This window comes from Ciconia boyciana, chromosome 2 (assembly GCF_034638445.1).
Source record: "Ciconia boyciana chromosome 2, ASM3463844v1, whole genome shotgun sequence".
Classification (NCBI taxonomy): domain Eukaryota; kingdom Metazoa; phylum Chordata; class Aves; order Ciconiiformes; family Ciconiidae; genus Ciconia; species Ciconia boyciana.
The window spans coordinates 19,968,692-20,079,910 of NC_132935.1; the positions used below are offsets into that span (position 1 = coordinate 19,968,692).

The 111,219-nt window shown below is 39.2% G+C and overlaps 2 protein-coding genes across 5 annotated transcripts; one reads left to right on the forward strand and one right to left on the reverse strand.

Moving 5' to 3' along the window:
- Positions 1 to 4,320: 4,320 nt before the first annotated feature.
- ENY2 (ENY2 transcription and export complex 2 subunit) lies at positions 4,321 to 10,801 on the reverse strand. 4 transcript variants are annotated; one of them, XM_072852028.1, is made up of 5 exons: positions 10,616 to 10,801; positions 9,549 to 9,642; positions 7,591 to 7,661; positions 5,549 to 5,623; positions 4,321 to 4,581 (listed from the first exon to the last, which is right to left on the reverse strand). In XM_072852028.1, exons 2-5 carry the CDS (start codon positions 9,614 to 9,616, stop codon positions 4,505 to 4,507), a joined length of 291 nt encoding a protein of 96 aa, XP_072708129.1. In that variant the 5' UTR covers positions 9,617 to 9,642; positions 10,616 to 10,801; the 3' UTR covers positions 4,321 to 4,504. The 4 variants fall into 4 exon arrangements, with proteins under 4 accessions (XP_072708129.1, XP_072708128.1, XP_072708127.1 ...); XM_072852027.1 differs by lacking the exon at positions 10,616 to 10,801 and adding an exon at positions 10,066 to 10,210; XM_072852026.1 differs by lacking the exon at positions 10,616 to 10,801 and adding an exon at positions 9,965 to 10,116.
- On the forward strand, positions 10,272 to 63,049 carry NUDCD1 (NudC domain containing 1). The gene is made up of 10 exons (XM_072852025.1): positions 10,272 to 10,491; positions 19,727 to 19,881; positions 29,817 to 30,002; positions 33,120 to 33,303; positions 36,829 to 37,014; positions 39,703 to 39,910; positions 47,498 to 47,642; positions 49,904 to 50,029; positions 55,957 to 56,116; positions 59,972 to 63,049. The coding sequence occupies exons 1-10, from the start codon at positions 10,374 to 10,376 to the stop codon at positions 60,262 to 60,264; spliced, it is 1,761 nt and encodes a 586-aa protein (XP_072708126.1). The 5' UTR covers positions 10,272 to 10,373; the 3' UTR covers positions 60,265 to 63,049.
- The last annotated feature ends 48,170 nt before the right edge of the window (positions 63,050 to 111,219 follow it).

Here is a 111,219-nt window from a genome sequence, read left to right on the forward strand (position 1 = left end):
AGCAGCAACTTGATACTTTAGCTCAGGATCAATGATTGAAACAATGGATAACCTCTTTCCTAGTAACTCCAACAAACAAATCGGCAGGGATTTCTTAGAGGGATATTTTTTATGATCTACTACTAAATCATTTCACTAATTATAAGGTAAGTGTAAAGAACATTTTTAAGAATAATACTGTTCAGATGGAAAGCACCATGGTAAATGTGAAATACACTAAAGTGAGATTAGGCCTTTTCTCATTCCAAGCAGAATGCTGATTAACCTATTCATTACACTAAAGTGGTGAAGTATAAATTATTTATGAGGAAAGGAATTTATTTTTCCTCATTTTGGGCTGCAGTCATTACAAATTTTGCTCTGCAGCCACAGCTGTTTCTTTTAGAAACTGAATAGCTGAGAAAAACAGGCCAAGTAGAACACAATTCTGATTTCAATTGCAAATATTTAGAAATTTAAAGAAAGCCAGCAGGTAAGAGCATTGGATATTTTTCATTGCTCCAGTGAAAACTCAATCACTAAGTAAGTTAAAGCCAAACTATCAAGGTGCCACAATCACTACAATTAAACGTATTCCATTATGTGAAAGAAAAGATGAGGACGTGGGCTAAGTAGTGCAGAGCTGTCACCCCAAAGGACCCTCCGGAGAGAAGAACTGAGAAGCAGCAATAATTTTTTAATAGCACTGATGGACTCTCATTGGACTTAAATAGACTTCAGATATACTTGTTCTCCAAGTAATAAAGGTCTGTACTGAAACATTATGGCAGTAAACAAGAATTAAGAAGAATGGGAAAAAACGAATAGAAAAAAAAAAAAACTGAAAAACCTGCAGTGGCAAAATGATAAGGTTCTATCTAAGATGAGAGTGTAAGTTTGACATCTCACCAGAATTTCTTGATGATATTACTGCTTTATAACATTTTTTGACTGGACTATGTCAATGTGGAGAAGTGTTCATGGGGAAATAATTATCAAACAAATTAGAATCTAACCAGTTTCAGTTCATTGTGTATTTCAGACCCCTCAGGGTCTGACTAAGGGAGAGGCTAAGCTAACTTTTTTCTATTGGTCTTTCACTGACAGCAGTAGGACTATTCAATTTGCTGTCACGTAGAATTTGGATTAGTGCACATCCAGAGCTATACCAATTTACTCTAGCTGTTATCTGACCCATTATTTCAATGTCAATTTACAAACTGGTTTTATTTTTTACAGGCTTGTCCACAGAAAGGCCAAGCTGAATCAGCTGCTAGACTGTATATATAGGGCTGCCATCTAAAAAAAGTATATGCCCACAGCTGAGGTAATTCACATCAATGCTAAATTGTCACTTCTTGGCTATCTAGTTCTGGATGCTGTCTGCCTTTGTAAGGAACGGATGCATTTCATGGCATTGAAAATGCTGAAATTTTGAAGAAAAAGTAGTTAATGCATCTATCTGTCTGTATATGCTATAGGTATGGAACCTTTAACAGCACAGATCATCTTATTTTTCAGTGTGTGAAAAAACCCTCAACAGGACAATAATGTCCTGACTGAATCCTGAATATTACTGATAGTTTTCAGTACTCAACCAAATAAGTAGAAACTGAGATTGTGCAGGAACAGTTTGCAAAACAAAGCCACCCTCTGCATCTGAGAATAAAACCTGCAGTTAAAAATATGAGGCCACTAAGGGGACCTATTTATTTCTCAAGAAACCATTTCCCATTGCTGATACCATGCCAAATCTAAATTCATTCTTAGAGGATCCATCAAGACACCTCTGACGAGTCCACGCCAGTGTAATTTGGATCTGCACATGCTGTCAAACATGCTTTTTGCCTAGCTAGTGAATGGAGGCTGCACTGGTGTGATCAACAGGAGTCACTGCGGGAACATGCGGTGTTGGGCTGTTTACATCAGAGAGCAGCCTGCGTTACCCTGAGACGGGAGCCGCTGGTGTGTGTCAGGAAGGCAGTCACCCTCTCCTCTTCCTTCTGGGTCTCCAAATGCTCTTGTATTTTAAGCCAGTCTGGGCAGAACTTTACAACTTATTTTTGGAAGCATGTGAAAGAGCTATTTGTGAAGCCTTTAACTTCAGATTGGTCAGCATAACTTTCTGAAAATTCATACAGCACTCAGTTCTTTATTCTGTGCCAAGCATAAGCTGCCTACAGAGGAGAACTACACCACGCTTACAGCAACTGCACTTCAGCTGTCATGTTCTAGATGGAATCTCAAATGTTTACCAATCAGACAACAAGCCTTCCACAGTTCGGTATATGAATACCTTGAAGTCTGGCCCTCTCCCACCACAGTGAAGGAATCAAGTGGAAGCTCTGGAGTAAGTTATTCTGTGCCCATGACACACTGCAGCCATTCATCAAGCAAAGACTTTTAAAGTCGCATCCAAAATATCAAAGAACATCAGCAAAGACCTCTGAGAACAAAAGAGTAGGAATACGGAGGATATTTTACAGCCTTGCCATATATTAAACATACAGTCAGCTAGGGTATATTCTGCTAGATTGTGTGAAGCAACATTCTGTACTCCGTCAGTTACTAGCATTGGGTAAATCAAGTCTAGAATGAAGAGCTCAGAATAAATATACATATATGCAATTCAAACAGAACGTACTCATTGCAAATGAAGTTGCAATGAAACATTGAATTAACATACTCAATGCAGATAAACTTTTTAAAAAACAGATGGACTTTTAAGTGGAAGGAAGAATTGTCTTCTTTCTGACGTCCACCATTATTTAACAGTGTAGAGACAATGACATACAGCAAGTATGCTCCAACTGGCATGAAGGTAGATTTAAAGCAGTGCAGCACGGGCCCTCGGAAGGAATATCTGTACACTGCAGCGGATCCCTGATCCTGGCTCCTGCGATGTTCCAGTCTCAGCAGGAACTCGGTCTTGTGTAGACAAAAGGTGTTCGTGACCGGTTACATCTTGTCCCATTGAGCGTCCGTATTGCCCAGTTTACGTTGACTTTTGCCTAGTGCCAGACTTCACCTTCACCTATTGCTAGACTCTTGTCTCACGTCTGTTCCCCAAGTGGCAGCCTGAGCAGAGAAGTTAGTAAAGCACTCGCAGCCTGGCACTGGGAGTCCTGCCGCTGCCGTTTCACCCCAGCCCTGCGCAGGTGACTAGCTCAGCCGAGCCCCAGCCCCAGCTGCCTGGCTGCCCGGTGAGCACGCAGCGTGGGAAGTCGGCACCTCGCTCTGCAGCAGAGCCCATCACTTTTCCCTTCTAAAGCCGAGGGACCGGCAGGCAGGAGCGGGGCTGGAGGCCGGAGCGGGAGCAGCCACCGCCCTCCCCACGCGTGAGACGCGGGTGCCCCCGGGCGGCTCCGCGGGTAAGAGCTCACGCCGAGGGCTGGGGGACGAGACACGAATCCACTGGCGCAGGCACGACCTTCTGAGCAGCTAGTGAAGTATACTTGGCTCCACGCCAAGCGACAGTTTTTAGAGTATTCTTCTCATTTGGAGGATTAAGATTTACATTGAGTGAATTCATTTTTCACAGTGGCCGAGTCACAACAGTATCTCATTGCTCATTCAGTTCCTGCTCATGCTGCTCCTCCACTGCAGTCTATTAGACACTTACCTCACATTGAAGCTGGCAAAAATTAAACATTCTCACTTCAAAGCCCCTTTCCTGATCCTCTCTATTCATCAACTTTATTTTCGCAGCTATTTATAGACCTGTCTGATGTTGCAGTTCCAGATATGAGAATTTAAAATGTATCATCTTAAGAGACTTATGTTGGCAAATTATTGTGTCACACTTGACTATCAAAAGGCCCCAAAGATCCACATACTGAAAAATTACCAGTAACATGGGCAAAGCTAGAAAAGAGTAGTTGTTGTGGATCAGAATAGCGGCTCTTTTTAATTAAAGTAAATGTGAAGAGAGAATTATTGATGAAAGATACGACTGCCTTTTTTTGTTCGAAGAATTCATCCTTCTATGAATTACTGAGTGAATATTTGCAACACAAAGTCAGAGACTTCAAACCACTCACTCTCTAGCAAAGTACCACCAAGAGGAATGCCACCAACAGTGTCATGTAGTCTTAACTTCTTCATACTGTCCAGCTACTTAGGGAAGATTAGAAAGGATATGCTCACTACCATGTCATATCCCATTTTCCACACTTTTTTCCCCTTCTGCATTTCTAGTTAATGTACTTGTTAATCACACTTCTTTCTTTTAAAATCTGAGCAACTTTATGCAACTGTGTAAAATCATGGATTATTAAAAACTGGAACAGGTGACACCATATTACAGTGCACTGAAAGAGAAAAGAGCCTTAGAACCACAAGTCCACAAAATTTTTTATTAAAATAACACCAAGTTTAAGAAATCAATGCAGTGCAAAGAAACTTCAACTCATCATACAAAAAAAATAATGATTTTCCATCCTTAAGTATGGAAACCGCATTCCAATCCTGACATGATTGACATAATACAGAAACAGAAACAGTGTATCCCAGATGAACGTCAAAGTTAAAGACTGGCATGCTGGGCAAGGAAGGTTCTTATTCTTTGCAAGAGTTCTTTCTTTACGCTGTCTGGTACCAAGGCTGAAACACAAACAAGAAAGCAAGAAGTAAAAAAGACAAAATGGAAAATATGCTAACACCAACCTTTTACAAGGTTGCAAAACTACTATTCTACTACTTCTATTCTTTGTTTGTTCTTGCAATTCTGTTAATAACTAAACTATCTGAAGCTACTTGATTTCCATATAGCATATCCATGTTTCTCCCATTTAAAATAGGCTAAAATTGAAGTCTATTGGGAACACTGTTGTTATTGGTAGTTTTTTGCCTAGCCATAATCAAGAAAATTGGAAAGTTTGAGGGAAAGGATTATTCAACAGTAAACAGGATATAATAATCAAAACCTAGTTTGATTATTCTACTTTTTTTCTTCACAAATTTAAGATCAAAAAAAAAAAAAAAATCTCAGCCATGACCTCAGAGTTAGGGTCTTCAGCACATTATTTTGAAGGCCTATTTTTATTTAAGACTTAATTAAGTTTCTCCCACTAACACCAAAGCCTATTAGAGAGTCCAAGAAGAACTATATAAAGAGAACTGCAGTATTTCCTTAAAATATTCCATTTTTCTGTATCTGTATGCTATGACCTTTCTCTTTACCACTTCCCATTACACTAGTACTGTTAGTTCAGATTTTCCATCTTAAAAATAACTGGAATTCTAAAACATCTCTGCCTCATACCCCAAGTTTTCCTGGGACCATTAAGTCAATTATAAAGATGAATACAGATTCATGACTAAATAATGTAACCCGCAAAAGTGGTCTACACACACAGCTCATTACAGATTTTGAACGGCTGTTACACAATACAAATTCACGTTTTATTTGTAGTTAATATCAAGCTATTAACATTTCTCCTTGAAGCTATTAACATTTTTCCTTGAATCCAACACAGGCAAGTTCATAGTGCTGCTTTCAAAATATTAATGACGTACAAATAGATATGTTTATTGATGTACTACCATATCCATGTTTGCATTTCCTTACCTCTGCCTTTGGGAGTGATTTCTGCCACCAAATCATCAACAGTAACATGCTCTAATCCTTTTTCTTTAATGACATCTGGGGAAGACCAAGACAGATATTTTAAGTCTTTTAACCCATTCATTAGAAGAGAAAACCTTTGCCAATGATTAAGAGACAAAACCTGCATGCATAACTCATCAGAGAAGATGAAGTAGCTTGTGACCCAAATGTAGGTTATTAAACTCAGTACCTACACTGCATTGTACAGTGGATTTAGCCTCTCATTCATACCATAGGTTTAAGGATGGGAACTTGTCACTACTGATGCATCTTGATCAGCTCATATTTTAAAATCAAATGTTACGAAGTTTAAGCTTATCTGAGCATTACCAGATGTGCATATTACTGGAGTGTTGCAGCAGTTCACAAGCGGGTCCGCTTATCTCTTCAAACGCATTATTTCCATAATAGTGAGAAAGAGATGCAATTGGAAAAAGACTTTGGAACATACAACAAGAGACAGCACAGAGGCAGTAAATACTTACTACTCTTCCTAACTGGTTTAAACAACATCTCTCTATATATTTCAGCGAAGTAAAAAAGCTTTTCTATCTGAAAGAAAGGTATACATCTACAGCAAAATAAAAGTTATTAAGATATACTGTATGATTAATACATACCAGTATTTAAACAAATTGTCTACTTATAGTGCCTTGAATACTACTGAAAAATGCTGAAGTCAATGCTGAGAAGAAACCTTAACTCAGTAGCATAAACCTAAAATATTTTGTCTAAACATGAATGTTTTTAACTATATGCCAGCACATAGGATTGATTGTCCCCAGGACACTGAATATGTTTTCTGAACTGACATCACATGGACTATCTATAAACTGTTTTTCTTGGCTGAATTCCCTGTAGAAAATAATTCTGGATTGCTCAATTATTGGCCCTAATCCACAATGGCAAGAGGCTTTAGAACAAGCTATTGAAAAAAAACCCCACACCCTAACAAAACAACAACAAAAAAACCAACAGAAAAAACCCCAAACCCTCAAAATCCTTCTCTGTCCTTTCTAGTGGAGGTTATTAGGCCCTTAACAGGGACAACTGAACTTGTATTTGCATTCTCAGCAGCTGCAATTACAGTTCAAAATACTAATGTAAACAAAAAAATTTTACATAACTTTACTATAGCAGTTTATAAAGTGTATAGTGAAGAAGGCAGATAAACATCCCTTTCGCTATCTGTACTATTGAAATGGGTAATCTCTGGCAGTGGCATCAGGCAGACAACTGCAAGCATTAATCATTTCAGCCTTCTCTGCAAATCCACCTATGAAAACAATTTAACACACTCAGCCCTGCAAAAAGAAAAACTTCGTAATGGAATGTTGAGTTGCTGGGCACAACAGACCAAATCAGAATTAAAGTGAAAGCTCAAGGGATTTGTTGTTTGCTTTAAGGAAATTTCATCATGCGATAATATTCCTGGATGCTTAAATACTATTTATAACAGTTTCATACAATTTACAAGTCAGTAAATTGTAGTAATACTAAACTCAAAACTAAAGATTTGGGTATTTAGAGGCTCATCTGCTTGTTTTCTCTCATCTGAGTAGATGATCTTATTTTCAAGAATTGTATTCAGAAAGAGTACAAATGCACTTCTTCCTCTCCCATATGCAAACAAAGTCCTCTGAAGTTTCTAAGTTGCGTACCACTGCATTTGCTCCATTTTCCTTTATCTTGGTTTTTATTCTCCAGTGGCAAGGAAGTGATCTCTCTCAAAACAAAAAGCTGTATCACCATGAATATTTAGGGAACCATTTCCAATACTTTCCTCAGAAGCTTAATAAGTTTCAGATCAGAGAAGAAGTTTCAAGATTTTTTGTTTTTGCCAAGATGTTTTCTTGCATGCAAAACCAACTGCCAGGGATACTTTCCTCCTGCCCAAGTCTCATTTAACTTGACTGTTAGGCAGTAAAGCTTTCATCTGGGACTTTTATTTGGCCAGAACCTCAATTAATTACAACGAATATTAGTTACTTGACCACCATTACCTTTGCAGTGTGCCTTCAACTGATCCTTCCAGCCGCATTCAATTAATTTGGCTCTCAGCAACTCTTTAAGGCTGTTAAGACAATATACGAACTTGTTAGGAACAGCAAACATTCCTGACAGCTTAAATATGCTTCAGTGTGAAAGTTAAGCTTACAATTACTACTCATAGCAGAACTCCCAGACCAGGAGCAGAAATGGCTGAACAGCAGGTGAATCCTAACCCAAATGAGTACCAATTTCAGTTTACCATGTTGGACTATGAGGAGTCGGCGGCTCAGGAGCTAACTCACAGTATTTCTTCAGGCAGTGTTGATACTGCAGCCACAGAAAAGAGGCAGAAGCCCTTGAATCACTTGACCTGCCCGAGTCTACTCTGCTAGCAAATGTATGCTAACTTTCAAAGTTAGAATATTTCACCTGAAACCAGGCCTTCAGAATAAAGCAAGCCTTCCCCCCTCCTTTCTCAAAGGAGAATTCTGTACTACTGTCTTCAACTGCAGGCTCCTCTCCCCAGTTACACTTTACCTCATGTTGGGTGAAGATGAAGGGACCATGTACCTTATCTTCCTAAGCGTGGTTAGCAATTATAAGCATAAGCAACAAGGATTCAGGCATTAAACAAAGAAGACACAACAATCTGCCACAATGATACATCTACTCCATATATCAAAAGAGAATATTGAAAGCTAGCTAAAAAAGTGAAAATTAGTACTGAAAAACAGAAGGGAAAATGAAAGTAAGATGTGATAAAATAAGCTTTAATATCTTCATCCTTTATTCCATCAGCTAGCAAGCCTACTTATTTTGTACCATCCTAAATAACTCTAGCAAAATTCTGTTTTTATGAATGAAAGGACTGCAGCAAGAGGCTGAATTGTGTAGGTCTAATCCTTTATACTCAGTGAATTGTGTAAAGGGCAGATGAACTGATGACAAAAAGTAGAGTAACAATACAGCTAAAATTCACTGATTCTGGGTATTTCTTACTTCAAGAAATTTGAGTGCTCTGTCTCTGATCATAGTACAGCTCTGATAAAGCCTGTTTATAACACAGCTTTTGACATCCAGTCAAAACTCTTCTTACTCTTAAATTAGAGTAAAATAGGTCCCAATACCATTTCAAGAAATGGCTTGCTCTGCTGTAGCTCTGCGCCATCTCCAAGGGGATGGTCACAACCAGGAAAGAAGTAGAGCACAGGCACCACGTCAGTATACAGAAGGTTACCCAAGGTACAGGGCTATGCAAAGACCTAGGAAGAAGACTCCTCACACAGGCCTTGAAAAATGAAGGAAATAGAGCTTTTGGTGCATGGTGTTACAAATATAGTGAAATGATGAGGAGAGAAATGTCGTAAGCACGTTAGTGATATGTAAATACAATGCAAATAGAACAGACTCAAGAGACAACGAAAGGCCAAAAACTATCTGCCACACTACACTGCACGATTTAGTTGTCTGCCTTTATTGGGATCTCTACAATGACTTGCACAAGTGCTGTTTTATGTGCTCCACTGTATACTTCTTTCCCTAACAAGAGAAGAGATAGGAACACAAGAAAAACTTAAAAGCAAAAAGGAAAGTTTTGTCTTGTTCTCTTTATCGGGAAATAACAAGATTTAACTGCAACAAATTGCATTTAATGGTGATTTTTATATGAACGAAGAGCTTTCCAACGCAATACACCACAATAAGAAAAAGCTTCAGAAAAAGCTTCATAAGCCAACCACCCCATCCTTCATTTTCCCAGCTTCTCTTTTCAAGTATAAAACTAAAATAAAACAGTTCACAAGGCAAAAATTAAGGTTTTTTTGTATAGCTTTATATAATGCATAAAACTTTCACATGCAGGCATTTGAAGAATTTAGAGTTAAGTTTACTTAATCTTTACTTCTAGGCATAGTTCACATTTGATAATATTTAAAGCCTCTTACTGGCATGGAGGAGGAAGCCTACTTACCGTTCTCGCTCTCCTGTTTCTATTAGCTTTTGGTTAATGGTTGCTCTCATCTGGGCATCTTTATTCATTTTGGAACTCTAGGTTTTTCACAAACCTACACAGAGCAGAAGAGAGTTTTGACAAATACTGGCGTCACTGATACAACAAAAAGAAGTCACCTGCACAGAATGACACGCAGTGCCATGCCCATTTACACATCCCCGCAGCTGACGGCCGGAACACCAGTCCGTGACCAGCTCTGGTGACAAGCGCGCGCGCACCCAGCAGCATCGGACCGGCATTCACCCGCCTGCCCCACCGCCGGGGGGACCGGTAGGTCACCGGGCCGCTCGCGCGGGCGCGGCCCACCCTCGCCGGGCCCGGCCTCCCCGCGGCCCGGCCTCCCCGCGGCCCGGCCCTCCCGCCTGGCGCCTCACCCGCCCGGCCCACCCCGCGGCTCCCCCGCCGCGGCCGGAGCGAGGAAGCGGGCGCGGGGAAAGGCGCCGGCAGGCCCAGGCCCGGCGCGCTGCCGCCTCACCCCGCCGCGGCGCCGCCAGTCCCCGGCGGCAGGAGGCGGAGCCGCCCCCGGACGCACAACCCGCCCTCCCCGCGCGCGGCCGCCGCCGGGAAACGCGGGCTGGGGAGGTGCCGCCCGCTCGGCGACTACAGCTCCCGGCGTGCCGCGGGGCACCGGCCGCGCCCGGCTGGACTACCGCTCCCAGCAGGCCCCGCCGCGGTCGGGCGCCAGCGCGGCCCTTCCCGTGGTGCCCTGCGGCGGCTCCCGCGCGTCTCCTGAGGGGCCGCCGAGTTGCCGCCGGTTCCCGAAGTCCTCCCCGGAGCCGCGGCATGGCGGGCGCCGCCCACTGCTCCCTGCAGGCCAAGCGCCTGCTCTTGGACCCCAAGTTTGAGGGCTACAAGCTGTCCCTGGAGCCGCTGGCCTGCTACCAGCTGGGGCTCGACGCGGGTGAGGAGCGGGGGGGTGTCCGGCGGCGTGCGCGGCGCGGGGGGGTGCGCCCTGCGGGCCCCCCCTTCGCCCTGCGGGCCCCCCCCTTCGCCCTGCGGGCCCCCTGGGCAGCGGGGGAGAGTACCGGATCCGTCCGCGTTTCCCTCCGTCCTCTTGCGGTGCTCCACGGCCCGGCCCGGCCCGGCCCGGCCCGGCCCGGCCTGGCCCAGCGGCCCTCGGTGCAGGCGTGCTCTGAGGTGGGAAAAGCTCGGCCCGCCTTAGCGGGAGGCCTGCGCCCCTGTCCTCTGTCGGGAACGGCGGGCGCTTAAGAGGCTCAGCGTTTCGTCTCGATTTTTCTCGTTATAATTGGATGCAAAGTTGTCATTGGTCCCCCCCTCCTCAGCGTCATGAGGCTTCACGGTGGACCAGGATCTCTGACTGTTGTCAAATCATTGTCATGCAGCTGTCTGCCCTGAGAGTTTGAACTTAGTTTTTAAATGGCTAGGAAAATCTGTGTGCTAAATCTGGTTGTGCACACATGGTAAGGCCGGGTGACTGGCTGAGGTAGTTCAAAGTGGTGGTGTATGAAATGAATACATGTGGTTTAGAGAACTATATATGAAATGAGTAGTTTCTACAAACTTTAGTGAATTAACCACTTTTCCTTCTTACTCTGCCTACAGTTCAGATGTGGATCTTCAGGCTATTCACTCCATGCTCTGCTTTTTCTGTTAAGCATTATTAGCATTTGAGGTACTGGTCCATTAATGGATGATTTCACTGAGTTCTCAATTCACTGAGAAGAACATTAACACAGAGTCGTGTTGGGTGTGTGCCTACAACCTTAGCCATCCCCCCTGAAATCTCTCAGCATTCTATCTTTATTGATTTGTGAAATTTAGGTCTTTTGTAAGATGGACAAATTAGTTTCCTTTTTTTATAAAACTAAGACAGTAATATGCAATTTGGGTGGACTGATCTCTGCCTCTATATATTTACTGAACAATATACATGTCTACAGAGTTATCTGTTATGTGTTTCTTTAGTTTTGTGTTGAATACATTGTATTAACAGTGGAACAGAAAGGTATGTTTGCCATGGTGAATTGTCAGCAATAAGATGGAAGATTTATGTGAATTGTGTATGGAAAGATGAGTGAATGAGTTACATGATACTGTATATGTGTCTGTGATAGAACTGGAAAATTTAACGAGCGTAACATTTTTGTTTACGTAGTTTGACATTTTTACTGCGAGATTGTCGCCTTTTAAAAGAAAGTCCAAATGTAAGTGAGTGTATGCCTGTTAGGAGCGTACTACAGCCGTGTCAAAGATGGCAACAGTTAGCACAGCAAAGGTACAGTCTCTTAGTTTGTCTTTTATGTGATGTTCTGCTTATGGTCAAACAAGCTATGTGGTTCTCGGATGGTCAATTGTGCACCTATTCTAAAGAGATGAGGATTACAGATTTTAATTAAAATTTTTGAATGATGGGGTTGCTAATGGAGACATGGATCCAGTTAGTTCTTGTCCATTCAGATATTTTACATAATAGTTACAGTAACTTGTGTGATAGAAGATGGGTATGTGTGCCTGTGCTCTTTTCTTTCTCCACTTCCCACAGCACAAAGACCCTGACTCATTTCGGTCCAATTTATTTGGCTGTCCTACTAAATCATTAATACCAAGTCACTTACTCTGTTCTCTCTGTGTGTGTGTGTATATATATATATTCATATATATATAGATAATCAGTCCATTGGAGAGTGGAAAGTCTTTTTTTGTTGTTGTTTTTTAAAATTAGTAACCTGAAATATAAACCAAACCAGGCCCTATATCTGTCTTCTAGATGTTTTGTTTGTCCCTATTTCAGCCTGCTCTTAGGCCATACAGCTGGCTCACTGTTGTGGTTTAGCCCCAGCCGGTAGCTAAGCCCCACACAGCCGCTTGCTCACTCCCCTCCGGTGGGATGGGGGAGAGAATCAGAAGGGTAAAAGTGAGAAAACTCGTGGGTTTGAGATAAAGACAGTTTAATAGGGAAAGCAAAAGCCGTGCACGCTAGCAAAGAAAACAAGGAATTCATTCACTACTTCCCATTAGCAGGCAGGTGGTCAGCCAACTCCAGGAAAGCAGGGCTCCATCACGCCTAATGGTCACTTGGGAAGGCAAATGCCATCAATCCAAACATCCCCCCATTCCTTCTTCTTGGCCCAGCTTTACATCATGACATCTTCCCCCAGCATGACATCATATGGTATGGAATATCCCTTTGGTCAGTTGGGGCCAGCTGTCCCAGCTGTGTCCCCTCCCAGCTTCTTGTGCACCCCCAGCCTACTCTCTGTTGGGGAGGTGTGAGAAGCAGAAAAGGCCTTGACTCTGTGTAAGCACTGCTCAGCAGTAACTAGACATCCCTGTGTTATCAACACTGTTTCCATCACAAATCCAAAACATAGCCCCATACTAGCTGCTGTGAAGAAAATTAACTTTATCCCAGCCAAAACCAGCATGCTTACTTTCCTTGCTGGTTTTCTTCTGCTTACTTCAAGGCAGTTTCCTCACAGTACAGAGATGTTCTGTACCTGAACTTTGTGTTTCCTGGTGTCAGTGGTCTACATATGCATTAGACTGAGGGAATCCTTCCGTAAGTTGACTTTTATGTTGCGCAGAAATAATGGGTTGAGTTGTAAAGACTATGGATGGTGTGTAGGCTGTGGCTTTTTCAAATTACTGCATGGGAGAAGAAATTAATACTGTGTGAGAAGGCCAAGGACTTCTGGTTTCCAGCACATTTGTGAGCAGATTAGAATTCTCAGGAACGTGATGAAGAACTTGGTAGTTTGTGGATTATTAAATTAATATTTGTCAGTGAGCAAAGAGTTTGATTTTATTTCCTCAAACTGGGAGTGAATAAAGTACAATAGCTGAAAATAAAGTCAAATGTTTAGGAATTCTGTCAGCATGACTAACTTGTGATTTTATTCACAACTGTGTGCAAAAATGTGCTAGTAGAATCTGGAAAATGAATGTCCAAAGGCTATTGAATTTTTTGTTTGTTTTCTGGGAAGCTATTTCAGGAGTACTTGTCAAATGACCTGGGATTTGGAGTTCTGCCTGTGTGGCAGCCCAAATTTCACGGCAGTAAGATGAACATGTAGGGTTTACAGTACTTCGAATACGTGACAATGAATAGAAATAGGTCCTTATTCTTAAGTAGAACTGAGTTACCTCAGCTGTAGTTGAAGTATTTATACAGTGTTATTACAAACTTGTTTATTAAGTATTAGAGTATTAACCTTTTTTATCAATATTTTCATCTATGTTTTTATATTTATCAATTTTTATGAATTTCACTGCTAACTATAAAATAAAATGACCAAAAAAAATTGACACATGGAATTGATGCAGGCTTCTACTACTGGAGCAGGTGGATGGCAGCACGTGGTATTGCAGGGTCGCTTGTGGTGGTTGTAATGCTCGTGGACTACAATGAGCTTCATTTTCTGACCATCATGTAAAAGTTAATATTTGGTTCTGATTTGCCTTTAATTGTCAAACTGTTGTTGCCAGGAATTTGCTGTGGTCAGATGTGCAGCTGAAGCAGAAAGAAATTTAAAACAGTTATTTATTTGTTTATTTTATTAGACCTGTGGTAGAGGGGAATTTTCTAGTGAATTTCTTAAATATATGGTCACAGTGAAGAAGAATGGTGAAATTCTGATATCTTATGTTCCCTTTTAAATTCTCTGATTTGCATGTTCTTTTATTTCTTCCTTACTCCTACCCATTCTGTCCTAGTTAATCTAAACTTTCACAGTCATTTCTTTTTTCTCATCTCTCATCCTGGTAACATGTTTTGACTAGTTATGAGTCCCACACTATTATGCCTTTAATTCCCAACTCTTCATCCTAAATTTTGTCTATTTTTCCCCTTATTTTCCTTAGTTTATTTCCATAACATTTTCAAATGCTTCCTTTGCATTGAGCTTTGTAATGCCTTTCTTTTAGATCACTGAACCTTTGGAAGACAGGAAAGAGCATCTCGTTTACTATCACCTCTTCTGCCCTGTCCTGATCTGATCTCAGCAAAGCCCAAAGCATTAATTGTGGGGCAAATCCTTGTCTCCAACAAGGCACATGTCTAAGGTTCACGACATTTTTAAAGGAATGAGAACCTTGCTCTTGACTTCCACTGGTCAGATGTAACTTGATTCCTTCTTTTTTTTTTTAGAGGCCTGGAATTTGTTCAAATGTGGGTATCCCTCATGCCTTTCCTCTCTGTCTTATCTATTTGGCAGAACCATTACACATACGACGTAGTGTATGCTTTTAGATATAATAACATCTGAAAGGCATAGTAAACATTCACTCCAACATGGAGCTCCTCTTGCAAGCCAGGAGAATATGCAGAGAATGCATTCTTTTGATCACCTGCATTTATGGTTTTTCATCACTTTTCTTGAAAAATGTTAATAAATGACTGCCCTATTTGTAGCCTGTTAAGACTAGAAGGTCTGTACTTCAGTGAAAAATAGTTGCACATTCACTGTACTTCAGTGAAAAGTTGCCCATTAGTAATGCTGCATGGAAAACAAGCATTTGTGTCTTTTCATGGAGCCAAAGGCACTGATAGGTTTCAAACATTTATAGAGATTTCTGTTTGCATTTTCCATTTCCATTTGAAAAATTAAAGATAGAAAAGAGTCTTTAAAGTAATGTATGGGAAATATTAAGAAACTGTGAACCATGGCTTTTTCAGACGTTTACAGCTGTTCTTCATAAACTAGGTTTAGGTCTCAGGCACATGCATATCTGTTCTTGAGTTGTACTTTAGTTTCTTGAGAAGGAAACATAACGTAGAGGCGAGTTCTGCCTTTTAACTTCTTAAAGAAAATGGTTCTTGCATCTGGCACAAGTCAGCTTATAAATCAAGGCATTGCTATAGTGATACTTTCACAAATGCCTTGTCAGTTTTTGGATCTTGTTCAATTTAGTGCGTGATAGATCCCACTTACTTTTCACACCTGTGTAAGTAATTTGATCAGGCAAAAATACTTCATTACATGGTATCTGTCAGCCTGTGCTTGTTTTCAGCAAGCTGTGTGTTTATTAAACAGTAAATTTTTGTGTTTGGTCTATTAACATATTTAATGCAGGAGAATAAACAAGCCTTATACTTTTACTCAACAACAACAATGAGATGATGCTGCCATTAACAGTAAAAACATATTTGTTACTATTAAAAGAAAAAGAATTAATGCAGGGTTGGAAGGATCTTTGGATGCTGATACTAGAAAATAAATTAATGTAATCTCTTCCACTGGTAGATAAGTATATATGAAATACTAAATTGCTCCCACTGGGTGGCATTGCAAAACAAAGTATGACATACAAGCATATAACATTCAATGCCCTGAAATAATATGTTGATATAATTATTTTACATATTTTCTGGTATTGTAAAGTTGTTTTGATGTATTGAGTAAAACATCTAAGGGGGTGGTGGGTGGGCAGTAGTTTCTCACCCTTTTTTCCCTACTTTTTTTTCCCCAGTTCTGCTTTATAGTGTTTGATGGCAGATGTAAGAGTTCACTATTCATTTAAAGTATAAGTCCCTTGATAGTGCTCTTTATTCAGAGGAGATTTTTTTTCTTGCAGAGTGCAGAGTAATAATTATAATAAGATCCAGTTAGGTTAGGGACATCTTACTCCTTCTGTTGATTCTTATGAGTTGCTTTGTATTTAGTGCTTTTGCTTTTAAGTAAAGGTGGTGTGAGTACAAATCTTTGCTTAATTATCTTTGAAATGTTTTGAGTCAAATTCTTTTTTAAAGCATGGAGCTGGAGATATACAGTTCTAGAAAAGTGGCATAACTTTCTTTGTACTAGTCTGAAATATCACACCTAACTAGGGTTGTTGGGAAATAATATTGAAAGCTGAGATTTAATTTATACATTCTGTGTATTTGCTCTCTCTTCTGGTGTGACAGAGTATGAATCAATGTTCCTGGGTTTTAGTAGTGCAGATTTATTTATCAGACACTTGAAGGAGACCATGTATCATTCTGTTGAATATATCTGTCATTAACTGCTGCTTGTTAATTGAAGCTAGTGAATTAGTCTGTGAGTCTTAAATAAAAAAAAAAACAAACACAAAAAATCCCAAAACACAAAAACCCAACCCGCCCCCCAAAACTCCACAACAAAAAATCAGAAAAAAATCCTGACCAAACTACCAAACAAAAAAACCCCAAAACTATGTTACTGAATAAGGTGATGATCTGATTGAAGTATGTCTTATTTTCCCTTTATATTAACTTCTCTTTTTCAGCATGTACTTCTTTAAAAGTCTTCATTTCTCCTCTCTTTTGTCCTTCATTTTTTTGCACTCAGCTCTGTTGGTTTTCTCCTCATTTTTCCAAGGGCCATTAAGAAAACTGGAACCTGGAAGGCTGTAGAAAGGAAGGAATGAACTTCATCCTAGTGTAAAATCTCCTATAAACTATCTGAGCACATGGTATGTGATAGCGGATGGCATTTGTGCACAGATTTCACTTGATCACAGAATGGGTTTCAATTAATCAAGTATGGAATAGTTTCTCTAATTAATACTTCTTGGCAGAGAGCTATATATACAGGATACATTCTGCAAGCAGTTGATAACCTTATTTGAAGTGTTTCATGACAGTACAGTACACATTTGTTTGATTTCCTGGTTTAAAATCACCAACTAATTGTATAGTTTCTGACTTCTGTTTATGAAGAATTAATTGCATATTGCAATTATGCAAGGGATTTGAATCTCCTATTCCTGACCCCTTATTATTCAGGACTCATCAGGACTACAGGCTGAAAAACTCCATGACAGAGAATTTATTCATGTTCTTCCAGCTTTTATAAAGCTTATCACCTTACAGTTAGCTAATCAATAGTATATTGTTCCAATAATTTTCTTGAAAGGTTATACGTTTGCTTTAGGAAGCATCTAGTTTGGACTATTTTCACTATTTGTGTGTGTTTTAGTTACTATTCTGACAGTAGCAACACGTCTAGGGGGTCATGGTGGAGAAGTGGAGAAAGGAAGCTTTACAAAATAAGACAATTTTAGGTTTTCTGTGCTGAAAAAGCTTTACATGCTACCACGTGTATTCTAATCTCAGATCAGTTAATGTAGCTATACAGGAAGTAGATGACGTACTTAGTTTCACTGAAAATAATTATCCTAGATTATATTTGGTTTGTCTTTAATTGTTTACAGAATATTCGCATCATCTCTTGTCGTGTTGGGAAAAATATCTCTGTGATAAAGCTTGATTGTAGAAACAGCTTTAAAACACGTTTTCACAACACATCCTTCTAATATATTTTACAGTGTAATTTACTGTAAAATATTCTAATTAGTTAAAGTAGAAATTGGAATGGGTAACAGTCTTTCCCATTATGACAGGTGTATTTTCTTCTCACTCCTTTGTTGATATTCTAGCTTTTTTTGAAGGGCCATGGCTTGGAGAACAGTAATTTATTAATTGCAGAGGTACGGAAATCCCTCCTGTGTGGTGAATATGAATAATGATTTGAGCTGAGTGGAATTAATGCTGTTGGTTTGCAAATATCAACAGTGATTAGGAGACTAATTGCTAATTATACTGTCGTTTTGCAAGCATTTTGTATAGTATGACTGGATTTTTAAATTAATCAGACAGTATAATCTTCCATAGTTTCCTATGGCCACTTTTATGTTAATAGCCAGTATCTCTAATGGGGTCAGTTCTGAGCCATCTGGTGACCGTCTGATTGACGGTATTGTGATAGCTATGCAGTGGCACTGACTGCACTGTCAAATGAACTCCTGTTTGCAGTAATTGGTGTTCTGACAGAGTAGAATAAACTACTGCTTCTTCAGTAAGTTTTAAGTAGATGCTAAAGAAGACTGCAAGAAATCTAAGATAAGGACTGTTGCATAGAGTTGTGAATGGTCCCTGTTATGGGGATGGATGGAAATGAAATACTGGAAATAGCTTTGCTCTGGTTTTGAGCGGGAAAGAGAAGAAGGTGGAAGCTGAAAAGTAGGAACTAAAATAACTGTTGCTATGAGAAGGATTAGCCTTGAGGTGCTTTCCCCGTACTCTGGGTTTGAAGGCTAATCATCACAGGCTGACAGAGTTTACTTATAACTTTCTAAAGGATTTTGCTTGTTGTGTGAAGTTCGAGATAAACTTCCTGCAGAGAGGCTAAGGATCCTGGGATGACTCTACTGGAGAGTAGTTCCAGTCTGTCTGAGACTATTTGCAGAAGGATGGACTAGACCTCTGCTAATGTCTTTGCTAAAACTTGAGGATTTTCTGTATTTTGAGATGTTGGGAGTACAACTGTTCGATCTCTGTATAGATATGGACAAGGAAGAAAGAGCTGCAGCTAGTTTAAATAAAAACTTGGTTAGTCTTAGTAATCACAACTGGGGTTACCTTTCTGGTAGCTGAGGAGACGTTTTCTATTTGGAAAAATCTTGCCTAAGTGGATTACTGTAAGTAGCATGCTTCTTGCCTTGAAGAAGATACCATTATAGTGAACAGCCATTCTTTGCAGCCTCTTTCAGTTAGAAAAAGCTTAGTCTGAAATTTTGATGGTATCTTGGACATTTCTCAAAATTTCAACTTCAGTGGGAGTGCTAGGAACATAATTTTTTTAGTAATGGCCATGTACTAATTCTGCTTTGTACTGTTTTAATCTTTTGCCCTGCAAGTGTTGATAGCTTGGTTCAGAATTTAAGACTATGAAATCCATATAGTTAGGCAGGATATTTCTTTTGGCTGTTGTTTTCTTGGAGTTACTGCAGAGCAGAATTATTTTCCCTTACTGTAGTACACATATCAGGAATGATTCGTGCTCTTCCCAAGCAGACTTAAAAGTAGGTTTTACTTAGTTGTTGCATGTGTGTTTCATCTTGTGAGGGTTATTGACAAATTGGATCTCAACACATGTTGGGAAGAGACAGTATAGGCCCCTGTAAGTGGTGATAGTTATTACATGATCACTGTGAATGACTGCAGTGGCCTTCAGTGTGGATGACCTGCTTTCCAAGTTTATGGTGAAATTTTAAACTATGTATACATAATGTATTTTTCTTCAAATAAACCAGACCTATGGACTAAGGATGGAACAATTATTTTTAAATTTTTAGTTTGAACTTTAAATTATTAAATTATAAATAAATAAATAAACAAATGTTAAAATAGTCTTTTTTTTTTTTCTTCCTCCCAGCTGTAGCAGAAGTGAAACTTCGTGATGATCAATATACCCTTGACCACATGCGTGCTTTTGGCATGTATAATTATCTTCACCTTGATTCCTGGTACCAGGATAATGTCTACTATGTTGATCAGCTTGGAAGGGTTATGAATCTGTCAGTGACGCTGGTAAGAATAAACTTTTTTAAAAAATTACTGAATTTGAAAAAGTAGGGGGTAGAAAATATGGTAAGGAGGTTTAAAATGCAAAAAGTGGGGGAAGCTATTGCCAGGAAGACAGGTAGATTCACAAAAATGCAGTTCGACGGGAAGGATGAAAGGATTTTAAGTGAGGCTTCTGACATCTTTTCATATAATAATACTGCATTAGTATTGCATCTGCTTCCATTCTGGGGAAGATAGACATATGGTGACAAGCTGAAGAAAAGACAGGACACTTCTTTTCTAGTTGCCGCTGTTTCTCCCATACGTTACTTGATGTTGGTCTGTTTGCTAATTTGAAAATCCAGTAATTGTAGATATAAGGAGAAAAAGAAGCTGTACGCATTAGAATTAGAAATGAAAGCCTTTATATACTAATAGGTTAATCTGGGCATCACTCATTGGAGGCAAAAAGATGGTGGTGGTCCTGCACAAGCTTGAAATTGAGTGTAAGCAAGCTAGACCAAGTCTGAAAAACATTACAATTCTCTGCTTTTATACTGATGTTCTTAAGTAGTCAAACTTTCTGTTTCTTTTGCGGCATTTTAATGCATGGATGCACTAGTTTCCATTACAAAGTCATTCATCATTCTGGAGGGGAAAGGACATGGCTCTATGGACACCGTGTTTCTGCTACATGCAATTGTAGTGCTTGGTCATTAAGGAATAGAAGACTGTGTTACTGGTGGTGATTTTGCAGCTATCACAATGTCTTCTTAGCTTTGAATTTATAATTTAGAGTAAGAGTGTATCTCTGACAATTTTTACTGGTATGAGGTTGAGCAATAAATATATGCTTACAGTTTTTCACCATGAAGTAGGACTTTTTGTTTTCATTACTTTGATTAACTCAATCCTTTTGACTCATCAAGGGTAGCTGCTTAAATGTTCATCTATGCAGAAGGAAAAAAAGTCCAAAATTGTATCCAGTTGTTAGCTAATTTAAATAGCAATGCTTCATTCATAACCAGTTATTTGGTTAACATTTTATGTTGAGAAAGGTAATGACATGTAGATATTCCATTCTCGTAATAAGATTTACTCTGGCAGTAAATGATTCAGGGCTGCTGTTTGATTTTTACATAAAACAATGTTAATTTTGTATAACAAGTCAGTTGAATTCTGCTATGAGATTAATATAATTCTAGAAAATACGAAATGCATCACATATTAATACTTGCCTCCTTTCTGTAGCTGTTCCTGTTTCATTCATATATTTTGGTGTGGCAGCTTCTTCCAGTTACTGTAGTCTGACTTTTGGAATCATGTTGGTTGACATAAGACTAATTAGACTGTGCAAGTGTTAAAGAGAAGGAATCTTTAAATGAGTTGAGTGGAGGAGAAAGTCTTTAACCTTTTGTTAATCAAATGATTCGGAGTGACTGTATGCTGCTGATATGTTTAAAGTTTATGGATTCTCTTCATACTGTTCTCTCTAGACTCCACAGAATATTTTGCTCTGCAGTCTACAGAGAACTGGCCTAAACTTATTTCATTGCTATAACTGACTACATGCAATTTTCAGGTTTGGAAAGGAAAATATCCATTGTCATGCTATAAAGGAATTTGACTTGTAACCCTGTGGGACAAAAGGAAACACAGGGCGATGTGTGATTTTTGAGATAGCATAACTTACTCTGTGCAAGGTTTTGGGAGTAGAAATTACTAGGCCAGGGCTAAGGCTAGAGAAATCCTGAAATGGTAGCTCTAGGTTTTCCAGGAAATCCAGGTTTCCAGAGGATGTTGAGCTGAGAACTGGAGCTACAAAATAGTTCCTTTACTTTTCATAGAACATACAGGGAGTTGGAGCCTTTGTCAGACTCTTGCTGAGACAGAATAATCTTCTGGGACTTCTTCCAAATCTTTTGAGATCATCTGGATTCCCAGTAGGAAAGTCTAAAAGGAAGAAGCTTGTCAGGGAAAGCCTTCTGTGAACGGTGGCTTGTCACAATCTCATTTTTTGTGTTTTTTTTTTTTTTTCCTTGTGGTTGGTTAACCTTGGCTGGCTGTCAGACACCCACGCAGGCACACTCTCACTCCCCCTCCTCAACAGGACAGGGAGAAAATAAGACAGAAAAGCTCGTGGGTTGAGATAAAAACAGGAAGATCACTTACCAATTACTGTCACAGGCAAAACAGGCTCAACTTGGAGGAAATTAATTTAATTTATTGCCAATTAAGAATAGAGTAAGATGATGGGAAACAAAGTCACACAAAGCTCCTGCCAGGAGCTTGCTCTGGCGTGGGCTTTCCATGGGCTGCAGTGTGTATATCTGCCCAACTGTGGTCCTCCATGGGCTGCAGCTGGACAACCTGCATCCCCGTGGTCTTCTCCAAGGGCTGCAGGCGAACCTCTGCTCCGCACACCATCGTGGCTGGCACTCAGCTGTGCCCTGTGGTGACTCCATCGGAGCCAGGTGGAAGCAGCTGTGTGCAGCATAGGGCAGCCCTGGCCTCTCCTCACAGAGGCCACCCTGCACCTCCCCACTGCCGGCACAGCACAGATGCCCAATACATTCCTTTATTAGGAGGGCACTAAAGTGTGTAAATTTCTTTCTTAGTAGATAAACTAGATAAAGGATTTTACAACAGGCAGTAATTTGCATTTTTATATGCAGTAAACTGAAATAATAAATATTCTTCCCTAGGACTGGTGGGTCCACTGGAATCTTCAAGAAAATGGCACTTGGTTAATATCTTGTCACGAGTTTTAGTTCCATGGACTGTGAAATAAATAGCTGCCATCTTGTGTCGTAATACACAATACAGTGCTGTTTTGCGAAGGAAACATGTTTGCATATGTATAAAAAGGGATGTGTATTCAGAAACATCAACAAGGTGTCTCATTACAGATGTGCCTGGCCGTATATTAGTCAAATGTATATTACAAATAATATTGTTTTCAGCCAAGTATAGCTTACAAGTTAGCAATGGCCACAGTTAAAATTAATGTCAGTCGTCTTTAAAACAGAAGATGAAACAGACTAACGTGCTCATCCTAAATCCAAAGTGAAAGAACACATAAGCTTTTTAACACATAATTATTTCTAGTTCTGCTTCCTATTTCTGTTGCAACTTTGATTCTAGTATGGTGGTGTGTTAGTTATCCATAAATCACAAATTATCCCTGCAACTTAGGTGTTTAAAAAGATGTCATCTGTGAAGGCAAAAAGTATAGACAATACCTTGCCACTTGCTCAAAATCAAATGCAATTGAAAAAGAAAAGTGATCAACTTGAGCGGTTTTTCTAAGTTGATGGATGGGTATTCAAGTGATCTTTTTATACCAGGTTGAGCAAGTTGTTACCCTAACTTGACTGGAAATACTGTATAAAAGCTTTAACATTCTTCTATTACAGCTATCGATTTCTTTCATTCAATAAGCCAGCATCGATACTTTGTTTTAAAGACCCAATGGGTAATGTAGTGACAGGATTACTGAGTTGGGTTTTTTGGGGTTGTGGGATTTTTTGCATCTAACTTGACTTTTTTAATTGCTTGACATCTGTGATACCAGAATATAGCTGGAAAACAATTCAGTTTTCTCCTCCAGCAGTTAAATACTTGGACTTGATTTCTCAAACTTCAGCTCTTCTTGCAAAGACAACTTTGTTTCTTTTTATATTCAAATAATGGAATTGAGAAATTGTGGCAACTGTAACTCTTCTCACACTTAATTAAAATCCTTAATGGAATCTATAGTTTCATCTTTCTGAATTCCGGTAAGAATTAGCTGTGGAATGCTGTTTCCCTAACTTCCAGTTAACTTAAATTCAGAACAACTGTTAGTGGCACCAGAAACAATGTGAGAATTCTGTTTGAAACAAGTCAGAATGAGGAAGCAGATAAAGTGAAGAACAACAAAAGACTTCCGTATTAGGGTTTTAAATACTTGGCTCTTCGTTATTCAGAATGCTGGGTGTGGACATTTTTGCTCAGTTAGACAGTCATGTCTAATGCCTAGATATTTAGATTTTTCATAAAAATAAAGTTTTGTATTTGTTATGGCTACTTTGTGGAAATTGCCATATAACTTATAGCTTTTATTTTTTCCTTTCTTCTTTTGGTATGTTTTTTCTTTTCTCATTCCCTGTCTTTTCCTTAGAAAATTCATTCTTATTTTAAATCTCTTATGAAGTATTGCTTGTTTTTACAGTATGACAAACAGCTTGTGACTTTGGAACAATACTATTTCTTAATACAACATAAAAAATTTAAATCTTACAGGCATGCCAAAGAACCTAAGTAAAATTTCACTACTTAACTATGTAAGTTAAGACACACTTACTTAAATGGAACCTGGAGCAGGGGAGTCGGGAACAGACGGAGTTTTTAATCTTGTATTTTGTATTTTACCTCTTGTACCTGCACACTGGCTCCTTATCCTGAGCAACTAGAGTATACCCTGGCTTGGTCTGCCCAACTTCTCCTGTGGAGGAACAGTTTGCTCAGGATTTCTCTGCAAATTTGAAACCTGGGCTGCTTAAGAGGCTCAAAATCAGGGTTAGTACCATAGGCGGGTGAGGCAAATGAGCTGCTGAAAGGAAAAGGTAGTTGTAACAGTGAAGGCACCCAGATGAAATCTGGAATAGATGAACAGAATGACAGGGGCCAAAAGGAAGCAGAATACGTTGTCAAGAAGTATAGAAGTGGGCAGAGCTAGAATTAAGGCTAGTGGAAGAGATTAGAGAGAGATTTGGGAGTGAAAAATAGTTAAACAGAGGAAGAATCTTTGAAGGGAGATGAAGAACTAGGTCTGACGAGAAGTTCCATCTAGTTTTTTCTTAAAGAAATTGTGTTGCTGTCATTTAAACCTAATTACAGCAAGTAAATCTGACTTCTGTTAAAATGACTATAGTTATTTTAGCCAGTTCTTACTAGTATGAAACATGACTATAGTATCTCAGCATCCCCGCATACTTCTGAAGTGGGGAGTTACTATTAAGCCCTGTTAACCAGCTGGTGAACGGAGAAACAGTCAAAAAGCAAATCTGACACAGAAGGGTTTTGAGGACAGGTTTTGTTTCAGCTTCAAGTAAGTCCATCCTTTTGATTGTCAGACTGAGATTAGACATTTATTAGAACAGTCTCTAAAGTTAAATTAGTGAACAGAAAGGTTGTCAGTAAGAGCATTTCCTTTCTTGCCTGTTGAGAGGGAGGCTTTGTAATGTGTAATGAAGATTATTTTTCACTTTTTTCAGGAGATGTATTGAGTCCTGACATTCCTGCTCAGTGCTGATAAATGTAATATGGGTTTTAGAAGATTAAATGGTTGATAGTTGATAATTTTTTTTTTTAAATTGCATCCAAAACTATTTGAAGCTTACTGTTAAGATTGACTTGAAGGCTGACAAAAGGGTGGTCTTCTGTAATGTTACATAGTATAGCCCTGTAAATCACTATTAACAGGGCTGATGTTTTATCTTTCCATGATAGGATGCATGGGATTTTGATATCCCCCACCCCCCCGGCACAGTAGTCATGCAACTTGCTAGTTACAATGAAACACTGATTGTAGAAAGTACTGCCTTTCAGTGAAACCTTAAAATTAAGTAAAAGATGAGGAAGCCAAAATTCTAGTGTCTAGAATCTTGTATCTAGTGTTTGTGGGATTTTTGTTTGTTTTGTTTGGGTTGTGGATTTGTTTGGTTGGTGGGTTTTTTGGTTTTTTGTTTGCTTGCTTGTTTTTAATTCTTTCATTCTCCCCTCCTGAATATGTTATAAATTAATGAAATAGTTCAAGGGGCATAGTGATGCAATTGAATCTACAGAGTGACCCTGAATGCTTCCAATAATTAAAAATCAAATTTGCATCTCTTCCATTGCAGATTTCATAATAGCCCTTGTGCCTTTTTGTAGCACACAGTAATCTGTAATACGACTTCAAGTAGGCCCAAAAGGCAGGCAGGCTATCTGTTTGTCATCTGTTCTTTTTTGCTGTTGCTTATTAAAATGGTACTTACCCAAATCCAATTTATCTTGCTTACCTTCGAACATGTTTTAAATGCACATCTGATTTTAATAACATCTGGAAAATATGAAGGATTTGAAATCCCCTCAAATACAGGATTCTCAACAAAGCAAGCCATGGCATGCTTTGCATGCACACATGTGCTCTTTCTGTGTTGCATACACGTACACAAGTGCAAAAAAACTCTTTTAAACCTGGTACTTTGCATGTATATTTTTGACTGCCTTATTTCATAGATCAGAATGTGGGAACTTCTTTTACTAGAAGTAGATATGTATATAAATGATTCCCCCCCCGCAAGCTATCCATTGCTTGAGTGAAGATAGAGGGACAGGAGATGCTTAGAAAATATAATAATTTGTAATATAATAATTTGTGGCTGAAATTCCAGAGCCTGTAATGAGACACTGTTTTAATCTGATACTTTTTCACTGCTGTTTCTTAATCTTATGTCCACCCTTACTGTAGTAAGAGAGTGCATTTTGTGTGGCACAGAATAGATAAATACTTGTTTCCCCCCCAGGTTTTCAATACAAAAATATGCTTCGGTTTGTTTGTGCTTCCTTTTACATACTTGTAAATATCTTCAAAACTGTTCCTGTAATGTTTTTCTTTCAAATTCTGTTTTTCTATTTTTAAAAATGTATTTCTACTTAAATATATTTTCATTTTAGTGAGACTAATGCTGATTTTTGGTAACAAGGGAAGAATTTCTGTATTGTTAAGTGGAGTTTTCTGATTTGTGGAGCTTCTAAAATAATTGTAGATCAACTGACTGGAAATGAGCCAGTAAAATAAAACTGAAAATAGTTTAATTGGCTCTATGACCATTAGTTATGCTCTCAACATAGTCTATTTGTTGTTGGATTAAGAAGATAGATTGGGTTTAAAAAGGGAAATGTTGATCTGTAAAGGCCACTCAGGCACCTTTTTTTCAGAGATGATTGTTTATTTGTTCAAATATATGTAGGTACACTAGCCTGCAAAATATCTATGAAACCTGTTGTATTTAGTTTTGTTTTATTTATGATATATATAAAACTGTCTGAGAGATGAGGGGAAAGGACCATAACTTCATGAGAAATGTTTATTTAAGATACAAAACAGAAACAACAGGAATTGGTTTTGTTTGTTATTACTGGAAGACCTTTTTGGAGACTTCATCAGATCCTGAAGTCTATGAATCATTATAAGGGGCAAAGTGGTGAATATTTATTTATTTATTTATTTTAAATTATATTATTAGTGTCCACCATTTGTTTTAGAATCATAGAACAGCCCAGGTTGGAAGTGACCTCAAAAGATTGTATGGTCCAACCTTCCATGGGAAAAGGAGCCTAGATGTGATTACCTATCACCCTGTCCAGTTGCGTCTTGAAAACCTCTGGTAATGGGGACTCTACTGTGTCCCTGGGGAGGTTGTTCCAGTCATTGATTGTTCTCACTGTAAAAAAATTCTCTTACGTCAAGATGAAACCTCTCCTGGTGCAATTTCTACCCATTGCCCCTTCTCTGTTTGACTTCTTGTGAAGAGAGAGCCTCTGTCCTCTTTTGTATCTGTCCTTTTAAGTACTGGAATACTGTGGTGAGGTCCCCCCTGAATATTCTCCAGGGAGACAAGACCTAGCTCCTTCAGTCTTCCCCCATAGGGCAGGTTCTCTAGCCCTTTAATTGTCTTCATGGCCTTCCAATTAAGTTTGATGGACTGAAGTTTGGTAGACTTGGCACTGCTAGGTTAGCAGTTGGACTTGGTGATCTTAAAGGTCTTTTTCCAACCTGAACGATTCTATGATTTTGTGATTGCTTTGGACCCTTTCCAGTCTGACCATGTCTTTTTTCAGTTGTGGGGATCAGAACTGGACACAGTAGTCCAGGTGCAACCTGACAAGCAATGAGTAGACTGGGATGATCACGTTCTGCTAGTAATGCCCCTGCAGATGAAGCCCAGGATCTAATTTGCCTTTTGCTGCAGCGGCACACTGCTGACTCATGTTCAGCTTGTTGCCTGCCAGGACCCCCAGGTCCCTTTCAGCAAAGCTGCTCCCTAGCCACAGAGATCTTAGCCAGTACTGGGCTCTTCGATTATTCCGTCCCAGGTGCAGGACTTTGCACTTGTCTTTGTTTAACTTCACAATGTTCTTGCTACCCCACTCTTCCAGGCTGTCTGGGTCTCTGTGCGGGATGGCTCTCCCTTGTCACATGTCTACCTCATCACCTAGTTTAGTGTCATCAGCAAATGTGGTGAGGGTGCTTTCAGTCCCATCATCCAGGTAATTTATGAAGATGTTGAACAGTGTTGGACCTGGTATCAATCCCTGGGGAACCTTACTTGTGACAGACTGCCAGCCCATTTTATTTAGCAACTACTTAATTCAGTTGAAAAACTTCAAGAAATTAAGTTCTCTTTCAGTTATCTGAAAGATTATAGAGATGTGACTGCGATGTTGCTGAATCTCCAGTCTGCATCTTCTGTAAGAAAGTGTTGTTTGTGCTATTAATGCTGCAGCCTCATCTGCTTAGTAAGTAGCTGATCAAGCTGTATTGCTGATAAAACATGTCCTGACCATTTTTTAAACTGTGATGCCAAGTTCTTTTCAAATCATAAAGATTTGGTCAGGTTTTTTTTCTAACAATCCTCTTGGATATTCAGAGATTACCTCAACTCACAAAAGGGAGGTAAATCGTAGTCATAAGCAGGCAGCAGTGTTTCTGGCATTCTGCAAGCCAAATAATGAGCAGAGAGTTACAAAGCATTATTCAGCAAAGAAAGGGCTGTATGTAAGAGTGAAGGCACAAGATAAAGAATAATCCCTAAAAGATATCCTGGAAGACATGCCTTTGTACTTAATGACAACAGCTGGAAATCCAATTTACAGCAGGAAAGCAGTTTCTTCTGTTAGAATTAGCAGGAAATGAAGAAGGCAACACTGAACTAAAGCAGGAGTTCTGAGAACAATTACTAGAAATATAGATGAAATTGGTAATCTAACATTCATTTTGCAATATTACTCAGACTGATTCGTGTAAAGTTTATACAGCAGGAAATACTGAATTTTTTCCTTTTTGTTTTGTGTTTTTTTTTGGTAAAATTTAGTGATACGTATAATTTTAAAAAAATACATATATCTTTATTATTCACTGGAGAATTGTATCATCTGTGCACTTTGTTCACTATAGCGTCTCTGTTTATTCATGCTGAGAAACGATCTATGCTTGTAGTTTGGCTTAAAAACGAAAAATAAGATTGCAGTATGCCACTGATTTCAGTATGCTAAATAAATTTATCCTGATGTGTAGTATATTCATAATGTGATGGAAAAGTTATTTGCAAATGTGATAAGAATTAGTACAGCTTTGCTTTGCTAGCTAATCACAATTGTTACTTCTCTAACTTACTGAATAAAATAACCACTCTAGGAAAGCTGAGAAATGATGTACCAGCTTGAACATACCAGTTGTGTCAGAGAATAGGCTAAAATTCTTTTTAATTTAAGATTGAGTTTTTATGAACTAGTTTGAGTACAATCCTGTGGCTTTAATTTCTTTTAAAGTCTCCATGTTTTTACTGGGACTAGAATTATTTGAGGTAAGTGATTAATTATATGGGAATGCTAGGGGAAAATACGTGAAAAGCCTTTTTTTAATGCAAAATGTAATTAGTGCTGTAAAATGGAAGGAAAAAAATTGAGTGCTAAAATATCACTTATAGAACACTCATGTTTTCAGTAAATAGGAACCAACTCGATGAAATTCCAGCACCTTTTCCACGTGTGTGGAATGATGCTTGCTACCCACTTTTTTCCAAATATGCTCAACTTCACAAAGAAACTGGTGAATTGCTGCTGAGATTTGTTATTCTTAATTTGTCTGTAATACTTACTGAAATTGATAAATACTTCATAAAGTCTTAGTGCATGACTGTTTGCTTTAGGACACTGCTCTACAAAAACCAAGAGAAGTTTTCAGGCTACCTACAGACTTGACAGCTTATGATAATCGCCTTTGTGCCTCAATACACTTCTCATCTTCCACATGGGTTACCCTTTCTGATGGTACAGGAAGACTGTATTTAATTAAATCAGGCAAGCGTGGAAACAGTGGATCTGAAAAGTGGGAGGTAAGTCATGCAATAACATATTTAAGAATTGTACATCTACCAAATAATTCTTACTCTTGCCTTTCTTATGAGAATTGCACATATGTAATGTTGTGAGGGATTAAGCTTTAAATCGTAACTGTATCACTAATACAGGATTGTGTTCAAGTATAAAAATAATTGATTTTTATACTAATGACTATATTAATGATTTCTTTATGCACAAAATATCTAAAATTCAAGTGTTTGAAAGGGAGCAGCTCCCTTTTGACTGAAGAAGACTCTAAGTACAAGTGTTTCTAAATAGGTGGCTAAGTGGTTGTCTAGCAGAACTTTTTCTGGAAAACATTTCCCCTTTCCCTTCCCTATTCATATGTGTCTGTCTAGGATTTTTTTCCCCCCTGTCTTTTATTTTTTGCTATTTCAGCAAAAAGGCCAGCGCCTGTGGAATAATATATGTTTTTTTTAAAAAAAATCAGAAATTATTGTCAACCAAGCTAAAAGCTACTTTAATTTTTAAGTTAGGAGATTTCTGGTTTCTGTGATGTTTGTGCAGATGTAATTGTGCTTGAAATACTCACCATTTAATTTGCCCCATCTTAAAAATGCATCCACAGAGACTAGAATAAAACTTAAACAAAACTGCTGATTAAAAAGCTTTGATAAGTAACCCTGAGGGTTACCCTGCAGAGCAGGTACAATGTGAGCAATATTATTTCCACCTCTCTGGTAGGGAAAATCTTCATACTGTGCACTTAGCTCTGGAAAATGATTAGTGCTTAATATTTTTATTTAAAATTGTTGTTGTAACTGAAGTATGTTTTAATGTTTCTTGTGATTAAATTGTTTACATAATTAATTCCTTTAAAGAGTCCTGATAAGGAGCATTTTTTGTATCCACATTGAAGTGATCTTACTACACTAATATGGTATCGGTTATCCTGCTTGGACACAACAAATATAATTAAGTTACATTTCTATGTGAGCTACTGAGTCTCATGGTCTGTGGTTAGTTCCTCTTTATTTGTGAAAGACAAATCTGGTATAAAGCTCCCACATTTTGCATCTGTTTTCTTTATTAGAGGACTGTTTCCTAAGCAATCAAGGAGGTGTTAGTATTGGCAGGAACTCAGGTATATGTGCTGAAGTGGAAGATTTCAGCCTGATTGATTAGCTCCTTCCCCTACAACTCTTGAGAGTTCAATAACTAGGAAATTGGTCATCCTGTTCTTTAGATGGTTGGTAATAAATACCACCTGTTTTTTATTCCGTTCTGTGTGAGAATGTTGATACATAAACAAGTTACATTGGAGTTGTCAGTGTAACAAAAACATGAGATTTATATGTTGAGGTTCTGTCACCATTTAAATTCACTTACAATGATGTTAACATCCCAGCCCCATAAATCCTCAAATGTTATTGGGTTTCAGTAAAAACAGCTGGATTGAGCCTAGACTCATTCAGCCACTGCAGCTTGAATTCCTTGTCATTTATTCTTTCATTTTCATGTGTTAATGTTCTAGCAAATAAAGAATGTTTTATTTCTTCTTCTTTGCTGCTATTTGGATTCATTTTGGTTTTATCTTCTTGGGGGTTTTGCTGAATGAGTACTTCTTTGAGAAAAGCTGAAATACATAGTTTCTAGAATTAAAACTTCCAGCTATAAGTACCAACTGCTAAATATCTCAAGCTACAAGATGTGCAGTCCTTCTGTATGAAATTATTTCAAATTTACAGTGGTGTTTATTAGCCTTTGTGCTGGTTTTGGCTGGGATAGAGTTAATTTTCTTCATAGTAGCTAGTATGGGGCTATGTTTTGCATTTGTGATGGAAACAGTGTTGATAACACAGGGATGTTTTAGATACTGCTGAGCAGTGCTTACACAGAGTCAAGGCCTTTTCTGCTTCTCACCCCACCCCACCAGCGAGTAGGCTGGGGGTGCACAAGAAACTGGGAGGGGACACAGCTGGGATAGCTGACCCCAACTGACCAAAGGGCTATTCCACACCATATGATGTCATGCTCAGCATATAAAGCTGGGAAAGAAGAAGGAAGGGGGGGATGTTCGGAGTGATGGCGTTTGTCTTCCCAAGTAGCCATTACACCTGATGGAGCCTTGCTTTCCTGGAGTTGGCTGACCACCTGCCTGCTGATGGGAAGTAGTGAATGAATTCCTTGCTTTGCTTTGCTTGTGTGCGCGGCTTTTGCTTTCCCTATTAAACTGTCTTTACCTCAACCCATGAGTTTTCTCACTTTTACTCTTCCGATTCTCTCCCCCATCCCACTGGAGGGGAGTGAGCGAGTGGCTGTGTGGGGCTTAGTTGCTGGATGGGATTAAACCATGACAGCCTTTCAATATGACAATTATGTAATATTTATGTACTCTGCCTACCTAGTCCCATCCAAATATGGATGGACTTTTCCAAAGCATATACATAAAAATTCAAAAACTTCTAACCCTAGCTCCTCCTAAACATGAATATCATACTCCTTCATTTAGTTACTGGTTTTGTTTCTTACTCCACTTCGTAAAACTTCATAGAGAAGAAAAATTTAATCTCTTTCTGAAGATAGTAGCCAAATAGAGAGGCGCTCCTCCCCTCAGGACTGGTTGATGATTAAACACTGGCAGCAATGCACTGGACCTTTTTATCTTCTTGTTTGCATATGTCAAGGTCTACAAAGATTTTCAGGATGTTGGAGTGTCTGGAGAAGTAGTGAGGGCCTTGATGAAATGCCTACATTTTCATATTGAGCGTGAGATGATTATATGTGAGTTTATATGCTGTGTTTATGGATCCTGTTCTGTTCATCAGTTGTTGTACCTCTACTTATTGTATTAGTAAACAGCATAATGCAGATGGTTTTGTGGATCTTTGTGCTTTGTACGATGGGCCTTTATAATGATTTCATAATATAAACAATAATAATTTAAAGCATTTCAGAACAGTGGCTTGATAGCCAAGGAGGGAGGAACCAGAAATGTATGATATTCATGGATTCACATTGGCAGGGAGGTTTGTGGGAAGCAAAGTTTAACTGATTTGGCTTTCACCGAAGCCTTTCACTGCTTTCTGAGAAAGAGCAAGACTTCCAGTTTTAACTGGCTGACTTTTTACTACAATTTTGTCTTCCAGATTGTGTTTAATGAAGAACTAGGAAGTCCATTTATTATAGCACACAGTGTTTCATTTGTAAAATCTGATATGCATTCAGTAGCTGTGCTGCTGCTTAGGGTAGAAAAAGATGAATTGGACACAAAAGGAAGTGGTTTTCATATTACCTTGGAATGGGTTACAATTGCAGAGATAAGCAAAGAGGGTAAGTGTTTTACATTTATATTACTGGTGAGTAATGTTTAAAAAAAAAAAAAATCATGCTTTTATTCTTTTGTCTTAGAAGTTGATTGTTCTTCAGGTTCTGATACTTCCTTTCCCCAAAACTTCAGCTTGGATTTTACATAGGTAATTTTTTCTTACATTTTGAGATCAAGTTACTGGTTGTAGACTTAAATTCTGACAAACATTTGGAAGACAGGAAGAAGTAAAGTTTTATACCTGTGGTTAATGTAATTAGAAAATAAGATAGACCTTTATGATGTTATGAAATGCAATTCCTGTTTAGCTTGATCTTGTAAAATCGAGGTTTTACAGAAGTATTTCTAAGTAATGTCTGTTATACTTTTCAAAATGTTGTACAGCTGGATATGGGGTTTTGTTTAGTTATGTTTTGGGTTTTTTGTTGTTTTTTTTAGCCTTCAGTTAACAGTGTCATGGGATTGGAATTAGTATGAGATAAATATAAGAACTGTAGCATAAAAAGTATATGCTGAGTATTCTAGGTTTTCCTACAATAAAAGAGCACGAAGTTATGCAGTTAATTTTAGACCAACACATTAAAAACATATTAGCTAGTGTATTAATACCTACTAATTAATGTATTATCCTAATAAAGCTTGGCAAAGGGTAATTTATCTGTTCAATATAACCATATATACTTACATTAAATATCATGATTTCCATAAAGGATACAAGACCCCATGCTTCAACGTCTGATCTAAAGATGTGTGGATTAAATTAACTTACCTTTTTGGGAAGACTGTGATATGGTCTCGTTCATTATCTTCCAAAAAGTATAGTTTTGATACCAATAGAAACAAGATCTTTAACTATTTGAACTAAAGCAGTTGATTGCATACTGCGATGTTACTATGCAAACGTTCCTCCATCTCCTACATATATAGCATGGATAGGAGAATGAGTGGCTTTATTCACGTTGTCTGCTGTTGAAACCTTGGGTGATGGACATATTTCTGAGAGAGCCAGAAAGCCATACGAGATCGCCTTACGCTTTTGTGGCCAGCTCAACAAGAGAAAGAAACCTCTGAACATTACTGGTTATATCTTGCAAGAAAAATTAAATTGGTAATACTGCCAGTCTAGAATTGAAGACCATTGCTTAAAGAGAGCACTAACACAAACTTTTATGATATTTTATAATACTGTATATTTTCATAAACAAATTCTTTTTTACAGTGTGTTTTTTATAACTTAAGACAAATGTTCATGGAATGAAACTTTTTCCATAAAAGTGGATTTAAAAATCTTTCCAAAAATCTTGCCAGTTCTCCAGCATTTCCAAGGAACAGACAAAATTTTTGTAATTACAGCCAGCAGATATGTAAATAACAAGATTCAAAGCAAACTTTAATTATGAAGAGAGAAATAAGTTTTGATTTCTTTTAAATAAACATCTTGCAAATCAGAGTGATGTATGAACCAGTCTCAAAGATAAAACCTGTTTTGAGGAATTATAATATTTTACACCCTCTTTTATCAGTAGGCAATTGCTGTGCTTAACTTTTCTTGAAATTCTGCCTGTGGGTGCAGTTTATAAAATCAGATTCTAGTAAAAATGACTAGTTAATCAACGATCCATTTCTCAAATTACCAAAATCTATGCTTCATCAAAGCAAAGCCTTAAAACATAGTTATGTCTCTTGACACCAACAACTGAGAGAGTCTCTGCAATGTCTGGTTGGCTAGACAAAGTGATCACACCTACCACTATTGTATTACCAAAGAACAAAAAATGGAAGCATGAAAATAAATCTGAATGGAAGCAGGGGTTAGGTCTGTTCACATCTTGTGTGGTACTTCAGAGGGTTGTGACAGAGGTATACCCTTTCAAAGTTTGTTGTTTTCTTTAGTTAACTAATGTTTTAGGAATCCTCACTGTAAAAGTTTGAAATGAAGAACCACCATGCTGTTTTATTAGGGTCAGAAAATGTTATGTGCTTAGCTTTCTTCTGACCTTCTTTACAAGAAAAATCATGTAGTATAAACTTACTGAAAAGATCATAAAGACTTACTTAAAAAATGTAAAAGTGTTGATGATTGATTGAAAATCCTCTACAAAAGGTTTTGTCACACAATGACAAGTTGTGAGGTTGTAGAGCCTTTTAATAAGTGAGCAAATGCTGTAAGAGAGACATGCAAACAAATTTGATATTCTTCAGTGCACAGTTAAATTCAGTCAGTTAAATAACAGCTCGTTCAATGAGTGGCTAACTTCGCACTACAACAAATACATGCTCTTTTTAATCATGTATCTAAGCCAAGGTAATCTGTTAATTTTTAAAGCAGGTTACCCTGTTGCCCGGAGTCTTCTGATTGTATAGATCTCTTACTCTGTCTCTAATTAGAATGGCTGAATCTCTTCAATTAATACCCCCCGCCACCTTTCCCCCCCCCCCGCCCTGACCAAACTTTTTAGGAAAAAGGAGGGGGCTTTAATTAACACCACTAAGTACCAGAATTACATTATAGTCTGGTTATTACTCTTTACTCCACTTCTTGCTTAGCAAACAAGATAACCAGTTGAGAGGACCTAAATTTTACCTGGCTTATCCATTATTATCTGTATTCTCCTATGACTTCAATGTTTCTCTAAGCTTAACATTGAGGTCAAACAGGAACACACTTTGGAGTACTAGAGTGGCATAGATGACTTTTACCATCGTAATCTGATCTTGTCTAATGTCTCTGCTAATGAGTTCCCAGTTTCTTTCAAGTAAAGTTGTAGTTACAAGTACAGTGATTTCTTTACTGAAGAGATGAAGCATAAATGTGAAAAACTAAACCATTCCTGTGGATAATTTTATCCCCTGTGAGAATTTATTCAAGTTGTTAGTTTTTTGCTAAAATTCCATTTGTACAATCTGTTACTATTCAGAAGTTGATCAATTACTGAGGACTCTGTGGGCAGTAAGATTCTAGTGGAAAAAGAACAAATGTCCTAAAACCTGTCACCTTACTAGTGTTTTGAGTCATCAGTTCGCATGTGTTTGGGAGCACATTAGGGAATGGCATGGTCCTTGACACCAGTAGCTAACCTCTGGGACCTCCCTTTTAAGGGGCAGTGTTTTACAAAAGTTGAGGAAGAAAAGGAAGTTGAGGAAGAAAAGTTGAGGCATTTTCCATTATGAATGAAGTGTTACCACTAGCTATTTCATTGCTTCTCAAGTTTTTACAGCAGCTCAAATAGTATTTGGAAAACTTGTTTGTACAGAGGCTGTGAGTGGTTTTGTGAATTGCTGTGCTAGCTGTGGTCAACAAAGCCATCATAAGAAAACAGGGCAATGTTAGATTAATTTTAGGGTCTACATATTTAACAAAATCTTTGGAAAACAGAATTCTGAGAAATTTATTTTTAAACTACAGTCCTGTGATTTAACTGTCAGGATTGCTTAGTATATTTAAGTGTAATGATATTCTCATATAATAATTTGTCTTCTAGAAAAATATCACCACTAAGATTTTTTGTTTGTTTGTTTTAATTTTATAGGTGATCATAGATACGAAATCTTTAAAAGGAGAGTTTTACAAGGAAAATCAGTCCCCCATTATGCAGCAATAGAGCCGAGTGGGGATGGTCTAATGATTGTCTCCTACAAACCATTCAAATTTATGCAAGATGAAGATGAAAAATTAGAAGAAAATGACGATGCAAAAGCAACAAATGAAAAGAAAGGTAAGACTTATCTGGCAGATTATGATAGGATACTCTCTTGGCTTAGAAAATAGCTTGGCAGTTCAGCATCTGTTTGGAAATTCGAGCAGTAAACGTTTGTCTTAATATCTATCATCCAGGTTTTTTGTTTGTGTTTTTTTGTTTTGTTTTTTGTTTTGTTGTTTTGTTGTTGTGTTTTTGTGGTTTTTTTTTTTTTTGTAAGGACAGACTGGCTTTTTTTGTTTGTTTTCACCCTGGGGAGTTGTATTGTGCATAACCTATATGAGAAGCTTTTTTGTATGGGAGACACTTAAATAATTTTGTGGTCCTAAGGAAGAGGATATTTTGCAAACAGAACTATACTAAGTATTTGCTATCAGTTCAGTTGCTAAGGTAGCACCTAAATTTAGGCATCTACATCTGGCTGAAGTACTCAAATTAAGATGCCAGTCTTCCTAGATGAGAGAGGGCAGGGTGGCACCCATTGACTCCCCCAAATAGTTGTTCATCAGAAAGCTCTCTGATACGTAATTTACTCCTGCCTTTCTAAACTTAAAAAAAAACCCAAACCAACAAAACCAAAACTTTTTAAAGAATTAGAATCCTGTAAAAGATTATCTTTTCTCCAGTGGGAAAGCAGTTCAGAAAAAATAATAAATGTCAACAAAAGGCATCCATACTTCTTTTTCTTTGAAATCAAAACAAAATTAGCTATGTAAAATCCTATTAATAAAGTTATTTTATCTTAAATATCACTGAGCTCTGTAATAAGTATGTTTATGTAGTTATATTTTATTGTTTCAGATTTGATGTTTTGCTTCTGAATATGAGACATTGGTTAACGAACCAATCCTAGCTGAGTGATACTAGCACAATCTTTGTCAATGGTACAAAAATCTATTTGGGAAACAATACCAAAAGATCAATTTTCTGGAATGTATTCACATTATACACTGTGATAACTGTGATGTTATACATGTAATTGTATTAAGCATAGTCTGTACGTATAAATTTTGAGGCAAAGGAGTTCTTCAGTGCACCGAGCACCATAATGCAATGCCTATGCAGTTGTCACCTGAATTAGCAAGTTCAATGTTTTAAGGATTTTAAGAGCTTCTTGAATTGTGTGCTAGGTATGATTAAAGAAACACAGCAGAGAGCACTGTATGGCTCTTTGGATAGCGCATTTCATGTATGTTTGTGCACATATGGTGTTGCCAAAGCCCAGAAATCTGTAATGTGTGGAGTGCTGTTTGCAGCAATACTTTTAGAAAACTTCTCATGGCACAAAAATGTAATGGTAGAGGAAGTACTGACACCTGAACTCCTAGTTTAGAGAGAAGTCTAATACCTCTTTAAGAGAGAATTTATTTTGCTAAACCTGATGTAGGCCATAATTTTAGTTGCATGGTTATATAAAATTGCAGGCATAATAGATATCAGATAATGAAACAAGATGTGCCAGCAACAGCACTCTAATTTTTATAGGTTTTTACAAAATAGATAAAGAAATATTAAGGTGGTTATGTTGCACATTGGTATTTTGGTTTTTAATTTGTTCTTTCATAGTCTCCTCTGAACCTTTTTGACAGCTTGTGAGAAGACTGTCTTGAAGACTTGGGAGAGGGGAAGTCTAAGCTAGTTTTTTGGTGTCATTCAGTTTTCTTATAAATTAAGACTTTTACTGTCAGATACAATCTGTGTCAAAGTTTAGAATTTTGGAGGCTGTCATATCTCAGATACTAATAGTTTCTGAGAAGTATATTTGTAGCACCTATGACTGATCCATTGCAAACAGGAAGCTCGTGGTAACGGACAACAGTGTAAGAGTCCTTCCAGAGTCACAGTTGCTGACATGAAGCTTAGATCAGCTAAATCTTGTGTTGTATTGTGACAACTTGAGAGCTTCCAAAGGATCTATCTGTACTTTACTTTTCCTCTAAATAGGAAGGTAACATGTACAAGATTGCTCTTTAGAAAATGAATACGTCTGTATTTGTGTTTTCTGTGACCAACTGTGCACTACCCAATCATGCTGTCATAGCCTTCCTTTTGTATAAACATTTCTCTTAAAAGGCCACTTCTTGTAGCAGTTTAATAATCAAGATAGACATCAGGCAGTTTCTACACCCAGGAGCAAAAGTCAAGCATTACCTCTGGGCAGGCAGTTTTATTTCATCTCCATCAACTGAGGCAGGTGAAGACTACTCGGTCTTCTAAAATAATTTCTGTTGAATAGTCAGCGTAGCTTCTGGCAAAATAGGTAAGGAAAAAAAGTTCACATCTCTGAATGGCGTATACTTTGAGCATACAGTAGCTTGTCAGTACCACTGCACCTGATGCCTCTTCAACCAAATTATTCATCATTAATGTTTCAATGTATTTAAGTACATTTTGGTTATCAGTTTTTGTATGCTACAATAAACTCGGAGTAATAGTTAATGCCCATGGTATAACTCTATCAGCATATTTGTGTATAGACAGGAATATAAATGGCTCTCCAGACGAGGGACACAACTGAACTTGATTGCTAAAATATATTCTGATTATAAAAAGAAGAAACATTTTTTTATGTAAATTGTTCATCATGAAAGTTAGTTTCCACTCTTCCACAGACTTCTATTCCATATCTCCCAGCATTGCATGCTGTGGAATCCAGGACAGCATTTGTAATCTAGTTTTTATTTTTCTGTATGTTTCCAATTGTAGACCCTCTCTATTACTGGCAACAGACCGCAGATGATGTGACAATAACAGTTCACATTCCTCAAGACATCACTAAGGATGACATAAAAGTACACTTTGCCCCTGATAACATATGTGTCACACTGAAAGACCAGCCTCCTTTGATGGAAGGAAAACTCTATTCATCTGTGGACCATGAAAGCTGCACATGGATAATTAGAGAGAACAAAAGGTGTTGTATATGGTTTTTAGTTTTCCTATTGATAGGAATTGATTTTAAAGTGTATACCATATCTCTGACTTCTGGCCCCTCTGGGAAGGGACTCATTTAATGCTACACCCTGCATTCCTCCTTACAAGAATCTATCTCCTCTGCTGAAAATAGTTCACTGGCTTTTGCAATGCTATCTCACAATACTGTTTCTTTAGCTAATTATGAAAGTAATCCTCTCCTCTTACAGTTACTTGCTTATAAGCTACATGACCAGCTATTTTCTACAACAACATAGAACAGCCTTTCCAAAGTAATAAATTCTTTTGTTTCAGAAAAAAAGGCATTATGTATAACTGTCTGTACTGACAGCTATACCTGTATCAGACCAGGAAATGAAGAGATTCTACTGCTGAGCTGTGAAGCAGGGTTCTTTGCAACATTAGGCTACATTGATGTTCATAATGATAACCTCCTCACACTATTTTCACATGCTTTACCTGTGTTTATTGGCAGGTAGAGTTAAAGTCCTGTTCTAATGTTGTCAGTTGCCTTTCTAAAACAATATATGGTGATATGAGCTACTGGAGATTAACCCATGCATGTCTGTATGACTACCTGTTTTGTTTTTTTCTTTTTGTTCTCTTTGAGAATAATTGTGTCCATTTACTTCTAGTTGATCACAGTGGAAAAGTGAATGGGTAAACTGTTAAATGATTTTCATAAAGACAGGATATCATATAGTTATGAAACTTCGTTGATAAATTCAGTAAGTAAATTCAGTAATATTCTGAAGTACCAAAGAAAAACTTTATTTTTTCCAAATAGCTAGAAACCCCCCTAGCTATCAAAATGTTAAAAATAGCTTTGTAAGCAGAGTAAACTTAATTGATTCAACATTTTTTTTTTCCCACTAAATTTTGGGGTTGATTAGCCTGACTTTTACCCTGTTGTTTGTGTTAATGATTTCTCTTCTATTTCTGCTTTCCACAAACAGAAGCTTTTTTGGTAATAATGTAACATAAATTCTTCAGGTTTGACTTATAAATTCCTTATTTTGTTTTCCTAATCCATTGTACATTATGTATGTGATATAAAATTAATCTGTGTGAATTTAACATGCTGTAGACCTCAAATAGAAATGTTCATGGTTTTATTTGAGAAGTAAATTTTAGTTGTCTCTTTCTGAAATAAAAACACCAAAGAACGGAGAGGAAAAAGAATTCAGAGCTCCCTAAACCATAGTCAAATTTAGTTTTTAAAAAAATTTATTTCAAAACCTGTTAGTTCTAGAATTTTTAGTTCTCTGGTAGAGAATTGCAACCTAATTCTGGACATCTAATTTTGCTTTCTACTTAGACTCTATATTGTTAGCAGAGCTTCTGGAGGGCCCTTCAGAGCCCTAAACTGATCTCAGTGACAAGACGTGTTCAGCCATTGTTTTAGGGTTTTTTGTGTGTGCAAATTGCCTACACATTTGCATATGCATCAATAAAAATGCTTCATATCTGGAAGGTGACATAAGTATTCAGATTTATTTCCACATGTGTTTCTGCACATCTGAAAGGGAATGTGAAATCCCTGTATATTTGGAAATGCACCCCTCTGAGTTTTCTGTTTGAGACTTGAAGCTAAAAGCTTGTGTTATAAGCCACTTTCTTTATTGCAGTTAACAGGTGCAGTGAACACTTACATGCACCATTTTGTCCTACCTTGTAGGACATGAACTGAGAGAGCTGTTGAATGCTTAAATACTGCTAAACATACTCCTCTTGATCCTTCCACTTACAAGAGGGATTAAAAGTCTTTGCTTATCTTTGGCAGTTGTACTTCCCCTTGTGCTACCTGGTCAGAACAGCTAGAACTGAAGCACCTTCTAAATGGTTCAAAGTAAGGCTTAAGTTGTGATGAGTGAAATGCACTATGTGCATTACAAAAAACAAGTAGCTGATCTACACTTTAATGATCTTGTTCTTCTTTGTATCCTAAGCCTGTAAAAGTAGCTTGGAATTTCTATAGCTTCCTTTGTCAGTTGCACTGGTGGGTTTCTGTTTGTCTGCCTGAGGGAGGTGGGTTTGAAAGTCTGGAACGGACTAAACATTTTCTGCTCTAAAAGCTTTGTGATCATACTTCTGAGCTTTGAAAAGTTCATACATTTTACAGTCTGTAACTCAACGCATTGTTTATTTAACCTAGGGGTGTGTTTCGTTATTTAGAAGTCTCATATTAGTCTCTTAAATGTTCAAGTAGGGATTTCTGCACAAGTCCACAGATATCGGATATTGATATATATAGTCTTATTGCAAGATAGAGTTGTCCAGCTTCTCCAGGTATTCTCTTTGTAATGTCTGTGAATCTAGGCACCCAAATACTTCTTCACTACAGGTAAAGTATTCTAACCAGTGCTGGCCATTTATATGTCTGGTAGTTATTGTAGCTTTAGTTAATATCACAGCTATTATAATTAATGCATAATCACAAAAGGAGTTCAGAGTAGTAGGAGTGTCCATACTTAAATGAGAATGAGCTTAAATCAGTTGGTTTTCAGTGTCTGTTACAGTATTAAATTTGTGAGGTTTTGGTTTTATTTTTTCTTAAACTTGTTAGAGGCCGTGGTCTACAGGATGAAAAGTTAATCTTTTTTTTTTTTTTAACTGGCTACCTCTGGTACTCCTTTTAAGATATAGCAGGTATTTGTGGTTTGTTCACTTCAACCAAAATAAGACTGTAAGCTGCAGCTGTTACGTGTTGTTCTGTCAGAGTCCAATACTCTCTGACCAGGTTCTTTTAGATATTCCATGCATGGAGGGTGTAATGATGCAATTTACTGATTTGAAGACAGTTGATGTTACACAGGACTTCTGATTTAGCAGAGTGATACAAGATACACTGAAAACTCAATACAAATGCAAGTTACAGTTAGCAAAATATAGCAATTGCAATACACGGTTTAGTCACAATACCAACATGATTCCCATTACCAGTCTCTATAATATGCTCACTGTCACAACGCTGAGCATCCACACTTGCCAGGAAGGAGTACCTGGGTTGAAGCCAGCTCCAGCCCATTGCTGTCTTCCAAATTCTTTTGTTAGTTGCCTAGTTCTTATACTCTGCCTGGGCTGAGCCACATATTCACTCCCCCCCCATGCTGGTCTGGCCAACTCGGAGAGATATTCACACTCTTAATGAACTCTAGGAGAAACATTTACACCACCGGTTGATACACTCAACTGTTGATAGCTGTTTATCTAAAACAAAGGCCACCCTTTGTGTTGAGATAAGGTCAGCTTCTTTGCATGATTCCCTGAGCTTAGTGGGCACATCCCCTTGCCCATCTCCACCAACCATCTTCCATTGTCGGGGTTCGTTCAGTGAGTCATATTCCAGCCCTTGGGGTTTAGTCTGTCACAAGCTCTGTGACATGTAGCACTGGTTGCAGCCTGGAAGCACCTTGTGTTGATCATTCTGTAAATGCAGAACCATAGGCTAAGTCCTCAACCAAATAAATTAGTTAAGTTGAAGGGTGGGGAAGAAGAATATAGGCTGATGGGGGAGGAGGAATGCAAGGAAATGAGTCAATAAGTAAAACTGTGTTTCAAGTTTCCTTTTTCGGATGTGGTTCACGATGGAATTTGTCTTGGATTTTCCAACAAGTATAAGAAAAGCAACAAGGTCTGTCAGTATATTATACATATTTGGACATTTACTGCTTTTGCTCTTCCTAGGATAAAGCAATGAGCCACTATTTCTTGAAACAAGCAGGTTTGGTGAAATTGTTGCTTAAAGAGTAATTTTTGTATATGGTGTCATCACATTAAAAAAATATAAGAAAGGAGTTGTTTCTGTGGAAATAGAGGTATTTCCTTTAAATAAGATAAAAACTAATTTTTTTCACTGGGAAAGTTTTGCAAATACTCTGTGGTAAAGGACATACATTTAGCAAAATATAAACTTGCCTATATCACTAAGCATATTTGTCTTTTATCCAAATCAAAACCAATTCCAAAACATAGCATCACACCAGCTACTGTTATCCCACAAATGTGAGGTCGTTTATCCGGTGTGTGAGACGCCAATATACACACAGGGCAGAGGTATTTTATTTCTTGTCTGCACAGAGATGGGTGCTAGGTGGTAGCTCCACAAAGCTAGCACAAAGTTCGGTCATACAGGTACAGTATTTATACAGTCTAGTTATGCATAAGTAATTACACAAAGCAGTTTTCTATTGGTCTAAATTTCTCTTATTTCAACTTAAAGCTACAGTGCTACTTTAATATTCTGCACATGCTCAAAGGTGAGGGGTCTCTGCTTGGGCTGGGGTCTCCAGCTCGAGGGATGTGACTTTTAGTATTATAATGAGGATAATTTGCGTGAGGGTGCTTCTTATCACACTTCTACTAGTTGTTTCAGATGGTTCCCAAAACATCTTAATTAGCTGACGTATTTCTCCAGGATGTGCTTTACTCCCAAGGACAGTAATTCTTGTTTAGACGTTCTGCTTTCCAGTCCGAATCCCCTTTATCAGCTTTATGTAAGCTCTGGCCTTCCACCAGCTCCTGTTAGACTACACTGTTAGACTACACTACTGTGAAGAAAATTAACTCTATCCCAGCCAAAGCCAGTATGTGAGAAAATGCTTAAATCTATTTACTATTTAAGGATCAAGAATTTCTTTGGTTAAGAAAAACTCTGCCTTAAAGTTCCTAATGTATTAATGGCCACAGTATACCTCCTGGACATGGGGTGGGGGTGGGGGTGGGGGGAATGCATTAGTTGTGTCGATTTCCAAGACATTTTGAAATGTTTTCTGTTGTTCTCTGCTTGGCCTCTTGTTTTCTAATACCAATCATTAATATCCAGTATAGTTTTACTTTGAAGCACTAAGGGTTCTGAAAAATATAGAGATAAATACCAGATAACAGTATTTGCTACTTACATTACACTCCCTTTTGTATTTCCATAAACTAAACTTACCAATTAAAAACTTTTTCTTAGTTATTGATTTTTTTACTTTTTGAGCTTTCTTTGATTAAGACACCAAATACTTGCTCTGAGCAAAAATGTACAGGTGTTGAAAGGCATTTCCAATAATCTAGTAGTGTAGAAGTGGTTCTTGCTGTGCATCTGGCAATAAAATATGATTGTGCTGTAGTTAGTGATTTCTTCTGAAGAAATCACTATCCCTTTGACTGTGCATATTTCTTGGAAATCTTGTTTTTGACTCCAGCAATTCAAGATTTGAATTTCAGTGTTATAACTTTGTAAAAGAATCTTTCAGTCTGTCTTACCTTTGTTTTATAATCAGTGCTCCTTTGGGTTTTTTTTTTCCGTTTTTGCTGTAGATTTATTACTGTTTTTACAGTTTAGTTATTCTGATTGCAATATATATCAATATATATTTTCAGTATCTAATACGTGTATTATGAGAATGTATGCACTTCAGTTTTCTGTCTCAGAGTCCCAGTTCAACAAGTTATTTCTGCATGTGTGAAGCTTATTGATACGAAAAAAAACCTGTAACTTTTCGTGTAGTTCGGCTCTCTCCTTGGGTTTCCATTGGGCATTTTTGGTCCACAGAGCTTCCTGCAGAGTTTCTTCTGCAGAGTTTCCAATTTAGTTTCCTTTGAGAGGTTTTGAGGTGCACAAACTTTAATCATATAAACCTGAACGAGCATGCAGTAAGTAGGGAGAATACAGATTTATGTCAATGGCACAGTAATGTTCCCAACCATAATGTTATGGAAAATACAGCCATCTAAGGAGAGTTTTTGAGAAAACTCAGTGAAAAATAGACTTTATATTAACCATAGCTTTCTGACACCATGAAGTCTGAGTTTCAAGTAGAAAAAAAGGGGGGGAAAAGTCATTACAGTTTCAAATTATATCTTTTAAATACATACATTTTCACTACTATTCCCCAAGTATGGAAATCGGTGAGCAGAGTGTTATACACTTGAGATATTGTGTCTTATGATAGTTTTGCATATTGCTTTGTATGTAATACATATGGCAGTAGTTATTCCTGCCATTATAATAGTTTAAAATACAAAGTGAAAAAAGATATGGTAGAGATAATTCTGACTTCTGGGTGCTTGGACAAGCTTGATGTCAATATTTTTCAGTCATGCATTGTTTGAACTTCTATGTGTATGGAGTATATAGGTGTATATACCTTGTGAGATTTCGTTATAATAAAAAAACTAGCATGACATTTTCTGCAAGACATTCCCAGTTAAAATTTTTTTCAATTTCTTTGATAGTCATATGGTTTAGTTTTAGGTAGTCCTGCAAGGAGCAGGGAGTTGGACTTTGATGATCCTTATGGGTCCCTTCCAACCTGAGATACTCTATGATTCGTGATTTTTCCTTTGGTTTCCCTCATTAAAAATGTTGGCTTTTCCCCAATAGGTTAACTGTAAAAGACAGTTATTCTACAAAAGAATTAAATAAAGGGACTAATATTTGTATATAGATTATTCTAATACTATATACTAAAATGTGATTTTTCAGTTGTTGATTATTAGATACCATAGTGAAAAATAACTCAGCTGAGTAACTCCAGTTTTTTATTACTCAATCAAGTGAGCAATATTGCATGAATATCAGGCTTCTATTTTAATGGGAAATAGTAATTGCACATTTCAATGTAATAAGTTACACTTGGTTCTTAATGTTGGTACTGCAGTACCACTTTAAATCTGTTAGTTACAAGTCTAAAACTTGCTCCAAATATCTTCTGTAAAAGTATGCTATTTCTAATGCCAATGTAATTGCTTCAGAAACTGATTCAGAGTTCACCGAATAGTTATTGCTATGATGCAGTACTTAGTAACTTAGAAGGTTTTCCTGTTCTGTCAGGTAAAAGACTGTCATTGTAGACCCTGTAAGTGTATCTAAAAAGTGAATATAATAATACTAACTCTCATTTTATCATTATATCCATGTGTTGGTCTAATGCAGTAATTAAATGGAATTGCTGTGTTGGTCCATCAGGCTGAGTCTCTTTGGTTTTTTGGGTTTTGGGTTTTTTGGGGTTTTTTTTTTACAGGTTACAGAAATCGTATCTCTTCTGAGATATGATTTTACATATACAATGTAGATAATTAACTGGTTTAGTATTTCTGAGGTCTATAAAATCAAAATATTTTTGTCCTAGATGTTATATAAAAGTAGTGCACACCTAAGTAGCCCTATTAAGTACTTCTTAGGTTTCAAATAAACCTCTGTAGTAAAATTCTGTCATTCTTCAAATAGATTTCTTTACAGGTGATCTCCTTCGGTATTTAAAATATTCTAAGAAGACTGCTTCAGGGGAAACTGTATTTACATTGAAAAATCTGAGGTCACTTACATGAATGCATTCTCTTTGTTTTTAGGCTTTTAGAAATCACATGCCCTTGGTCTGTTTTTCTTCAGAATATTTTCCATTAGAATAGTTTATTTTATAAATTGAATGCTAATGGTTTCTGTTAAGTGATTCTCATTATTAATTCAGTTTGGAGAGGAGAAGTGGTCAAATCCATACTTAGAGCTTTCTGACTAATCTGAGAAAAGGATGCAGTGTTTTCATGTACTATTCTTTCTCTTCTATTTGCGTTTTAGTTTGGAAATCTCTCTAATTAAGAAAAATGAGGGACCCCAGTGGCCAGAGCTAATAGTTGGTGACACAAGAGGGGAATTCATTATGGACTCTTCCCAATGCTCTGAAATAACTGAAAGCCTGATGCATCTTACCTCTGAAGTAATGGTAAGGAGTTGAAAGTAAAACATTTAAAATTCTTGTAGATTTGCATGTTGTCTTTTCTTGATATCCTAATTCGCACTTCATTGACATAGCTCATCAGTTCATTTACTATTCAGAATCCTATCTCTGCATTCATTTTTAACTGAAACGTAATGGCACTAGAGTTGTGAATATACTTTGAACAGTAATATCATCTTTATGGGGGACTGAATTAGCTTACATGATCGCGTCTGTGCACCAAAACAGAAGTCTGATTTAACAATGTAAATAAATTTTGTTCCCACCACTTACGATGTGGCAGTTTGTTTTAAATTAGTGGATTTGAGTATTTTGAAGGATGTCCGTTTCTTGTTTATCAATAGTTTAGCAACACTTTTATACTGTCTTCCTAGGGATACTGTACTTGACTTATAGACTGTGAGTGTAAATGACGTTTTTAAAAGGAAAATTTAGGAAAGCATAAGCATGACTCATGAACTTTCTGGCATTATTGTTATACAGGGAGTTTACTTAAAACACAATAAAATGTAATTTTTAACTGCTGTTTGCTTGATGTTTCCCCTTTTGGTTTAATTAGAAAATGGCATCTCATCTAAAACTTGTGAAGTGTGACTCCCTATGGGTCTTGATATATTAGTTTTGGATTATTACTTTTTTTAATAAGGCTGAAATTGTTATTAAAATAAATTCTGTTTAGTGCTTAAATTGATTTCCCGCCTCTCTCACCCACTATTTGTAGGCAAGATATTGTAGTACATCTTTTGACCATAGATTTATTGGGAACTTCAAATTTATTTTCTTTTGTAACTCATACTGAGCTTAAAGCGATGATTTGGTTTTTTGGTCACAACTTTTCAGCTTGTGTGCAATAATGATGATGATAAAAAAAAAAATATTTCCTTAGGTAACTGTTCATTTAAATAATTGTTACATATTTTGTTATACTGCAACTTTAGCTACATATGTATAATAAAGGCATGGATTCTTTTTGGTCATCTCAATTGCTTATGGTAAAGATGTTTACCTGGAAGGTTTTTTTAAAAGCCACCCAATGAAAACAGTAAACCAAAGGCCATGATGAATGCTTGGTAGAGGAGAGGTGAACCCCAAAGTCTAGCCTCTAAGGAGACAGATACCCTGTTTTAAGTCTTACGCATTAGCCTGGAGTGTATGACACTTAATTTTCCTGGTTCCTGTCATTTAAGGATGTTTTGTTGTTATGTCTTCATGTTTGTTTTCTTTGAACTTAAATTGTCTTAGCAATTAAGAAAAAATTGTGCTGATCTCCTTCAGTTTGTGGACTGAACCAAAATAAAAGTTCTTAATAATCAGCTGAAATGGATGAAGAAGTGAGCACAGGAACTCAAGAACTCCCCCCTGTCAGATGAATTGAGTCAGTGCCCTGTCTAATCTTTCCTTACACATTCTGTTTGGCCCCAGCTTTCAGCTTGTATTAGTTGTCAAGATGGTGTCTTTCTTGTGCAAGAAGCAACATTAATTCATACTTAATGAGGAAGTGTGTATTTTTGCCTTCTGTTAAATAAAGGTCCCTTTCTGTTACCATGAAATTAATTCTGTAAATGTATCACAAAGGTAACATAGCTTGGTTTTGAAAATTATCCAAGGAAAATGTCATTAGCAGAAGTAAGCTGTTTCCGCATGCAGTAGTGTTACATCTTGCTCTTGAATTACTAGTAAAAGTGATGGTTTTTCCTTTCTTTGACTTGCGGGATGTGAAAAAATACATGTGCTTTTTCCTTGTTTTGAGTGCATTGAAAAATATGCATAACAACATTATTAGTTTTAAATAATTATTAGCAAAGCTAAAAGGAGGCATGTATTTAGAGCTACTTACAAAATTAATTAATCCCTTTTTAATAGCATTTCCGATGGCAATCTGAAGGAAGCTTACACTGATGTAAATTTACTAAACCTGCACAGATTTCAGAATTGTATACTTCTGCTACTTGCAGAAGGGAATTTGTTGTCCATGTTTTAGTGGCTTACGTACCTTTCCTTAAAACTGAAATGGATTTTGTTGTACCTACCACTCATGTTATCTTCCACAACAGAAATGGTTCTATTAATTTTGAATAAGTACATAATAGCTTGATCTTTAAGTATGTAAGGCTATGCAAATGATTCTTCCTCTTCTGTTGAACTTTTTTTGTTATCAAAAGGGAGATATATATATATAGAGAGAGAGAGAGATATATATTCAGTAGTTCGGATTTTCAATGTCGTTCATTGTCTTTTTATTTCAGAATCCAAACCCTGAAAAGGAAAACCCACCTTGTAATGCTCAAGAATTAGAAGAATGTGATGCTTTTCTTGAAGATAGCGCAAGCTTGTGCAGATTTGATGGTGATACCCTGAAAGTCACTCACGTAGTAAGCGCTGCAAATTATTATACAGAAATATTTTAAAACATTTTTTATGATATGCAAGTTGAATTCTATTATCAGAACAAAAATCTGTGCAAACTGTTGAAACTACATAAATTTCTTCCATAATGTAAAATCACAATAGCAACAGAAATTATCAACTAACGTGTTCTTCAATGTCATTTTAATGTAAAAACAAGGCTCCTTTTTATTCTGATTTAAAAATATATATATACTTTCACAAGTGAGCTATTTGAAAAAGCAAAGTTATGTCAGAATAATGATAAGACGGGGTCTTTTTCAGTGGCATAAAATTCTTCTAGATTCCTTAGCTTGCATTTTTCTCAGTAACTTTCCAGATAGCCTGGTAGAAAGTTGACCCTTTTTACTAAGGAGCTGGAGCATAGATCACTTTGATATTTGTTTGTCAATCTCACTGGAAGTAACAGATTGTAAGCAAAATGCTTCAATAGGAGGCTTGATCTGGGTTGTAAGCAACCTTGACTAACAGTAAGTTAGGACTTGATCTATTTTTCTTGACACTTTCTAGTGCATTTCAATGGCAATGATCCAGCTGAAATAAATAAGTTTGACAGCCAGCTATCTCTGTCAAATATATTGCTATACTGGCCTGTTCTTGTGTGGCAAAGTAACGTTTGTCTCCTCTAGCTCAAATGCAGTTATTCAGTTTCTCCTATAGAGAAATATTTGCTTTATTAATATCAATTCTTTAAGTTAGGCTAACGGTGGCCTAAACTTCAGGATGTTGTGTTTCCAAGCATCAGAAACTAGAGATGCATGATGGACAACATTTTTTGCTGTGGAGGGGAGGGGCTTTGTCAGGTGAAGTATGGGCTACCTAAAAACACTACCTTGTTTTTGGAACTGCTTGCAGTAGTATTTACAACATACAGTTTGCCTTCTGTGTTACATAGATTAATATGTATACTGCCATATGCTTGAGTTCTGTATTATGCATCCTGTTAAAACCAGTTGCAGGCATGTATGACAACATGCGCAAAAATTAGTAGTTGAAAAAATTCTGAAAGATGCCTGAAGTACAAAGTGGTGGTGTGTGCTTGTAGCGGTGAAACACAGGCATCCCAATACTTAGCAAAATTGAGATGGCTTCAGGGAAGAGACACTGCTTGTTTTTAGATACAAAAGAACAGAGTATTGCCAGTGATTTGTGGAGCAAGGAGGAAATAGGAAATGGACTATGTAAACCTAGGTCTTTGAATAGCTAATTGCAGTAGGTAATTTCAGAGAGCAGTTGATTTGTGGCAGGAGACTTTTCTGGTTGATAGGTGGATTATGGAAACACAACAGAACTTCCATTCATTTTTTACCAGCTGACATATAAGATCACTCTTCCCTTGCTTGTATGCCTATACAGAAGCATGAGTCTGCCTTCTCACTAGGTGCCAGAATGACCTCTGTTAACTAAAACTGCATGTCATTCTGTGAAATACATCATGCTTATATCTGAGCTATGGGAGTGTGGGAGGCATGTCATGTATTTATGCATGTCCATTGGAGTGGAGATGCTCTAGTGGTGATAGACAAGAGAAGAGGCAAGGTATTCCTCAAGAGCTTTTCTGGTTCTGGATGCTTTGCCTGAATAACTGCTTCAGGTTTCAGTGGTTCTTTATTGCAGTTGAGTTTCTCATGTTCTGACAACACTCACAAAACTTTTTTTGCATTTGGGCTGTCTGTCCAAGTGATCTGTATCTCTGTTGCATGTAAAATAGGCAACTAACCCAGCTTAAATAACATTTATTGGATTTTTCAAAATACTGTAATTACTTCTGGGGGAAAAAAGTAAACAAAGTTCAGAATTACTTTGCTGAGGTGGTGTACATTTAAAATATTTCTCTACATATTTCACAAACTTACTGAAACCTGGAAAAAACCTTAATTACTTTAGTCTGTTCAAAACTGTTTGTGATGTAAAAACTAACAATAGCTAAGTAACATGACACTTGTACTTATCATGTATAATAATGTTATCGTTAGGACACATGTAGATTTGAATTGCATGTTGGGTGTTTTGGGTTTTTTTACTTAACTACAGAGGTTTATTAAAACCAAAATCTTGATATTTGTAAAACTATCACGTTTCTGATGTGGTACTTCTGAAAGAATATATTTTTTAAATTTTGGTGTGTGTTTTACTATATAAGGGATTTACAAAATACTAAGTTCTTGACCCTTAAAAATATGTGTAGCTGCTATTGAAAGAAATCTACAAATTACTCAGTGCTGTGTGCTGTAAGGCTTACTTCTTGTCATATGTAAATAATTTAACTTATATACTGTTGTACCTTTGGCTGAAAATGGTGATTGCTGGTGACTTCAAAGCTACTTTTGTGCAAATGTTGGGATTTTATTGCGGTGTCATAAACATTTGTGCAGGTTTTTGATTCTCTGTGAAACTACTTCCTCAGTTCAAAGAAGTGTCAAAAGAGTTCATTCCTCAGTCTGACCTTCTCCCTTAGCTAAAGGACTGTTGCATAATGAAGTGAGCTGTGGATGAGAAGAGTGCTCTGTCTGTTATCCATCTCAAAGATGCTTAACTTCTGTCAGTTGAGATACAACACCTATACATGGTGCCTCAGCTTGTTGAGCTGTATTGGGTGTTCATACTCAGGTGTTGGCAGCTGGGGGGCTGCAGGGGTGGCATCTGCAAGAGGCTAGGGCTGCCCTGTGCAAGGCACAGCTGGTTCCAAACAGCTCCAATGGACCCACCGTAGGACACAGCTTGAACCCATCAGAGATGCCGGTGGCCCCCCAGGGAAAACGTATTTAAGAGATGGTAAAATATGCTGTGCAGCAACTGAGAGGGAGGAGTGAGAAAAATGCGAGAGAAACAGCACTGTAAACACCAGGGTCAGAGAAGTAAGGAGGGGGCGGAGGTGCTCCAGGTGCCAGAGCAGAGATTCCCCTGCAGCCCATGAAGGACCATGGTGGAGCAGATATCCATGCAGCATCCCATGGAGGACTCCACACCACAACAAGTGGATGTGCCCTGGAGGAAGTTGCAGCCAGTGGAGAGCCCACACAGGAGCAGGCTCCTGGCAGGAGCTGTAGCCTGTGGAGGGGAGCACATGCAGGAGCAGGTTTTCTGGTAGGAACTGTGGCCTGTGGAGGACCCATGCTGGAGCAGTCCATTCCTGAAGGACTGTACCCCTTGAAAAGGACTCATGCTGGAGCAGTTTGTGAAGAACTGCAGCCCATGGGAAGGACCCACGTTGGAGCAGTTCATGAAGGACTGTATCCTGTGGGAGGGATCCCACTCTGGAGCAGGGGAACAGCATGAGGAGGGAGCAGCAGCAGAGAGGAAGTGTTATGGACTGACCCCAACCCCTATTCCCCATCTCCCTGCACCACTCTGGTAGTGGGAGGGGTAGAGTAGTCAGGAATGAAGGAGTTAAGTTGTTGATGGGGGAAGGGTTTTTTTAAATCTCTGTCTTTGTTTCTCATCATCCTACTTAATTTTTAATTGGTGGTAAATTAAATTAATTTTCCCCAAGTAAAGTCTGTTTTGCCCTTGATGGTGGAATTGGTAAGTGATCTCCCTGTCTTTGTCTTGACCCACAAGCTTTTTCATCTTATTCTCTCCCCTTGTCCTGTTGAGGAGGGGGAGTGAGAGAGCAGCTGGGTGGGTGTCTGGCAGCTAGCCAAGGTCAAACCCACCACAGTAGCTCAGTCCATATCCAGTTTAAAAGGCAGCAGCTGTTTGGCCTGCAAGCACAGCCAAAGCTCAGGACTAGTTGTAGACTATGCTACCTCATATTCAGCAAAGCAGGTAGGGATCATGGGAGAAAAGAGCTCAAAAATGAGAAGAGATGAAATCTACAAGGAGCTCTGGGGAAAGAGAAGCTTAGGGAAATGTAATTCTAGTCTGTAGGAAGCCAAACTTAATTTCTTTCTGGTGCTCTGGGAACAACTTGCTTTTCTTACTTCATTGCCCCATCTCCCAGGTAAAAGCAATAATGATGACTCTTGGGGACATTAGCTGTCCAGCAGCAAAACAGAGGCCACATTGATGAAAAACAGCTGAGGAGGCTGGGCCTTCTAGCAGGTTCTTCTGGTCAAATCATACTGTAACTGACTATGACCCTGTGGAGTGTCATCACACCAGTGTGTCTGATGCACAATCCCCATGCTTCACTTTTTCCCAGGAGTGAGAAGCAGATGCCACTGTGAGCATGCAATAGGGGCCCATGGAGTGAGTCTTGAGTTGAATGTATGAGAAGTCTCAACTTGTTCCCTTTCTCAAGTTGTTTCTTATTCATTCTGCCTGTTTTTCCTGTGCTCCTTGGAGGTCTGTTCCACTTACTTCTGTCGGTGTCATCTGCCTGACCTCTGCTGATTTCTTACCTTTCTCAGATGCTAAGAAGTTTGAGGGACTAGGACTTTGCACTTTCTGTTTTGCTCAGCACATTGCAGCAATACAACACCTGCCTCCTGTTTTCTGCTTTGTTCTCCTTAAGGCACCTTATTAGTAGTGCTCTTGACGTTATCTTTATTAGCATTTCTTTGCCTCTTAGTTGCTTAGAAAATTAGTAACCCTCATTTCATTATTGCATCTGGCCTTAATGGAGACTGAGGATTATTTCACCTCTTTTGTAGTTTTAATACAACTGAAGAATTTGTATGCCTGTGGAATGGTGTAGTAATAGAAGGCTGTTTTGAAATTGAGCCATTAGACTTGAACTTAATCAGCTGAAATAATTATATTAGTTCTGCCATAGACTGTATAACCTCGAGTAAACAAATTTCCGGGTCTCAATAGCTGTTGTTTGTCCACTGGATCTTATGTTAAGATTAAATTAAGGTTTTCAAGACAGAGACCCCATCCTGTGACATTTATACAATGATAGCATAAAAGGGTTGCAGGTCATAGTTATTGCCACAATGCATGTAATAAAGAGTGCTGTGACAACTGTTAGAGAACAATTAGTCGTCAAATGTCAGCATCTGAAATGCTCATTGAAGAGTAATATATCTTACCATGTATTAGGGTGTAATCTTGCATGTTACCGTTGCAGACTTAGCTTCTGGATATAAAAAATGGTTCAAATGTGTTTGTTCATCTGGTAACGTGAACAATGTAGATCAGCTCTGAGTACAAACAGGAATTCCTGGGTGTTCTTTCTTGATAGACCTTAAAGGAACAGATTGTTCTTTCCTCTTTGAGCATTTGCGAGTCATAGTGCTACATTAAAAGTATTGCTATTAACTTCCTTTAGAAGGCTTTACATAGAAAACTCAAAATATGTGTTGTTTTATTGTTTATTCTTACTAATGTTTGTTCAGGTAGCAGGATATGCCTGTCTTGTCTTTCTTACGTAATTGGTTATTCCTGGTGAATAGAAGTGGTTATTGAATGTTTTTGGTGACCTAGACATATTTGATGAAGAGTGTGCTAATCTGAAATTTAGTAATTATTTGATTGTGAGTAAATAAAAAATTATTGTCATTTCATAACTTTAGTATTCTAACTAATCCTTGTTCCAGTGCTTACCAACTTTTACTGCGGAGGGACAGTATTTCCTTCCCTGTTGGTGCTGCAGAAAACCAGATGTGATTACTTAGACAGAATCTTTTCCTAACATCAGAAGTTGTAGGTTAGGATCCTCTATCCTAGAAAACCATTTCTACACAAAACACATTTCCATTTGCTTGTGTAGTGGACATAATGTTTCCCTAAATGCTATCCCAAGAAACTTAATTGCATCTGCTTGAAATATATTAGCTACCTGTAGTGCATTGAGCTGTTGATCAGTGGGATGCAGCATAATGTATTCAAAGACTTTGTCAACTAACAAATATGAAGCTATTTATCATCTAACTTTGGCAGTATGTGTGACAGAATCTGCTATTTATGCTTTGAATTAATATTTTGTATTTCTTTGTTTTGTTTTCAGATTAATCTTGGAAGCAACCAGTATCTTTTCTCAGTTGTTGTGCATCCCAGAGAAATGCCATGCTTCTGTCTGAGGCATGATGTTGATGCTCTTCTCTGGCAGCCCCACTCTGACCAACCAGAGAACATGTGGGAACACATTGCAACTTTTAATGCTTTAGGTAGGAAATTAACGTATGTGTCAGACTCCTCTCTCTGAGACTTTTCTACCTGCATACTCTTAGTATGGCTTCTGTTGATATTTCAATTAAATTTGAATTGAAAGGTACTATAATTCTGTTGATAGCAGCATGCTAGCTTAATTTTAGACATATTAGAGCATAAGAAATAAAATATTTATGCCTTGAGAGGAAAATAAGCCTTTTCAGACAATATACAGGATGGAAACACAGTACTGTACAGTAAAAAGGAGAGTTTCTTGGATAAGTGAACTCGAGTTAAAGACTTAAAAGCACAATCGGCACCTTAACACTCACACAGAAATCATCAGGGGAACAGCTGCAGTTCATTGATGACATGTCTAGGTGTATATATGCTTATGGTAAGATGTTTTAATAAGTGACCTTTAGATTTTTTCCTATCTCTTTGTCCCAGGTGACAAGTCTGAAGAATTGGACATGATTGTTCACTGTTTCTTCTGTTGTAAGAGCTAGGAGCATCAAATGATGCTGGTACATAGTAGGTTCAAAAGAAGCTAAAAGAAATACTTCACATATGTGCATTTAAGCTATGGAACCCTCTGCCGCAAAACATCATGGACATGGAAAGTTTTCATTAATTTGGAAAAAAAAAATATCATTGTGACAGGAAAAAACAATCAAGAGTGTAACTGTGCCAGCTCTGGCTCAAGAAGCCCCTGACTGTTCTGAAATTACAGACTGCCAGAAAAGTAGAAAATGTGATTGTGAAAAATCATTAGTTATTGCTGTATTCTTGCAATCAGGACTAAGAATTTGTTTTTATCCACTGTGGGAAGCAGAATCCTAAAGCTCAGAAGCAGAAAGTACTTTGAAAAGTATGAATGCAAGAGTAAGAATTGACATATCAGATCAAATAGGATGGTCCACATAGCCCAGTATTGTACCTATCAAGTAAGAAACAGATAAATCAGTTTTAATGAAAATTAATCTGGTCCAGGATTTACTTCTGCTGTGACAACTATAGTCTTCATGTTCTCTAAGTGTTTTCTAGACCCATTCCTTCAATAATGCCATGACTGTGACAATTTATTCACTCCCTCCCTCAAATACATTTGTTTGACTACACCACTCTCAGTCTGGGTCCAAAATGGAAGGGAAGATATTAGCTGTTTTATAAGAGATCACACAGGTTACCGTAACACATAATTGGTTTTGTTCTGAGTTTTTGCAATTTATTTAGTTTTGTAATATGAATGATTTTTTAAATAGCCTGTTATTTTAACTTAAGAACAAATTAAGCTGTAAGCATCTTAACAAATCCTCTAACAAAAGCGATTAATTTCACAGTTTGTTCTTTGTTTACTCATTTCAAATTCCATTATGCTGGGAAAAAGGCGGATGATAAGGATTAAGTTGTTTTTTCAAATTACTATTAGTTTCAAGTTTCTGTGCTAACTTTGTAGTACTGTTTTAAGAATGTGTTTCTATTGTTTTGAAAAGAACAGGAAGGAAATTATGATATCTTTGAGCTTTTTGTACCTAAGGTGATAAAAACCAACATTGTTCCTCTACTTCTTTCTCCTTATTGCACTATCATTTTAGAGTATTATATCGAAGTTTACACTTCTGTACTAATCTAGTTCACCTTTTATGTGCCAGAGGTGATGTAAGTCATCAGCTTGTTTATCTACAACCAAATTTAGAAGTACTTTGCAAGAGCTACTAGAAAAAAATTAGTATTTTCTAGATTAAAAGGCTAGTTTTCCAAAACGTACAGTATTCATTATATTGACCAAAGCAATGGTAGTAGCCCTATTTCCTTCTTCCTCTGCTTGAAATTTTGGAATTAGTTTTTAACAAGCTATACAAAGATGATGATTGAAAAATTAATATTTTTCAGTTCAAGTCTTGGACTGAAACCTAAGGAAGGAACCAAAGGGACACTGAAGGGACCAAGTTTTTTGTTCTATATATCTGTCCTAAGAACTTTCTATTGGAAAAAAAGCACTGGGTCTTGAATAGACCTTTGGCTGCTAACTTCTAATGATTTGCTGCTGGTTGAGGGAGCAGTTGTGTGATCTTGCCCATTCTTACCACAGTTTACTGAAGAAGCCTGTATCTTTCACTGACTACTCATTAGTCTTGCTATATAAATCCCCTGCTCCTAACAGGGTTGTATCTATAAACCAGAAAAATAGAGGACAGTGACATTTTTTAGATTTGTTTTTTTAAAAAAATAAAGAGCCTACAATTTTCTTTCTGGGAAATCCCAGTTAAATACAAGTCCCCTGGCTCAAAAGCTTCTTTCACCTGCAAGCCTATACTTAAATCCTGCTTTTATTGGTAGTGCCAGTGTTTAAATATATGAATTAAATTAATGAACTTACACTTGGAAAGTCTTTCTGGCTGTCCTAATATTTCCCAGTAGAGCAATCATGTCAATTGATAGTCTAGCTATATATTTACTGATTGTTCTGTGGTGAAAACTTTCAAGCTGGATTTGAACAGAGATGATGTTTTGAGGACAGTAGCAAGCATTTGTAAATTTAGAAGTCTTAGGGTTAACATTTAAAAAAAAAAAAAAAAAAACAAAAAAAAAACCAAACCAAAAACAAACCAACCAAACAAAACAAACCCAAAACACCCTCAAGGCATGAAAATGCAGTGTTAAAGTGTGATGGTACTGTCCTGGGTTAGCCCTGGTGAACACCTAGCACTGCACAGCTGCTTGCTCTCGTCCCATTCCCCCTCCCTGCCCCCCGTGGGACAGGGGAGAGAACAAGAGGAGCAAAAGCAAGAAAGCTCATGGGTTGAGCTCTTTGGTCACTTGAGGTCAGCTGTCCTGGTTATGTCCCCTCCTAACTTCTTGTGCATCCCCAACCTACTGGGGGGCAGGCAGAGTTGGAAAAACAGAAAGCCATGACAATGTGCAAGTACTGCTCAGCAATAAACAAAAAAATCATGTGGTATCAATGCTGTTTTAGTCACAGATTCAAAACACAGCATCTTATGGTCTGCTGTGAAGAAAATTAACCCCATCCCAGCCAGCCCCAGTGCAAGTACTTTGACCTCTACCCTATGATAATAAGCAAAGAGGGAGAGCCGAAAAAAGTAAACTCTAGCATGCTTGCTGTTCTCAGAGGTGCAGTCTTTTAGTGATAACCATTGCCATGCATTGTTCAACGGAATTGAAGCAAATAACCTTTCAGAAGGATGGTAGATCACTTTGCAAAGATTGTGTCTCAAGTCTCTCTACAAAAGAATGAAAGGAAATCAGTCTGAAATAAGTCCGTTTACTAATTGAGTTCTGTAATGGAAGAGGAAAAGGAAGATCTTTCCTTCTCAGTGAATATTAACAAAGATTGCAGTGTGTTGAAAAGTAACTTGTGGTTTTTTCAGTCAGTTCTAAATAGAATATTAGTTTTAAATGTCTGTTCAAGATTAGGTAGACTCAGAAATCTTAAATTGTAAATGTAACTACAAACTGGGCAATGAGAGGAGAGAAGAGGGTTATTCTGCTTAGACTACTAATATTGGGCCAAGATGTGTATCCGTGCCTTATGATCCTGCTGAGAAAATGGAAGACCTCATGAGGCAGAGAGAGGCTAAATGTGGGAACAGTAACTAGCTATACATACGTGCGCATCAAAAATGCCAGTTAGGAAGATGTACAGAAGAATTGTATATTGGTATTAAATTGGTTAATGCACACCTCCAGAAACTATTGGCTTATTTAATAACATATATCTTTCTTTCTTTTTTGTTACTAATTGCATATTATTTTTTAAGGTAAGGTTGATTTTTGTCTTAGCCAGTTAGAGTGCGGTTGAAACCAATATATTACTTCTCCCTTCTACTTCTTTTTGGGCTATGCAGGTTATGTCCAAGCATCAAAGCAAGACAAGAAGTTCATGGCTTGTGCTCCAGATTACTCCTACGCTGCTCTTTGTGAGTGCTTGCGACGAGTTTTCATCTATCGTCAGCCGACTCCTCTGTCCACAGTTCTCTACAACAGGAAGGAAGGAAGACAAGTAGGACAGGTTGCTAAGCAGCTAGTAGCAACCCTGGAAGCCAATGATCCTATCTTAGGCTTTCAAGCTACAAGTGAGAGATTATTTGTTCTCACAACAAAAACCTTGTTTTTAATAAAGGTGAACTCTGGAAATTAATTATTCAGTATATTCTGCTGTAGTTGTGTTAACAGTTTGTTAAAGAACTGGATAGATAAATGATCTGAGAAGTTCAGTACAATTTGCTGCAGTTTAAAAAGGAGATATTTTACAGGGGAATCAAAATTTTTCATTAGAATTTATCTGTAAGATAGTGAGAGAGTTTTTCAACTTTGCTGAAGTAAGCTTTTTCAGAGCTATGGGAAGATGTCTTCTGCGCTAACAGCTTTCTCAAAGCAATTGTCAGAGGCTGCTATTGCATAGGTGAACGGATTTATCCATTGTTTTTTTCCAAATGACTGTGTTTGCCATACTTCTGAGTTTTGAGAATTCACTTCTGTTTTTAAATGCCACTGTTTACCTATGAAAGAAGTAGTCAGATAAAGAAAATAAAGCCTTGAGTTACAAGCATATGATGTGCAAAATAAAGAAGTGTGTATGATAAAGAAAAAAAATCCCAAATTCAAATGCTGTTGGCCAAAAAAACGATTTAATATTTCAGTATTCAGTAGTATTGAGTGAAATGTGAATGCAATGAATGGAGTATTATGTTTCTTATACAGGTATTTAATTCAAGTGGAATAATTTCATTGTATATGCAGACTTTAGATCATTGATTTGGGACTTAGTCATGCTCGCAGTGAAATCTATTCACATTAAAAAAGACACTAGAATAGCTTTTAGTAGCTTTTTCTTGAAGCAAATAAGGGTGAATATAGCTGGTGATTACATATCGAATGGTATTAGTCAAGATCTAGTTATACTCTCAGTTGTGTTATTTTCACTTGATATTGTACTTCATCTCAAGTGACTAATTTACAATTAGGAAATGGCTGACAGAAAAAGCATCTGTATTGTAAGCCGAGATGGGAAACTTGGAGTGCTCCTTCTGCCTCAGATATCACTATAAATACTGTGTTATTAGTTAACCATTCTGTCCATGATGCACAAGTCCAAACGTGGTATATGCAGTGTAAGAGTACACAGGGCATAAGGATGCTTCTGTTTAAAAAACTGGCATGGTTAATTTTGTTGAAAAGTTGTATCCAAAGATTTTTGTTTCTTATTTTTAATTGACATCGTCAATACAGTTAAACCAAAAAAGGATCAGTTGTGACAGTTCCACCTTAGGCTGTTTTTTTTCATAGTTTGCTCACAGCTCCATAGGAAAGAATGCCTAATCAATATATTGTGTACTGGCAGGAAAGCTGCTGTGATCTGTGGTACCAAAGTACTGAGACAGACACAAATACAACAAGTGGCCTAATAGTTTGCACCTCTTCCAATATTATTTCAGACCTGTGTAAGAATCTATTGAGAGGAAAATAAGTGTTCCGTTTTTATGGACTAACAATTTCTTAGTTGTGATTGTTTTGACTCTCCTGTAAATTCTCCAGACTTGTATTGGTGAAATGATTAAATAATATACTGAGAATTTAAGAGGGAGACAAGCAGTTGTGGCTTGCAAAAAACCCTCCAAATTCAGTAGCTTTTCAAGGAATCTGATTTTCCTCCTCCTTACAGCAGTATTACATTGTATATCCAATATTGAAAATTTTTTTCCTTACTCTCACCTGGGTAAGTTAAAACAGACTTGATTTGCATGCAAACCTTCCCCTCATTCTATTTCTTTAAAACTGTCTTGAAAATGCTTTTAAAAAAGGCTCAGTGAATGTATTACTGTTTCAGGACTGGTTTGCATCTAAATTTTCATTGCTGGGCAATAATGTCAAACAAGGTGGTAGAATTCATGCAGAGGTCCTTTAGAAAATATTTTATGTAGTTGATTACTTTGCAGCATAAAGTGCTTTGAGATTTATATGAATATTACTTAGCAACCTGAGATTTAATCACTGGGAACACAGAGTTGAGAACACGTTGTGATGTTTGGGGAATGGAGGAATGAAGAGGGAGTGAAGGATTCATGGGCAACATGCTTTTGTCACCTCAGGTCTATTGCAGGAAGCTTCAGTATAGATGAGAATTACAGCTGTTCTTTGTCAAATTCTCCTTGCTGTGGGTTAGATATCTGGAAACATACTTCTGCTGTCTCCTGCAACAGAGGAAAAAGTCAAGTAAAAAAAGAGGCTGTATTAAAATGTGTAATAACTAAAACTCACATTCTGCCCAAATGTGTGTGTGTTTCAAGGGAGTTCTTGTTTGCTCCTGGGAACAATTGAACATGGGGAAGAGGTTCATCCCTTTTTCCATGTTACTCATCTATTTGCAATCATGGTGTTCTCAGAAAGGATATGTCAGATAGTCTCTCTTTTATTTTACTTTCTATGAGAGTTCAGGACATTGTATTATTTAAGAGATTTGTTGCCTTGAGGAACCTTGCATGCTGTTGCACAGCAAGTTACTATAATTAAATGGCTGCAAGCCACAGAGAGGCACTTACTATCAGCATTTCCATTTCTGTGTTCACTTAATTTTAAGACTTATTTGTTTAGCGTATTAATGTAGGCTTATACAAAGTATAGAATGTGGATATTTAGAAGAGGTGGTTTTCTGGGAACCATACTTCAATTTTTCTAGGATTTTATTTCTTGAAATCTTAGATTTTAAGACACAGTACTTCCTGCAAGGTCCCAATCACAATCTGTTTACAGAATTTCTGAGAAAATATTTGGCTATTACAGACTTGCATTATTTATTTCTAATATCTTTTTCAGTGTTTTCCTTGGCTGCGTATTTGGAATGTATCATGTATTCTTCTACAAGTTTAAATAAATGGAAAAAATGTTAAATTTATTAATAAAGGGGTTTTTAATTATTTTAAAGGATTTCTGTTCATTTCAAATGTGCATCCTTCCTATGCTACTGAAACAAAATAGAAAAATAGAAACAAGAAATTCCTTAAAATAACACTTGTTATGTTAAAGAGTTTTCTGTTAGGGCGAAGTTCTGATGGGTGTCTGCACTGCAAGGTCACGTCTGTTGCCAAGACGTGCACTGTTGCACTCCTTGTTCATTTCTGTGAAAACCCCTGTACAGTTTCTTTCGTATCTCATACCTGCCCAACATACAAATTTATGGAGGTAGTTACTGGAGGGGGTTGATATGTATTCAGGTGTGTTCTTGTGTTAAAGTGCACATTGCACCCCCTAATCCTGTGTCTTTGTTGTGTACAAGACCCAGATGATTTGGACAAACCCTTCTAGATGGAAGAAGGAGAGAGATCTGCACATCCTTCCTCTCCCCCTACCTCAACCCAGGGGTGCTTTTTTGCAGGAGGGTGAAGGAGAAGAGGAAGGATTTTGTCCGTACATATGTCCTGTGTCAAAAAGTGGTTCTTCATTGGTGAAACAGCAGACCCTGTGAGAGTAACAGATGAGGTTGAAGCTTATATTTTATTTCAGTTTGCTGTGCTTTTTTTTCAATAATGGACATTATTACCACTATAACTTTTGAATTTCCTTGCCTTCTGTCAATTTATATTTTCTGTTCTCATTATGCAGATTAGATGAACTTGAAGCCTGCAGTCAATCACATATTAGCATGTAATAACCATTTTTACTTGAATTATTGCTGTCTGATTCTGCTACATAAAATACTTTAGATAGGTTTGAGTTTTTTGAGTTAAACTGTTAATATCCCAAACTTACATATCACCACTTGCTTATGAATTAAATTGCTATAATCACAGTGGCAATCATCAACTTCTAATTCTCATTTCAAGATTTTCCTTATTCTGTGGGAAAATAAAATGTGTGTGGTCACCTCTCTGATAATGGCATCAGTGGTCCTAGATTTTTCATGTGTTATTCCATCTTCTTTCTGGGTAGGGCAGATATACATAACTGATTTGAAGTAAGAACTTACTCCCCTTGTCCCAAAAGGAATGTGGTATTGTATACCCAAATACGTGCTGCTTCAGATACTAACAACTGCACTTAGACTAGTAGGATTGCTTTTGCACACTGCTTCTGCAGTTTGGTTTAGAATTTTGTGCAGCCAGTCCTATGTGCCATTCATAACAGCTTTCTGGAAATCTGGTGAGATTTGTTTCCCCTCCTCCCCATGCAAGTCATCTGCATTTGTGCTATGGATAAAGATCAGCAAGGTCAAAACATAACTTAGCTGCAGTCTTTGAGGTAGAAACCCCAAATATCAGCCAAGTCTTTTGATCAAGACTATTGCAATAATTTCAAAATCAAGCTTTAGTACTATTTTGCTTGGAGAAGTATCTGCTGGTGTAATTTTTTTCCTTCAAAAATGGTTTAAGCTACTTCTGAAAAATTGCTTCCTTTTAACAAAGATGTTTACTGTGATGTGGTAGCTGGGTATCAATTAAAATCTGATGATAGATATAATTGGCAAGTTTGGATGTACACCTGGAAAATATTTATCATAATCTTTACTGATCTAATGCTCTAGGCAAAATAATCCTTTATAAGCCATTCCAGTGTGGTTTTGCAATCGAATTAAATTGGCACTTGCAAGGAATTGTCAAGGACGATGCAAGAAACTCCAATGTAAAAAATGAATCATTTTAGAGTGTCACTTTTATTATAGTATGATGAATATACAGTATCCACTAGCTTTTGTTAATGCATTACTTGCATTCTGAATGTGCAAGAGTTGTGTGTGTATACACGTTTGTATTTTCAGCTACACCTACATATGCACGCACATGTATGTATTCATACTGCTTTAAAGTATTGGGGAAGATGCAGTGGATTCCGGAGAGGAGAATCTTTTAACATTACTGACAACAAAGCATAGATTCTTCATTGGCCTGAAGCTTTTCCAAAAATGCATTGGCTGTTCATGAGTCTGTCTGTTGTGAAGCCAGCAGTCTGACCTTAAGTAGAAATACTTTGCTGTATGCTAAACCATGGATTTACACTTGGGAATAAGTTTCTGAATGTGAAGAAATCTTGATTATTAATTCAAAGGCCCCTTGGAATGTGTATTATATTTTTGGTTTTCCTTTTCTACCGGTTTTGTGACAAGTTTTCCTGCACATGTTGTCCCACATCAAAATGCAAACACCTGTAAGTCTGGTATAAATGTGTTGTAATGTCATGATAACTGCTTTATGTGAAAACATCAGTTATGAATCCTCTGGAGTTTTTCCTCTGCTGAGGATTAAGTATATGATATCTCAGTATTACATTATACCCAAACTCAAACAGCTCAGACCAAGTATTGAGCAGATGCCTCAAGTTGGAAGAAATGATGCAGGAGTAATAAGCATTTATTTTTATCAAAACAAGTAGGGTTTAGAAATAAGATCCACTGAATACTAATTCAGTCACTTTATCACTGAAATTGCTGCTGATTGGCCTTTAATAATGTTTCTCTTTGAAGCTCTTCATTCTCCCTGTTCCACGTCCTCTCTAATAAATATAGAGTACCTTATGGTAATGTAAGGTTGAACAATTTATTGGAATTTTCTGAATAACTGAATTAGACTTGCACTGGGGTATCTAAAATATGGGCATGAGGTACAAGATGGATACGCCTAGTTGTAAAGAGACCAGGAACACTGGCTCTTGATTTGATCAAGAGCTGATGACTATCTAAACAGAAATAAAAACTGATGCTGTAAAGACATTTTCTTGAGTTGCAATGTCAGATTCTAAAAAGAGTAAGAACATGGGAACCTGTGCAGAATAAGCTTGCTTAGGCAAGATAAAATATACACAGGTTACCTTTTAAAATTCCCTAGAAATATATGCAATACTCCATTCAAAGCAGTTGGATCGATCAGAAAGAGAACTTGTGTGTGATCAAGACTTCCTCTGTTCCCATTTTGTAGGCATTTGGCAAGAGTAAGTCATCGGCAAAACTGCCTGGATGCTGGTGTGATTGGCGTTACTCCTTCCTTGTGTGCCGTTTCTTGCCTGATCCATCTCCAGGTGCTCGCTGCTCTCTGAAAAATTCACAAGTATAATAGCTAACAAGATATTTAAATTAAAAAGTATTGGCTGCTGTTAGCAGTGCAGCTCTGAACCTCTTTGGATCCAATGTGACATCTGTGATAAAATCTGGCTTTTCATGTGAAACCAAAAAACTGCTAAAACTCAGACTGCTTTATCGTAGTTTCACTGTTTTTTTCTGGGAAGTACATCAATAACCTTTTCCCCTCTGTTCTTAGAAACCTTTGTCTTGTGCTTTAAAAAACAAATGCAATATCCTGAAAGTTTGAACCTGGTGTGTCTTAATGCCATGGGGACATCAGTGTGTCTGTCACTGACTCCGTCTGTGTTTCAGAGAAAAATTAGTGTGCGAGTTGCTTGAACTGCTCACTATTCCATCAGGAAGTGGAGAAAAGGTGAAATCAGTTTATTCTTACTAGATTCACCATGTCCGTTTACATGGCTACAGTCTCTGAGCTCCATGTAATTCAATGTAGTGGAAGGTCTTGGGTGCCCCAACAAAGGGAGCTGCAGGCAAGTTGGCAGAACATTTCACTGTGGGAACACAACTGATGCGTCTATGCAGATTTTAGTGCTCTTACTCAGTTATCTAACGTCATAAATCTCTGTTTTCTATGATAGCAGAAATAAGTTAACTTGCTAACTGCCTGCAGTATCTACTTTGCCAGGAAAGAGCACAAAGCAGGCTCTTGGAGATACATTTCTGTATCAAATGCAATTTATACCATGACAAATTGTTTATGTGTTTTTGACTTTGAGTTGATTAAAGTTTATAATTCATTAATTCCCACAACTCAGATTTTCTAGTGGAATTATTCACAGACCTGTACATAAACATAAGAGAACATTAATTCAGAACTGGAAATAATTAGTACTTCTCATTAGTATTTCGTTTTCAGTTGGTTACTCAGTCTTTATTACGTGAACTAAATTTATTGAAACCTATAAAAACTAGTTCACTTTGCAACTCTTGGGTTTCTTACTGACTAAGAAAGCGGAGCTTTGCCTCCTAAGTACTGGCAGTGGTCAAAGTCAACAAGGCTGGAGAGGACTAGTGAGTACTTTATGGTGCTTTAAAAGCATCCTGTTAAAAGCAACCTGCCAACGCAAAGGGAGCACGGCTGCTTAAATCCTACCACTTCTGGATGTTTTTGAGCTTAGTAGCCATTATTCCTAAGCAAGATTATAGCCTAGGAAGAAGCAACCTGCAGTTTCCATGTGAATCATGTCCTCTTTTTTTAGTTAAAGCCAACCTTATCTCAAGTAATGATCCCAATTCCTGAACTTCCTGGTATCCGGCTCAGTAACCATCTGGCTATTGGAGTCACAGTCCATAAGAACCCAGCCCATGCTGCCCTACAGCTCTGCAGAGATTCTGACTGTGTGAAATTAAAACAGTAATGTATTTTGAGCTTCAGAATACCAGTGATGTCCAGCTGTGCCCATATGCACAGGAGTTTCCTCTGAAATGCAAGGTATGTGTGTGGCTGGGTTTGAAATGAAAAATACATGATAAAGCGGTCAGTCCAAAGCTCAATATGTCCATCTCTCCTGTCCCTGAAGAGATTGCTCTTAGCTGCAGATCGCTTTGTTATGAGCCAGCAGGCAGCAGTGCTCTGCACGTACCCTCTCTGCTGTCTGCAGCCCCAGGCCCCTCAGCTTTGGGGTGCTGGCTTTGTAATCAGCACAGGGATGAAACGGCACAGCTCCAGCTTTCCTTCTCATCTGCCGGGTCACGCTCGCCTCGTGATGTCTGCCATTCAGTTAGAGGAAACTCTCACTGTGCTGGGTTAAAACCACACTCCTCAACCACCAGTCCCCTGTGCCTCGCGCTGCCGTACTTGCCGTAGTCCTCTGCCTTGTGTGGTTTATGGCAAAACTGAGCCCTCCTGGGCTTCGGGAAATGGGTGTGCGTGTCCAAGCTTGAACAGCCCGGAGAGGGCTGTGGCACTGTTCACGGGAGGATTTCCCCATCTGGGTACGCAGGTAAACTCTAAACATGTTCCAGGAGCAGAGGGGGGCAGACTAAATTATAATGAGGATGAGACTGAGGAACTGTTGGAAGATGAGTTTAAGGGATGCATGATAGGTAATGAGCAGGTCTGGTCCTAAGGGCTCCTGGGAGACAGCACATGTTTCTGAACCATGGCTAAACCGTGCTGCTTTCGTGTCCTTTCTTGGCCAGCTCTCTCTTCCTTCTCTGTTTCAATGGAGGAAACTTTTCTGCCTTTAGCTGTGGTGTGGGTTAGAGTTCCTGTGACGACAGCACAGAACCAAAATTCAGAGAGGCTTTTCAAAAGCCAGGTCAAGGAAGGTGTGTTGCTTTTTAAGCTGTTTTGAATTTTTCCCATTAAAATACTTAAGAGGAAACAGGATCTGTGATTGCTGCCAACTGAGAAAAACATTCGGAGAAAGCTGAGGGTATATGTTAAATAAATTGAGTATCATATGTGTTTCTATGTATGAAAATATGCGCAGAAGATGAGGGAAGCGGGCCATATGGCAGTGGGTTTCAAATGGCTGTACTGGTTAGGGAAATTAATAACTTTAAGCATTGATATATGTGGGCCTGCTGGGGTTCAGATGTTCATATGCTTCAAGAAACTAGCTGAATCAATAAACAAACATTTGAAAGACAAAAAACAAGCTAGCATCCAGCTTAAAAATTCAGAGAAACAGCCCTTAAAAAGCACTTTAAAAAAAAAAAAAAAAAAAAAGGAAAAAAAGTCTGGACTTCTACTAAGACTGAAATACAAATAAGGTTAAAAGGAGCTTATTTATTTTTATATGTTGGTGCTGCCCTGCAGCTAGTTAGAAAGCATCTGTTTCCTGGTGTTTACAGGTTTTTTTCTTAGACTCTAAAAATACTCTATTAACATCAACATTAATTCTTTAATTACCGAAGCAGAGTCATTCAAAGATTCCTCTAGAGCCATCACTCTTACTCGTGGACTTCAAAATACATGCTTTCTCCCTTTATAAAAGAAAGGTTTTTATACAAGATTCTTTCCTTTCCTCTGTGTCTTGTCTTTGGCAGAAAAAACAAACTTTTATCAGAAAAGAAACGCACTGGGAGCTATGCACAAAGGTAAGTTCAAGGCATAGACGTTTGGAGCTGCCTCTTCAGGACACCTATCCTTAGCAACAGGGGCATGTCAAAAGATCATTTAGATGGGATTTGGGCATTCTTCTAGCATCTTTTTTTTTTTTTTCTCTTTGAGTCAGAAAAAAGTAGATTGAAAACTTGATTCTTCCTCCTGCCTAACGTGCTCTGTGGTGGCTACTTTCCCTGAAATCCCATGACCAGTCAGCCTCTTCAAACACCTTATGAGGGATGTGGTTGACTCTGCTGTTGGGGCTAATGTTCTCCCTGGGGGAAAATGTTGAAATTGTTTGTTACAGCACCAGGGTGGGAGCCGTATGGAGAATATTCCAGCTATCTCTGTAACAGAACATAAATGACCCAGCAAAGCTGCGTGGTAGCGTGCTGTTTTCACTTCATCCGAGACTTTGCAAGGCCTGCGTGCCCTAACCCACCTGAATTGGACTTCTTAACATTGTGCTTTCCTAGAAAGAAAAGAAACATACATGGTAAACAGTAATAGTGCATCACATCATTGTTTATTTAGATTTACTCTGAAGGAATATTAAAAATCCCATCATATTCATGTGAGAGTAGTATCACTAAACTGGTAAGGAAATATAATCAGATTTTAGTTAAATAAAATTAACTGACAACCAGCAGCATTCAGTGTCTCCAGTAACCCGAACAAACAGCTTTAATAAACGTATTGATGAGTGTCATGGTTTAACCCCAGTTGGCAACTAAGCAGCACACAGCCGCTCGCTCGCCCTCCCCCTTCCCGGGGGGATGGGGGAGAGAATCTGAAAAGCACAAGTAAGAAAACTCATGGGCTAAGATAAGAACAGTTTAACAATTGAAATAACATAATAATAATAATAAATTGTAATGAAAAGGAAAATGACGAAAGAAATAGCAAGGAAAATAACAAGGAAATAACAGGGTGCATTTATCTGCAGATGAAACAGCTGCCTGTATCCGTCACGACTTCCCTCTCTACCTGTATTCTTTTGCATCGAGTTCTTAGTTGTCTGGTCTGCAAAAACACTCTGTGGCCACCCTGTCCAGATGCCATCTCCTGGTCAAGGGCTAGCCAGCAGACAGCTGCTTGCGTTTTTTGGGGTTGGTTGGTTTTTTTTTTTTGTCATTCCAGCTGCTTGGTAATGTGCATTGCCAGCTGAGGAGTTACTAGTCAGGCTAGGCATCACAGCATGGTTCTATACAGAGCTCTGAATTTTACTGTAATCAAGAGAGGGATGTGTCTGGCTCCACCTCAAAGGCAGCTACTTCTTGTAAATCATCAAACAGGGACTTCGGCAAGTCAGGTGAAGAAAAGACACAATTAAGATGCGATGCCCTCAAAATTCAAGGAGCTTTGGTTAGTCAATAAAAATTTAAATGGGAGTAAGGATGCTGAAAGAGGTTATTTGTTGCTGCTGTTAAGACCTTAACCTTAATTTTTCTGCCCATGACATTACTAGCCAGCTTAATTTTTTGAACTAATTTGTTGACCCTGAAGCCCAGAAACTTAATAATGCAGTGATCTCCACAACAAACTGTAAAGACTCAAAATCCATTAGAAATCTTCAGGTCAGCAGTGTGAAAAAATAGGTCAAGACCCAATATGGATAGAAAGCTGTTTCTGGTAAGGATATGACATAAATCATCAGCTTCTTGGTTCAAGTCATACTCTCCATGTGGATCTCACTTTCTTTTTGCTGCTAGGGCTTCTGTCTGGTTTTCACTTGCATGCCAGAAAGTAAATATTGGCAAGTTCAGGCCTTCACATCATCAGCTATTTTGGATCCCTGTCTTTGTAAAGTGCTCTGTACGCTTAGCTCTATATACAAATAGAAATGTCTCAGCTACCACTTATTGAGGATTAATATGTAGGATGAATTACAGCTTTACACTACATTTTAGTTTTGACAGTTAGCTGTTTAAACTAGAGGATTTATCGCTTCCTATTTATGCAGAGCCACTTATTTATGGTGCTTGCTGATAAATAAGAAATTGGTGTCTTACTTGGCAGAGTTTGCTTTTTTCTTCTCTTGTTTTTAGGTTTTAAACGCAGGTATGTGGAACTGTGACAAGTTTTCTCCAGTGGCATGGGTAGAGAGAAGGGAGAAAAGGAGCCATACACATCTTTGGCCATCTCTCATGCTAAATTGTGTTGGGCTGGATTTTTTCTTGGGCTCAAATACTATTGACACAGGATTACAAAATGATCCCAAGGGGAAATGCTAAAGTTTGCTGGTTTTCAGGCTGCTCTGGCGTTGACTGAGATGAGCAATGCCTAGGTGCTAGTGAGTCAGCTGGAGAAATGGAGGTATGAGTTGCCTTTTCCCTGACATATGCTGGCTCAGACACACCTGGCACAGGGTTTTGTGCCAGATTACGGCACTTTGCAGCTGCGAAGATTTATCCTGCCTGGGAAGGATTCAGACTTACTCATTTATAGTCAGATTTAGTCTTTCTAGGATAAGGCAAAAGGAGAGCTGAGGAACTGGCTATAGTCCAGCATCATTAACAGATGAGCGCTGGAGCGCATCACTGCAGCCATATGTGAAAGAAAGAGGAAGGGCTGTTTGACAAATGCTGTGAGAAGTAAATTAGTGGTTTGCTTTCTCAGTGAATTGCATTTAAAAAGGCTTTTGATTTACAGTATTAAACATTTTTTAGTGAAGCAGTTGTTCTTGTGAATATCCAACTCCACCGTAACTGAAGATGTACTAAAATTTATGCTGTGAATGGGGGCTGGAGATCCTCCATCCCACCTGGCTCTCCTTTTGGGATTTGGATTTAAGTGTTTTTTTTATGATCGCCCGTCAGTTAAGAAGCTGAAAAGAGAAGCTGGTGTTCTTCTAGAAAGCCCTGGAATCTCTCAGCTAACGTGTGCCTTGAGATGAGTTGAATAGCACTTTTTGAACTTTTTTGCATTCAGTTTGAAAGCTGAAAATGCAGTTCTTCTGGAAAGCTCTCTTTTTCAGTGTGTTGGGCTCCATGCATGGGTCTGACCCATCCCTGCTGCCATTTGCTGTGGAGCCAGAGCTCCTAGCTCCGTCCTGCCCTGACACCCTCACCCAGAGACCGGCAGGTGTGGATTCATTCAGAGGGATAATTCTGTGGTAGGAGAGAATTTTCCTTTCTGCTGCCAGAGCAAAACAAAATATTGAAGGCAGTCAATACTGAGACATAATTTTTGTGGTTTTCCTTTACTGGCAGCAAACCAACTCACGAGAGCTCGCTTTCAGCTCAGTATTCATCCAAATAACTTTGTCTGACTGGGGAGCTTTGCACCTGTGGGGGGGTACTAGAAGGACCTGAGGGGAGAAGGAAAAAAAGATCAATCTGAACCTGAGAAGCAGCACAGAAGAGAGGTGATCTTTTACATCCTAGAAGTATCACATCTGTAGGAGTAAAACCTATTACCCCTCTTTCTGTGACTCTTGGAAAGGGTCAAGTTGACAGTTTTTTTCTCTTGCTACATCAAAAAAGATGGTTCGCAGCAACCCGCTTTATTCTCTCTCCTTTTTTCATCTTTTTATCCCCAAAAGAAAATTGTCATGTTTTCTGTGGTGTGCTCAGTGACACAAAGACTATACCTAGGCATGTTGCCCACTAGCCGTTCATTGTCTATGAGAGAAATCTTTCATCCTTTGATATGACATGACTCTCAGGTACCATTTGCAATTGTTGCTTATTGAATTTTTGGGAGATAAATATTCTTGAAGAAGCATAAAGGATGCTCTCAGCTTGATTATGCTTTCAGCTAAATTTAAAAATGTACATTCTTACTGAATGAAAAGTCAGTTTACTTTTTGCCTGGTTTTCTGTGTTGACTGATTTCTACCCAGTTCAACAGAGACATGAAGAACTCCACAAAATAAGATTTCTATAAATTTCATTAAAATAAGCTGCTGGGAAGAGGAAAGAAACCCTAGGAATATCACAGCAGAGGCAAAGGCATCAGTCAGAGCTACTTTTCTTTCACACCAGTATCAAGAAGTCCCTGAAAAAAAATTTCTAGGAAACAAGGCTGATTTCCTTACACTTAATATCTATGGAACAATTTGTTTCCAAGAGTGTGTGTATCATCAACTAAAACCTTAAAGACAAAGGGACACAGGCTGTGCCCAGTCCTGAGTGTGACTGAATTGCAGAGACAGCATGAAAGTGCATGAGGATGGAAAGGATACTGGGCTGGTGAACAATATGGATTTATACTGGAGGAGAGTTTTAAAAAGGATGATGATGCAGATTAGCTATAACTGGCCTTGAATATCAGCCTGTAATGGGGAAATTTAGAAACTCAACTTTTGATAAGATATCCTGAGGCCCAGTCTAGCCTGGGAGGTGGATCTCCCTGCATGAAACACACCTTTTGTGCATGTATGTTGGCACACATACGGGAGCTAATGCAGCCGGGCAGGGACACGCACGTGCTCTGTAACACTGAGTACAAAAAGGGGAATAACTTACACGGGCAAAAGGACCGTCATGTAGATGTAACTCTGTCCCCCCTCTGTGTACGCTGGCGTATGTGAAATGCAAGAGGATTTTCAGACTAGCTAAGGACTAGAAAACAAGAGTACCTCTGCTTTGATTAGTGCTTGGCTAAATGTAATGAAGAGAAAATGTATGCTGAAGCACCCAAGCACTCCTTGTTCGTTTAGACGGTTTGCCTTTATCTACTGAGTGAGAGAGTGGTTTTGTTCAGGCTCGCTTTTAGCGATGATGACAGGAAGAGATCACAAATTACACTCTAAATTATAATAGCTAAACATCTAGCTAATTATCTAGGTCTGAAATTAATTAAACCTCTGCCTTTTCAGGTCCTGACCCAGTTGCCTGTTGGTGTTGGGTTTTTTTAACTTTCCTGCTGCTCTTATCCTTTTTCTGTCACTTCAGTTCTGGATATTTTCTGCTTTCCCCTACAGGTCTTGGATGATGCATCGAACTGCTTTCAGTCTGGTCTTTCCTGGAGATCCCCTTCCCCATGCATCTCCACCCTGCCTGGTGAACCTGTTTTGGGTCTCAAGTGCATAAGCGTCCCTTGCAATTCACAAAGAGTTAACTGCAAATCACAAAGCTGTCTTAACATGTCCAGAGATGACAGGAAAATGTTCAGGACTGTTTCCCCAGTTCCCAGTACAAGGTTGGTCACCATGACAAACAAAACTTGCACTGTGGCTTGAAATGCTAGCCTCATGTCATTGCTGTGCGTTTATTCTGACCCGTGAAGGAATGCAGTAATGAATTCGGTACACACATGGTGCTAGAGCTGCTGTCTGTAAGCCTGCTTTCAGGGGCAGATTTTGCCCCTCCTGCAGTGCCCTGCTCACTGTGAGAAAGTCAAGAGAGCCCACGCTGGTCGCCCCAGCCCTCCACCTCCCGAACCAGTGGACCCCAGGGAGCCAGCACCTGGCTGCTGCCCGGGGATGTGCACCAGGGCTGCGGCTCCTGATGGCTACCCAAAATGTAGGGCCCAGCAGCTTGGGGACGCTTGTAAGCATCAGTTTCATACTGAAACAGCAGTGGTGCAGATCGTGGGATCAAGCTCCGTTGATCAGAGCTTGCTACTGTCAGAGAGTGAAGCTGCACGGTCCCAAACTCCTGCCACAGCCACCACCAAGGGACCTACACTTCAGGGCTGGGTGAAGTGACTGACATGCAACATAACATACGTATCTTATTCGTAGGGCACTTGGGAGGCAGTGAAGCTGAAGGGATTTAAGGTTGAAGAGTAGTGGTGCAATATCGGTTCTAAAGCCAAGCTTCCCATTTTTATTAGATATTCCATCCTTATTATAAAGAGAAGAAAGACAACTCTTAATTGTTTTTGTTTTCTGGCTGTTGTTTTTGCTTTCCTTGTGTAATGTGAAGGAAAGCGTGAGAAATCCCTTTGAGGAGAGAACAGACAACATTTAGTAACAAAAATTCCACTTTGAAAGAAAGCTACCAGGGAAGCAATTATCCCAAATAATAGTGCCAGATAACAGAATATATTTTAAATCAAAAGTTATTTAAAATATGTGTTTTTTTCTTCCAAAGTTAAGATGTCATGCTGCCTACCTCAGAACATGTAAGATTGCTAGGTCGTAAATGAGAGTTTTGTAAAGAGATCTGTCAGTAGAGGTGCAGCTACACAGTGGAAGCACTGCTAATACCTTCCAGAGCTGGACGACAAGGAGGCATGCCAAATAGCCAACTCTCATGCACAAATTTAACTTTAAGGCAGACAGATAGCAAAATTCACCTTCTGAGAAGCAAATGGCAATTGGGTTAGGAAATCTGAAGAGCTATCACACATCTGTTTTGAAGTATTTCTACTGTTTTCAATTGGAAGTGTTTCAAAGAAATCTTCTGTTTTTCTTAATACAAGATTGGTTTTCAAGTCTTAGACATGTGAAAGTTTCTAAAATTTTAGGCAGATGTTAAATTTCTCCATGCATGTTCTCCCTGGGTAATATCCTCTTTAGTAATCCTGGGTCAATGTGCACCTGTCCCTGGTGAGGAGAAATTTCTGATTTCTGTGGAAATAAATTTGGCTCCTGCTGCTCAGGCAACTAAAGTACTCCCTTACAAATTATATAATGCTTCTTAAACAACAACAACAACAAAAGTATTTTGAAATAATATGCAACTGTCACACTTTGGGACATTTGATGGAACTGGGATTTAGTGGATCCCAATTTTTCCCTGATTTGGGGAAATCAAGAGGAATCAAAGCTGCCTTTAGAGTAATTAGGCCCTGACTGTGTTTATGTAAATGATCTATGCAAAATGTATGCATAGTATGCAATGTATGTATAAAATGTAAAATAATCTATAAAAGTAGCGTAAAAACAAATTCTGGGTCTTGCAGGGCTTCTATCCCCATTTGTGGCTTATTATGCAGGCTGATACAGTATGAAATCAAGCTCATAAAGGTTTTGTGCTAATCAATACATGGTAACCACTTCCAAATTAACGTCAGTTTTTTACTTTGCTAAAACCACACAGAATGGCTTTCCTTTAAAGCATTTCATTGCTACCAATTTTTAAGCTTTTGGAGATTTTCTTTGCAGTGCCAAGTGGGATAACTAGCAGGAAATAGCTGGAAATTGTTGACTTCCTTTTCCAGGCATTTAATTCAGAATCCATGGGACTTCTAATCTTACTGGTTTATGAACTACCAATTGTTTGGATAGCTGCTGCTACCTTCACCACAGCACAGCCTTGCCACCACTGCATTCTGGGGTCAGAAATGCAGTGTTTGCATGCATTTGTGTTTGCATGCATTTAATGTCATCACAGGATACAAATTCATAAAGAGAAGATGTGAACATAGATAAAGGCAAGAAGAGTAGTGCTTAGGGACATGGTATAGTGGTGGTCTTGGTAGTGTTAGGTTTATGGTTGGACTCGATCTTAAAGGTCTTTTCCAACCTATACAATTCTGTGATTCTGTAATCAGAAACACCTGAAGATGGACTTTCCTCTTAATAGTTTCATGGTGGGGTGCTCTCTTTGGTCTTGCAAAGTAGATGTTGAAGGTGAGAAAGGACCATGTTGCAGATCTGGGATGACTGAATCCAACTTCAGGGTGTCAAGTGGCGTTCTCCTGGAAACCATCAAAGAGTTTCTCTCAGATACCTTTCAAACAATGATGAGTATCACCACTATGTATTCAAGGCTTGTCAGTCCTTGGGATTTTATTGACAGCTTCAATGCATAGGAGTATCTAGAGAATCCCTACCCCATCTGCTCTGCAGTGCTCTGCTGATCAACTGTCCTGTTGTATTTACCACAGCCTCTGGAAAAGTGCATGCTACTATGGTTTTCAGGAAATCAGACCTATTTTTTTCTAAGAGCAGGAGGGTGGCTCTCTAGTGGGCTACTGGGATGCTCTGGAGAGATACAAACTTGTGGTCTACCACCTTGAGTAATCCTTCTTCTTAGAAATAATGGTCATAGTTGACAAAGCATGCATAACAAATGCTTCGTTTAGAAAATTGTACTGCTTACAGTTAAGTTGTCTGTACTATGAAAGTGCAATTTCCACAACTGTAGAAATTCATGAGGGACGCAAAACAAACTCCGCAGTGATCATACAGAGTCTACCCAGTTATCACTGTTCTAGATGAAGCATGAAAATAGGATGCTGTGTTAGGAGAATGAAGAGCTAGCTGTTGATGGACACTAACTGGGAAGCTTAAGGTAACTGAATGATACCTGCTTAAATGAAGCCTGCAGGCTGTGTTGTGGAGATTGTCAGTGACAGCAAGAGAGGGAGAATCACTGAGAAGGGTTAAAGTTCAGAAACCTTCAGAGTTCTTTAAAACCCCTGACAGTTGCTAACTGTTTGACCACAGTTGGCGAGAGCATGCTATCACGGATCCCTTACCTTCTGCTTTGAGGAAAAGCCCATGTTTTTGGACATGTGCCTTCTCACATTCTTATAAATCACTTACTGTGTCCTATGGTGCACAGAAGCACAATAAAAGCATTGTTGTTGGAACAATGATAGGTTTTTTATTGCTATAAGTTGAATTTGTAGTATATTCTCTATATTAATTTTTGGTATAATGGAGAGTGGTCCGCTGACAGAGAAATGGCAGTACTTAATAAATGCACTGTGGTTGCTTTCACTATTTTTAGTGATTTCTTAGTATTTTAGTGACGTAGATGATGTCTCTTTGTGGGAAATGCCAGGGATAGTACGGGACTTGTCTTGCAGGACACTGAGTAAGAGTGTGTAGGAGTATGGAAGATCATGTACAATCACCACAAGAATTGTTGCATGGTTTTGGTATGCCTCCAGGAATTTCTATATTTGTAAAATGTGTGCCAGAGAATTTGTCTGTAGGCCAGAGGAAGACAACAACTGCATTACCTAAATGTGGGGTTTATTTGAGAAAATTCATAAATATTTATGATTTTTAGAAATTGCAGAGAAGGGGATTTCCCTGAATAGTTATACATAGATGAAAATGGAAAAAATTTACATAAAAAACACATACATATAAAAGAAAAAGCCAACAACAAACTTTAATTTCTAAATAGTGAAAACAGTTTGATACACTTGGATCTTTTGGCTTATCACAAAAAAACTGTGACCTGTCTTTCCTCTTGAGAGCCTTGTGAAGAACCCTAAGGTATTACTCAAAGTGCTGGAAGACCAGAGGTGATAATTCTTGCTTCCATGTTGGAAAGATTTGTTTCCAGCATTGGAAAGGAAGGGATCCTTGCAGCAGTCTAATATTTTCACAGTGATAGAAGTTTTCCAGAGACTGGAAAAATAAAGGGAAGTAGAGACAGAAAGAGAAGAGTTCATAGGAGGGTGTGGTAGAAGGAATGAAATGAAACAACAGATGGAGAATGCTGTCCAACACTACCCATCTCTACCCATCTTTACCCTATTCTGGTATGGGCTTCTTGTTTCAACATGCACTTCTTCTCTCACACATGTTTCCTAGTTATGGACCTCCTCACAACCTTTTCACCAGCCCAATCTTGAAGATTGTCTATACTTTTGCCTACCTCTTGCACAAATGACCTCAACTTCTGGTTGGAGCCTTCCATGATGCTACCAAATATTTTCTTACTTTTTCCTTTTTTTTCTTTACCCTCAAGCTCATAATATTTTAAGCATGTGGCAGTGGTAGTTAAATGGAGAACACCTTAGGTGCAAACTTGAAGACAAAATTGGAAGCATCTATGGTTTATTGTTCAATTAACAGGCAAATAGGCAGAGAAGTACCAGGAGCTAATATTGTTTATTTTCCTGTTGTGCATGACTGCTGAGGGTGAAAAAAACATTGTTTACAATAAAGATATTGTTATAAACTACATTATAAGGTCATAGTATATTTGCAATAATGAATTTTACGTTAATGATATATTACACTAGATATTGGCTGATCCAGCGGCAGTGTCATCCAACACCATCCCAACATTTTGCTTATGCAGTGTGATAAGATTTGAGCCCCAAACTCCCAATGTTCCAAATATAATTGACGTCATCTGTTTGACACGTTCCTGTTATGCGGTGCTTCAAAGATGCTTTGATCTAGATGCAGCTGCTCAGTTAACAGGACACCAGCTGTGTTTTTCTCCTTCTGCGTCTTCTATAAGCAACACATTTCAACGAGCACCCCAGCCTGCAGAATACTTGGATATGATGTACCAAGCAGATGAATGTGACTCAGGTAATAAAGGACTTGAGTGCACTTCATGTTAAGACACGAACTGAAATGGTAAAACTCTGTGCAGATTAGATCTAAATTAGATGTTCAGAAGTGCTATTTTGGGATTCTTTCTGCTAATGTGTGAGCCTCTTTTGGTATTGAAGGAAAAAAGGCCCATTTAGACGTCAATAAATAAATAAATCAATAAATAAATGCATATTCATTTATTTATTATTTTATTTTGGACTAGCATTCTTGGCAGGCTTCAGTCAGCCCAGTAGTGTTTGCAGTTAATTAGGATTGCTAGTGGAGCACAGTTTCCAGGTTAGTTTTATTCAAAAGGGATCTAAATTGCATGGTCCAAAACCTCCAGGATGCAAACCATTGTGAAGACAACTGGGAGATTTACCTCTAAGGGAACTTCTGATCCAAACTAAAACTCTTTTAGCAACTCCCTTTGTTTTTTAAAATGCCTGAGTTAACATCTATATTTGAGTTAATTACTTGTGGTTTTCTCTTTTTACAGTGTAACTGAAATGTAACTGGAAATTCATTTATATTCACGTTCTTTTATATTTACTTTCTGTCTGAAGAGTTCAAACACTTGTTTACCAATGGCATTTTGAACCCAAAGGAATAAATCTGATCTTGCTAGATTTATTAGGAGTTTAATTTTTTTTCTGTCTTTATGATGCTTTGTCATCTTTGAAAGCAATGTTATCATCTGAGGGGAAATATAAGGGCACTCCTCTATGGTTATAGTTGGTAAATTTTGGTGTCCAGCCAAGCAAAAATGACTTCTACTTTTAGCTGAGCTATTGTGGTCATACTTATGGTCATAGCATTAATGAAAGTGACTTGGGGAATAACCTTACTGTCAAACATGTCAAATATGTGCACGTCAAATATGTGCATCAATCCAACATGGAGCAGTTTCAAAGCTCGCAGATCTCATGAATCTTTACTGGTGTCTGTACAGTATAGAGATTCACAGACTAGAGCCAGCCGAACTAACAAATGTGCAAGTGCATTAATGTTTTGGGTCTTCAGAAGTGAATCTCTTGGTTATCCCCATTTACTGCAGTCTGGTTCACACCATGGAGTGATCTCGGAAAGGGCAAATTGGTTTCTTTTGGATCTGTAGCACATCTGTTCTACAGGAGTTCGTGTCATGTGCTTGAACTGCTATTGGGCATTCAGTCCCTAGGACCAGAGTAGAGCTAGTCCAAAGGAAGCTCTCATGCAATATGACCATTAAGTCCTCAGGAGCTCCTGTTATGTCATAGTGCTTAATAACATAGACACAAAGCCAGCTCAGTGCATTATAGCTAGACTGATTCCCAAGCCAAATAAGGCTGCTTGGTGTCACATGTGAAGGAACAAAAATGGCTGGGAAAAAAAGTGTAAGTGCAAAGAGCCTTCCCTCAGAGAACCTTGGTCTATTTTAATAAATTCTTTAGAGCTCATGCTACAGGATATCAGATTAAGCCTACAGCTGAAAATCCCAATACTGTAAGACTGAGTATAGCTACTCCTGAGTATACATAGTCTCCTGCAGGTACATATTTAATTTCTGGTGTGGGAGATTTAAAATCCTCCTTGCTGGTCTGTTCCAGTGTTTTGTCAACTTGAAAATTATGCTCCAAAATAGCTTGCTTAGAGCATCTCTGATGCAAATGAGGATAATTTTTGCAATGTTCAGCACCCTCTGATGCTAGTGCCCCATAGACTGGGATCAGATCCCTATAGATAGGAAGATAATGATCTTGTCATCTTTCAATCTAACTTTTCCTACACCAAATCTGAAATCCTTCAACCTCTCCTTATAAGTCCCTGGTTTTTAAGCTCTCCTCATTGCTAACAATCTACTTAAGGTTCTTACTTTGTCTACGTCTTTCTTAAAGTTCAGCATCCAAAAGCAGATACAGTGTTTTAGCTGAAGCATTCCTAATGTCACTGAGATACTGAATATTACTCACTAGGGAAGATGCTTTTCAAGGAATTTTCTATTATATTAAGTTTTTTCTTCTAGAATGTAATTCCTTAGCTAGCTGGTGAGGATATAGAATAATAGAATGGTTTGGTTTGGAAGGGACCTTTACAAGTCATCTAGTCCAACCTCCTGCAATGAGCAGGGACATCTTCAACTAGAGTAGGTTGCTCAGAGCCCCGTCCAACCTGACCTTGAATGTTTCCAGGGATGGGGCATCTACCACCTCTCTGGGCAACCTGTGCCAGTGTTTCACCACTCTCATTATAAAAAATTTCTTCCTTATATCTAGTCTAAATCTACCCTCTTTTAGTTTAAAACCATTACCCCTTGTCCTATCGCAACAGGCCCTGCTAAAAAGTCTGTCCCCATCTTTCTTATAAGCCCCCTTTAAGTATTGAAAGGCTGCAACAAGGTCTCCCTGGAGCCTTCTCTTCTCCAGGCTGAACAACCCCAACTCTCTCAGCCTTTCCTCATAGGAGAGGTTGTCCTGGTTTCGGCTGGGATAGAGTTAATTTTCTTCCTAGTAGCTGGTATAGTGCTGTGCTTTGGATTTTAGTATGAGAATAATATTGATAACACGCTGATGTTTTGGCTGTCACTAAGCGGTGTTTACACTGGTCAAGGACTTTTTTTTTTTCTTCAGCTCCCCATACTCTGCCAGGTGCCCAAGAAATGGGAGGGGGCACAGCCAGGATAGTTGATCCAAACTGACCAAAGGGCTATTCCATACCATATGATGTCATGCCCAGTATATAAACTGGGGGAGTTGGCCGGGGGGTAGCGATCGCTGCTCGGGGACTGGCTGGGCGTCGGTCGGCGGGTGGTGAGTGGTTGTATAATTTTTTTTTAATTATTATTATTATAATTTTTACCCCCTTTTTTCCCTCCCCCTCTCTCTCTCTCTCTCTCGTTGTTTTCCTTCTCATTACAATTCATTATTATTATTACTATTATTTTGTTCCAATTATTAAACTGTTCTTATCTCAACCCACGAGTTTTCTTACTTTTGCTCTTCCGATTCTCTCCCCCATCCCACCAGGGAGGAGTGAGAGAGCGGCTGCGTGGGGCTTAGCTGCTGGCTGGGGCTAAACCACGACAGAGGTGTTCCATCCCTCTGATCATCTTCGTGGCCCTCCAACAGGTCCATGTCTTCTCTGTGCTGAGGGCTCCAGAGCTGGATGCAGTACTCCAAGTGGGGTCTCACCAGAGCAGAGTAGAGTGGCAGAATCACCTCCCTCGACCTGCTGGCCACGCTTCTTTTGATGCAGCCCAGGCAACAGTTGGCTTTCTGGGCTGCAAGCGCACATTGTCAGCTCATGTCCAATTTTTCATCCACCAGTACCCCCAAGTCTTTCTCTGCAGGGCTGCTCTCAATCCCTTCATTCCCCAGCCTGTATTGATGCAGGGTGTCGTGGTTTCGCTTCAGTCGGCAATACCCGGTGGGATGGGGGAGAGAATCAGAAGAGAAATAATAAGAAAACTCGTGGGTTGTGTCGTGGTTTAGCCCCAGATGGCAACTAAGCACCACGCAGCCGCTCACTCACTCACTCCCAACCCCACGGTGGGATGGGGAAGAGAATCGGAAGAGTAAAAGTGAGAACACTCGTGGGTTGAGATAAGGACAGTTTAATAGGGAAAGCAAAAGCCGTGCGCGCGAGCAAAGCGAAGCAAGGAATTAATTCACTACTTCCCATGGGCAGGCAGGTGTTCAGCCATCTCCAGGAAAGCAGGGCTCCATCACGCGTAATGGTTGCTTGGGAAGACAAATGCCATCACTCCGAATGTCCCCCCTTCCTTCTGCTTCCCCAGCTTTAGATACTGAGCATGACATCATATGGTATGGAATAGCCCTTTGGCCAGTTTGGATCAGCTGTCTTGGCTGTGCCCCCTCCCAGCTTCTTGTGCACCCGGCAGAGCATGGGAAGCTGAAAAGTCCTTGACTAGTGTAAACATCGCTTAGCAACAACTAAAACATCAGTGCTTTATCAGTATTATTCTCATGCTAAATCCAAAACACAGCACTATACCAGCTACTAGGAAGAAAATTAACTCTATCCCAGCCGAAACCAGGACACAGGGGATTGCCCTGACCCAGATGCAGGACCTTGCACATGGCTTTGTTGAACCTCATGAGGTTCACATGGGCCCACTTCTCAAGCTGGTGCAGGTCCCTCTGGATGGCATCCCATCCCTCAGACATGTCAATCACACCACTCAGCTTGGTGTCATCTGCAAACTTGCTGAGGGTGCACTCCATTCCACTGTCTATGTCACTGATGAAGATATTAAACAGTACTGGTCCCAATATGGACCCCTGAAGGACACCACTTGTCACTGGTCTCCATCTGGATATTGAGCTGTTGACCACTACTGTCTGGATGTGACCATCCAACCAATTCCTCATCCACTGAACAGTCTATCTGTCAAATCCATATCTCTCCAATTTAGAGAGAAGGACGTTGTGGGGGACAGTGTCAAATGCCTTACAGAAGTCCACATAGATGACATCCGTAGCTCTTTCCTTGTCCACTGATGTAGTCACTCCATCACAGAAGGCCACTAAGTTGGTCAGGCAGGACTCGCCCTTGGTGAAGCCATGTTGGCTGTCTCAAATTACCTCCCTGTCCTCCATGTGCCTTAGCATAGCTTCTAGGGGGATCTGTTCCACGATCTTCCCAGGAACAGAGGTGAGGCTGACAGGTTGGTAGCTCCCAGGGTCCTCCTTTCTACTCTTTTTAAAAATGGGTGCAATGTTTTCCTTTTTCCAGTCACTGGGGACTTCATCTGACTTGCCATGGTTTTTCAAATATCATGGAGAGTGGCTTGGCAACTACATCAGCCAATTCCCTCAGGACTCTAGGATGCATCTTCTCAGGTCCCATAGACTTATGTGTGTTCAGGTTCCTCAGGTGGTCACGAACCTGCTCTTCTCTTACAGTGGGAGGGACTTTGCTCCCCCAGTTCCTGTCTTGTGGTCCATCCACTTGAGAGGTGTGGGAAGAGAGGTTGCCAGTGAAGACTGAGGCAAAAAAGTTATTGAGTACCTCAGCTTTCTGCTCATACGTTGTTACCAGTCATGTTCATCAGTGGGCATACACTTTCTTTGACTTTCCTTTTCTGGCTGACATACCTGTAGAAGCCCTTCTTACTATTCTTTTCATCCCTTGCCAAGTTCAGCTCCATCCATGCCTTGGCCTTCCTGACCCCATCCCTACACAACCAAGCAGCGTTCCTATACTCTTACCCTACACTCCTGATTTCTTACACCTGGGGATCGAGAGCTCTTGTGCTCTGTGGAAAGCATCCTTAAAGATCTGCCAGCTCTGTCCTTCTCCCTTGTCCCTGAGGGCAGTTTCCCAGGGGGTCCTACTGACTAACTCCTTGAACAGCTGGCAGTTTGCTTTCCTAAAATTCAGGGTCCTGACTTTACTCTTCACCTGATCCATATGCCTCAGGACTGCAAACTCCACCAGTGCATGATCACTGCAGCCCAGGCTGCCTCCAATCTTGACGTCACCAATTAGCTCACTTGCATTAGTGACCATCAGGTCCAGTATCACATCCCCTCGGGTAGGGGTGTCTATTACCTGGCTTAAGAAATTATCCTCAATGCACTCCAGGAGTCTCCTGGATTGCCTATAGCTCACTGTGCTACTTTTCCAGCAGATGTCGGGGTGGTTGAAGTCCCCCAGCAGGATCAGAGCTTGCAAGCATGATGCCTCCTGTAGCTGGAGGAAGAAGGCTTCATCAATAGGCTCTCCTTGATCGGGTGGCCGGTAGTAGGCACCAACCACAAGGTTCCCTTTGTTGCCTCAATCTCTAATTCTTACCCATAAGCTTTCAACCTGCTCGTGGCTATTCTTCAGGGACACTTCTTCACACTCTATCCATTTCTTGATATCGAGGGCAACACCTCCACCCCTCCTTCCCTGCCTGTCCCTTCTGAATAGCCTGTAGCCATCGATAGCCACACTCCAGTCATGGGATTCATCCCATCAAGTTTCAGTAATGGCAACTAGGTCATAGCTTTCTAGCAGCACGGTGGCTTCCAACTCCTCCTGTTTGTTGCCCATACTGTGTGCATTGGTGTAGAGGCACTGCAGCTGGGCTGTCAGCCGTGTCACCTTCTTAGAGGAACACCCTTAATTCCTTTGAGGTATTTCACCGGTGTTTCCCTGTTGGCTCCTATTACCTCAGGAGCCCCTGGCTCATCTCCATAAGACTTCAGGTGTGCTGCAGTGTACCCAGCACGTCTCAGAGCAACAGGCTGAGGGTCCTCGCTAGCACCCTGTCCCTCTAACCTTGGCATGTCATCCCACAACTTGTCACAGGCAAGCCTGATGTTATCCCCCTCCCCCTTCAAGTCTAGTTTAAAGCTCTGTCAATGAGCTCATGAGCAAAGACCCTCCTCCTGCTTTGAGAAAGGTGAATCCCATTTGACGCCAGCAGGCCTGGTGCCCTGTAGACCATCCCATTATTGAAAAACCCAAAGTTGTGGCAGTGACACCAGCCACGAAGCCATGTATTAATAGACTGGGTCTGTCTGTTTCTTCCAATGTTGCTGCCCACAACTGGAAGGATAGAGGAAAAAATAATCTGTGCTCCAGATCCCCTTCCCAACCATCCCAAGGCCCTGAAGTTTCTTTTGATTGCCTTGGACTACATGTTGCAGCTTCATCATCACCCACATGGAAGAGCATTCCAGACAGTGTCAAAAACCCTTCTGAATTTCAGATATAAATGTAGATATTTTTGTTTCTCATTATTGACTTTTAACAAAAACATTTTGGCTCCTGTTTTGTTAGCTGGCTAGATCTATAATTTCCAATGCTGCCTTCTTCCCTTCTAGTAAAAGACAGGCATTGTATCTAGTTTTTCCTGTTCCTCCTGGACCTTCTTACAGTAGAATTTCTTAAAGATAATCAACAAAGGTTGAAACATAGAGGAAGCAGTAAAAAAGCTATCTTTTAAAAGTGTTGAACTGTTGCAAAGTAACCAACCACAGTTCTCTATAGAGGGATCCTTATAACTGCATGTGATTTAAATTTGCATTCATAGTTGTAAATTCTACTACCTTGGTATTCATTCATAAACCCGTAGAGCCTCTCACTCTCACTCCAGTGAAAGTCAAGTGACACTGCCATGGGAAAAATCCTTGTCCACAGCATCTGTGGGGATTCTGCCACATATGTGAGTGCTTTACTCCTTCTGTTTGATGAAGATACATCCAGCATTTACATTTCTTCTTGCGCCTAAGCTCCATATATTTAGCTTTGACAATGTTTGGTCTGAAGTCAGCTCAGCTTTTCGTGCCTTTCAGAAATGCTAATCAGTGGGACACTTTTCTCTCAAGGATGGGAATTTGAAGAGGAAGTGTCTTAATTTAGCTTGGGCCAGCAAACTGACTTGGAAATTTTTTGAACCTTAGTGTGCTGCACACAGCAAGGGGATAAAGGATTAGTACTGCATTAGAGTAAGAATATTCAGTTCATCTCCTAAAATTCTGAGAGAAAGGGTTTTTTATTGAAATGACTGTGTTTATGTCAACACAGAGACAAGTGCTAGGCATAGATAGCCAAGCTAACTTCAAACAACCAGCTCTAGAACTGAAGGTACCATAGGTATATCCATGGTGTGTCATCCATGTTAGTCTATATGCAATTCTGCAAAAAGAATCTATCTGAACCTACTGTATCTGAATGGCATTTGCCACCAGTTTGGGTATTTTAGCACTGTATCCTGTTGTGATTTGACTCCACACAGCCTATGAAGTTGCTTAGATTATATGGAAATGTTAAATGGTAGCTGTATAAATTTCCCTGTGCAGTCCTGGGAGTCAGACATTTGGGGTATCTACTTCTGAGTTTAAATTTCACTTGATTTTTTGATCTGAACATGTCACTCAAAATTCTTGTACTTAAAGCTGGGGAATCAGAGGGAGATCGCTCTGGAGTCATATATGCTCAGACTCTAAAAGGAAGCCACTTTTAGATCCCTGCCTATAACCTTAATGTCTGCCTCCCAAGAGTATTCCAATGATAAATTAGTACTTGCAAAAGACTCAGAATTGAAAAGCACTTCACAAGTACCAGGCACCGATGATAAAAATTACCAAGTCCTCCATTACTCTGCTAACTACTGTGACTGAAACAGGTGCACCTGATCATATGGATTTACTTTTAATCTTTCCTGGATGAAACAGATGGAATCTCTGCAGAGCACTGTCACTGTTTAAGAGACATCTTCCCCCAACTTTGATTACTATGAAAAGCTAAACTTCTGATGCAGGAAAACAAAACCTAATTCAAAGCCTAGATACTTATGGGGCTCTTCAGATCTTCCTCTCTAGCTTGACAGAGTCTTCAAGCTGCTAATACTTAAATATTTTGCAAATTAGGCCCTGAGTATCTCTCTTTCCACAGGAAAACATTCAATTTTAATTATTCAGCTGAACATGAAAGCGTGTCTAGCTCTAAGCAACCAGACAGTCTGCAGCTCTGATTAGCCACCAAAGCATAAGCATTTTGCAGCTTTGATTACTCATCCAGTTAGAAAGAGTTTCTTGTTCTAATACAGACAGGTTATATTTTCCAGTAAAATTAAGGCAAAACTTTGATTTGAAAATGACAGAGATGAAGGCTTATTTCCTCTTCTAAAGAGACCTGATGCGCTGTGATACATTTGATGCTACATCATGGAGAATTAAATATATTGACTCTATTGTAGAGGAAATTACAGTAGTTTTTGCTGTAGGAGATTGTTCTGTTGAGGTTGAATTTGTTATAGGCAACCTCACCATATTTCTAAAAGTGCTAGAAATGACACCAGAAATTCTAGTTGGCATTCAGTGCTGCTGAGACCTGCCCACATGAAGGGCCTTCAAAATTTCAGATTTAAATAGACTTTTGTTTCAAATACAGGTTGGACTCTACCTAATGAACGCAGGCCTCTGCTTTTCTGTGGGAAGATCTGGGATGTGATCTCTTGAGCTCCATGACTGCTCAGGGGTGGTTAGGGATCCCTCACATCACCTTGTGTTCCCTTTGCGAATACTCTAAATGAAGCAGGTACCTTCCCTGCATTGTACTAGTCACCCCTCTACAGTACCCTTCTCTTCTACCTACAGCAACATACAACATGCCTTCCTACTCAGGGAGTTCAGTGTCTCCCCTTAGGATCAGTGAGGCTGTCTTTTTTTGAATCTGCATTTTCATCCAAGGTGAGGCTACTAAGGAGATGACAAATTAAGGATGCTGCAGGTTATAATTATGTTGAATTAAATACCATAATATTATATGGTTTAAAAGCACTTAACTCTAGGACAAAAAAAATGTAAAGTATAAGATAAAGAAAGTTGTGATAATGAAAAAAGGAAAGGACAGGAAAGTAAACAAATAAATAACTGATAAACAGCTAGACACCGGGGATGAAATCTTGAGCCTATTGACATTAATTGTCAAAATACTACTTTAAACACTGCCTTCATTAAGAAAATGGTTGTTACACCTGTCTAGTTACTATCACTCCTAGACAGCATTGTTACAAGCAGGGTAGTTCTGTCTATGAAATCTTAAGATTTGTCTTTGACCTGAACCATTCTTTCAAATTATTTAATATTTCCCATAGTGAAATCACTCCTTGCTTTCTGCTGAGAGTTTTCTGCATCTAGAAGGAAGTGTGGCAATCTTGTTGAATGTTATCTTCAGACGACCTAAATTACAGGTGAACAACTTCTCATCTGTACTGTTACTTCACTGACCTTGAAATCATAGCAGAGCTTTCTGAATACATGTGGAGAGAAGTGACGAGAACTTCAGGCAGGACTTTCACTTCCAGACACAGAAATGCATGGAAAGTCTGGCCTTTGTACCAAACAAAGAGGTTGGATCGAGTCTCAAGAGAGCACATTAAGTGCTTGAAAGATTAGTTTCAAACTTAAAGCAATCTTCAATTTGCTCTGAATCTTCAGTTACGCTGTGAATTTAGGAAAGACTCGCTTTTCCTAAGTAACCGGCCCCAGAGTTTTCAGCATAAATATCAACCTCTCATCTAGAAATACATGAAACAATCCACTGAAGAAACATAATCAATTGTTGTTGGCAACTGTTTAATGAGATTTATGATTCCCTTGAACATGTCATAGGGTATGCCTTCAACAGCCGTGGAATCAAAATCACATTGTCACGCTCTTTTATGATAAACTTAATTTGCTCTTGAGTCACTGCCAGTTGCAGTTATCAAACCCAGCATCTTCCCAGCTTCTGAAAGTTGATCTGATTTACAAAGAAACAAAATCAGCCCAAATCCCCTTCAGCAAGACCCACGTTAATAGTATCTCATGAAAGTGAGCTGTCACTCATTTAAAGTGGATAGTTTGGCTCTCCATAAGATGTTTCCTCTCGTTTCTTATGTACTTAGAGGATTATCAAATTAATTGACAAAGCTGACATTTAACAGTGTTATCATTGGCATCTTAATTTTCACCCAGTGAAAAGAAGGGTAGGTGTTTGCACTTTGAAGCTGCTGGTTCCTTCTGTCTGAAAAATCAGATAAACACTGATGCCTTTATAATTAAAGAATGTGTTGCTCAAAACTAGAAAAATCAAGGCTTATTTTTTCCTCTATCGAGCCTCATGTGTCAGAGAGAAATTGAGATGTGTCTGGGACTCCTTGTTAGCTCTCTACATTACCAACAGGGTATGCTCCTCTACCACTGGGAAGCTGCTGATGTAGTTAACAGCTTCCATCTCCTCTAATTTTAAATTGATTAAACTGCAGAAATCTTTTGCAATTTCCAAAAGTCAGTCCTTCTTCATGAAGTTCTCTTGGGCCTGCTTGGACCTCTCAGCTTCTCCATCCTGAGATATAGCAAGGAAACATGTGCAGCTCCACATGCCAGGCCCCTAGTCCAGCAGAAACATGCAGGTGGGCCTCTCTGTCAGGATTAAGGTCCACACCATTAGGCTGTGTCGTCTTTGGTAGCATAGCTTCTCTGAGAGCTTCCTTGCTGGAAGGCAAGCCTCATAGCCACATGGCACTTCAGTGTCTCTGCTGCATGACTTCATATCCTGGAACAAGCTCATTACCTGTAGATGACTGTAAATCACCCCAGCTGAGAAAAGTTCAAGTACCTTGAGAGGGATAGGAAAGAAAGACATAACTGAATGAATTTCGTGCATAATAAGTAAGACTTGATATAGCTTTATTGCATCGTCAGGGCTTGCAGTACCAGGAGGTGACTATTTCGAATGAGTGACATGCTCTTTATATTCATCACCTTTCTTTTTCAGTCTATTTAAAAGCAAAATATTTACTTAGCAAAGCACTGACATTAACTCACAGGACTGAGCAACTCACAGGTCTTTACCCACAACAGCTTTCAGTGCGCATTGAAACTGCCACATAGAATCACATCTGAAATAAACCACCTTTTTCTCAATGTGACTGAGGTGTAATTAGCATTCAAAGTGTAGGGTGAAGCATACAGTAGCCCCTTCCTCAGTATTGTCGCAAAGCACAGAACTACTGTAAGTACTTGACCGCTTTCCCCACTCATGTAGTCTTTATTTTATTACTCACCGGGAGTTATTCTCTAGTAGTTGAGTAATGCTTTTAGGTCCTGAGCCTAAAACCACCTACTACCAGGTCTAACGCTCACTCCCTAGATACATCCATTTAGTTGTCTGGGAGAATTCACTGCAGTGCACTTGAAGGCAAGTACAGGATCTGGCATTGCAGATGGTAATAACAACTGCAAATTTTCAATTTATTTTGATATTTTACATTTTTGAGATGCTAAAAAGGTATTACTTGAAGAAAGCAATTTCTGAACTATCCAGATGTTTTGCTCAGAGCACAGCTGCTGTTTATCTGTTGTGAAAGAGCCTGCAACAGAAACAGCCTGAGTATAATCAAGGATGATCCTTGACCAGTACTTGTGCTGAGCTATTAAAGAGACAGTGGTAGCTGAAGGGAGGGAAAGGGAGCTGGAAGTGGTCCATATTGTGAGGGACTCTGGTATCTTTAAAGCCTTTGGGAGCTAGGTCCGGAGACTCTTGTTTTCTCAGGGTAAGTTTGTAAGTTCTGAACCATGTTCTTGATATAAAATTCAGATTAAAAAATATTTCATATCAATCTTTATCCTCTGGTTTCATGTGGCATTATTAAACGAGACATAATGTAGTGCAACCTTGTTGTTTCCCTTGCTCCAATCCTTTGCATTTCTGAAACTACTCATCCTGAAAGACAAATGCTATGCTACACAAACCTTTCACTGCTTTCATTCATTTCTACTACCAGCTGGATCAACTGTAGGAATAACTGCTTTATGTAGAAGTAATTAGTACTGTATCTTTCAACCAAGTTCTGAAACTCAGAAAATATCAAACCAATTTTTGATCTATTTCTATTTATTGATGGAATTGATGGTAACTGATGTAGAAGCAGAAGGTGTTTTTGCCTTGCCCTTCCATTCCTGGTCAGTAAAACATGCCTCTTATTTTCAGTTAATTTCAATTAATTTTCAATTAATGTAATCAAATCAGAGACTATGGAAAATGACATTCTGAAGGTTGTAGCAATGATGGATTAGATTGGTACAGCTCCTAGTCATGCTGGCAGGGAATGATTCATGTGACATTCTCTCTTCATGTCACAAAAATTAGGTTTTAAATCCCTTAGTCTTTCTGTAAAAGACGACACAGTAACACATCACTTTGACCTTTACAGTTGTTTATAATTTAATTAGAGAGAAAATTCCCTCCTCTCCCCCACAATACTTGTTTCTCTTTTACAGAGAAACCTGGGGAAAATAAGCAGCAGGAGTAACTGTACTGATGATCAGCACTTGTATTGCTCCTTTCCCAAAGGAGCTTTGCAAACTTTAAGTACTCAAACCTCATAAAGATTAATGCAAAGCACGTTAATGCAAAGCACGTGTTGATTAGCATTAAGGTATGCATTACACTTTGCAATTCATACCTTAGCCCATTCCAGCCACATTACTGGGGAAACAACAAATAAACAACTCAAGAAAAGAAGTGAAATAAACCCCAAGACATAAATAAATACTCAACACAGCCTCTTTTAAGTATTGGAAACTTTCCTGAAACTGAATGTACAAACTGGGAGAAATTTTCTGTTGGACGTAATCCAAAGGCACTAAGAAAACTGAAAACTTCAACTGGAAGAAGAATTTGTGTGCAAATACAACTGCCTCATCTGACGTCAGGAAAATCCTCTGCGAAGTTGATTTCTTCAGTATCTTTGCACAGACAGGGCTCCCCCTGCTTCCCCCACCCTGGGGACCTGCGGCAATGCCTCGGAGGCAGCCCCTGCCCTGGGGCATGGGGCCAAGGGACACGGGCAGCCCAGCCGCCGCAGCCCTCCTTGTGCTGGCAGCTCCAAATTGGCGTCGAGGGCGGATGCAACAAGCTGCCTACGTGTCTGGTTATAAATGTGTTGTGTGCCTTCATCACAGGCACAGCCTCAGCCTCTCTCTGCCTGTGCTGTGGCAATAAGTGCAGTGAAGACCAGGAACTGCTCAGAGACTGTGAAAACCAGAACATAAACCAGCAGAAAGATAACTGGCATTCATGGAAATAAATGTTCAAAGACAGTTTTTGCATGGAGGTTCCCATAAAGACTCACTGGCTCTTACAACTGTAGTGGTAGAAAGCACACGCCACGGGATACTGCCCCTGCAGTGTCCTTATGGATGCCAAAATCAAAAAGGTAATACTTTTCATGAAAACAAGGCATACAATTTACCAGAGACATCTACCTGCCAAGTGTAAGCCTTGTACAAAGTCAGTCTCTTAAAACAGCAGCTTCACAAAGGAGCAATGATCTCGAGAGCAGAAGGGACCCTTGGCTTGTGGGGGCTTGTACTAGTTTTTATGCGCTCTAAGAGTTCCACTATTTTATGGTAGTGAACTAAGGAAACCAACCAAACTTAGAAATCAAGCTCCAACTCCCTCCCAGCCCCAAACCATCAAATGTGATTTGCAGCTTGAACAGCACAGTTAGGGGATAATAAATGGCCTAGAGCAAAAAGGAAAGGATGCATTAGACAGCATCCTTCGGGGGGGAAAAAAAATCCTTCTGACAACAGACTAAAGAAAAAAACATCTTCATTCAGAAGTCTGGAGATTGAATCCCTGCTGCAGAGGTCAGAGGTTACTTGTTCATTTCTCTTGCAGATGTCAATGTATGTGGATTAAACCCACTGGCAATAAACATAGGTTTTAGCGGTTAGCCTGACAAGATATACATTATAAATGTGCAGATAGCTGCCTCGCTGATGGCAGCTCTCCTACATATGCAATCTGTTCACTTGGGTTTACTGAGGGATATCGCTTCAAAGAGTATCTTTTGAGTACTGAAATAGAAGGAATTAAAAGAACTTATTTCCCATTTGAGATATTTTTTGATGCAGTCTTTTATTTCCCCCTGTGCTTCTAACACATTCATGTAGACTTGCTGCTTCTGGCACAGTCTTAGAGATTAGATTTCTGAAATACTGACAGAAGTCCAGCTTTTTTGCTAAAACCATAATCAGAAAAATCTGACTTCTGACAGCTCTCATTAAGTGGGAAGAGAGAATTCATCCCAGTGTCTTCTCTTATTGTGATAGTTGTCCCCAGAATGAGATTAGCGTTTAGGACTACAATGCCATCAGGCTTGAAAAGTCTGTGATGTTTTATTACTGAGGCAAGAGCAGAAAATAACCGCCTATTTCAGATTTATTCTTACATTTTAACATAAGATGAAGTTTTCTGACTCTCATCTATTGTTTGCGATAGGCGTCTCACGAATGGTGCTATCATTTCTAGTAGCATCACAGCCCCTCTTTTATCCGGGTACGCTGCAGCATACTCCTGGCAGCCGGGATGGGGGAGTGGGAGGAAGGGGGACACGTTCTCTGCAAAGGCGCTGTCTCCGTGTAGCTGGTGGTGATGCCCCTCTGTGCAGTGAGGGGTCTCAGGCAGAGGTCGTGGTCTTGAGAGCTGATGTGCATGGTCAGGGTGGAGTTGTGCTGTGGTTTCCTTGGCAGAAAACAGGACACCAGTGGTAGGCTTTTTGTGTTGGAGGCAGCAACTGGAGTTGTGAGCTTGACCTACAGGGTGCAAAGGGAAGGGGATTAATCTCACTGAAATGGCAGGCTGGGGGATTTCTGCACAAGCTGATTTCTTACCATTATTATATCCTGAATTTTGATAACTACCTCAGTTCACAGAGTTGTTGCTTATATTTACTTTCTTATTTAAAAAGAATGCTCCAATTCATTAGCCAATGTTGTTCTGCAAAGCTTTTAAGCACATAGAGGTCACCAAACATATGCTTGTGTTTGATGACTTTGGTGATAGGAAGAATTTTGATAGCACTTCAGCACAAACTTGGAATCTTTGAGAAAGGCACTTACAAAGCTGTAATTAGCTACTGGCATAATTAGATGACATTTACCTGTTCTATAGTGGTTTTTTAACTGTGTTCAGTTAGTCTTCTTTCTTTGCATTGTACTGCTCATCTCTCTTGTCCTTTTATTAGCTTCTGGTGAACAGCACAATCTGCAAACAGTATAAAACACTTATTCTATGAAAAATTTAATCCATATTATAGAAAAGTTTATTTTCCTCTTCTTGTTTATAATATCAGAATGATATTTTTTAGGGAGAAGTTATATCTTTTATTAGACCATCTACAATCATTCAAGAAAGCAAACAAGCTTTCTAGTACACAAGTCCAATTTCAGATCTAGATGTGAAGGACCAAACTGCAGGCAGAGAACAACTGCTATGAGTTTAACTTCATTATGGAGATTGGGTAGAAAGGTGAATTACTACCTTTGGAGAAGAGGAGTCTATTGATAAATAAAAGATAGTAAAGTCATTTAGTTCCCATGAGGTAGAGTGGCTGTGCCTATGCTAACACTCAAACTAGACCACCATCTGCTTGTTAGCTTCAGATCCAACAGGCACCGCATGGTCCGTGTCTGTACCGTATAAATTCTCTTACCCTTGCAAAGAGGATGGTAACACCCAAAGTGCTTATTGGGAATGTTGCCAGGCCAGGCTCACTTCCACCCTTTGTCTGTGACAGTGTCACTTGCCATGGGGCTAAGCATGCTCCAGAGACTGTACAACAGGTTAACAGTGTCGATGTTGGCAGAACAGTCCTGTGCCGAGCTGCCGCTTAATTCACTACTATTCACTACATGCAATTATCACCTGCAGAACAGTTTTCCTTAACACCAAAATATTTAATTTAAGAAGTCAAAATAAGAAGTAGTGTATTGAACTTCAGTCTGACACTCCAGAATGTCATATCACTGGGGAAATTAAACTAGAGTTTGTAATTTTGAAAAATACAATCTTAATATCTGAGCACACTCCGTACTCCCTTATGTTTTTTAGTACATCAGACACAGCAGTCTCTTTCAAGCACCTTGTCTCATCCTATTTTAGTGTAACAATAACAGCTTTTGAAGTTTCTTTGATGTGAAACTTGTTACTAGACATGACCTCTAAAAATTAGACTAACCTGTTCTCACTGCAATAGAGACATCGCCATCTGCCTCTTCCACACATCTGTATGCTCTCGCAGTGTCGCTTGCTCTTTTAATTGTTGTTCTGCATGAACAGGGTAGGCTCCAGTATTACATTTTAAAATTTCATGTTTACATTATGAGTCAATTTTTGAAGAGGCTGCCACACAACAGAGCCGTCTTTTCCCATTTCATTTCTAAACATGCATCTTATGTGCTGAATAACTCACTGACCCTTTGTAATTTCTGCTCATTGTCCTCCTGAATGACAATGTCTTCCCAAACACATTACAGCCTGTCTTTCAAGAAACCATAAATCTTTCCATAATTTCCTTCTAAATGTACTTTCCTGTATTTCAAATATAAATCAGTGGCATACAAGACTGATCTGCTATCCTGAATTGCTGCCTGTAGTTCCTCCAGACACTGGGGGACACATTAGACACATTAGCTGTCTAATGTTATTATTTATTTTCTTTCATATAATTATTGTCCAGAACTTGAAAGAAAAACTTGTTTGTGGACAAAAGAGATTTGTTGCATTGTTACAGGACCTCTTTCTGCTGTGGACCTGGCAGGAGACCTGCATCATTACGTTCTGAAATTGATATAAACTCAGGGTATGCCCATCACAGACAGGGATATCTCTCACCTCACAAATGATCCTTGTTGGATGGATGCCACTTATTTTAGACTCTGCCTGTTTTCTGTACTTTTTTTATTGGAAGCTATAAGTCAAGTGAAGCTTTCGGGTGAAAATCTCTTATTATAATCTTATTTTCATGATTCCCTATTTGGATATATCCAAGCTATAAGATATAAATGGTTGTTAACAATGAGAAGGAGCATTCATCTACCCTGCACTCAATAGTAGTTTATAATATGAGATCATTATTATTTTCTGTTGTTTCTTACATTTTGTCTGTTTGCCCCATGCTTTGGCCTTGGCTGACTGAGAGCTTTTCTCCTCTGCCTGTTTGGATCAGAAACACGTGCAGAGCAGAAATATATTGCTGTCTGATGGAATACTCTGCACTTGGGGTACAGATCTGTCAGCACAGCTTTGCTTTCCTTTAATTTCTCCCCACTGAAATCAAGCTCTGAAAGAGACTCCAAATGCCAGCATAAGCCCAAGAGCTCTCCAGGCAGGGGAAGACTGAGTTCTGTGTGAAAGAGAAAAGCTCCATCAGGCAGGTTTAATCTGTGTAGGTCAGTGCTGCCCTAGTGCATTTCTGTAGAGCGTTTGGTGTTGTATTATATCACAGTACTGCTTCTGGAAACAACATCCAATTGTGGGTGTGAGCGCACGTATTTCAGGAGGGAAACTCAGACTAAGACTGGGGGCCACATGTGGCTGAAGGATGCTGAGGCCCTCGGGAACCCATCTGGGGCCAGTGCTCTGCCAGACTCCGGTGCCCTGCCCCACACCGTGAGCAGTCACTCCCCAGCAGCAGCCCAGCGCCCTCATCTGAGACCAGGACATGCTCACGTGTCGGCGCTGTCACCAGGTGATGACCATGATGGCCAAGCTACTCTGGATCTTCAACAGGTATTGGTGGCTCTGCTGGATCAAAGTTCGCAGGGGAATTGCCTCCAAGGGTCCACGTGTTTAATTATCCTATGAACTTTACCTTATCCTATGTAAAATTTTGCAACAAAAAAATTTAATTTCCACATGGGTTCATTTTTCCAGTGCTTTGGTCTCCTTCTAGTTCAGTACAACAGAAATTAGCTACTGATGGGGCTGCTTATTGCAATTTCAGATTTAATCCAATTTTGCTATGAAACCACTAACTTTGCTGGATGCCTGCCTAGAAATTTTCTTCCTCTAATTAAGAAAGTTTCCACATGATTTCACATCAGGTCAATCAAAACAGTTTAAATTTTGAATGTAGCTGGTTCAGAAAATAAACTTCTAAATAAGCTACAAATCAAAAAATTGTTTTTCTTGTCTTCATTACACTTCATAGCAGAATTTGCCCAAACTATTCCTTTATGATTTTAAGCATTGACTTTATGACTTTAACCATTGACTTTATGACTTATAACTAATAATTCTCTGTTCATTCTGGTGTCTATTTACCTGGTAAGTTATTAAATCCTTGTTAACAGCTATGATCATTACAGAAGCATGCCATAAACTAAAAGATTTTTGATGCTCTGTTTCCTCTTATATAGGAGAAATTGTTACATTTCTAACAGAAGTGAGACTGTGTCTGTATCTACTGTTTCTTCTCTTTCTTTATATCTAAATGTCTTTGTGATATTTTGACAGTTCATTGCTTAAAAAAAAAAAGGTAGTATTTCATTTCTTTTATACTGAACCTCTAAATGAATTGATTTTGCCACTGAACAACTAATGGTTTGCCTGGGAATTAAATGTACTCTTGCTCTTTCCCTCTGGTCTTCTTGTAGTCTTGAGAAGGATTTGTTCTCCATTACCCAATCCAAAAATATCTGAAAATCCTTGGATTTTACTACAGGAGTTACACGTCTGCAGGCATCCAGTAATAATGCAGTAGACTTATTTGAGAGGAAGATATGGTTTCATATTAAGCTGTAGTAGGTATACACATATATATGTGTATATATGTATGAATACAATGAAGAATAGCAATCTAAATGACCTCTTTTTGATTTCTTTAATTAAAAAAAATATCTTTAAATGTTTCCATTTAAGCTTTTCCTTCCTGAAATAACACCAATGCCAGAGTTGCCATATTTGGTCAGAGTTGTTTTGCTGGTTCAACACCCTGTCTCCAGCAATAGCCAGCACTGATTGTATCAGAGGAATCTTTATTTATAAATAGAAGCACATGCTGGTTTTAAATTGAATTAAAATTTCCTTTTAAATTTAAAATTATTTTATATTTTAAAGGAAATTTAAATCCCATTTAAAATTTAAACTCATTAAATTTAAAATGCTTTAAAATTTAAGTTTCCTCTAATTTCATGGTTGTGTGCATATTCATTTTAATATAAGATTGTGATGTAATGGTATAGAGTAAATGTGAAAGGAATTCAGACTTTTTAACAAACCTCACTGCAGTAAAAGAATGAAGTGCTAGTTATATTTATCTTTCTGTCAAATTGTTATCTAGCACAACTTTTTTTTGTCAGCAGAAAAGGATAATTTTTCTCCCTGGCATCAAAAGTATTTCAGAAAGTGTCTTCATTTGAAATGTGAGGACAGATGTTCCTTCTTCTGGGCCAGCAGCTGCCATCCACAGACTTTCTGAGCAATCATCTACATCAGGAATATTTGCAGAGCAATATACTTAGGCTTTGAGCATATCCCAGATACAAAGCATGGCAGATTTGGTGACTGTGAGTGAAGCTAGTTGCTGCTGATACTCTTTACTTGCCTTTCTATGTACTGATGTCCTCCCAGATGTTCTTTCCAGCAGCGTTTTCCTAACACTGGCCATTTCCAGCAGAGCAGCAGAACTGTATTAGGAGCAAAGAAATCAATAAACAAATAAAAAAAAGAAATAACATCATTTATATTTTGTGCGTTGCAGGTCTCTTGTGGAACCAGTACATGACCTGTTTATAGATAAAAGGAGAAAATCCATGGAAAAACCCGATGCACTGGATGTTTTGCTATGTTTCTCAGAATGCACCACAAACCCTGCAAACTGACTATTAACTCCAGCTTTCCAGGTGATCTGAGACAGGGTTTAAGAGGTTTTCCCAGGGCAATGTAACAAATCTATGGCAGAACTCATTGTGATAAGGGGATCAGAGGTTATTTTTGCATCGAGTTCGTTTCCAGCCTAGTGGATTTGCCCATTAGAATGACTACGAGAAACAGCATTACTGTCTTCATGCCTGTAAAACACCCTGCAGGCAAAATCCCCTTCCCAAAGCTTCTTGAAGCACAGGCACATTGAATGCACCTCTCCCAGGCTGCCCAAGGCTGAAAGTCCAAGCAACCAGCTTTGTCCTGGGGACTGGTGGCTGCAAAACTCGCTTCTGTTGGAGTGGCAGAGTGAGCTCTGGGCAGGCGCTCATGGGGAAAGCTGAAGTGAAAGAGCTAGGGAGAGCTGACAGCGCTTTTGGAGGATTGCAAGCCTTCTGTCTTCCCCCTGTATCCCAACCCATTTCACAATGTAGCACTTCCATTCTCCTTCTTTGGCTCTGTTTATACCATTCAGTAGCCCATGCCCTGTGTGTCCTCTCAAACAGCATAGATGCTCTCAAGAGTATCTATTGGAACAGCCTTGGGCCATATTTGCTCCTGAAGCTCACCAAGGGATGGTTTGGGATGGTGCTAGCCATCCAAATGGCTCTAACAATTCAATTATATGGATAATGGAGTTCCGGCGTCTCTTCCTGACACTCATCTACTAGTATAAAAAAGCCTTTTTCTCGCAGCTCCCTAACCTCTACCTCCACCCTGGTCTTCATGGTCAGGTCCTGCTCTGCATGCTCTCCTGTCCTTGAGTTTTCCTCTCCTCAGCCTGCCCTCTTATAGCACTCCTTCCTCCAGCACCTCTGTTACAGGGCTGCTCTATAGATGCCCTCTCTTGCTGGGGCCCACAGCAGTGCTCTCCCTCTTGCCCCACACGTGCCCCACAGCTTCCCTCTGACTGCCCCACCTCTGCCTCCTGGCAGGGGGGAATTGGCTGGGGAGAGTACAGGCAAGTGGCCTATTTCTGCATCTGTCCTCCAGCCCAGGTGGTGCTTCTCCCCAGCACCTAACACACCTCCTACCAGCACTGGTGGGTTTGGCAAGGAAGAGATGCTTTGGCAAGGAAGTTTGGGCAAGGAAGAGATGCTGCATCTGTGGAATACAGCTAAAAAATATTTACTTCACTTAGAAAACAATGATTTAGAGTGATAAACACTTGGTAAAAGAAAATCCCCTGAAGGAATTTGCACTGATGCAAAAGTGACCATTTCTCTCAAACTGGTTTGGGTACTCTTTTGTTCCCTGGATGTTTTCCATGCTCAGAGTTTGCAATGAAATTCTGGCATGGCACACTGTTACCTGCTTCACTTTACATGTCCCTGGAAATATTATGTAGGAGAGCAAAGGTGAAATGCCCTCCGTGCTCAGAAAGGTTGGCTGAAAACAAGCCATGTGCCCAACAAAGTGGCAGTAGCTCAGAGAAGGTGAATGCAGTGAGAACAAGAGGAAGTGTGAACGGCATGATGAACTCCAGCAGGCGCAGGCTGCTCCATCCCAGTTCACCCCTCATTGTACAACCTTTTCTTACTTTTCCTTTATCCCCACTCCTCCACCTCCAGCTTACTGGCCCCTCAAATATTCTGCATATGTTCTTTTTAAAAAATCTTGAGTACTTGCTGAATTTTGTGCTTCTGATATGACAACTTTGCAAAACAAACAAACACTAATTATGCGACAAAATAAAATGTGGCCAAAATTCTTCTTTCCTCCATCTTCCATCAAAGAACATTCCTAAATGGATTCTTGCTACATGTAGTTTAGTTTTGCTGGTTACTCCTTGTCCCCTTGAGCAACTCAGCTGGTTTGAAAGCAAGTGGGCCAAAAACTCCTTCAGCTTCTCAGTCTGCTGATGTGCGTTGCAACTCATTTTGGTCTATGAGGAGTAGCATTACACCGTGATTTTTACATCCTGTTCCAAGCTCTCCTTCTCCAGAGGGACAGTGGGCAGCACATGAGGTGAACAGGAAGATGGGCAGAATCTGTCAGACCTTAAAAGAAACAAGCGTTTCCTCCCCAGAGAGTTTTTCCTTATTTCAGGATGTACCACCTTGAGTGGTTTGAAAAACAACACTTCAACACTGTTCTGTGCTGCCATGAACTGTACCAATGCCCAAGGCACGCCATGTGGGCAGGCTAAATTTTAGAATAGCTAAAACAGTCATCCCCCAAATACATCAGTTCTCAGCATTAACTAACAAAACGGTTACAATGTTATAAAAATGTCTAATTTATAACTTCTGTTGGGTTATTTAATTTTATTTCAGCTCATTTATTTTTCTATGTACAATTTGTAACATATTTTTAACTCCAAGACCCCTAATTACTCTTAGTTATTGTTATTAATAATTAATAATTAATTAATATTTAATAATTAATATTTTATGATATTTAGCTACTTGTTCTTTTGGACAAGAACAGTGAAGAAGAGGTTGTGATTGAGGAGCACATAGGCACATATCTAATTATAAATCTGAAGGACTTTAAATATGAATGATGGCTGGAGAGGTGAAAAGATAGCTAGAAATAAGCATTCACGTGGCTGAGGTTGGGTGTAGTAGTAGGGGTTCGATGCACCATGAGGACACATGGCCCAGTCCCAGTGGGTCGTCTGAGCCCAGAGGGATACAAGGGTGGCCACCGCTGAGCAGGACCATCTGGGAGCCCTGAGGCTTCACACAGAGATGTGTCCTGGTGGCCTGGCCACAGTTACAGAACACTGACTGACCCAGGGAGCCCAACACCTCTCTGGTGTGGCTGGTAGACCAGCCAGGTCTTGAACGAGTGTGATCATGGGCGATGTCTCTGAGCATTTTTGTGGTGGAGTTTCTTCCCCCCATCAGCTACTCTGAATAAAACTGCACAGGACTCAGCTTGCATCTGGTAGTTGCTCCTTTAGGAAATATCCCCCCAGGTGTTGTTTACTTCCAGTGAATCAATGTCAGAAATTTCTGCTGCTAGTTCTACTAGAAGCAGTAAATTTCCCTGGAGACGTGTCTCTGCACAGGCCCTGCTCATCCACAGCGAACTCGCCCAGGAGTTCAGCAGTGTTGGCTACCCTCTGAATGACACCTTCTCATCTGGTGCTAAACCTGGTTTTATACTATAGCACTAAACATGTCTACTTACCAAAATAAATTCTTGATATGCTAGGCATTACTAAGAAATAATAACTATTTAAATGCATGAACTGGGTCTGGCTGGGATGGAGTTAACCTTCTCCATAGCAGCCCATATAGTTCTGTGTTTTGCATTTGTGGCTAAAACAGTGTTAGTAGTACACCAGTGTTTTGACTGTTGCTGAGCAGTGCTCCCACAGCATCGAGGCCTTCTCTTTTTCCAGCTCTGTCCCCATAGCAAGTAGGCCAGGGGTGGGCAAGAGGCTGGGAGGGGACACAGCCAGGAGAACTGACCTGAATTGGCCAAAAGGATATCCCATACCGTATAATGTCACGCCCAGCAATGAAGACAAGTGATAGGGAAGAGGTTGAGGTTTTTGTCTTCCAAGATGGCTGTTGCTTGGAGCCTGGCTGGACATTGGTCTGCTTGTGGGAGGTGGGGAGTGACTGCCTTTTCATTGCTTAGTTTTTCCCCCCTCTTTCCTTCACCTATTAAATTGTTTTTATCTCAACCTGCAAGTTTTCTTGCTTTTGCTCTTCGTATCCTCTTCCCCATCCTGCTGGGGTTGGGGTGGGGGTGGGGTGGTGAGCAAAGCAGCTCTGTGGGGGCTTAGGTGCTGGCTGGGATCAACCCACCGTGGTGCACCATCAGCTATACAGGGCATATGTAATGCATTAGGGATTCAATTCATCTTTATGGTCAATTCAGAGAAATTGGTTATGGCAGTGCGAATTTTACTTCTGGGTCTCTACATTTGCTCAGAAGAAAGACACCCCAGATTAATATGTCAGAGCTACATATGGCTCCTCACTCAGACCTTCACTGAAACTATTTTTCTCACTGCAGTCTTATTCACCAGGCAAGTTTGGTTCAAGCGGATTCACAGTTTGCACATCTTTGTATCCTTTACAAGACCATCCATGCTCATTGACTCCTCCAGTCTGAAAAAAATGTATCTGCCTTCCCAGGAGATTATTTGAGAAAGTCATATCAATGACCTTGAGGTGGCAGAAGGGGCTTGCCTACAGTATATGTAGAAGTATTTCAAAACTTATTTCTATATCTGTTTGGACAGGGGTTGTTATAGTATTTGAGGTTTTCTTTCAACCAAGTATATGATGAGGCACAACTTGGTGATGGGATTATTCAAGTCTTTCCCCAGTGTTGGATCTTGTGACCTGAAGTTGCGTTCTTGCACCTGTGCCACTTTTTTGAAAGAGATTTCAAGTTTATTGAAATCTCTCCAGCTTCCTGCACAATCCATAAGCTCTGTAAGGTCTTAACATTTTTTCTTTAGGTGAGACTCATCATATGAATAATACTAACATAAGGCCAGGAGGTGGTTTCTGTAAGCGCATCCCTTTTTCCAAAGCTGTCATGGTTTGTTTTGGGTTTTTATTTTGTTTGGGGTTTTTTTGTTTTTTATTCTTTTTTTTTAATTTCTTCTTTTTGTAGAGGTCCATTCCTCTACTTCATATGATTTTATTAAGTCATGACAAAATCCAGATGGCTAGCTGGCCTGTCATCAGCCTGTTAAGATCTGTCTGGTTTATTCCTCAGGAGTTTTATCCAGTTGTTATAAAACATTCCAAGCAACAATTCAATTTCTTGTTCTTTCTTGAATACTAGCTTTAAACCGAGAGGTCAAAAAAACCACCATGTTCATGCAAATATGTGCAATAATTGCAGATTTGAAAAGAGATAATTTGACAAATGCAGATAATTCTTGGTAGCAGGGCTTTCTGTTTTGGAAGACTTGGGAGTAACACCACTGGTCTCAGAGCCTTGAGTACTTTACCCTCCTCATATCTGTGCAAGCAGTACTAGCTTCAGTACCATAAGCCTCTGCACAGTCTGACAAGAGTGTGTGTCGTCAGTCCTATTTCCTTACAGCACTCCCCCATGGCACGTTGGCAAGCAGTGTGCTACAGTCAGACAGTGCTTTGCTAGTTCTTTATCTTTTCAAGCACTTGTTTTTAGCATGGGGGAGGATCCCCTCTCAGGTGTTATTCCCCTACCCAGAGAAGTCCGTCTCAATGACTTCTTAGAAGTCTCAGAGCCATATAGATGTGTTCTTTTGACACAAAAGCATACAAAATCAAGCTATGATATCAAATATTGTGATATTTCCCTGTTACTCAAAATTGTCGCAACATCTAATACTAAAACTGAAGCAGTTCTCAGAAAAAAATATTTCATAGATTTACGTGCAAAAATGGCAATAAATGTGAACTTGAATCTTCTGAAGTAGCACAAATCCTTATGCCTTCAATATTAACAAAATGTACCAAATGCCTTTTTCCTCCCTGTTTAGCTCCATACATCAAATCATCAATAAAAGCGCATGTATGGTAAACTTCACAAAAAGTCTCAAAACAATTAGAAAAATTACCTCTTGCACTTGCAATAAAAGACAGAGAAATGCAATATACTGCAGAAGAATAGGACAACTATGCATCTTCACCAAATAACAAAGTTCATCTGAATGGGAGCAAATAAACACTCAACTGATATGATCTAGAGCTGTTTGGGAAAGCTCAGAGAGTGAGGTTTCTAGGGAGGAACTTAAGCTTGACTTAACAACCTCTCTGGGAAGTCTGCTCCAGTGTTTGACCACCCTCACAGTAAAAGTTTTTTTCTAATGTTTAAGTGGAATTTGCTGTATTTCAATTTGTGCCCATTGCCTCTTGCCCTGTCACTGAGCACTGCTGAGAAGAGCCTGTGTCCAGCTTCTCTCCCATCAGGTATTTACACACGCTGGTAAATTCCCTCTGAGCCTGCTCTTCTCCAGATTGAACAATCCCAGCTCTTTCAGCCTCTCCTTGTGTGTCAGATGCTCCAGTCTCTTCATTATCTCTGTGGACCTTCACTGGACTCACCCCAGTATGTCCATGCCTCTCTCGTACTGAGGAACCCAGCACTGGACACAGTATCCCAGATGTATCTCACCAGTGCTGAGCAGAGGGGAAGAACCATCTCCCTTGACCTGCTGGCAATGCTCTGTCTAGTGCAGCCCAGGAGGTTCGTGGCCTTCTTTGCTGCAAGGGCTCATTGCTGCCTCACAGTCAACTTGTTCACCGGGATCCACAGCGCCTCGCATCTGCAGAGCTGCTCTCCAGCAGGTCAACCCCCACCATGTACTTGTTGTAGTAGTCACTTTCTAGCTCAAACGGAATCCAATACATAGCATTAGAAGCAAGGCTTGTTGAAGCCTTAGGCTCCAAGCTGTGAGCTTTCACCCAGATACGCTGACCATATACTGAACTTTTAGTTAGCTACATGAAGGAAGGCCCCCGAAACCGGTGCAAACGGGAAAGATAAGGAAGCTACAATAGTCAGCAGAAGCTGCAACCTTAGAGATAAGAAAAGAAACAGCCTACCTAGAGACAATGAAAGGGCCCAGTGAAGAACAGGAAGACCCCAGACCCTAATACTACTATTGGTCTGAACTGTCACGTGAGGGGAGAGGAACTTACTTAGACTGTAAGGGTATCATTGCCCAGGGATTTCTTTGTTCTGGGTCCCTCTCCAGAGGCACCCAGCTTCAGCTGTTTTCACCGCTGTACCAATCAATAAATTCATCTGGTGTACGTCATATCGGAGACTCCACTTCGGGAAACCTCGGGTCGAGCCAGAGGGGAGAGGAAGCGCCCGAGAGTGAGTGCGTGTGTGAGCAAGGAGTCGAACAGGGGCACCCGTCAGCTCCGTGGAGCTGCCGCTGCAAAGGGACTCTGGTCCGAGCAGTTAAAGTCTCGGGTGGTGTGAGTGCAACTCCCCGAATGGTGTGCATATGCTCAGGCAGCAGCTTCTCCTTTAACATACTAATGTATGGGGTTATTCATCCCCATGTAGACAACTTGAGTTGGGTACCAAGTGAAAAGATTAAGAAATCTACTACTGGGGATTCACAAAAGTCAGCAAGATCTGATGGGAGAATGAGCCATCTGTCTTTAATACTAGTGATAGAGCATTTACCCAAGAAATGAGAGACATGCATTTGGCTTTAGCCTAGCCTCTAGGGAATTCAGCCTTTGTGTATGTCCTGCTCCCCAGGAGAGTGAGTTTCCTATGCATTACCTGGAAGAAAATCAGAGCAGACCCAGTACTTCCACTCGTCCTCCTGAGGCTGGGTCCAAGCGCAAGTGGCTGACATCACCAGAAAAGCAAGACAGTACCCATTGAGTAGGGGAATCAACTAAGTTGATTGTGAGGACCAAAGAACAAAGTGGCTTCTGGTCTATGCCCCTACTCCCAAGATGATTTTTTTTTCTCCTTTTTTTTTTGTTTAATGCTGTCCAATGCAAAATGCATAAATAATCCTTGTAGCAGAGACAAGGATTTACTTCAATCCCCTCCCATTTAAGCACTGTAACTGCTAGATTACTGGCAAACTGCTCTTCCTTCAGGAAACAAAGCTTGCTTTTTTAGGATGCTCATTCCCCTACAGATGACAAAGGATGTTGTTACATTATCTGTCCATTGCCAAGGACAGCAAGGCAAAAGGTATGCATTCAAGTGGTTGTTACAAAATTAAAGTTGCGGTATAATTATCTTGCTCAACATTTTATTAAAGTAGCAACAAAAATCCATCACAAATTAATCTTCACAGTGGCATGCATCAAAGAATTACAAAATGCTTCTTTTGAACACAAATTGTTCTTCATTTTTAGAAGGACTACATTTATCAGCAGTACATTTCTCTGAACAATTTCACAATCATATTAATACACAAATTTATAAACCACATGCAGTGACAGAATGAGATCAGAATTACTCTGGGTAGGTGAAAAAGAATTTCCTTCTAAACCAGCTGCTCTTGAATAGTTTGTGTGAATTCAAATTCCCAGGATTCAGCTCCCAAATTAAAGAATTCTGCAGTCCCAATCACTTTGGCTGAACAAATTCACTGGTGTTTGCTGTATCACTGTATCTCAGTAGTAATGAAAGAATCAGGAGAAAACAATCTCTTATTGAAAAAAACAAAACAGCAAAGAAACAATTCTGTCTGAAGAAGAGATAACAAAATATTGAAAGACCATTTTGAAATTTCACTGCAGTTTGTAACAAATAAAACAACTATACACAGTAGAATTCATACAACAGTGGCAAAATAAATAAGTATATGCAGCATTGTTGAAAGAACAATTTAGCTTTGCACATTCTTGAAATAATATGTTTTTTTTTCCACGGTGACAATGCTCAGATCTAGGTTTTTTTTCTTTAGAATAGCTTTTTAAAAAACAGCCAAGAAATATTTGTCTACTTCCAAAAGCCAAGTGACTGATCCGAGCATTCACTGTGTAGTAGCGGAGCTACAGCAGCAGCTCCTGGAGTAGGACCAGTCCTTCAGTCAGTTGTATTGGATAATTGTTTTTGAAGGGAAGCTAGTGCAAGCTTTATAATTTGAGTTGTGCTATTCATTTCCACGGAAGCGTGATAACCCCCTTCACGATATATTGGAGCTGCTTTGATATATCCTTAATTCTGACCTCAAAGAGGTCATGCACTAATTTGAACCACAGTGTTTTAAATACACCTAACCTTTCTCAGATGCACAATTTACCAACATTGAAGCTTCCAACATCTCAGTATTTCACATGGGAAGCAGTGTAGCTCCAAAAGCCAGATACTACAGCAGCATCTCTTCTGTTACATGCTGGGTAAAGTTCCAAATAAAAATGCAATAAGAATGCAGTCTCTTACATCAAAGCCGTTAAAAGAGGATATAGGCATGAATTTCATTATTGCTACTAATTAGACACTTCTTTCAAACTAAATGTTGCAAAGGAATTTGTTATCCACAAAATAAGTATATAAAGATATATAGTTATATTACTGCAGTCAGTAGTTGACATCCAGTCGCTTTCACTTCTAGCAAAAAAGTTTGCTATATTATTAAAAAACTTAAAATCACACAAATCTTTAAATAAATACTTGCCCACATATCTAATCTACAACATCTAGGTACAGGAAAAAAATTGGTTGCTGTTATAAACAGAAGGGCAAACACAGAAATAGGTCTAGAATCACATTAGCAAGATATCTAGCAAAGTTTCATAGTCTTAGCTGTAGGAATCAGTATAAAATTAACATGGATTTCATGAATAACATCTATAAAGACATAGTCACAGCACATTATGAGTTAAAATCACACCTTAACTTAAATCTGCAATTTTAGATACTGCATTTGTGCACACGATTTTGCATGCATAATCATTTCTGTTTGCACAAATAAATATCAGCATGAAATAATTCATTTTTATTCGTTATTCCAAGTGATGATGCACACAAAATCACCTACATAGATTTTAGCCCTTGATGAAACCTCACTAAGAATATGGGCTTAAATAGCTCACATGAATATCTGAAAAAAAGAACTATGGAGACAGGCGCTGAGAAAGCAGAAAGTTACTTTTGGAGCAAAAAGGCAAATAAAGGAGAGAGTTTACTTCTGATATTGTCAGTCTGTAAGAGTTGTAGTTCAGTCTATAGTCTGAAAAGGGTCAAGATAAAAGTGTAAGTTTGTGTTACTGTTATTACACGAATACTTAGCTCAGTTCTTAGCCCAGCCAGTTGTGCTCCCAGCAGTATAACCAGGTTTCTGCGGCATGCATTCTCTTTCCTGCTGCTCGTCCTGGAGGTTTGCTCACTTTTTAAGTAAGAAAAGGACTTAGTTTTGGCACCTATTTAGAAAGTCTGGGAGGTAGGCCCTGGTCTGAAAGCACTGGTTAGATGCTTAACTGATAACGGCATTTGAAGAATGAAAGGATTTCCACGTACCAGCTCCACCAGCAGCCGCCTCCACACCTTCTCCCTCCAGTATAAACCCAGGGATCCGCTTTGATCAGCTGCGAGCGGTGCTGGCTGACTGCACACGAAGGCTTTGCTCAGGCAGATACAGGAACTTGCTTTTACTTTGAATATGTCTCTTGGTTAAGTAAATATAAATGCCTGTGTAAGACTTCCCAGATGATAATTTCATTTTACTGTGGCAGTTGCTTTGGAGGAAACATTATACAGGTTGTGGTACCTCTCTTTGACTTCCTCTTACGGTGGCAAACTGCAGCTTTAAGCAAGTATGAGCAGTAAAATGCCATAGAAGTCTGTAATTTCACATCAAGCTCTACAAAGGAAAGGTTTGTTCAACATGTATGTCACCGCTATAGTATTGTATTTATGAGATATGATTGCTAGGTACTAACTCTAAAATAACATTGGTATTCTTCTCTTTTGACTCTTGAACCCTGGTCAGCTTTGCCTGCTTGGCTGCCGTGTGACTTACTCTGTCATTTTATTTTTTCCTTGTTATTTTAAAAGCAGCAAAGAGTCTGGACATCCCCCTTCCAGTTGTGTGGGTGTTCAGACGCCATGGTCAGGGAGCATCTGCACAGAAACAGACCCCACTGCATGTGTCTGCTCAGGCAGACAAGCTGGCAAGCCGCAGCCCCCCAGTAAATAAGGAAGAGCCCCAATGCAGAGGATTTAGAAAACATCGCAACACAGCCTGCATGGGTTCAGCTGCTGGCTCTGCTCCAGCCAAAGCTCTGCCAGCTCCTGTGCTGCACGGGACGGGCTCCAGTGTACAGCCTGCTCCTGGCAAACGCCCACCGGTATGGTGTTCTGCCTGGTTTTAAAACTGACTCCCCATAATTTGAGGTAAAAGTCTCAAGAAGCAGGATACCCCCGTGGTCTCACTCCTTCTGCTTGCCAAAGCAGTTGCCAGGCAAGTGCTGATGGGAATAAAAGGCAGAAAGGGCTTTCTGGAGGAAGTTTGTCATGTCTGTACTGCTGGTTAAAAACCTGCTGCTGTTGGTCCCTTCCATGCCCTGCCATCATTCTGCCAAGCTAGAAAGTACCTGTGGAGCTCTGCAGGGTTAAAACAGGAGTTAAAGCAAGGATGCAGACAGAGCAGGATACAGACTGTTTGCTTCCTCCTTGCCATCCAGAGGATGTCGAATAGAGGCTTTTGGATGCAGCAGACATGGGTTCACATGGAAATTTAAATCTGAGGCATAGCAGGGTATTTTTAATTCTCTTTAAGTTTGCAAATATGGCTGAATGTAAGTGAAAGTGGTTTGAATTGGGGAAGCGGCTGTATAGGCAAGGCCCCAGGCTGCTTGTCACGGGCCCATGTGGGAAGAGGATGCAAGCAGCTATGCTGGCAAGTGAGAAGCTATGGTGACTTCTCTTCTGACAACACTTTTTATGTCCTGAAGTATTCTATTGGATAACCTTTGAGATGAAAAATGAAAAAGTGTCATTTTTCACTGAATTTTCCTCTTTTCCCTAGACATTATCTATATTGAAGCTATAAACCCCCTGGAGCAGTTTGAGACACAATTACTATTGAACCAAGATAAAATTAAGTAGTAAAAGCCTGTCCAATACTTTTCAATACCTGTCAAGTCCCAACAGGATTCAGTATTAGCTGAGACTTACATTTAAAGTGGTACATCTATAAACT

Bases quoted from the DNA above. Each gene is read 5' to 3' on its own strand.
- ENY2 (XM_072852028.1), bottom strand. From the start codon at position 9,616: ATGAATAAAGATGCCCAGATGAGAGCAACCATTAACCAAAAGCTAATA. The intron at 7,662-9,548 runs GTAAGTAGGCTT...TTGTCTTAACAG, and splicing joins GAAACAGGAGAGCGAGAACG to CCTTAAAGAGTTGCTGAGAG. The intron at 5,624-7,590 runs GTAATGGTGGTC...GGTCTTCCCCAG, and splicing joins GTTGAAGGCACACTGCAAAG to ATGTCATTAAAGAAAAAGGA.
- NUDCD1 (XM_072852025.1), top strand. From the start codon at position 10,374: ATGGCGGGCGCCGCCCACTGCTCCCTGCAGGCCAAGCGCCTGCTCTTG. The intron at 19,882-29,816 runs GTAAGAATAAAC...TGTTTGCTTTAG, and splicing joins TGAATCTGTCAGTGACGCTG to GACACTGCTCTACAAAAACC. The intron at 39,911-47,497 runs GTGTTGTATATG...TTTGCGTTTTAG, and splicing joins ATAATTAGAGAGAACAAAAG to TTTGGAAATCTCTCTAATTA.